The sequence below is a fragment of the Euleptes europaea genome, chromosome 18 (genome assembly GCF_029931775.1).
Source record: "Euleptes europaea isolate rEulEur1 chromosome 18, rEulEur1.hap1, whole genome shotgun sequence".
NCBI lineage: Eukaryota > Metazoa > Chordata > Lepidosauria > Squamata > Sphaerodactylidae > Euleptes > Euleptes europaea.
In genome coordinates this window covers 15,022,072-15,147,004 of record NC_079329.1, presented here as the reverse complement: position 1 = coordinate 15,147,004, position 124,933 = coordinate 15,022,072, and the positions used below count along the sequence as shown (strand labels likewise).

Genomic DNA, 124,933 nt, shown 5'->3' with positions numbered 1-124,933 from the left:
AGAGCTACTCCAGTCTAAGTCTATTGATTTCAATGGACTTAGACTGGAGCAACTCTGCCTAGGATTACACTGAGAGTCTCCTTGATTTTCCTCCTTGACTGTTGTGTGTTTGCAAAGACTGTAATCCTCTATCCATAGTTGGGAGTAAGGCTGATTAAGTTCAGTGGAATTTACCTTGGAGCGTATATACCGTGGACAGGGCTGACCATGTACTCATCTTCCTTTAGTGTTCTGGCAAAGAATTCCATACTTCCCTCACAGTAGATGGCTTTGCTCATACAGACACGGTCTGTAAGATCCGAGGGACAATCGCCTCTGTTGACCTAGCCCTTAATCACTGCAGTCTGTTCTGTTTTTTTGTGCTGCAACTGGAAAGGAAGTGTTAGGATTTCTGTACAGTCTTGAGAGCCTACCGTTAGTAACTGTCAATTTGCAACTATACTAAAAAAAAGTCCATGCATGCTTGGTTTAGTCCAAGGTCTGCTTGACGCCCACACTAGCTTAGCAAATTGCACTTGTTTGCCTTGTGCGGGGCGGGGGGGGGGAAGTTTAGCAAAACCCGGGGTTGTTGCTAGCGCAAGGCTGCCACATTTAAGTTCCACGGAATCAAAGTTCATAATTACATGATTAACTCAGGCCTGTAATTCCACTGCTTTCAAAAGAATTCTCTTGGTAGCTCTGGGTGGTATTTGCAGAATTCTCCTTAAGCATTTTTCCACACCCCATGGGCCTAGTATGAAATTTGAGGCAAGTTTCAAGATGTAAGGTATGGCTTGTAGGCAGCACCTGTGGAAGCTTTCAGAACAGAAAGATAGAGCAACAGAGACAACCAGGCCAGGAAAAAAATGACACAATTGTCCTTAGACATCTCTCTTTATTAGAAGCCTAGACCTGCTGTCTGTCCAACAGGGCGTTCTGGACCATAAGCACCTACAATTTCTCCATTGCCCTCCCACCTGCCAGGAGTGCATTTTTAAAAATTATTTGTTTGCCTTGCTCTTTTTATTTTAAAGAGATATGTCGCTTCGGCACAGAAGCTGCGAACATTAACTTATGTCCGTCTACCCTGAGATAATAAGAGACAAGACGAGGCTGGGAGTAGGTGAAACCCCAGCCCCAAAAATAGGAAAGCAGAAAACACGCTTCACAACCCGACGTGGGAAGCCTAAGTGTCCTTACCTTTATGCCGCAGACCTTCTCTTAAGGCCACCAACCAGCCGTCTTCTCCATTTGCAAAACACTACCTGTGGCAAATGGAGACCCAGATTTTGTATTTCCTCAAGGGAAGTATCTTTAAATCTTAACCCTGTTTTAAGGTGGCTGTTCTTGCTCACAGCAACCTTTGCCTGCAGGCATACCAAAGGTCCCCCCACCAAATAAAAAAACAAATTAGCTGTTTGATACAAAGATAAGGGTCCAAACCATACATGACACATTAACATGAATTCTTCCTCGGGGGTGGGGGGGAGAAGAAAACTGGCCTTAAGCAGCTGGGTGTTTAAAAAGAAAACGGGAGAGACTGTTTAACCCCCTTTCCCTCTGGCCATTATCTGCAACCTGGCCTTTTCTCTCCAACCCCCTTCAAGATTTGTACCTACCCAACAGCAGGGAGAAGATCAGTGCCCAGCTATTTATCATGTCTAGTTTGGCCCCGAATCAGACCAAAACCCTGTTTGATTCGACCTACTACTTGAAAACTAGATATCTGAATTTCCGAAACAGGTTTTAACTATGTTCATACATGCTCTGTTTTCTCAGCTGCTTGATACAGAATGGATTAAGATTCAGATTAAGGTGGTACTGCATAGAAAATATAGAATCCCAGTCAGATGGGGAAGAACATCTTCCAACTCCATGTAATCTGTTAAAATATATATGTTAAATTAAACGTTAAAATATTTTATTTTTATTTACAATGGCCCCGAAATATGAGTTGAGATGCTGATGCCTTGACTTAGCTGCATTCCTTTGGGGCTGAACAAGAGACCCGCAGGACGAAGGGACCCCAGTTTAAAAATAACAAACCCTAACTCCAAATGAAGAACCAAGTACATGAAGGATCTGATCACCTTGCAACTCCCATTAGAGCCTAGATTTTGAAGACCATTATGGCAACTGAAGAAAAAATAACTGCAATTTAGATCATTCCAGAGGGGTAGCCATGTTAGTCTGTTGTAGCATGTGAAAAATCCAGTAGTACTTTAAAGTCTAGCCCATTTTTATTCTAGCCTATGCTTTTGTAGATAAGAGCTCAGTTTGTATATAGTGTGCAAGTGCTAGAATAAATGCATGCCATTGGACTCCCGTTTACTACTGGCATTTATTCGAATTAATTGAGATTATCTAAACTGTGGGTCAGCAGCTTAAAAACCCCATAATAAATTCAATTCCCACCAACTTGGGGTGGGGGGAATGTTTGATTTTCCATTCCCTACCCAGCAGTAAGAGATAAGTTGGGAAAGGAAGCAGTATTTATGGCAACAGGACTTGCTAGAAAGCTGCTTTGGGCTTGACATTCCACCCGACTACACTCTCAAAAACACATCTAGAAATCTAGTTGTTCAGGGACCTAAAAGTCTTGGCCCTTTGCCCTTCAGATTCACAATCAAAACTGATGGTGCCACTCAGATTGAAGCAAACTGAACTCCACTGTGGTCTTCCAACATGGATCGATTAGACTAATTCAAGGAACCAAATGAAGGAAGAAAGCAAAGTGGTCCTGTGGCCCACAAGGGCCAGTAAGAAAGGAGGAGGAAAGTAGTAGTACCTTGTGGCCCCTCACAGGGTCACCATCCCTACAATGGTGGCGGCAACTGCTGCCACTAGGAAGCGGAGCAGAAATGCTCTTCAAATGCATGCTAAACTAAGCTCTGGAAAGCACCGGCTGCAATAGATGTATTATTGGGGAAGGAAGGAAGAGAGAGAAAAATGTAAAGGGTCAACCCGAGAACAGATACATTCAGGGCTGATCCCCTCCTCCCCAGGTCTCTCCGCCAGGAGGGAAGTGGGAAGCTGAGGCATGCTGCGAAGGAAGCCACAGTCCCCGATTTGGTAAAATCAGCCAGAAATGGAAGCTTGGGGGGGTCAGCGCTCCCTGAACTTCCACCCCAATCCCTTTTTCAAGGCCCCTAATTGCCCCCCTGTGGAGGGGGGGAAGGAAAGCTGGTTCAGTGCTTCAAGTCATTTCAGAGCAAAAAATGCATACAGAGCAGTCCCACATAAGCTGGTTAGCAGCATTCCGGCCATACTTTTCCTTCCCCCACCCACCCAAAACAAATCCTCCATACCATTCAGTGCAGCAGACCTTAATACCCAGGTGTCTAACCAGCCCTTTTTAAAAAAATAAGAAAAGTATTGCATGGTGTCTGAAAGATACCTGGATAAAAAGTCTATTAAATAACTGTCTCTATAAAGCAGAGAAGCTGTACCCAAAAAACAAGCCATCTTCTACTAAATCCCTCTTCTTCCAAGTGCATACATCCCCCAAAAAACAGATGGAGAAAAAGGGATGTCCAATGATATTCTTCCAAAACCACCACCACAGCCAACATTATCTATGGTAATGGGGAAAGGTGTACAGCCAATGAGAGTTGACGTAAGAACTCTTAAGTTCCTGAAGAACCTTTGTATCAATAAAGCCAATGATTTCCTACAGCATAGAAGATTGAACATCAACCATCAAAGAACCATTGTCCACTTTCCCCATCTCACCTTGGTGGTAATTTGGAAGAACAGCTGAACATCACAAGCTGTTCTAGAAGCACCTCAACCAATGGAAATCCATTGTTGTATAACTGGAAGCATCCAAATCCCACAGGTGTTGATCCGCAAGTATTCAACCAATGGAAAAATACAGCCCCTAGGAACAAAACCCAAGCAGGTTCTATCCAGAAGACACTACATGTGTTCTTCCATGTCCATCAGCCCTTGTAGAAGACTTTGAACAATGGACTTAACGGCCCACACCTCAGAAGTCCTCCCATCTCGATCAGTGGAGTTCTTCTGTGGAAAGGGGTGGCCACGTTGCGGTCATTCCGTCGGGCAGGCATAGTTGGCAATCCACTGTAGATCAGCTACTACACCCCAGTGGAGATAGAGGATGCTGACCACCACCAGAACGTGCATAATCTGATGGCTGTTGAACCAGTAGTCAAAGCGGCCCGGCTTCCAGCGCTCGGGTACTCTGGAGATGTTGATGACGCCCCCGAGGAGGGCTAAGCCATCCATTACAAGGTACAAACGCAGAGAGGAAGGGTGGCCGGTGCCCAGTCCCACCCAGCGTAGGTAGAAGAAGAAGAAGCGGAAGAGGGCCTGCCAGGCGAAGGACTGCAGACGCCGCACACTGGAGCGGGCAGTCACTGCGCAAATGATGGCATAGGTGGAAAGGGCTGTGTAGGCCAGCAGGGCGACGGCACGGGGAAAAGGGTTGCAGGCCAGCGTGCAATATATGATGGGCAAAGCACCTGCGGGTGAAAGAGAGGTTAGCACAACTAATCGTTGGTTTGCTTTTGCAACAGCCTACTAAGCCTAGTCTGTTCTCGTCAGAGCTTGGAAGCTAAGCAGTGTCAGCAATGAACGCATGAAGCTGCCTTATGCTGAATCAGACAATCGGTCCATCAAAGTCAGTATTGTCTACTCAGACCGGCAGCGGCTCTCCAGGGTCTCAGGCGGAGGTCTTTCACATCACCTACTTGCCTAGTCCTTTTAACTGGAGATGCCGGGAATTGAACTTGGGACCTTCTGCACGCCGAGGAGATGCTCTGCCAGTGAACCACTGCCCCTCCCCAATGGTTAGTACTTGGATAGGAGGCCACCAAGAAAGACCTGGATTGCTATGAGGAGGATGGTATTGGCAAACCACTTCTGCTCACCTCTTGCCTCAAAAGCCCCATGATCCTGGGGTCCTATGAGTCGGGTGTGACTTGATGGCATGCAAATTATTATTTTGTCCTCTAATATAATTATTATTTTGTCCCTAATTTATAATGTTAACCACACCACCCTCTCAGGAAGCAGCAATTTGCTCCTCAAACCTACCCAGGTTTGCCCATACGGAACTGTCCTATATCGAATCAGGCCATTGGTCCACCCAGCTCAGTACTGTTTCTTCTGACTGGAAGCAGCTGTCCAGGATCTCAGGCAGAAGAGAAAGATCTTCCACAACCCTGGGAACCTTTAACTGGATTGAATCTGGGCTGGATCCAGCCAGCTTTCTGACTCCATCTCACCCAATTGCTCTCCTTATTAAAGTCCCCATCACAAGCAGCTTTTCTCTGTGCAGGACCCACGATCCCCTGTACAGCCTTTTTTAAGTGGTCAACGGAGATCTGTTACTTAGATATATGTAGTCAAGTAGTTTTTGCACAGCAATTGTAACTTTCAAAGTCTTGTAATCCAAATACATGTAATCAAGCCGTTTAAGAACACAAGAAAGGCCATGTGGATCAGACCAAGGTCCAGCAGTCTGTTCACACAGTGGCCAACCAGGTGCCTCTAGGAAGTCCACAAACAAGACGACTGCAGCAGTAGCATCCTGCCTGTGTTCCAAAGCACCTCATCTGATCCTGGAAAGAATAGGTATGCATCATGACTAGTAGCCATGGATAGCCCTCTCCTCCATGAACATGTCCACTCCCCTCTTAAAGTTGGAAGCCATTACCACATCCTGGGGCAGGAAGTTCCACAATTTAACTATGCGTTGTGTTTCTGTGATTTGACATTGACACACTTAATTTTATATATGTATTTATTACATGCTTCTCACTTTTTCTCCAGCAGAAAAACCAGTTAGATGTAACCCTCTGCATGCAAAGTACCCAGCCTTCGCCAAGCCCCACCAATTTCCCCCACTAAAACTTTGGACCTTTAATGGACATAACCAGATTCAGTTTGGCCCATTCCTCCCCTGGCCTTCCCGTCCACTTCTTTTTCAGGGACCAATGATCCAGCTTCCCACATGCTTCCTCCCCATCAGGCAATAAGCATTGACCCATCCCAGGCCACTGCCCCCCTCACAGAACACACCCTTAACTCACTCACCCAAGGTGTTGACCATGCATACCCCACACATGTCAAGGGTGAGCAAGGTGTGGTAAACGGCCGGGCCTCCCTCGTGGTTCATGAAGAGGTGGTAAAGCACACTGCCCAGCTGTGGGAAGATACAAGCCAGGTAGTGTGCTATTCCTAGCCATGCTACTGAGATGCGGGCCCATGGAATGGTCAAGGGCATCACGAAGAGAAACCCCAGCAGAGGGATACCTGGAAGACAGAAAAAGGGAGAGGAAAGGGTAACGGGGGAGAGAGGGGAAAGCCAGCCCACTATTCAGTCTGTAATTAGAGACAGCACTGGAACCTACCCATCCCACCTGGCAACCCACTGGATACCTCCTACATAAATGGAGCAATGTAAAGGTTATCCCCCTGACCTGGATAGCCACAGGCTAGCCTGATCTTGTTGGATCTCAGAAGCGAAACAGGGTCAGCACTGGTTTGTATTTGGATGGGCAACCGAGATGGATTGACTCTATGAAGGAAGCCACGGCCCTCCGTTTGCAAGACCTGAGTAAGGCTGTCAATGATAAGACTTTGTGAAGGACATTGATTCACAGGGTTGCCATGAGTCAGAAGCGACTTGACGGCACTTGACACACAACCTCCAAGGAATACCAGGTGTCGTGATGTGGAGGCAAGCAATGGCAAACCACCTCCGAATGTCCCTTGCCTTGAAAACCCTACGGGGTTGCCATCAGTTATCCTCTAGATCTTTTCTCCAGTTTTAGGCCTCTAACCCCTCCCCTTGTACAATGTCTTGCCCTCCAACTGCAGCCAGTGTGGTGTAGTGGTTAATAGCGGTGGATTGCAGCAGTGGACTCTAATCTGGAGAACCAGGGGGGTTGATTCCCCACTCCACATGAATGGCGGAAGCTAATCTGGTGAACCGGGTTGGTTTCCCCACTCCTCCACATGAAGCCAGAGGGGTAACCTTGGGCAAGTCACATTCTGTCAGCCTCACCTACCTCACAGGGTGTCTGTTGGGAGGGGAAGGGAAGGTGATTGTAAGCCGTTTTGATTCTTTCAGTGGTAGAGAAAGTTGGCATATAAAAACCAACTCTTCTTCTTCCAGCCACACAATTCTCATACCATAACACTGGAAGAAATTCCCTGAGTGATCAAATTTACTGATCTGCCAGCTGCAGCATGTATGAGGGGAGCAGGGAGGAGAAGATGCACCTGGTTCCCATTCCCCTTAAGCTGTCAGATGCAAGCTGAAATCTGTAACCCGTCCCGATGCTCCATCAGTCCGCTAACAGAGGCACAAGAGCAAAGGCAAAGATGACATTATGGCAACCCAGTCTGTTGCACACGCTCCCCTTTCTCCCAACTCGCATTTGCTTCGGAGGACGCTCCGAAAGGAGCACAAATGTCAAGTGGAAAAAGCCAAGCGGTGCAGAGCCCACGTACGATCTCCCAGGCGGCTCATCTGTTGAAGCAGGAAAATGTCTAAAGGCATTAATTGTTGAAAATGCTTAGCAAACACTGAGATAAATGTTCCTCAAGAAACCCATCACGCTTCTTTTGAAAAGTGAGCGGCGTGTGGACTGGAGTGCTCCCCCTTCCACCCCCACCCCCCAAACGTTGCAACCTGGCTCATTTCTCTCCAGCAGGTCCCATCCCCACCCTTTATCCCTGCTCAGCTTCTCTCTCCCCTTTGGCATCCTCTGTTCCCTCCGGAGGTTGCGGCTTTACTCAGATTAGGTCTCCCTGAGCCCAATTACCGTGCTAATTGAGGCTGCCCGAAGCCAGATCTCAATTAGGGACACGATAAACACCCCCCTGGAGTTTATTAAGAGGACAAACGGCCTCCTTTAGGGGCGCTACAACCAAAAACAGAAAAGGGACCTCAGGGAAGACAGTCAGCAGCAGACCCAGAGGTAGCAACAGCACCGAGCGCCCCTGCTGCCCAGAAAGGTTGCCAACTTTTTTTTCCCCTGGTAGAGCTCCTTAGCAACTGCAACAAACAGAAAGTTCAGAACGCGAAGCCGTGTTTTCTCACCACTGCATCTACTCTTGCATCATGTTAAAAGCGCCAGGGAAGTGGTGCAGAGCGATAACCTTAGACAAAAAACTTGACCTCCACCCCATTAGTGCTCCAGGGTGCTGGGTTTTTCTTTCCACAGATCATCTGACCCTCTAAAAGCCACACGACGGTGAGGGAAACGCCACAGGGGGTGCGGTTTCCTCAGCGCTTCCACACCAGGTTATCAAAAACAGCACTCAGCCAGCTGGACAGTTTCGGGTGAACAGTTGGGAAAAAATCAGAGTTGGAAGGGACCACCAGGGTCACCTAGCCCACAATGCAGGAAATTCACAACGCAAAGTTAAATTGTGGAACTCCCTGTCTCAGGATGTGATGGCTGCCAACTTGGAAGGCTTTAAGAGGGGAGTGGAGATGTTCATGGAGGAGAGGGCTATCCATGGTTAATAGTCAAAATGAATACTAGTCATGATACATACCTATTCTCTCCAGGACCAGAGGCGCATGCCTATTATATTAGGTGCTTTGGAACACGGCAGGATAATGCTGCTGCAGTCGTTTGTGGGCTTCCTGGAGGCACTTGGTTGGCCACTGTGTGAACAGTCTGCTGGATCTTGGTCTGATCCAGCATGGCCTTTCTTATGTTCTACCCTCACACACACAGTGACTCCTACTCCATGCCCAGAAGATGGGGGGGGGGGAACCCCTCCAGGATCCCTAGCCAATTTGGCCTGGAGGAAAATTGCTTCCTGACCCCAAAGTTGTGATCAGCATTACCTTGGGGCATATAAGAAAGGGCCGCGAGAGCAACCCTTTCTGCCCTCCTTCTCATAATCTGCCTAAGTTCACAGAATCAGCATTGCTGACAAATGGCCATCTAGCCTCTGCTTACAAACTTCCAAAGGAGAGAATAATGTATGAAGCTGCCTTAGTCCCTCTGTGAAGTTGCCTTATACCAAGTCTGGCCATTCCTCCATCTAGCTCAGCACTATCTACTCTGGCTGGCAGTGGGGCCGCTTGCCAGAGTCTCAGGTCAGTGTCTTTACCTGATCCTTTTAATGGGAGATGACAGAGACTGAACGGGGGACCTTCGGCATGCAAAACAGATGCTCTACCGCCGAGCTGCAGATCCTTGCTAGCTGAGTCCATTTCATTCAATCCTGTTCACTCCGGCAGTGACTCTCTAAGGCCAACGCCTACTACTTGAGATCTGGAGATGACAGAGTGATTGGTGGGATGTCAGAGATGAAAGGTTGAGAAGCACTGCTGTCCCTGGACACCTCCAGTTGCCCTTTGACCTCACCTCACTCAGCGCAGATGGGGCCTAGGGAACAGGCCAGTGTTTGGTTATTTCTGTTCCTATCACCATGCACAGTGCCCTCCAGGGTGCAAGGAGGCAGGTCTCGGCCCTGAGGGGCTCATCAGCTTAAAATAGATTTAATGGAGACAAGAAGAAGAAGAGTTGGGTTTTATATGCCGACTTTCTCTACCACTTAAGGGAGACACAAACTGACTTACAATCACCTTCCCCTCCCAACAACAGACACCCTGTGAAGTAGGTAGGGCTGAGAGAGCTCTAAGAGAGCTGTGACTAGCCCAAGGTCACCCAGGTGGCTTCATGTGGAGGAGTGGGGAAACCAACATGGTTCACCAGATCAGCCTCCGCTCATGGAGGAGTGGGGAGTCAAACCCGGTTCTCCAGATCAGAGTTCACCGCTCCAAACCACCGCTCTTTGGGGAGGGGCCGTGGCTCAGTAGTAGAGATGGGAAGGCCTGGAAAAAAACAGAAAAATTGGGGGGGGGGGGTTTCCGTTTTTTCCCAAAGCTGTTTCCCCCAGAAAAAAACGCCTTTGGAAAAAAAACAGAGGAAAACCTGTTTTTTCCCAAATTTTTCTGGTTTTTTTCCAGGCTTTCCCATCTCTACTCAGTAGCAGAGCATCTGCTTGGCATGCCGAAGGTCCCAGGTTCAATCCCCGGCATCTCCAGTTAAAGGGACTAGGCAAGTAGGTGATGTGAAAGACCCCTGCCTGAGAGCCACTGCCGGTCTGAGTAGACAATACTGACTTTGATGGACCAAGATTCCGATTCAGTATAAGGCAGCTGCATGTGTTAAGGGGGGGCGGTATCTGTGGTCATCCCAGTTCTACATGCTCAGGCCTTGTTTCATTAGGGGAGGGGGATGCATGGGAAAGGTGGGTTTCGAGGAGGGATGTGAAGGAAGGGAGAGTGGTGGCATCACACAGATGTTTGGGGAGGGGGTTTCAGGAACAAGGTCAGCTCTGCTTAGAAGAAGAGTTGGTTTTTATATGCCACCACTCATAACCACTATACCAGGCTGGCTTGGTATTTGGATGACAGACCTCCAAGGCAGTCCAGGGTCGCTTGAAAACCCTGTGGGGTCTCCGTAAGCCGGCTGCGACTTCACAGCAAAAATAATAATAAAAGCCTCCATCGAGCAAAAGCTGAGGGCAACTGGCACAACCAACCCCCTTGCATTGCAGCTGCAGGCACACTGATAAGGAGAGACACTTTGTTCAGACACATACACACATACACACACAGGCCCCTGCTGGCTCTCAGCATCCCCACCTGGCGGGATGACAGTCCCAAGGACAACAGGGAAGCCGTGTCAGCAGATCACTCGCAACTGTGCATTCTGCTGATGGCACAGATGCGGGACTCAAACGCCAGCTCCACAACCACAGCCGAAAGAGTTCGGGCCGAGGAGGCACAGCCTCCAAAGGAGGTGCCGGAGAACATCCAGCTGCTGCCCCATGTGTACCCCCCCCCCGAACGAAGAGTTGAGTTGTCTGTTTTATTTTTTTTATATGCCCACTTTCTCTACCACTTAAGGAAGAATCAAACAGGCTTACAATCACCTTCCCTTCCCCTCCCCACAACACGCACCCTGTGGGGTAGGTGGGGCTGAGAGAGCTGTGACTAGCCCAAGGTCACCCAGATGGCTTCATGTGTAGGAGTGGGGAAACAGATCCAGTTCACCAGATTAGCATATAAAAACCAATTCTTCTTCCTCAGTGTCTGGAGATACAAGAGATTGCTCCTGGGGGCTCTCTGTATACACAGCACATGCACAAGGGGAGGGGGAGTGGCTCAGTGGTAGAGCATCTGCTTGGCATGCAGAAGGTCCCAGGTTCAATCCCCAGCATCTCCAGTTAAAGGGACTAGGCAAGTAGGTGATGTGCAAGACCTCTACCTGAGACCCTGGAGAGCAGCTGCCGGTCTGAGTAGACAATACTGACTTTGATGGACCAGGGGTCTGATTCAGTATACGGCAGCATCATGTGTTCATGCTCTGCTATGAAGGCACGGCACCTCCCTAGCCTGTAATCTCCAGCAAAGGGCAGCAATATTTGAAGCAGCCCATTCTGTTCCGGAGACCCCAGGAACCAAAGCTGATGCTGGGGGGGATTTGATGCCTGTTTCCCCCTGCACCACATTCTCCTCTCTGGCCTCTCCTCTCCCAGGTCTCTTTACTTGCTGTTACAGACCTGCCATGGAAGCGCAATCCCAGCCTTGCTCTCCTCCCAGGGGACGTGTCGCAGATCGGATAACTCAACCGGAAGCATCGAGATGGTGTAACATTAAACAGTGATGATTTCGTGCTCTGAGCCAGAGAGTCTCAGGCGGGGAAAAGACCAAGGCGCTGCCGTTTGGGGGATTCCAGACCCTCTACCTGCCTACTGTGTTTCCCAGAGGAGCCGGCAACCTTGGCTCTCATTCATCCCCCCCCCCCCCGGTTACACCCAATTTTTATCCCAGAAAAATACTAATAAGAGGAAGGGGAGGAAGAGTTGGTTTTTATATACCGACTTTCTTTACCTTTTAAGGAGAATCAAACCAGCTCACAACCACCTTCCCTTCCTAGGTGGAGCTGAGAGAGTTTGGAGAGAACTGTGACTAGCCCAAGGTCACCCAGCAGGCTTCATGTGGAGGAGTGGGAAAACAAACCCGGTTCACCAGATTAGAGTCTGCTGCTCATAACCACTTTGCCAAATTGGCAACCTCCATTGCTGGCAGCTGGGCCAATCTGCTCTTTTGTTATTAACAAGAAGGTGGGGGGTCCCTGAGGAACTGGAGGGGGAGAAACAATTTGGAAATCCCACTGCTTCCCTCAAAATCACTTTCGTACTGTTACCAACCTCTGTGTGGGGCCTGGAAATCTCCTGGGATCACAACTGATCTTTGGCCTACCGAGATCAGTCCCCCTGGAGAAAATGGCTGCTTTGGGAGGGGCCCTCTGGTATTATACCCCACTGAGGTTCTTCCCCTCCCCAAACCCCCACCTTCCCCAGGCTCCACCCAAAAAACCTCTAGGAATTTCCCACGCAGGAGCAGCCAACTCTACCCTCTGACATTCTCTAAATGCTGAAGGGCTGACCAGGTCAATTTCCTCTTATGCATGGTATGGAGAGAGTGGGCAGGGAGAAGCTTTTCTCCCTCTCATATAATACTAGAAGCTGAAGCTGGAGGTTGAGAGAGATTCAAAACTGATAAAAGGAAGTATCTCTTCACACAACGCATGGTTCAATTGTGAAACTCCCTGCCCCAGGATGTGGTGATGGCTGCCAACTTGCAGGCTTTAAGAGGGGAGTAGACATGTTCATGGAGGAGAGGGGTATTCATGGCTACTAGTAAAAACTGATACTATTCATGATGCATGCCTATTCTCTCCAGGATCAGAGGAGCATGCCTATTATTTTGGGTGCGGTGGAACACAGGCAAGACAATGCTGCTGCAGTCATCTTGTTTGTGGGCTTCCTAGAGGCACCTGGTTGGCCACTGTGAACAGACTGCTGGACTTGATGGACCTTGGTCTGATCCAGCATAGCCTTTCTTGTGTTCTCCTACACTCACCATGTTCTGTGCCCCTTGGAGTTTACAATACAAATTTTGGCAGAGGAAGAGGAAAGGAAGAGGAAATAGCCAGATATTAAGAAGGAGAGGGGAACATTGCAAATCCACTTATAGCTGAGGCTTAGAGGTTTTACTTTTAAATGCCTACGGCCCCATCCATGGGAAGAGTTCAGTTCAGGCTTTCCTTACCACCCTCAGAGGTCAGCAGCTCCTCAAGTATAAGCCACTTAAGTTCCAGGAGGGGGGTATTTTGGCATATCTGGGTTAGGATTTGCCCTCTTTCCACAGCCCCCTGTGACACTGGACCCTTGGCTGGCAGGAAGGTGGGTGGAGAAGGGAAGTAAGCTCTTAACAGGATCATCGCTAGCGATCTGGAAGACACTAACTGCAGTTCTAGGCAAGGGGCAGGAAAGGCAAAGGTGCTACCAACAAGAGACAAGGTTAGGGGGCAGACCGCAGGAAGCAACTCTCCCCATCGACGTCAAGGTCGACCCCTCCAAGGGCCACGAAGAGATTCCACAGGTTCTGTGCTAGCCCTTTAGGCAACAGTTAGACTCCCAAAAAGGATTTGGAGGCATTTCTTCACACACAGGACTGCAAATTGCATTACACACCACTAGCTAAGACAGCATTTTGGGGAGGGAAAAAACCCCTATAATTCATAGGCTAGTGGCAAAATATGGAACCTCCACAACTGGGGGCAGTATACCTCCATTTATTGGACACTGGGGACAAAACAACAGGGCATGTTTTTCACCCTGTGCTTGGGAGCCTCCTCAGTGGGAAGCAGAACGTTGGATTAGGTGGACTTCGGTCTGATCCAGCCAGGTAGGACTCTCTCCCTGGGTAGCCAAGTCATGACATAAGGACATAAGAGCCCTGCTGGATCAGACCAGCGGTCCGAGTCCAGCATCCTGTCTCACACAGTGGCCAACCAGTTCCTCTAGAGCAGTGGTTCCCAAAGCTCCACGGAGCACTTGGTGCTCCACAAAACATCTAGTGCTCTGTGAAGGGCTTGGAAAGAAAAATATACTACTGTCATTCAGTTTAGTATATAGGTGCTAGGTGAAAATTCATGCTCCGTGACGAATTTCTCTCCTGAAAAGTCCTCCATGACTCAAAAGGTTTGGTACAACAACAGGGAATAGAGGCTGAGGCTTCCTCCGATGTTCCCTCCTGGCACTGAGATTCAGTGGTTTACTGCCTCTGAAGGTGGAGGTTCCCTTTAGCCACCATGGCCTGTCCTCCATGAATCACTCTAACAATTCCATTTAAAAGGCAGTCTTGACCTCTCAGCACCTGTGAGCACAGAGAACCGAAGTGGGTTGCCGTCTTGCTGCAGCGTTGCTTGGCCCAAGGCTCCCGAGGGAAACATTCGGAGCACTATTTAAAGGGTGAGGAGCTGCAGCCCAGCCGGGCCGAAGGATTGTGTCTCTCGCGCTATTTAAATGGCATCCTCCCAACCAGGGGATGAGTGAGCCCGGTCTTGCTTTAGACACTTGCAGGGGGGACACGGCGGGTGGGGCAAGGGGGAAATCCACACCCTTGTCCTTGTTCCACCTCTTGGCCCCTCCAAGTCACCGAGGTGGAGAGAATCGGCTCACGTTACTGGCACAGCCGCCTAAGGGCCTGCGGCTCGGCTCGTACGTGCCCCAGCCGGCCGACTCCTTTCAACAACTCCTAGCCCCTAAACCATTACAGCACCTTGTTTCCTGCCATTTCCTAGCCGGCTGATTTTTCTCCTGCTCTTCTTCCGAAAAGCTCAGAATGGTTCTTCCCGGACTCCCTATGCAACACCGGGACTCACTGTTGGCAATTAGGGTTGCCAACCTCCAGGTACTACAGAGTTACAACCAATGACAAAAATCTGCAACAGCAAAGCTAGAACAATATAAGGCAGCACGGAGGCTCAACATTTAACAAAAATGTATTTACAAGCACTAAACAGCATATAAACATACAGGTGACAGTGGAGTAAAGGTGAGAGAACACATACAAAATACCATCTGATCCTATATGTACATAAATATCGAAATGTCCAAGAAACAGCGTGAAAACGCTAAAAGTCTTTGCGCAGTTCACAATAGATAAGAGTAGGCGAGTCCACCGTAGTATACCGCTCTTTCTTGGACATTTTGATATTTATGTACATAGAGGATCAGATGGTATTTTGTATGTGTTCTCTCACCTTTACTCCACTGTCACTTGTATTGTTTATATGCTATTTTGTGCTTGTAAATACATTTTTGTTTAGTGTTGAGCCTTCGTGCTGCCTTATATTGTTCTAACCGCCAGGTACTAGCTGGAGATCTCCTGCTATTACAACTGATCTCCAGCTGATGGAGACCAGTTTACCTGAAGAAAACAGCTGCTTTGGCAACTGGACTCTATGGCATTGAAGTCCCTCCCCAAACCGTGCCCTCAGGCTCCGTCCCCAAAATCTCCAGGTATTTCCCAACCTGGAGCTGGTAACCCTATTGTGGGCTTCCTAGAGGCACCTGGTTGGCCACTGTGTGAACAGACTGCTGGACTTGATGGGCCTGAGTCTGATCCAGCAGGGCTTTTCTTATGTTCTATTGGCAATGAAGCTAACCCGAAAGCCCAATTCTGCCGATCAAAAACCCTGGCATCTGCCTCTCACTCTTCCCCCTTATACCCAGGGCTTGGGTTACTGTTCATCTGTGAATTCCCTGCACAAGCAAAACTTCCAGCATCCAGGACAGATTCAGCATCCTGAGTTTCTCAGATTTCACCAAAAAAGAGAGAGAGAGAGAGAATCGGGTTTCTAGGCCTTATGACTTCGAAGAGAAAAACAGGTGCATGCAGCCTAGGATTGTCTACTCTGGGTTGGGAAATGCATGGAGATTTTGAGGGTGGAGCCTGAAGAGGGCGGAGTTTGGGGAAGGGAGGGACCTCAGCGGGGTACATTTCCATATTGTCCACCCTCCAAAGGAGCCATTTTTGCCAGGGTAACTGATCTTGGTTGTTTGGCCAGGTTGCTGCTTTTGCAATTGGACTCTACGGGAGAGAGTCCAGTAGATAGAGATCAGTTCACCTGGAGAAAATGGCCATTTTGGCAACTGGACTCTAAGGCATTCCACCTCCAAACCACACCCTCCTCAGGCTCCGCCCCCCAAATCTCCAAATATTTCCCAACCTGGAGCTGGCAACCCTACCCACAATGCTGGACTAGATGGGCCATGGATCTGATCCAGAAGGGCATTTCTTACAAGTCTCTTCCTTGGCTTAGTTCTTACATTGCTTAGAGTTAGGATAGTTTCGCCTAAAGTTTAGCCATCAATCTAGTTGCTGGGAAATTAAACCCATCACCACTGCCCTCAGCCTCAGGAAAAGTGTTGTCCGCACCCTTCAGGATCTTGCCCCCAAGGGCTCTCTTCTAGGGTTGCCAACCTCCAGGTACTAGCTGGAGAAAATGGCAGCTTTGCTAGTTGGACCCTATGGCATTGAAGTCCCTCCACTCCCCAAACCCCACCCTCCTCAGGCTCTGCCCCCAAAACCTCCTGCCAGTGGTGAAGAAGGACCTGGCAACCCTACTCTCTCCCTTCTCCCTCCACTGGATCGCATGCTCTCCGGAGCACCAAAAAGGAACACGCTATGAGCACCCCAAACCATTCCGCCACTTCATCTGATTTCTACGCTGGGATGAGTTTTCATTACAGCAGCAACATTTAATCTCATGGAGGAATTGATTGGGGGAAAACAATATTGACCGCCAAAGAAGAAAAAAAGCCCCTGATTAAATCAGGCAACAGATATGTTTTTTTTAAGTATTTTTATTGCACGCATTTGTAAAACTGCAGCTGGCAAGCACCATCTTAGGAGAAACAAAAAAAATGGCAACTTAACAGATTTATTGTGGCATAAGCTTCCTCGGGCCAAAGTGCCCGTCCTCAGGAAGCATGCCTCGGTTTGGCCCAAGGACATAAATCTGCCGAGGGGAAAGAAAATTGTAAACAGCGAGGTTAAAAGACAATTGACCCCCTTGTGTACAATCATTTCTTTCTCTGTCTCTCTCCCCCCTCCAAAGACAGCACTTTATTAGGGTATTTATTTGGGGAGGGGCTGTGGCTCTGTGGTACAACATCTGCTTGGCATGCACAGGGTCCCAGGTTCAATCCCCAGCATCTCCAGTTAAAGGGACTAGGCAAGGAGGTGATGTGAAAGACCTCCGCCTGAGACCCTGGAGAGCCGCTGCCAGTCTGAGTAGACAATACTGACTTGGATGGACCAAGGGTCTGATTCAGTAGAAGGCAGCTTCATGTGTTCATTAGGGTTGCCAACCTCCAAGTACCAGCTGGAGATCTCCTGCTATTACAACTGATATCCAGCCAACAGAGATCAGTTCCCCCCGGAGAAAATGGCTGCTTTGGCCATTGGCCTCTATGGCACTGAAGTCCCTCCCCAAACCCCGCCCTCCTCAGGCTCTGCCCCCAAAACTTCCCGCCAGTAGCAAAGAGGGGCCTGGCAACCCTACACTTTATGCATCCAATGAAGTGGACTCTAGGCCACAAACTCTTCTGCCACAATAAAACTGCTAATCTTTAAGACGCCGCAAGGCTCCGTTTTGCTTCCCCTGTAACAGACCAATGTGACTACCCCTCTGGAATCTGGCTTCTTAAAATTCCCTCGCCCAGGAGGGAACAACTCTTCCAAGAAGGCGCCTGTTTCCATATACAAACGTATCATCTAAAAAGAAAAGAACAGAAAGAAAGGATGCTATGCTTTTGTCTCAACATCTTTCTTTTAAAACAAGCTTTTAATCTACAACTGGGGTAGCCTGGGGCTTTATAGCTAGGGTCGCCAACCTCCAGGTGGTGGCTAGAGATCTCCTGCTAATACAACTGATTGCCAGCCAACAGAGATCAGTTCACCTGGAGAAAATGGCCTCTTTGGCAGTTGGACTCTATGGCATTGAAGTCACTCACCTCTCCAAACCCTGCCCTCCTCAGGCTCCGCCCCCCAAAGTTTCCAACCCGGAGCTGGCAACCCTATTTATAGCAGGGCGGTAACTTATTCTCCTGGGTAATTTGGATACTCCTCTGAATAAAAACATTATTGCTCCGGCTCAAGATACAAATTGTATCCAGTTCGATACGTACCATTTGTCAGGAACGGGAACAAAGCACGTCTACAAGCACGCCCAGCCCCCCACTTTCTTCCCTTGGTCTACCCAGATCAAGAGTTGCTCTCTCAAGAGGAAAGGAACAGTTGGAGCCTCGAAGGAAACACAACTCCCGGTTCTGTTCTACAGGCCTCGAGGGCTCACGGGGTCTTCTGGCCAGGCAAAGGATGGCCGGGAAAAAACCAGAATCCCTGGCTGCCGCCACCAAGAATCCTATGCCTCTCACCTCTGGCCCTCTGCTGCACCTCTCACAAACCTCAGAAGTGGAAGGCATTAAATACTTTAAAAGGTTTTCTGGAGGGCTCAAAAGCAGGCCCTTCTAATCCTTTGGGAACAGCAACTCCACATCCGCCTCCCCCCAGTTCTTAAAGGTGGGCCAGGAGAGCAGAGAAAGAGAGAGAGTTTCTCTCTCTGCTTGGATTAATCAGGATCAACAGAATTTAACCCAAGGGGGCTGGAAAGGTGATTCTTAGCAGGACTCCTGGGTTCTCTAAGGGAACACAGCCGGCTAGGCAGAGACTTTGACTCTCCAGAACATAAGAGAATGAATATCGGAAGCCACCTTATATGGGATCACACCACCTAAACCAGCACTGCCTACTCTGATTGGCAGCAGCCCACCAAGATCTGAAGTTAAAGGCTTTTCTCGCTATACAAGATCCTTTACCTGAACATTCCAGGGATCGGACCTGGGACTTTCTTCACATGAAACGTGAGAGCTATGACCCCCATCCTGGAGGAAGTGGGGCCTGGTGGTGAAAGTAAAGCAACAGCTTCGCCTATCTGACAGCTCAATGGAGCCTCTGTGTCCAGAGACAGTATACTTCCAGGGAACGGCCACCACCCCATGACCAGCTGATGAGCTTTCAGAGGTATCTGGCTGTCCGCTGTTGGAAACAGAACACTGGGTGAGACCAATCTTTGGCTCCAGCCAGCCAGGAAATTCCTGCTCCTCCCCAGTTTCTTCCTTTGCTTTTTGGGTGCCCGACCCTAGGCACAGACGCTGCCAAGCACGGACGCTGCCAAGCAAATCCCAGGTGTTCAGTACGTGCCAGTCTCTGGAGAGCCCCACCCAGCCGATGCTAACAAACCAGCTGTTTTGGGATCCACGAGGCAATTCCCCTGGGAAACCAGTATCAAGTCAGCTTCCACGCAGAGTTCTAGTTTGCTCAGCAAAGCCGTTTTACCGGCTTCCTTCAAGCCAACACCTCCAGCGTTCTGAGCCGAGTCATCCCAGTTTGCACCCCACACACACCGAGATCCCTCTAAACCCAGCAGTTTTCCAGTTGTGTTCCTGTGAGACCCTACTGCCTTGCTCAGGCAGCTGACAAAGGGGGACCCTGAAACCAGTGCCCATTATTACCAACCTCCCTCGAGACAGGAAGCCACAGGGGAGTGTTGGTAGCGGTCTAGGGTATGTTCTTGGCGGCTAGGCTTCTTAGGTTGGCCAGCGCCTTGAGCAAGCCAGGGCACCCTCTTGAAAACAGCCCAAAATCCTTTGCAACGCGCAGGGATTCCACAATGAGGAACGGGGTTTCTTTCAGAGCAGAACATAAGAAAAGCCATGCTGGATCAGACCAAAGCCCATCAAGTCCAGCAGTCTGTTCGCACAGGGGCCAACCAGGTGCCTCTAGGAAGCCCCCAAACAAGACAACTGCAGCAGCACCATCCTGCCTGTGTTCCACAGCAGCTAGTATATTCGGCATGCTGATCCCAGAGAGAATAAGTATGCATCATGACTAGTATCCATTTTAACTAGTAGCCATGAATACTCCTCTCCTCCATGAACATGTCCACTCCCCTCTTAAAGCCTTCCAAGTTGGTAGCCATCACCACATCCTGGGGCAGGGAGTTCCACAATTTAACTATGCATTGCATGAAGACATGCTTCCTTTTATCAGTTTGGAATCTCTCCCCCTCCAGCTTCAACAGATGACCCCGCGTTCTAGTATTATGAGAGAGGGAGAAAAGCTTCTCCCTGTCCACTCTCTCCAAACCATGCATAATTTTATAGACCTCTATCATGTCTCCCCTTAGCCGCCTTCTTTCCAAGCTAAACAGCCCTAAGTGTTTTAACCGCTCCTCATAGGGAGCTTGGCAGAAACCTAAGAGTCCTGGCTGTCTGAGGGGACGTTGATCCCTCGAACGCTCACAACCCTCAAGTGTACGTGCGCGCTCTGTTGCTGTTGTTGCCTTTGACTGCTTTCTTCAAGAACTGGGTTGGGAAATGTTTACCGAGTCTTTACAACCTCTTTCTTTCCCCTCGACGGTCAGCCACAAGGATTGCACCACCATTTCCTGTTACTCTTTGATCCCAATTTGACACGAGGAGAGCTCAGGAACCGCAAGGCCAAAGCTAGAACAGATAAGAGCGCATGCAAAGCCAGATACTTATTGCCTCAGGGCTATGCGACCGCACAGGAGAAGCACAGAGTTCATCGGTGGATTATAAATTCAAGTTCCTGACTTTTCAGGTTTCTTTTATTAAAACGGAGCAGGTCACTAGTCCTCATGGTCGTAAAGGTCTATTTGTAAGCATGCGGATGGATACCGCCTGCCTCAGCACAGTGATATGTGGCACACCTGAACAAAGAAATAAGTCCCTCACCAAAGCTCTGCACCAGCCAAAGGGGTTCCAGCCCACTCTACAGGAGGTCTATGGGAGAGCCAGTGTGGTGTAGTGGTTAGGAGCGGCGGACTCTAATCTGGAGAACCGGGTTCAATTCCCCGCTCCTCCACATGAAGCCAGCTGGTGACTTTGGGCCAGTCACAGTTCTCTCAGAACTCTCTCAGCCCCACTTACATCACATGGTGTTTGTTGAGAACCGGGGAAGGCGATTATAAGCCGGTTGGATTCTCCTTAAAAGGTAGAGAAAATTGGGGTATAAAATCCAACTAAAAAAAAAAAGTCCTGACTACTTACCTAGCTTGTAATAGATGCAAAAGGCTTTGCCCCCCCCTATACTATCCCTTTACCTCTCAGCTCATTTCTTAAAAAATTAAACTCAAATCACACTATTTGAAAAGCTTTTTCAACTCTCAACATCTTTTCATATTTATTCAACATGAAATAAGAAAACTGAAGTTCCTGGAGGGTCTTTTGGCCATCTTCTGTGAATGGAGTCAGGGGTCCCTGGGAGTGTGGGGGAGGAGGTAGTTGTGAATTTCCTGCCTCGTGCAGGGGGTTGGACTAGATGACCCTGGTGGTCCCTTCCAATGCTGTGATTCTATGACTCTAAGTACATGAGCGGTGCAACACCTTGAGCGGGCACCGGGGCAAGATTTGGATCTTGCCTAGGCTGCGGTTCTCAAGGAGCAGGGGTCGGGATCCGTGTGTGCATAAAGTGCCGTCAAGTCACAAGTCACAGCCAACTTATGGTGACCCCCGCTGTGGGCTTTCAAAGCAAGTGATTTAGCAGAGGTGTTTGGCCATCCCCTTCCTTGGCAGCCTCTTTCCAAGCGCCAACCCTGCTTAGCTTTCGGGATCTAATGAGACAGGGCTATACCACGCCACCTCCCCTTACCCACTGGATCTAGAGCATCCCAAAAGATGCCTTCACTCAAACTTTGTTCAAACACGCAGAACAATGTGGTGGAATCGGCTGCACCGTGACTAACTGCAGGGAGGGGAAGGGCTCTCTTAAAAAACTCCCAGTAAACAGAATACCAGCAGAGCAAGTCAAAGGCAGCCCGGGTTGGGGGGGGGGGAGGAGGGTTTTGTTGTTTGTAGCGCAAAAGAACAGTCCAAGCTGGACTCTACCAGCTTGTTCTCCAGCAGGCGTGAGCTGGTGTTGCCGCGGCGCACTCATCCCTCCAGAAGAAGGTGAAGAGCTGGTTTTTACATGCCGACTTTCTTCACTTAAGGGAGACTCAAATCACCGGCTTACAATCACCTTCCCTTCCCCTCCCTGCAACAGACACCCTGTGAGGTAGGTGGGGCTGAGAGAGCTGTGACTCGCCCAAGGTCACCCAGCTGGCTTCATGTGCAGGAGTGGGGAAACAAACCCAGTTCTCCAGATTAGGCTCTGCCGCTCATGTGGAAGGAGTGGGGAATCGAACCCCGTTCTCCAGATCAGAGTCCACCGCTCCAAACCACCACTCTTAACCACTCTCACGCTGGCTTGGTTCAGCCGGGGTGAATCAAGGCAAGCAGCCGCCCAGATCCGCCGTGCGACAGATAAGAACGGAAGGCAGGCGAGTTTTACCCTTCCGCAGAAAGCTGGTTCATCCAGTGGCTCTTAAGGACGGGTTAAGAGGAAGTCATCCTGCAACTGTTGCCTAACTTGCCTCGCTTTTGTTTGTTTCTTTTCCTAACCACCTCAAGCAAAAATGCAGCTGAAATATGCTCCCACTTGTATGCGTTTAGATATTTATACCCAGCTTTTCACCCCAATGGGGACTGAGGGAGTTGGGAATGTTCAGTCTGGAGAAGAGGAGGTTGAGGGGGGGACAGGATTGCTCTCTTTAAGTATTGGAAGGCCTGTCACTTAGAGGAGGGAAGGGAGCTGTTCCTGTTGGCAGCAGAGGAGAGGACTCGCAACTATGGGTATAATTTGCAGGCGGAAAGGTACCGGCTGGATATTAGGGATTTATTTATTTTTTACGGTAAGACTTGCTTGACCGGGGAATCAGCTACCTTGGGAGGTGGTGAGCTCCCCCTCAGTGGTAGTCTTTAAGCAGAGGCCGGACAAACACTTGTCAGGGATGCTCTAGGCTGATCCTGCATTGAGCAGGGGGTTGGACTAGATGGGCTGTATAGCCCTTTCCAACTATTATATGACCCAAAGCAGCTTATTACACTATTATCCCCATCTCCATTTTTTAAAATCATCACAACAACCCTGTGGGGCAGACTAGACAGAGACTGGCCCAAAGTCAAGCAGCAAGCTTCCGTGGCAGACTGGGGATACAAACCAGGGTCTCCAGATCTTACTCTGACACTCATATCGCACTGGCTGTCATGCTGGTATTCACGCTGCCCGCCCTTAAGAAAGAGGTGCTGGGGAACCTGGAACCTTTACCTATCAACTGGGGACCTCGCAATTCCAATTTGTGGTAGAAGGGAGATGCTGCAGTGATGAGGGAAATGCACTCTGCACATGCTCAAGGGACACATCAGTTACTTCACAGGTGCCAGAGTTGAACCCCAACACTAAAGAAAGATAAGTCTTGTGGCATCTTAGACTAACAAATTATCAGTCTTTAAGTTATCATAAGACACCTTTTTTATTTGGGGGGGGGCAACACATACTCTTCTGGAATTCCTATTTTATGGCATTCCTTCAACTATGAGCTGTAGTGCAGGGCAGCAGTTTGGAAAACTAGTTTAAGCTTTCTCCCCAACACAGATCACCTCAGGCAACCTGTGGTCTGCCACACGGGGATAGCCATGGCATCCTGCCTTGCAGGACTGTTGTAAGAATGTAAAAATTACTGTGAACGCTCCCAACAATGCTAGATACTGTTGTTAACATTAGTATCATTATTGCTCTCTCCCCTTAGTCTGTCTAAACTCGGCCTGCCTCTCTTGTAAGCCACCAAATGGAACCTGCTAGCTATGAATCAAGACTACACCTCTGTTTTCACTGTGCTTGGCATGCAGCGAAGGTCTGGTGTTTGACAGAGTCCCCGAGTGGAGACTATCAAGTTGTGCTGGGCTGGCAGGCTGCAACCTGAACAAGACTTGGAGATACGTTTACGTTTCCCTTTCCCATCTCCCCAAATTTCTATCTGTATTTTTTTTCCAGCACTCAACACACCACCCAGGTTAACACAGCTGGCAGCACTGGCGAGGGCTAGAAACTTTCCTGGTCCTCTTGGGAAGGCTCTGCGGAGGAGGAGGAAGAGAAGAGTTGGTTTTTATATGCCAACTTTCTCTACCACTTAAGGAAGAATCAAACTGGCTTCCAATCACCTTCCCTTCCCCTCCCCACAACAGACCCCTTGTGAGGCAGGTGGGGCTGAGAGAGCTGTGACTAGCCCAAGGGCACCCAGCTGGCTTCATGTGTAGGAGTGGGGAAATCAACCCAGTTCACCAAGTTAGCATCTGCCGCTCATGTGGTGTGAGGAATCAAACCTGGTTCTCCAGATTAGAGGCCACCGCTCCAACCCACCGCTCTTAACCACTACGCCATGGGAAACGATCCCCAGAGAGGAACGGTGCCTTGGCAGGCGACAAGATCCACCCAGAAATTGCCCTCCTACAGTGTTCCCATATGAAATCGCAAATGAGAATGGATCCAACTTCTTTGTGGTTTACTCCAGCGTAGCAGGATGTACCTCTCCAGGTAGACTCTCATAAAAACCAACAGTGGAAGAGCATGATGTCTTTCATCATAACTCTCATAAGTGTATCATAGTGGCTGAGTTCCAGGAGGAGGGACCTCACTCAACCCTGGATTCTGCTACAACGGGGCCATTTCGCCTCCCCTCAAATGTGGGGGTAACGATACCAGCCTACCTGACAGGGTTGTTGGGAGACTAGATGCAAAGTGCACCAAACACTTCAAAACACAATACAAGTGCTAAGCATTATCATTCATAGTATTAAACCAGTCCACTACCCCAGCTCAGAAATTAACAGAGAAATCAGCGAACTCTGTTCTTGCCTATTTTCACCACCAACAAAATTACAAAACTAATAATTGCAGAAAAGGGGCAACATCACATATCAGCTTTGGGTTCTCCAAAGCTCTTTTACCTTCAGTCTAAAATACCCTGAGTTTAAAGCCCTTTGACCGAGCTGCTCCTGATGATTCACACATTACACAGTACGCAAGCTGGGTCCAGGATCCCCATCCTGTGCCTTGTGTGAGAGTCACACGCAAGGTGCAGCTTTTCCTTCACTCCTGAGCATGAGGTGCTCGATTTGGATCACGGCTGTGGCGCGTGTGGTGTAGGAGCGTCGGTCTCCCCCCCCCCCCCGCGCTATTTTCCTGACCCACAATGCTATATGACCCATTAGGAAAACTCACACGTTCACTTGTGGGTTTCTCCTACAGCCCAAATAGTGACTCCCTTAAGAACCTTTCAGGTCAGGAAAACAGTGCGGAGGAGAGGCCAGTGGGGAGGGGCTGTGGCTCAATGGCAGAGCATCTGCTTGGCATGCAGAAGGTCCCAGGTTCAATCCCTGGCATCTCCAGTTAAAGGGACTAGGCAAGTAGGTGATGTGAAAGATCTCTGCCTGAGACCCTAGAGAGCCGCTGCCGGACTGAGTAGACAATACTGACTCTGATGGACTGAGGGTCTGATTCAGTAGAAGGGAGCTTCATGTGAACCCCCTTCTCTACCTGTGCCACCATCACAATCTGGGTCAGGTACCACAGATGTGAGAATCAGGGAGAACCGTGACCCAGGACACAGGAGAGGGACGCCAGACCCTACCCGTGAACCCCAAAAGGTGCCAATCTGTTCACAGACCTGCTTCACCTCCCTGAACGCCGATAGGCAGCAGCACTCCCCAGGCTGCGGTCCCTACCCGCATCCTTCCCAGAGATCCTTTTTGAACTGGAAGCACCTGCTTGACCATCCAGCCTGGATCCTTCAGGGCCATTTACGCACGGGAGGTTTTGCCTTGGATTTGCCGCTCTCTAGATGCACATTTTCCAAATTCTCAAAACTCTGCATGGGGGCTTATTGTTGAGTTCTGGAAATCTGGATGGGGACAATGTGCATCTAGAGAGCGGCAAATCCAAGGCAAAACCTCCCATGCATCAATGGCCCAGGCTGTCCCCTGCCCTCCTCCCCAACCACACCGAGGCCAAGCTGAGGAGCTGCCCTCCAAAACCCAAAGGACACGGAAGCATCCAGATCTAGAAGCGAACCTCGATCTAATAACTTCGCCTTCAGGCTGGGAGGCGTCCCTGTGCGCCCAGAAGGGTGGGGAGGGGGGGGACCACTTTCATTCTTCCCCATTGGAAAGAGGATGGACGATCGGGGGCCGACGGGACCCCACGCTCGAGATGGGGGTGGCCGAGAGATGGAGGGGGGCTCCAGCTCCCCACCCCACCCACCCCCGCGGAGGCCAGATTGCAATAGGGTTTCTGCACCTGAGATCAGGTTGCACGAAGAGTCCGGAAGCACGGGGAAGGAAGGTGGAGGGGGACCGGGGAGCCCAGCGTGCGAATCATAGAGTTGGAAGGCACCCCCGGGGTCATCTAGTCCACCCCCCTGAACAATGCAGGAAACCCACAGCCACCTCCCCCCGACACCCCCAGTGACCTCCCCCACTCCATGTCCAGAGGATGGCCAAGATGCCCTACCTCTCAGTGGGAGGGCTTTTGGGGGTAGGGCGGGGGGGGCGTGCTGGGGGTCTGCAGATCCCTCGGGAGGGGCGATCCAGGCCCCGAGCGACGGCGACGCCGGCCGGGAGAGACGACAGCCAAGGCGGGGGGGGGGGCGGTCTCAACACCCTCCGGGTCGCAAAGGGGGCGGCGTCCGGTCCCCGGAGCCGGGGGGAGGCAAGGGCTCCGGGGAGCGTGCAACGGCGAGGAGGGCCCTGCGGGGAGGCTCGGCCGCCCGGCGCGCGTGGACGGGATCGGGGCGGCGGGGAGGGCACGGGGGGGTGTGGGGCGGGGGGAGGGAGACGCCGCCGCGGCTCACCGTGGGTGTAAATGTTGCCCAGCTCGTTGTGCAGGTAGAAGAGGCTGCGGAGGCAGCCGGACCCGGAGCTGACCGGCCGGTAGCCCGTCAGCACGAAGCGGTTGAATTGCAGGTGTGGGGGGGAGCTGGCCCAGTCCAGGAGCCGGGGCCCCCCCAGGAAGGCCATGGCCGGGCTCCCCCCCCGGGGTCAGCTGCCGCTGGCCGGGCTCTGCATCCTCTCCGCCCGCTGCTGCCGCTGCTGCCGCTGCTGCTGCTGCAAACCCCGCCGGGCTCCTCCTCCGGCTCGAACCCGCCTCCGCCTGAGCTCACAATCTCGCCCCGCCCCCTCATCAGCATACGCCCCGCCCCCTCGCCCGCCAGGCGTCCCCCTCCGTGGGCGCGCTCCACGCCGCGGCCGCGCCCACCGCCCCTGCATTTGCATAATCTCTGCGCCGCAGTGGGGCTCGCACGTGGCGTCCGGGGCGGGGGTGCCGGACTGTGCGCCAGGCCACGCCCCTCCCCGCTCGCTCGCAGCCGCCCTCCAACCGGCGGGGCCGGCCCTGTCGTTCCATTATTAGCATACCCGAGGCCCCGCCCTCCCGCGCTCGGGATTCCCCCTCCCCGCCGGACCTTGGGATTCGATTATTAGCATAAACGCTGTTCGGACACGCCCCCTCTCCCCCCACCCAAGTGCCCACAAACTGGGTCTGCACCGAGGAGCGCGCGCGATGGGCCACGCATCCTGCGGCCGAAAGACGCCCCCCAAAGGCGGTTATGACATTGCAGCCGAGTGACCACGGTCTTGCCCTTAAACAGCGTGGTGGCTCCAGCCAGCGCGCATGAAGCTCCTTTATACTGAATTAGACCCTTGGTCCATCAAAGGCAGCATTGCCTATTCAAACCGGCAGCGGCTCTCCGGGGTCTCAGGTGGAGGTAGGAAGAAGGGACCAAACACATGAAGCTGCCTTCTAGGGTAAAAGAGCATGAAAGATACTGCAGACTTGGCCAACCTGAGAAATCAGCAGGGGCTGAACGTGGACTGACCCAAACAGGACACAGGGTCTTGTTCCAAGAGACTGAAAGACTGGACAGTTCTACCAACTGTTTTGTCCAATTGCACAGAGAAGCCATTGAAATTCATAAACACCAGCACAACTTTAACAGAAAAGAAGAGACACTGTCCTTCAGTGTTACTCCTCTGAAGATGCCGGCCACAGCTGCTGGCGAAACGTCAGGAAAGAAAATACCAAGACCACGGTCACACAGCCCGGATAACCTACGAGAACCAATGAACTCTGACCGTGAAAGCCTTCGACAATATTTAGAAAAAAAGAGAGTTTAAGAATGAATAAGGCTTGGCTTCCTGTCCTGAAAACCTCCGGACTAACAAAGACTACAGTCCACAATAGCCATGCAGATTAGCTTTGGATTTCGCACATTAACAGATCACTTCAGGATACAGTGGTTCCATATTAACATACCACACCCTCATTAGCACATTATCTTGATACTTAGACAATGATTAGCACATTACCTTTGATACTTTTTGCAGGACAATGATTCAGCTCAACCCAACCCCTTTCTGACTATATATTACTCTTCCTACCCACTTGACACTGAGAGACACTGTCCTTCAGTGTTACTCCTCTGAAGATGCCGGCCACAGCTGCTGGCGAAACGTCAGGAAAGAAAATACCAAGACCACAGTTACACAGCCCGGATAACCTACAAGAACCACTGCCTTCTACTGTAGTAGAAAAGGGCAAGAGTCCAGTAGCACCTTAAAGACTAACAAAAATATTTTCTGGTAGGGTATGAGCTTTCGTGAGCCACAGCTCACTTCTTCAGATACAGCTAGAATGTGAATCCATCTGTCTTTAAGTAGAGGAGAGTGAATTCAGACAAGCATTAGTATGTAAATGTTAACAGTATGTAAATGTGAATAGCAGGCGTGATGGGATTAGGTGTGGTATGCAGAAGAGTCTGTGATGTCCAGGGGAGAGATGGGTGTGGAGAAATCAGCATTGGTACTGCCTTCTACTGAATCAGACCTTTGGGCCATCACAGTATTGTCTACTCAAACCGGCAGCAGCTCTCCAGGGTCTCAGGCAGGGGTCTTTCACATCACCTACTGGCCTGGTCCCGTTCACTGGAGATGCCGGGGACTGAACCTGGGACCTTCTGCATGCCAAGCACATGCCCTACCACTGAGCCACAGCCCCTCCCCATGAAGCTGCCTTATACTGAATCAGACCTTTGGTCCATCAAAGTCAGTATTGTCTACTCAGACCAGTAGCGGCTCTCCAGGGTCTCAGGCAGGGGTCTTTCACATCACCTACTGGCCTGGTCCCTTTAACTGGAGATGCCGGGAATTGAACCTGGGACCGTCAGCATGCCAAGCAGAGGCTCTACCACTGACCCACGGCCCCTTTTACATCACCTACTTGTAGGGTTGCCAACCATAAGGTACTAGCCGGAGATCTCCTGGAGTTACTACTGATCTCCAGCCAATAGAGATCTGGATAAAATGGCTGCTTTGTCAATTAGACTCTATGGCATTGAAGTCCCTCCCCTCCGTTCCTCAGGCTCTGCCCCCAAAACCTCCCACCGGTGGCGAAGAGGGACCTGGCAACTACCTACGTGCCTAGTCCCTTTATCTGGAGATGCCGGGGAATGAACCTGAGACCTTCCACATGCCAAGCAGATGCTCTACCACTGAGCCACGGCCCCTCCAAGGCATTTGTATAGTCTCCCTTTCATCCTTTATAATGCCGCCTGTACAGGAAAGTTTTACGTTGTTGTTGTTATTCAGCGTGCTCAGAGCACTCAGGCGCACGTGGTATTGCCCCCATAACAACCTTGTTAACGCGCGCTAGTTAATACTCCCATACTGCAGATGATGGAAAACTGAGGCAGAGTGAATCCCAGGAAGAGTTGAGATTGGAGTGGTTTACTGTTCACTCTTGGCACCTAAACTAAGCTGTTGACCGAAACGCACTCAGGTAAAAGATCTCCCTGCTTGTTAACTGCGAGCAAGGTCTACGGGGGCGGGGGGAGCAGGATATTTTCACATTGGCATGCATACTGATCTGGATGGGTAGAGTTTCACTTCTTGATTAGTAATAATGGAGGCAAACTTCCAGCCTAGTTTCACATTCCTAATCAATACAGGTGCCAGCTCCTGGTTGGGGCAGAGCCTGAGGAAGGCGAGGTTTGAGGAGGGGAGGGGCTTCAATGCCATCAGTCCAGTTGCCAAAGCGTCCATTTTCTCCAGGTGAACTGATCTCTATCGGCTGGCGATCAGTTGTAATAGCGGGAGATCTCCAGCTAGTACCTGGAGGTTGGCAACCCTAACAACCAACCAGGAGGGGAGGACAACATGCAATTTGGAAAGGCACTGCCTCATGAAGACATGAACCTACCTTGTACTGAATCAGACCCTTGGTCCATCAAAGTCAGTATTGTCTACTCGGATTGGCAGCAGCTCTCCAGGGTCTCAGATAGAGGGCTTTCACATCACCTACTTGCCTAATCCCTTTAACTGGAGATGCTGGGGATTGAACCCAGGACCTTCTGCATGCCAAGCAGATGCTCTACCACTGAGGCACGGTCTCCTCAAGTCAGGAAGTGCCACAATTACCCCAACAGGGGAAAAAATACCCGTCTTTTGAGCAGGGATCTTCCCATGCTACTAAATCTCCCTTACAGGGTTCTCTCTCCTTGGCCAGGCTGGTTTCTCCCTTCTCCCTTTGCCCCCTTTGTCTTTCAGCTGCTCTCAAATTCCACCCCTTCTAGAGCATGCTCAGTCCCGATGCGGCTGGTTTTTGACAGCTTTTGGTTCCCTCTTTGGGCTGGTTTACAAAGTAACATTTTCCTGCAGATCTGGGAAGTCCTTCCAGTTGTGTTTCTGTGAGTGGCCCTATTGTGTAGCTCTGATCAGCCGTACCTGGGACAATCCCTTTGACCATTCAATACAGTGACGCAATAGAAGAAACTAGGCTGAAGAGATGTACAGTAATAATCTTAGTATATATTAATTATTCTTAGTACTGCATCATTAGACTCAAGAGTTGGTTTTTATATGCCTACTTTCTCTACCACTTAAGGAAGCATCAAACTGGCTTACAATCACCTTTCCTTCCCCTCCCCACAACAGACATCCTGTGAGGTAGGTGGCACTGGGACAGTGTGACTACCCCAAGGCCACCTGGCTGGCTTCATGTGTAGGAGTGGGGAAACAAATCCAGTTCACCAGATTAGCCTCTGCCGCTCATGTGGAAGGAGTGGGGAATCAAACCCGGTTCTCCAGATTAGAATCCATAGCTCCAAACCACCCCTCTTAACCACTACACCACGCTGGCTCTCTTAACATGAGGGTCTCTGCATTTGCAATCTCCCTTTGGTAACCCAGTGAGAAAGGAAGTGGACACAATTTCTCTCCTTCCAAAAGTTATGTCAATTACAATTAAATAAGAGGAATTAACTTAATTTTTATGATGCTCAATATTACAATTGGAACATGCACTGAATTAAATATGCAACCATCTATATCTAAATTCACACTGATCTGTCTTGGGTATATGTAAATTAATCTGAATTGACCTATTAATTACATTTTCCATCCATTTACTTTTGAAAGTATTAATTAATATAAATCTGTCCTGGATTGTAATATATACAATTGTTTCTTTTTGAACAAGACAAAGTTGCCAGTCTCCAGGTTAGGCCTGGAATTGCAGTTCAACTCTAGACTACAGGGATCATTTTCCCTGGAGAAAACGCCTGCTTTGGCGTGTGGCATCACATCCCTGCTGAACTAACTCCTTCCCCAAACTCTGCCTCCCCAGGCTCCACTCCCAAATCTCCAGAAATTTTCCAACCTGGAGTTGGCAACCTTAAGAAGGCATGGGGCTTTTGTCGGTCGTGAATGTATAGTTATAACTGTATAGTACATGAACACATGAACACATGAAGCTGCCATCTACTGAATCAGACCCTCGGTCCATCAAAGTCAGTATTGCCTACTCAGACCGGCAGCAGCTCTCCAGGGTCTCAGGCAGAGGTCTTTCCCATCACCTACCTGCCTAGTCCCTTTAACTGGAGATGCCAGGGATTGATCCTGGGACCTTCTGCATGCCAAGCAGATGCTCTACCACTGAGCCACGGCCCCTCTCCTAAATATGCTGTGTGTATCTGATGGACAGTTTTGAACAAATTGAACCCATGGATTTTGGCACCGAAACAGAAGGGTTAAGTATGATGTATTTGAATGTATGTTGTCAAAATGTCAAGAACAAGATATGGCAGGGCTTAAACCAGCCTGAAAAGTTCGTCCACCAGAGATGGAAATCTTTACACTTTCAACATCCTGCTCGCCACCCAGTTTGTGCCAACAATGACAGAGAAACGTCGTCACCAATATGAAAATAATTTAATGAAAGCTTTATATTCCAAAGTCCATTAATGCCTGTGGGGCACAGGAGAGAAAGGGACTGGTTCCCATCTCCTCTCTTCTTTCTTGATGTGTCTATAGCCCACCCACCCCCGAGCCAAATGAAGATCCCTTCTTCTTCTGTGTGTCCAATGGCCTCTGGACTTGGTTTGCCCCCCAAACGGCCCCACGACGATCGGCTCAGCGTGCAACCGAGGACCCCCTTTTTCCGTTCAGTGTCTGTCCCAGTCACCCTCCTTGCGACCCATCTCCTGCCCCAGCTTCAAAATGTGGCACGGAGGCAGCTGCAGGATCCCACCTGGCCTTCGCAAAATGCAGAATCAGAAGGAGCTCTGTCTCCCGGCGCAAGTTGTGGTCCTTAATCCCCGCATGGGACATGAATCCTGCTGCAGTGGAGATTTCTACAGAAGAATTGTGGGGGGGGGGATCCCTCCCGGCCTTCTGCTTCTCACAGGAGATGCTCATGACATTCCAGCACCAATAAGGGCCTTGCTTGCTTCAAAAGAGGCATGTGCGTCTTTCCCCGAAGAGATATGCCTATAAGGTCCCGTCACCTTGTACTCCCCCATAGGGGTTGCTTCAGTGGCTGCTCTCTCGACCACAGGAAACACTGCATAGCAAGTTCTGCTAACAAAGGGTCTCCCATTTCCCTGGAATATCGCTATCAACCGCTCATCCCAGACATTGACTCCCACCTACCCTGAGGGGACATGGCTCTAGAGTTCGGATTACTTGATTCCCAGTCAACCGAGGAAATTCCATACGTCAAGTCTGGCAACGGAAAGTGGACCTGTCCCTGGACGGACGCCACGGTGAGAGGGGGAAATGACGGGACCCCCCCCCCTCACCCCCATGGCTTTAGATGGTGGAGATGAGAGATTTGAGAGAGGACTGGTTGGTAGAAGAAAGGTTCTCATAACTGTGGCACAGGCAGGAACAGTCAGAGGAGGCCTCGTCGTCCCCGCCAACCCCGCCGCCATTGTGCAGGGGGCGGTGGTGCGGAGCGCCACGCGTGGTACAGATCACCACGCGGGTGTGTCGGTAGGCCACAGCCCATGCCTCGCCTCCAAGGCACTGGCAGCGACTTCGTGGGCCTTTGGAGGAGAAAGGACCCAGAGAACTGCCGGTTTTCTTCTGCACAAAGAGGCAAGTCCTAGAAAGAGAGAATAAAGTAAACAGCAGTTTGAGATGAGAATTCACAACACCAAACGGCATCATCAGTATATTTAGTCCTCAACATGGCCAAATCTGTGGATACTTAAATCCAGAGACTGGATCCATGAACAGACAAGACAGCTCTTTCTACAAACCTAAGGAAAACCCCAAGCTTGGGGAACAATCTAGAGTCTGAAAACATATATAAAGGAGTTAAAAAAAATAGAGTCAGTGCTTGGACCTTCAAGAAATGAATGCCCTTTTAACGGCCATTGTGGGGTTGTTAGGCAACCCCAACTGTATCGTCAGCCTTCAAGCCTTGGCTTCTATCAGTAAAAGATGGGAGCCATGGCCCTTCCCAGGGTTGTTCTGGCCTTTGAGGGAGGATTGCATCAGGACCAGGCCTGGCAGCAACCACTGAGCAACTTGATACCATGCAACTTGTATGACTCATGGGCTGCTTGCTCCTGTTCAACAGCAGCCACTCAACGAAAACCACTGCGGTGTGGTGGTTAGAGTTTCAAATCAGTTTTTCCTCTTGGGGATCCCTTTTAAAATATTTTGTTAGCTGAGCTGCTAGTGTCATCGGTCACTGGGTTCGGCTCCTTTCAGATAGATATTTTGATCTCTTGATAACACCATTTCCCCCCTATATCTTTATCCAAAAGAACAGTTGGACTTTTTAGAAATCAGCGGAGGACAAAGCCAATGAATGGAGTGGAGCCCCTTTAACGAGAAGTAACAGCAGAAGGATTGGATTTGCTAAGAGATCCTCGGCACATAGGACAGGAGTCTTAAAAACATGGCCCTGTGATGTATTGGAGTTGATGCACAGGACTGTTATGAGGATTAAAATGTGAGAACCTTGTACATTGGCCAGAGCTTCCTGGATGAAGGGCAAGATAGAAGTGAAAATGTGTGGAAGTCTCAAATATGCGAACAGAATTTTTAAAAATGAACTAAACACATGAAGCTGCCTTAGACTGAATCAGACCCCCTTGGTCCATCAAAGTCAGTATTGTCTACTCAGACCGGCAGCGGCTCTCCAGAATCTCAGGCAGAGAAAGGTCTTTTCACATCACCTAGTTCCTTTAACTGGAGGTGCCGGGGATTGAACCTGGGACCTTCTGCATACCAAGCAGATGCTCTACCACTGAGCCACAGCCCCTCCCCAATGCAAGTGATGATGAAATGCAAGGGATGATGGAAACCAAATGCTGAGTTTCCAGATCTCCTAATTTCAGTTTTAGAATTCCCCTTTCAGGGAAGCAGAAGCCATTAAGGCAAGTCTGATATGATCATAAGATATAGACTGATTTCCTTTTAAGCCATTGATTGATGGTAAGAATATTATGTACGCACGTGCCAGGTTGAAGACTTTACACGCTGTTTTTCCTAACCCCCTGAAGTCACCATGGAGAGAACAAGAAGAGGCCAGGCACCCATCGAGGGCGCCTGGATCCACCTCACCTTAGACTCCTCTTTCTCCATCAGCTGGTACATAACAGGGAGGAGAGGGGAGTTGCCAGGCATGGGGGGGGGGGGTTGGAGTATCTTCCCTACACAGAAAGCCTGGGGCTGTTTCGTTTAGAGAATAGATGACAAAGGTAGAGGGACCTATTAATATCACCCAATTCCCCTCCTTACTGCAGCCCCCTCCCCACCTGGCTTTTGTCCATCCAGGTCCCCTGATCCACAGCACAGCCCTCATGGGTGGTCAAAGTGGACCCCTGTCCTGCCTTTTTCACCTGCACAAAAGCCGGGCGGATCCAACCCCAATGGCTGGTCCAGGGTCCTCCAGTCAGCAGCATCATGGCCGAGTGGGGATTTTATTTATTTATTTTGAATATGTCTCTGCTGCCTCTTCAGAGTCTTGTTCAAGGCGGCTTACAATTGAACCCAGGTCTTCTGAGTCGTAGTCTGGAATGCTAACTGCAACACAACCCTGATTCTTTATCTCCACGAAGGCCTCGTTTCCCTCAGATTCTCCAGTCACGTCTCCCATAATTCACTTCTAAACTTATTTCGAAGAGTAGAATGTGGTGATGGCTGCCAGTTTGGAAGGCTTTAAGAGGGAAGTGGACATGTTCGTGGAGGAAAGGGGTGTTCATGACTACTAGTAAAAATGGATACTAGTTATGATGTGTACCTATTCTCTCCAGGATCAGAGGAGCATGCCTACTATATTACGTGCTGGGGAACACAAGCAGGTAAGGCTGCTGCAGTCGTCTTGTTGTGAGCTTCCAAGAGGCACCTGGTTGGCCACTGTGTGAACAGACTGCTGGACTTGATGGGCCTTGGTCTGATCCAGCATGGCCTTTCTTATGTTCTTATGTTAACCCAGGACTCGGAGCAGGAGGGAGTCCCCACCATCCCAAAGACCTCACTTTTTCAGTGGGGACGGAAGCCAAGAACCGTGTTCGTTCCTTTTTTCTCCCGACCTACCTTTTACGCAGGTGATATGAGATGAGGAGGACAGCGAAGACGAAGGTCCCCGTGGCGGTGTAGATCACCCAGGCTGTACGACAAAGCATCAGAGGACACTGTTAGTGTGTGACCTTTAAAACATCCCATAAAACGAGATCGAGAAAGGACCATGTGTCTGGTAGGAAGCAGCTGAAACCTGGGATGGCCAGCCAGCTAGATCAGACAAGGCAGTTGCATCTGACTCTAAGAAGCTTCATCAAGTTTTAGTCAAAGCACAGTAAAGATTGAGTTGACTTGCTGGGAAAAGAGAACCGGATTTCAGACCTCGCAAGTAAGAAGAAATGCTTAATAAAGCTCAATTGACATTTTCATCGGCCAAAGCCTACTCGGCAAAGCGAGACATCCCAGGCAGCGCTTAGACATTTTATTGTATTTGCTGTCTCAAGCTTGTTCCAAAAAATTCAAAGACAGAACAATTTTGTCTCTTGCTGTGATTCTTTAAAGGGATGTTTTTTGTGTTTTCAACGCTGAGTTTGAGGGACTGGAAAAGGATTGTCCTTAACCCTTTCCCCTGGCGGATGCTTTGCTATCGAAAATGCCCCCCCCCCCCAAGCTGCTTTCATTGCAATTTGAGGGGGGGGGATCACTTGTAAATTTACCACACCGTGAATAAAAAAGAGTTTAGCGGTGCTGGTTTTTGATAGGGGGAAAACAGCCCGAGAGGAAAGCGTTAAGGAACGTCCCTTCACATAGTTTCCCTTCTGGAGGAAGCGCTCTACTCGCAGTTCACTTCAAAAGCCTATTTCTTCCCCAATTCCTCCACATTGACCACTAGGTGGCGTACAATATATTATGCAGCCCATGAGAATGAAGGCGGGAGGGTTGTGCAAGAAAATCAACTTCCTTTCCCCAGATCGCTGTTTGGAAAACAGGGCAGTCTATAAGAATCCAGACATTGGCTGCCGCTAATTTAATCTCCAGGTCAACATATGGAGAGGATGGTGCTGCTGCAGTCATCTTGTTTGTGGGCTTCCCAGAGGCACCTGGTTGGCCACTGTGTGAACAGACTGCTGGACATGATGGGCCTTGGTCTGATCCAGCATGGCTTTTCTCATGTTCTTAAGGAGAGGTTTACTTGGGATCATGTTTTTAGGACACGGAAGCCGTGGAGGAAAGTGCCATCAAGTCACAGTTAACTTGTGGCAATCCCTGTACTGTTTTCAAGGCATGAGATGAGCAGAGGTGGTTTGCCCGTGGACTAGTAAAGGATAGGGGTGTGTATTCAAATATACCGAGCCAAAAATATATCCCACACACACACACAAAATATCTTATTAGTATTTTTCCAGACTATTTGGCATCCCAAATTTATCAAGGAATTTTTCAGGATACCAAAAAAATTGTTCCGAAAAATCCTGGAAATATTCAAGATTAATTGGGAAGATCGGGAGCCAGCATTTGCAGTCTTCCAGGATTGTTTTTCTCTCTCTCCCCCACCCCCGAACCGTTTTTCTTCGTTTGTTTTTGTTTGTGTCTCCCGGGGTTTCTATGGGCTAGCCAGGCTGTGTCTGTCTATTTCAAGTATGTTTGTCAGTTTAAAGCATTGTATTTTCCTTTGCCAGAGTTGCTTTGTAGTTCCGCCCCCTTGCTTAGATTTGTTCTGCTGTGATTCTCTAGTTTACATTACTTTTGCTTGGATTTGTTCTGTGATTCTCCAGTTTGACATTACTTCTGCTGGGCATCTGTACATTGCAGTTGGTTCTGTTGGGCTTGCGAAAGTGACCCCACACACACACACACACACACACAAGAGACAGCAGAGGAATCCCTGAATGACATCTCACCTCCTTCCAAACCGTCCCTCCGATTCAGCCTCTAGCAAAAATATAATTTTAAGAGCTTTGAAATCAGTGTCAGCTACCTCTAGTCTCCCTAACACAATTTTGCAAGCCAAAAAAATGGATCCCCTTGCAATAGGGGGGGATAATAAATTTGACCTATCCTACAGGGTTGTTATATGGATTGCAGAAAAACAGTGTATACAGACAGCCCTGCTGGATCAAACAAAGGGTCCATCAGGGCTACTATCCATCCTGGCCTGGATAGCTCCAGGCTAGCCTAATCTCATCAGATCTCAGAACACACACCTGGAGTTTCCACTGCAGAGATTCTCTGGTTTGATTTTGATTCTGTTTGGCTTGGTGCATTGGCTTGGGGATTACTGGTTTCTGCAATGGTTCTGTTGGGCTTGTTGTGTTGGTTCTTCCATGGGAGACCTTTGACCAGTGATTGCTGCTTACAGGCATAGCTTTTGCACTGGAAACAGCTGGAGGTTTTTGATTCCCCCCCCATAGGAAATAATGGAGGATGGCTGGGGGGCACCCTGTTCAAGGTCCCATAGAATTGGACCCCTTGGTCCAATCTACTTGAAATTTGGCGGTTATTCAAAGGACAGACACCAGCAGCTCCCCTGCAATTTTGGTGCCTGTATCTTTTAAAACAACCCCTCAGCCACCTGGAAAGTTTCCCCCTAGGGAATAATGGACCCAAACATTCGGATACCCAAAAAAACCCCAAATCCCAATACCACATTGGTATTGAAGTTTGGGAATATCAGGTCCAATATGCCCCAAGTTGAAAAATACCATTTATTTTTTTTTGCACACCAATCTCAACCCATGTAAAGTGAGAAAGGTAGGAGAAGTCGACCCCTGGTGGCAAGATTATACCACAGCAAAGTTTACGTGACACATACACAGACATGGGTAAGGGAACACCTTGACTTCGTTGCTGAGCAGAGAGGTGGCAGATGTGTGTGTGTTTAACCCTTCCCCTGCATGCTATTTCTGCATTCCAAATGGCTCACCCTCGAGTCTGTTCTCCCTTTGAAGAATTCTAGTTATGTGTTAACCTTTGACGCAGACAACTGGATCCATGTGTGTGTGCGTGTGCACGCTGTGATCTGAAGCCCAGAGGTGGCAGGCGGGAAAAGTTTAAGCACGCACGGACACACACACTTTACATGGTGAGAAACTGTTATGTGCCCAGTCAGAGCGAATCAAGAAAATCACACTTACACTCCACTGCTGTATCCCTGCTCCAAATTCTTCTGTGACCAAGGTGTTTCTATCTTATCTATGGTGTTGTGGTTCTCTTGCATTTGCCCGTGTGCAATGTGGGTTCCCCAGTTTGAAGCAAAAAAGCCCCATCAGACACTCTGAATTACATTAGTACAGCCTTTGTTTGTTTGTTTGTTTTTACCTCCTACACCGATAGCAGAGTCATTGGCACTGTAAGTCCAGGTGGAGTTGAGCCACTCAGAGGAGGTCGGGACAAGACGGGATCCGTCACCTGGGAGCGTCCTCAAGTCAGATCGGGCTTCGTTGATCGAGGGACCCTTTACCCCTGCAAGGAGACCAAAACCAGCCATTTATAGATTGCAGGGTCGTTGTTTTTTAGCACACCCTGTTCTCAAAGGCCTCCTCTGCTGTCATTACTTCTAGATGTGATGAAGCTCACCATTGGTTCCAAGGCTTTTACCCCATCTATTCTGCATGGTGAATAAGTTGGTGAGAAACTGTTCTTTATTAGCCAAGAAAGGGCAAACTGAAGAAAGCACAAACATAGAAGAAGAATAGTTGGTTTTTATATGCCGACTTTCTTTACCACTTAAGGAAGAATCAAACCGGCTTGCAATCACCTTCCCTTCCCCACCCCACAACAGACATCCTGTGAGGTAGGTGGGGCTGAGAAAGTGTGACTAGCCCAAGGTCACCCAGCTGGCTTCTTGTGTAGGAGTGGGGAAACAAATCCAGTTCACACAATTAGCATCCACCACTCATGTGGAGGAGTGGGGAATCCAACCCGGTTCTCCAGATCAGAGTCCACCGCTCCAAACCACCGCTCTGAACCACTACACCACGCTGGGCCGGGCGTGTCAGCGATGCACTCAAGGGCTTCACCTCGGTTGTGAAAACAAAAACAAAGCCCCAAACCCCTCCCTATTCCCAGGGCCCCAGTTCAAAGGGAGGACAGCCCTCCTCCGCCCTCGCCCCCCTCGCAGGTGTGGAAGCGGTGGCTTCTAATTAGAGACTCCAACTGCAAGCCGCAGGGAACGGTTGGCAGGCGTTGGGGTGCGGCGGAGAGTTCAAAGACGGCCCCGCCGTTCGTCCCCTACGCACTTGGAGCCCTCTGCAATCCTCTAAGTACAGACGCGTTTGCATCTGCGTTTCGCCAGGCCCCCCCATCTGCATTTCCGCAGCTGCCCCCCCCCCCAAGCCTCGCCTTGGGAAAAGCCTGCGTTTGGTGATCCCGCTGGGTCGTGTTATGCAAGACGAGCGGAACGGGTTCGGCCTGCCTGCTCTGCCCCAGAGGCAGCCGCCTTCCTCTTGGCCTGGCTTACCCCTGTACGAGATGGCGAAGCCCTGCGCTTGCAAGAGCTGGTCCGACTGGAAGGAAAGGATCAGGTAGTTGGTGGGCAGCAGCAGCGGCACCCCAGGCTTCCGGCGCCCGTCGAACTGGGCCAGCAACCGGTTGCTGCGCCCATCCCGAAGCTCCAGGCAGTCGTTGGGGTCATGCAGGTCGAAGATCCGAAAAGTCAGCTCCAGGGACTCGCAGCCCGGGGGGCGCAGGACCCAGCTGCAGTTGCTGTCGGCCTCGTAATCGTCCGGGAACTGCGGCGAGTAGATCACTCCCGAGAGATCGCTGAAGTTTCCCTGACAGGCGCCCATGGATACTGTGCAGCGGAGAGAGGCGAGGAACACATGAACACATGAAGCTGCCTTATACTGAATCAGACCATCAAGGTCCATCCAAGTCAGTATTGTCTACTCATACTGGCAGCGGCTCTCCAGGGTCTCAGGCAGAGGTCTTTCACATCATCTACTTGCCTAGTCCCTTTAACTGGAGATGCTGGGGATTGAACCTGGGACCTTCTGCATGCCAAGCAGATGCTCTACAAACTGAGCCACAGCCCCTCCCCAAAAACCAAATGGTGGTGGTGGGGAAACCCCACAGAAAAGCATGTCAAGAACACATGAAGCTGCCTTATAGTGAATCAGACCCTTGGTCCATCAAAGTCAGTATTGTCTACTCAGATTGGCAGTGGCTCTCCAGGGTCTCAGGCAGAGGTCTTCCACATCACCTACTTGCCTAGTCCCTTTAACTGGAGATGCTGGGGATTGAACCTGGGACCTTATGCATGCCAAGCAGAGCCTCTACCACTTAACCACGGGTCAGAAGAAGGTCTTGCACACAGTTCCAAACGCTCCTTGGACACTCTATGACGTCTCTGTATTAGATTTTTGGTCCCATCTTTAACCCAAGGAAATGCTGATGGCATACGGGGTTCTCCCTCAGCGGTTGGGTCTAACTATACATGACACGGCCCTCGTGTCCCCCTCCCCAGATCAGATGACAATGGCAAATTTTGTGCTTGGAAATTTCATGCATGGGGCCCTCGATTCAGATCGGGACAGTAGCATGCTGGTTTTTATATGCTGGCTTTCTCCACCACTTCAGGAAGAATCAAACCAGCTTACAATCACCTTCCCTTCCCCTCCCCACAACAGACACCCCATGAGGTAGGTGGGGCTGAGAGAGCTCCAAGAGAGCTGTGACTAGCCCAAGGTCGCCCAGCTGGCTTCATGTGCAGGAGTGGGGGAAACCGGTTCACCAGATTAGAGTCCGTCACTCATGTGGAGGAGTGGGGCATCAAACCTGGCTCTCCACCGCTCTCCACCGCTCTTAACTACCGCTCTTAACCACTACACCACACTGGCTCTCAAGAGTCACTATTTGTCCCATTCAGGAAATTTCTGTGCCCTGATGGGCTACACAAATGTTTCTACAACAGGGCAAAGAACTCCCCTGGGCAATTATCAGTTGGGAAAACGGCATATTGTGGGATGCATAAGCTCTCCCTTTCTACACATCATGATCCCCATCTGAATTGGGCCTCCACATACCTAGGAGATACGTTCTGAGCACAAAACCCATAGGCCATTTTTGCATGGTAATTAGCAGAGTATTCCAGGCTGAATCGCCCTGCATATTTTTTTTACTTTTGCGCGCTGAACCGTCATTCAAGAGGTGACTGCGAACCCGGCGCAGACCTGCTACGCATTACTAAAGAGCCCATTTAACCTGACCTTCGGAGTTTGCCATGAAGAATCTCCCTCAAGGAACCATGCAAAACAACAGAGGCACGTTAGCTATGCACATGCTAATGACTATGCAAACAGGAACAAAGGAGCAGGCGAGTGGGGGGAGTGGAACTTTTCCTTTCGCGTCGGGACTGTGAAAAGGCATTTTTAAAAGTCGCATTTTAAAAAAGAGCTTTGAGCGAGCATCAAAATTGACCATGCAAAAATAGCCGTGAAGTACGTCTGGTCAATGGAGCGGACACAGGGAAGACATGAGGATAAGTTAAAAGCCAGATTCAAATCCTCATTTCCCATCAAACCTCCTTGTGTGACCTTGGGCTGGGCGTGTAATTTCAGGCTGACCTACCATACAGGGTTGTTGTGAGGATAAAGAGGAGGAGGGAGAGGAACCAAGACAGCCAAACTGATCTAGACATCTGTGGTTTGAACTCACATCCCTATGGTACCTACGTCACACCAAATTCCACTGCCAATTTTGTCGCCCAGTCTGATCATCCTCAGTTCACAGATTGGGGGCGGAGGCTGGAAAAAAAGGCCCTCGGGCTAAGGCCACGCAGTGAACTCACAACTGAGGCAAGATTTCGTGACATCTCTCAAAGTGGGGGGGGGGGGAACAGCGGCAGTAATGAAAATAAATGTTCAGTTGAGCGATGCAAAATTTGATCAATTGTTTATAACATAAAGGGACGGAACACACAGGACTGTTGAGAATTATCATCGTAACCGAATCACAAAGCAACCAGACAGAAAATCCGGGTCGCTGTAATTACAGCCAGTTAGAGCTGAAATGCCACAAAATTAATAAAAAACAAATGTTAGGGTGGGGTCTTGAGCGAGGAGCAGAGCATCTGCTTTGCATGCAAAAATTCCCTGGTTCTGTCCTTGGCGTCTCCCGCTAAAGACAGCCAGTATGTAGAAACACCTTTCTCTACCAGAGGGCTGCTGCCAATCACACACGAAGATGGGGGGGGGGGTCGACTGTTGCTTCTTGCACTGCCTTCCCACCCACCCCAAACCACAGTGGAGTCTTCCTTATGACATTGTTGTGACATTATCGTCCACCTTCAGGGTTTTCCACTGTGAGGTTTCCCAAACCTCCTCTGGTATGATTTTTTTTTTCAGGAAGAACATGCCAAAAGTGGGCTCGGGATCTGGGAGGATGGGATGATGCGTACTTCCCCACCTCTTGCCCACATCCATTTCTTTGCCATTCCCCTGCCCACTGGTGGACTTTGTGCCAGTTTTTTAAAAATACTAGTACATATATCACTATAGTGAGAGCCAGCATGGTGCAGTGGTTAAGAGCAGTGGTTAGGAGCAGTGGACTCTGATCTGGAGAACCGGGTTTGATTCCCCACTTGAGCGGGGGAGACTAATCTGGTGAACTCGATTTGTTTCCCCACTCCTACACACGAAGCCAGCTGGGTGACCCTGGGCAAGTCACTCTCTCTTAGCCCCACCTACCTCACAGGGTGTCTGTTGTGGGGAGGGGAAGGGAAGGTGATTGTAAGCCGGTTTGAGTCTCCCTTAAGTGGGAGAAAGTCGGCATCTAAAAGCCAACTCTTCTTTGGGTATACCTAATACCAATTTTTTAAAAAAACAAAATAGAAGTGGTGTGAGGGGGGATTGGCTGTGGCAATGAGAGCATAATGGAGACTTGCCCCACACAAGAAGCTGCCTTATACTGAATCAGACCATCGGTCCCTCAAGGTCAGTATTGTCTACTCTGACTGGCAGCAGCTCTCCAGGGTCTCAGACAGAGGTCTTTCACATCACCTACAGTACTTGCCTGGTTCCTTTAACTAGAGGTGCTGGGAATTGAACCTGGGACCTTCTGCATGCCAAGCAGATGCTCTACCACTGAGAACACAGCCTCTCCCCACATGGAAAACCCTTATTTGGCATAGGGCAACTTCATAAGCCAACGGAGATCATGTTATGCTGATACCTGTTGGCTAGACCTGTCCTCCATGAGTTTGTTCAACCCCTTTGAAAAGTCACTTGGTTAGGATATGCGTCATGGCAAGACTCGTGTTTAAGGAAGCACATTCTTCTAGGAATACAGATTGAGCATCCCCTATCTGGGCCGCTTGGGACCAGAAGTGGTCTGTATTTCGGTTCTCTCCGTATATTGGAATATTTTGGAATTTTTGCCTGCACATAATATCTTGGGGATGGGACCCAAATTCATTTATGTTTTATATACACTTTATACACATAGCCTGAATGTACTTTTAAACAATATTTTTAAGTAATTTTGTGTACACTGAACCATCCGAAAGCAAAGGTGTAACTATCTCACCAGAATACCGGTATCAGCTGTTAAACAAGAGCAACGACAAACAACAAACTAACAACGGCAGTCTTTCAGTCTCCACTTACGATGCCGTGTACACTGTATTTTATTTTTGCGGGATGAGAGGAAACAATTGAATGCAGGCATGAATCTGGCTGCATGCCGACTCGAAGGGTCCAGTTTTTGGATCAGTCCGGATATGGGATGTCCGGATAAGGGATGTTCTACCTGTATGAGGTATAACTGACCTTAGAAGCTAAAATGACTAAACTGAGGTGATCATATTTTGGTCACATTATGAGAAGACAAGAGTCACTGGGAAAGACAGTCATGCTAGGAAAAGTTGAGGGTAGCAGGAAAAGAGGAAGATCCAACAAGAGATGGATTGACTCAATAAAGGAAGCCCTGGCCCTCAGTTTGCAAGATCTGAGCAAGGCTGTTAAGGATAGGACATTTTGAAGGACTTTGATTCATAGGGGCGCCATGAGTCGGAAGCAACTTGACGGCACTTAACACACACTACCTGTATAGTCTGTTTTCTTCAGTAAGACTGATCCTGACTTAAGATCATTTCAAATAGTTGTCAGCCCTGGCTTGGGAAATTCCTGGAGATTTGGAGGCAGTGGCTGGGAAAGGCAGGGAGTAGAGATGTGAGGGAGCTCAAAAGGGATGCGATTCCATAAAGCCCACCCGTGGAAAATGCTATTTCCTCCAGTTGCCCTGATCTCTGTCGTCTGGAGATCAGCTGTAATTCCAGAAGAACTCCATATTGAGCCAACTAACCCTAACATTAGTCCTCTGGGAGCAGGGCCTTTTTGGTGGTTGCCCCAAGGTTCTGGAATGTCCTAACACAGGACGCTTGCTCATCCCCAGTTCTTGTGTCCTTTTTCAAGAGGCAAAATCAATCTTGCTGGGTCAAGCCTTTAACGGCGACTGTGGTTTTGCGTTCTCTCCTGCTGCTGCACAGTCCAGCCTGTGAAGGTACTATTAAGTTTTAATAACAAGAGTCTTTATTGTGTGATTATGTGAGTGGTTTTATGCCCTAGTCCGCTTTGGACGCAACAGTTAAAAACCGGGGTATGCAATTAGTAAAGGAAACATCTCGTAAATGACGAGGAAGACAGTTAATAGTTGGGAGACAGTGAAGGAAGATTAAGACTTAGCCAAGGTGTGGCCCGTAGGTGGACCGATGTACCTGGAGGTCTGATTTGCCCCACCTAAGAATTTTTGTAGAAAAACAAGCTTTTAAAATTTGTGACGTGATAGCTTCAGTTTGAAGTATATAGGCTTCTTCTATGAACAGGGCAAATTCTAGCTTATATATATGTGTGCGTATAAAGGTCTGTCAAGTCGCAGCCTGGCAACCCCTTTTGAAGTTTTCATGGCAAGAGACTTTCTCTGCACAGCAACCCTGGTATTCCTTGGTGGTCTCCCATCCAAATACTAACCAGGGCTGACCCTGCTTAGCTTCTGAGATCTGACGAGATCAGGCTAGCCAGGCCATCCAGCATATATATATGCTGCCCTGACCTGGATGGCCCAGGCTAGCCTGATCTCGTCAGATCTCGGCAGCTAAGTAGGGCCAGCCCTGGTTAGTATTTGGTTAGTATTATATATATGTTTTAAAAAGCTAGAATTTGTCCTGTTCATGGAAGAAGTCTACATACTTCAAACTGAAGCTATCATGACACAAATTTAACAGCTTGTTTTTCTACAAAAAATATCAGCAACAACAGGCCACCACACAAAGCGTTGGTGATCCAAATGCCACATAACCCTGCTCACCCCTGCCCAAGATCCCCCTGGCTCAGGACTAGGGTTGCCAACCTCCAGGTATTCCAAATCTAACACAGATCAACCATACAAAGTACAGCTCAACAACAGACTGTATTATTCAATAACATTGACAAGCACATACAAAAAGTCCTATTTCTTAAGCATCAAGACATAAAGTCTCAATATTCCAAGATTTCCAAAATTCCAAAAAGTCCAACAGGTACCAATTCTAGGTTTTTATTCGTCTTTCAGGTGTGGATTCCAGGTAAGTATTACTCATTCCCAAAGCAGGGGATCAAAAGTGAAGAGGAAGATGGCTGTTTCAGTTCATCAGTTCCACTTCACCAACTGTATATATCCCGTCTCTTATTTCATCTTAATGAATCCATATCCAAGAATCCTTCATAAGGTTCCTTCCCAGGATACCAACAATTTTATTTCTAAACAGTCTTCCAACAGGTTCCTTCTCAGGATACCATTCAATGGCCGTCTTCCTCTTCACTTTTGATCTCCTGCTTTGGGACTGAGCAATACTTACCTGGAATCCACACCTGAAAGAAGAAGAAAACCTTGAATTGGTACATGTTGGACTTTTTGTCTGTCTTTAGGATAGTGAGTTTTGGAAACCTTGGAATATTGTGTCTTTGTGTCTTTATGCTTAAGAAATAGGACTTTTTGTATGTGCATGTCAATGTTATTGTATAATAGTCTGTTGTTTAGCTATACTTTGTATGGTTGATCTGTGTTAGATTTGGAGTAGCTACATTTATACACAGAGGTGTCTATTTTGGCTTACTAACCTCCAGGTACTGGCTGGAGCTCTCCCGCCATTACAACTGATCTCCAGCCGATAGAGATCAGTTCACCTGGAGAAAATGGCCCCTTGGGCAATTGGACTCTATGACATTGAAGCCCCTCCCTTCCCTAAACCCCGCCCTCCTCAGGCTCTGCCCCAAAAACCTCCCGCCGGTGGCGAAAAGGGACCTGGCAGCCCTATTTAGAACAGATTTTTCAAGAATGCTCTCACGCTCAGACGTAAATGATCCCAAAATGAACCCTCCTTTGCAATTATGGCTCTGAGCCTGGCAGGTTGCTGAAAGGAGCTCAGGGGGGAACTTGCGGAAGCAAAAGCGCTAGTTCCAAACAGCCAAAAACCTCTCAGCTTTTTGAAAACAACAGCTCTTATTCAAGGTTTCTGACACTAAGAAATGCATAAGTATTAAAATACGAATCGATCTTTGGAGCTGAAGGAAACGGTTCCAGAAGTATCTGTTGCTTATGAGGAAATCACTGGGTTTCCCCCCTCCAGATTCATTTCTTTGAGGCCCTACCATAAAATATGGCTGCCCCACCTAGAAAGGAAGGGAAGGCTGCAGGCCTGCCCCTAGAGACAGAGGCAACCAGGAGTTTCCAAGGAGACTCAGCAAGAAATTGCAGAATTAGGATCGACGACGGCAAGGGTTCGGGGATGTGGGGAATCCCCCGGGCGTGAGTTTCTCTTTCATAAATTGTTTGATCACGCCCAGCTTTCGCTTCTGGCTCTGCAGAGCAGAAGGCAGAATGTAAATATTTTGAAAAATAAAGCTGAAATTGGCTACGATCATTTTGGTGCAGAGCTGTTCTTACAGGGCTGCTTGAAAGAATACTGGAATCTTGCGGGCATTGCCTCAAAATGACTCTCTATATGAAAAAGGTAAAGGTCCCCCATGCAAGCACCGGGTCATTCCTGACCCATGGGGTGATGTCACATCCCGACGTTTCCAAGACAGACTTTGTTTGCCGTGGTTTGCCAGTGCCTTCCCCAGCCATCTTCCCTTTACCCCCAGCAAGTTGGGTCCTCATTTGACCGACCTCGGAAGGATGGAAGGCTGAGTCAACCTTGAGCTGGCTACCTGAAACCAACTTCCGTTGGGATCGAACTCAGGTTGTGAGCCGAGCTTGGACTGCAGTACTGCAGCTTACCACTCTGCACCATGGGGCTCCTGACTCTCTATATTAGGCTGATTCATACTCTTTGGAGTACACAGGTTGGATCTGGGATCCCATAGGTTTTCGAACTTCCAGGTGGCACCTGGAGATCTCCCACTGGTACAATGGATCTCCAGACAACCAAGACCAGTTCCTCTGGAGAAAATGGCTTCTTTGGACTCTATGGCATTATGCCCTGCTGAGGTCCCTCACCCTTCCCAGGCTTTGCCCCCCCCCCCAATCTTCAGGTAATTCCCAAGGAGAAGATGAAGAGATGGTTTTTATATACTGATTTTCTCTACCTTTTAAGGAGAATCGAATCAGCTTACAGTCTCCTTCCCTTCCTCTCCCCACAACAGACACCTTGTGAGGTAGACATGGTTAAGAGAGTGCGGAGAGAACTGTGACTAGCCCAAGGTCACCTAGCTGGCTTCATATGGAAGAGTGGGGAATCAAACCCAGTTCTCCAGATTAGAGTCAACCACTACACCATGCTGGAAAGGAAGGAAGGAAGGAAGGAAGGAAGGAAGGAAGGAAGGAAGGAAGGAAGGAAGGAAGGAAGGAAGGAAGGAAGGAAGGAAGGAAGGAAGGAAGGAAGGAAGGAAGGAAGGAAGGAAGGAAGGAAGGAAACATTTTTAACATTCAGGTTCAAATTTTAATTCGAATAACTTGATTCCTAACCACTACACCACACTGGCTCTCAGAGCTCGCAACGAGGTCCCCACCCTGTGTGGGTTAGACGTAAGTTGTAGGTTCTCCTCATTTGGTACTCAAATTGGATTGGGACCATGACACGCGAGGCAAGGAGGCTTCAGCTCCACACACACACCATTTCACCAGCTTGAAACTTTCAGGGGTGGTAAACTATCTAGACTGGTAAGGAAATCTACACATTCCCTGGAAGACTTGTGGGTTTCCCCAATGGGCCATATAGTGCCCACGGGGACGTTTCAGGGTGGGAAAATGTTGGGAGGAGGGCAGGCCTGAGGGCCCTGTCTGTGTACATTGGGATTCCAACCTGAACTGGGGACCAAGCATGCAGGAATCGAAGGGAACCCGCAAACTCACATATCGTATTGTTAACATTTTTAAAAAATGGTAGAAAACTAAGCAGTTAAAGCTTCCTTCATCTCCTGACATCCCACAAAGTTTAAAAAAAAAAAAAACCAGGACAGAAAACAGCCAAGTGTCTGAAAAACAGGAAAAACAAAACCCTTCTCGAAAACCGACGTTTGTTAAAAATAAATCAATCAATAAAATCCAGATGTTTAGCACACAAAATTGGAAGAACAGTGGCAAAATGATATCCCACTTTGGAGAAATCCTGAAAAAGTTTTCTTTTCAAACCAAAACATGCCCAAGTCTCTTGTGTGCATAATTCCTGTATAAAGTCAGGAATCTTCCTCCTTATCGATGCTTATCTCCTTCAACGGTGGCAAAGGACACCGTTCCCTCCCCCAACAAAAGATGTCCAGGAGACACGAAAACAACCCCAAAACTATATTTTTTAATGCATTCCAAATTTATTTTGAGTCATAGTTTGGGAGAGGGACATGATGGCCTACCTTGCAATCAGGACGTTCAAAATATGAACGGCCTAATTACAGTAATTACCATAGCCAGCCCTGGACCTTTAAATCCCCTGTCATGGCCAGAGACAAGAAAGATTCAATTCTCCCCTGCCCTGTTCTCTGTGTCCCTCCTAACTGCTGTAATGAGAAGGAAGGGGATAGGGTTGCCAGGCAGGAGGTCTTCACCCCCGGCAGGAGGTCTTTGGGGCGGAGCCTGAAGAAGGCGGGGTTTGGGGAAGGGAGGGACTTCAATGCACAGAGTCCAATTGCCAAATTGGCCATTTTCTCCAGGTGAACTGATCTCTGTTGGAGAGGTGAGGTGAAAGAGCTCAAAGAGAACTGCAGCTAGCCCAAGGTCACCCAGCCAGCTTCATGTGTAGGAGTGGGGAAACCAACCCGGTTCACCAGATTAGAGTCCACCGCTCATCTGGAGGAGTGGGGAATCAAACCCGGTTCTCCAGATTAAGAGTCCACCACTCTTAACCACCACACCACTCTGGCTCTCTTTAGGTTTAGCCAGCAATGCCAAGAGCCACCATGCACCCCCGGACAAAGATTCCACCCCCCATTACATCATCACCCAGACCCAGGCAAAACACCACATGCCCAAAATCACAACTCCACGACTTCTTAGTATGACCGCAACCGCCAAAATATTGTCGGATACTTTCTACGGCTAGGGGCCTAAGATCTTTCTACAGCCTAATGGACTTCTGATGTAAAGCAAATACAGCTTGGGTAGGGGGAAGTTATCCAGAATAGTCCTTGTGCACACTTACCGTTATATATACCAATCCGTCCGTCTCCCCCGCACAGTTCGCTGGACTTGCCAAAGCAGACCTGGTCACACTCCACAGCGCTCACCGGCTGGCTGCGCCGGATATCTCCCTCGTGGCCGCAGAAACAGGCATAGCCAGCTTCTACCCCTGCGAACTGCAAAAGGAAAGAGAAAGAGATGGTAGGAAACGGCGTGAGAGAGGATGAGGGATCTATCTCTACAACCTCCGGGATCAGAGGAGCATGCCGAATATATGAGGTGCTGTGGAACACAGGCAGGACAGTGCTACTGCAGTCGCCTTGTTTGGGGACTTCCTGGAGGCACCTGGTTGGCCCCTGTGTGAACAGACTGTTGGACTTGATGGGCCTTGGTCTGATCCAGCAGGGCCTTTCTTATGTTCTAACCTACCCCTGACCCTAGGATCATGTTTATTAAATTACAGGGCTGAGGCTGTGTTCACAGGACGCTTAATCTTAATTATTGTTTATACAGGGGTCTCAGGTAAGTATAAGAGCCCCGTGGCGCAGAGTGGTAAGCTGCAGTACTGCAGTCCAAGCTCTGCTCACGACCTGAGTTCGATCCCGACGGAAGTTGGTTTCAGGTCGCCGGCTTGAGGTTGACTCAGCCTTCCACCCTTCTGAGGTAGGTCAAAAGCTTGCTGGGGGTAAAGGGAAGACGAGGAAACGCCGGGATGTGACGTCACCCCATGGGTCAGGAATGACCATGTGCTTGCACAGGGGACCTTTACCTTTTTTACCTCAGGGCTGTACAAAAATTAAATAATAATGAGCCCCGCCTGTAGGACTGACAGTATGAAGTTGAAGAAAGGACATGGTAAAGAAGGAAAGGAGCATAAAACAGGGTCGTGGGGAAGATGCTGAATTGACGGCTGCGTTCAGAGACCTTTGCAGATGTTACACACATACTGGAGAGCATATCCAACCGTGTATAACGGGCGCATACGCTACCTGCCATGTTTCCCATATACATGATCGCCATGTTGCATGAACATGGGCAAGGCATACATTTACCATACAAAAACATGCATGGCCCCTGTTTACTACATGGCAACCACGCATATCTGGACGATATGTGAAAAGGTGTAGGTGATGTGAAAGACCTCTGCCTGAGACCCTGGAGAGCTGCTGCCAGTCTGAGTAGACAATACTGACTTTGCTGGACCAAGGGTCTGATTCAGTATAAGGCAGCTTCACGTGGGCTTCAGAGGCTAAAAAGACACAGGTGGGTCCATAAATCAATGCCAAACAGCATGCAAATTATGCCGGTGTTTAAACTAATTATTCAGGGTATTATGTTAATAAAATGCGACACAATGTTAATCAAAAGGAAACATGTGCCAGAGTGCTTGTGCGTTTCTGTACTTGCTGTCTACGGAGCACTATGGGGGAGGGGCTGTGGCTCAGTGGTTGAGCCTCTGCTTGGCATGCAGAAGGTCCCAGGTTCAATCCCCGGTATCTCCAATTAAAGGGACCAAGCAAGTAGGTGATGTGAAAGACCTCTGCCTGAGACCCTGGAGAGCCGATGCCGGTCTGAGTAGACAATACTGGCTTTGATGGGCCGAGGGTCTGATTCAGTATAAGGCAGCTTCATGTGTTCACGTGGGCTTCAGAGGCTAAAGAAGACACAGGTGGGTCCATAAATCAATCCCAAATGCCCTCTGGAATCCTGCCCCTGAAACAGCATTTCACAGGCATTCTGGGAAGTGGCAGAAGGATGTGAGAAAGTTGTACTCCACTGGCTGGATCCCTAGTATAAGAGATGCTTGCAGCCACCTTGCTAACAAGTTATGGGATGGAGTTGGGGAGGGGCTGTGGCTCAGTGTTTGAGCCTCTGCTTGGCATGCAGAAGGCCCCAGGTTCAATCCCCGGCATCTCCAGTTAAAGGGACTAGGCAAGTAGGTGACGCGAAAGACCTCAGCCCAAGACCCTGGAGAGCCGCTACCGGTCTGAGTAGACAATACTGACTTTGCTGGACCGAGGGTCTGATTCAGTCTAAGGCACTCCACCGGCTGAGATAGTACCGTTCATGCTCTCTTGGATCCAAGCCACTGGCTAGAACATTAGAAGCTGGGAGCAGAAATGCATTTCTTATTGAGCAATTAGGTGGAATAATGCTTCTGTATGCACCCCCCCCATGTTTCCATTAATAAAAGGAACATTAACTTTTTAATTGTAAAAAAGACAGCTGAAAATTCAGGGGGAAGGAGCCCAAAATATCCCACTGCTCCACCAGTCCTTTCTGTTACTAAGCTCCTTCTTCGAGAATTACTGGAGAAATGCACATGCCGGGGGAGGGGGGAGAACAGCATTTTCCCAGGTACAAAATACAGCGTGCGAAATGATCAGGAAATGCTGTCTCCATGGCACAGGCTCCTGCAGCTACAAGGAGGGCCCGCCCGAACCAAGCGCAACGAATGGTTAACAACTGTGCATTGGTTGCGCCAATAAAAATGGATAGCCTGGAAAGGCTGGGAGACAAAACAAATGCTATTCCAATCGTGCGTTCCAGGCCAAGTATCAGGCTGATCAGTTGGAAAGTTTCCACTCTCGTCAACTGGCCAAGACACAAAAGGGCTGATCAAGGGAGGGGAGGGGTGGGAGATCGCTGTATGAATCAAGACAGAGGGCTGCATCCTTTTTCACTCAACCTCACGGAGTTCCCCTCCTTACTATAAGAACATAAGAACAATGCTGGATCAGCCCAAGGCCCATCAAGTCCAGCAGTCTGTTCACGCAGTGGCCAACCAGGTGCCTCTAGGAAGCCCACAAACAAGACGACTGCAGCAGCATCCTACCTGTGTTCCAGCAACACCTAATATAATAGGAATGGTCCTCTGATACCGGAGACAATAGGTATGCATGACTAGCATCCATTTTTACTAATAGCCAAGAATAGCCCTCTCCTCCATGAACATGTCCTCTCCCCTCTTCAAGCCTTCCAAGTTGGCAGCCATCACCACATCCTGGGGCAGGGAGTTCCCAATTTAACTAGGTGTTGTGTGAAGAAATACTTCCTTTGATTTGTTTTGAATCTCTCACCCTCCAGCTTCAGCAGATGTCCCTGCGTTCTCGTGTTATGAGAGGGAGAAAAGCTTCTCCCTGTCCACTTCCAAGTTGGCAGCCATCACAACATCCTGGGGCAGGGAGTTCCACAATTTAATTAGGTGTTGTGTGAAGAAATACTTCCTTTGATCTGTTTTGACTCTCTCACCCTCCAGCTTCAGCAGATGACCACGCGTTCTAGTATTATGAGAGGGAGAAAAGCTTCTTCCTGTCCACTCTCTCCATACCATGCATAATTTTATAGACCTCTATCATCTCCCCTTAACCACCTTCTTTCCAGGCTAAACAGACCTAAGCGTTTTAACTGCTCGTCATAGGGCAGTTGCTCTAGTCCCCTGATCATTTTGGTTGCTCTTTACGATAGCCCCCATCCCTTATGGCTTTTGAGCCTGCAGGCCCAGGACAGTCTTTTTCATTGCTCAATGGGGACCCCTCTAGGGTGAAAGTAAGCTGGGACAGACTGGTAGAGAACCAGTTAGAAAGTGGCCAAAATGTGACCTCTTATCTTCACCATCAAGCCTCTTCTCTGAGCGCTGGTAAGAGTAGTGACTGGAGGAATGGAGTCACACCTCCCTCAGCTAGGGTTGCCAAGCCAAGGAACTTCTGAGGGTATGGCATGGGAAGGGAGAGCATGGCACGATGCAGAAGTGACGTCACCACGTGGCACGAAACTCTAGGAATCCCCCCCCCCAATCTCTATGGGAAAGATCATAGAGATTGGGGAAATTCCTAGAGCACCCCCAGATGTGACAATGCAGCATCTGCTATGTTGTCCACCTTGCCCTGTTTTCTCCCACTTTGAGAGAAGTTAGAGTGTGTGTGTGTGGGGGGGGGGAGTTGGCGGAAGTGGGAAGTAGCCCCACCACCAAGCAACCTGGCAACAATGGTGGATCTCTATAGGGAGATCCACCTCACCCCAGTCCTAACCTCATCATAATGTTTCCAATGTTGTACACAGTTTGGATGAGTGTGACTTGAATGATCATTTGTGGAGAGAAAGATTGGAAACAGAAGGCCTTGGCCTCTAGGGCGGCCAGAAGTCTTGCTTGTGTGCCTCTCCTAGCAGCTCAGCCTGCAGAAATCAGCCGGTGAAACTTCTCAAGACATGGAGATAAGCACCAATTTTAAAAGGTGGCAACTCTGAAGACCGTAGATTGTATTAAGTAGTATATGGCATTCATATCAATCTATCATGGCTTCCCACAAAAGTATCTAGGGAACTGCACCCGTGCAGTTAGACAGCCTCAGGCCCCCTCGCAGAACTCCAACGCCGACATTTCCTTGGGGAAGAGGAAATGTCCAACCAGATTACATCTGCCATGGCAGTAGGGTTGCCAACCTCCAGGTACCAGCTGGAGATCTCCTGCTATCCCAACTGATCTCCTGGTGACAGAGATCAGTTCCCCCGGAGAAAAATGGCCCCTTTGGCAATTGGACTCTATGGCATTGAAGTCCCTCCCCTCCCCAAACCCCGCCTTCCTCAGGCTCCGCCCTAAAAATCTCCAGGTATTTCCCAGTCCGGAGCTGGCAACCCTAAATGGCAGTATGCCCCCTATCTGAGAGGGGGCTTTACCTTATAGCCCCGCTTGCGGCAGAAGCTGAGGCAAACTTGCACCGTGAGCTTGGTGGAGGTGCCGCTGCTTCCGCTCAACGCAGGAGGAGTCCCAGAATCCAGGAAGCAGCCGACATAACCAGGCACTGGAGAGGACAACAAAGGGTTCCAGTCAGATGATCTCCCACATTTTGCTCTTAAACTGAGCTCACAAAGGATTCCCATCCCGAAAGCTGATTGGGTGCGCTGATGAGAGTGTACTGGACTCGGATCGGGGAGACCCAGGGTCAAATCCCCCGTTTTCCACGGAGCTCGCTGGGTGATCTTTTCAGAGCCTAGCCTACCTCACAGGGTTGTTGTGAAGGTAAAATGGAGGAGGGGAGAGCCATTTAAGCCACCCTGAGCTCCCTAGGCAAAGGGCAGGACAATAACAACAACAATAACACCAGCAACAACAATAACACCTATTTTGCTTCAGTAAATTTCATCTGACAAAATATTAACTGGGGCCCAGCAAAAAGAGTTTCCTTCTAGACATTAGGAAGAATTTTCTAACAGTTAGAGCGGTTCCTCAGTGGAACAGGCTTCCTCGGGAGGTGGTGAGCTCTCCTTCCCTGGAGGGTTTTAAGAAGAGGTTAGACGGCCATCTGTCAGCAGTGCTGATTCTATGACCTTAGGCAGATCATGAGAGGGAGGGCATCTGGGCCATATCTGGGCATGGAGTAGGGGTCACTGGGGGTGAGGTGGGGGGAGGTAGTTGTTAATTTCCTGCATTGTGCAGGGGGTTGGACTAGATGACCCTGGTGGTCCCTTCCAACTCTGTGATTCAATGATTCTTCTATGAAATTTAATTTCTAAAGTGCAACCTGGTAGAATATGATGTGCCTATTTTTCTTTGTATCTTATGAATAAGAGGGCTAAAGACTTAAAAGCCCCACAGCTGAATATTCAGGAAAGGTGGACTAGCATATCCTAGAGAAGGCCTGATCCCTTCAAGCTCTCCGATCCCATCTGGTCATATCCCTGATGCAACTCTCTTAGCTGGACCGCTCTGGGGTCACCTTCCTCCCGTTGCCCGGCAACCATCCCTCCTTCCCATTGGCTGCCCGGACTCTCAGCACTTACTGTGGCAGGTAGGAATGTCGCAGTACTTCCAGTAGATCCCTTCCTCGTTCTCAGAGATGTAGCACCACGGCTGCACGTCGCCATCGGGGTTCCGGCAGTAGTTATGGCTGCCCAATCCCCACTCGCCGTTGGGGTACTTGGCCGTGTTGTAAACATGCTCCCGCGTCTGGTTCCAGTACAGACACGGTCGCCCAGTGCTCTCTAGCGAAGTCCGGTTCTGCGTCCCCCGATAATCGGCCCCATTCACCATAAAACATTCAGACAACTCTGGGGATGGGAGAGAAGGGAGAGAAAGAGGTGGTCAGTGGAACAGTGCCCCATATTGTTCCCTGGGGTTTTCCCAGCGATACTCAGTCGTTGGCTTGGGAGCCACTCGTGGTTGGCCACTGTGTAAACAGGCTGCTGGACTTGATGGGCCTTAGTCTGATCCAGCATGGCTTTTATTTTTTTTCCTTTTTTTAATTTTTTAAAAAATTTATTAAACAGAAATAAAACATTTTAAACAATAACAAAAAAGTTACAGAAGGAAATTATACAATAACAAGTAGAAAAAATAAAAAGTCCCATACCCCCCCCCCCGTGATCTGTGCTCACCCCCCCCACCCCATTGTGACTTCCGGAGAAGTACCTCCCACTATATATTTAATTTCTCTTTCATACAATATTTTATTTTATTTACAGCTCTTCCACAATCTTCATGAAGTCAATCTTTGCTGTGTCAGCCCAGTGTACAAAGGCCTTATGCCAATCTCTTTTAAAGTCTTCTACATCATGTCCATGTAGGCTATTAGTTAATTTGGCCATTTGTACAAAATATAACATTTTATCTCTCCAGTCTTTTAAGAGGAGCCTGTGGTGGTTAAGAGCGGTGGTTTGGAGCGGTGGATTCTAAACTGGGGAACCGGGTTTGATTCCCCACCCCTCCACACGAGCGGTGGACTCTAATCTGGTGAATCGGGTTGGTTTCCCCACTCCTACACATGAAGCTAGCTGGGTGACCTTGGGCTAGTCACAGCTCCCTTAGAGCACTCTCAGCCCCACCTACCTCTAAGGGTGTCTATTGTGGATAGGGGAAAGGAAAGTGATTGAAAGCCGGTTTGATTCTCCCTTAAGTGGTATATAAAAACCATCATGCCACCTGTGGCTCTTCTGAGCACAGTTTCCCAATGTGGTCCCTGCTCCATGTTTCAGAAAAGTGGGCAAGGCTCTTGTCCAGTGGGGCTCATGGGTGGCAGTTCGTTTCCACCTTGAAACAGCCACCTCCGGGTAAGTTATGAGCCTTCCTGAGGTTCAGGTCTCACGCCAGAGATGGAAGAAAGTGCAGCTCTATTGGTTGGTTGTAATTGTGAACCAGAAGATGGCCAAGGTGCCCTCCTTCTCATCATCTGCCCAAGGTCACAGAATCAGCATTGCTGACAGATGGCCATCCAACCTCTTCTTAAAAACCTCCAGGGAAGGAGAGCTCACCACCTCCCGAGGAAGCCTGTTCCACTGAGGAACCGCTCTGTTAGAAATTTCTTCCTTTGTTTTAACAGAGCGCTGGTGCCTGCCCACCCTGGCATAAAAATCCCCAGACGGCATTGTGAGAAGGTGCGCACGCCAACACATTAGGAGCCAATTTAGACCTCCTGATGCAGGTGATTCTTTAAAAGTCCTTTGTGGCTTGTCTTAACTGAGGTCCCAAATACCGTGTGGGGCATGTGTGCGAAACTCTGGGTTTCTCTATAACCCACAGGATCATTGAGGGGGAGGTAGAGATTGGGTCTGTCTGAAGAGCCAGCAGCTTGGTGGAGCAGATGTATGAAGAAATCATATGTATAATTTCCCTTGATAACGATATCTTTGAAACGTGTCCAGACCCCCAGTCCTCGCAGGTGTCTTTTTCATGTGCGCTTCAGTGTCTCACCACAGCTGTTTTTGATCCTCCTTCTTCGTTGGTGCCTCTCCCAAACACCCGGCATCCTGTCTTCTTTGCTGCCAGCCCCCAGCGGGGACGCCAATTTCAAAGTGCCTGCGTGGTATAGTGGTTTGGAGTGTCATTCTGGGAACCCTGGGTTTGAACCACCACACTGCCGTGGGACCGTGGGCCAGTCGCTCTCTCAGCCTAACCTACTTCTCAAAGCAGTTGTTGCAAGGGTAAAATAAACAGAGGTAGGGAGAATAATATTGTGAGCTGGTTTGGGTCCCGTGGGAAGAGAGGTGGGGTATAAATAAATACGGAAGCAGCTCGATCTCCCAGTCTTAGCACTCGATTGCACTTGTTTCCATGGGGTGAAAACTCTACTTGCTGATGTTTTCAGATCAAGCTACTGTGAAAGGCACAAGAGCAGGCCACGTTGATCCCCCCCATCAGTTGGCAACCCTAGCCCCAAAGGAAGGGACCGGGAAGATGGGCAAAAGAGCAGATTCCTGAACTCAGGGGGCCATAAACTAAAACACTAGATGCAAAACTACATCTGAACACATGAAGCTGCCATATAATGAATCAGACCCTTGGTCCATCAAAGTCAGTATTGTCTACTCAGATCGGCATTGGCTCTCCAGGGTCTCAGGTCCCAGGTCTTTCACATCATCTACTTGCCTAGTCCCTTTAACTGGAGATGCCGGGGATTGAACCTGGGACCTTTTCCATGCCAAGCAGAGGCTCTACCACTGAGCCATGGTACTTCCCAGTGGTTGTGAGTTCCACAGGGAAATCACATTACTAGGAAAGTGTCTCCCTGGGCCTGTTTTTAAAAAGGAACAATGGCTTGGATCCCGCCAGCTTTTCCACTGTTGAAAATGAGAGTCCCTTTTGACCAGCAAAAAGGCTGTGCTGGCGATCATGGGACCTGCATCACAAAAGCCATAATAAAGAGGGGAACTGGGCAAAGGAGCCGGCTGGATCACAACCAATGCTTGGAGCTGTCCTCGCACCCTGAATCTCGGGACAGCTTTGCAGGATCCGAGACGACCCGCACAGGGAGGGGACATTCCTCTTCCTCCGAGAGTTCACAAGAGACCTCCAGCTGCCCCCTCCTCTCAACTCCACCCCCCTCCCCAGCTGCCAAATGTTGAGCTGGAGGAACATCAGAGCCAGCGTGACAAGACAAGCTTGAAAGAAAAGAGGGACATGTCCCAAGGCTGCCTCCAGGGTGGGGGCCAAGAGAGATTAGAGATGCTAAATGTGTAATCGGTTAAAGCATGTGAAGACTTTGAAGATTCAAAGGGAATCGGTGGCGGTGAGGAGAGTGTCGTGTGAGCCTTGGCTGGAGGCAAAAGAAACACAGGAGACCCTTTTAGATCTTACACTCGGGGAGGAGGGGACGGAGGAGGATCAAAGTCTTCAAAGGAGCATTTAATCGGCCTTGCCAAGATAGTCAAGTGCAGGCAAAGCTGGGGAGGGAGGGAGGGGACAGGCAGAGAGGATCCCCCCCATTCATTCCTTCGACCTCTGTCAAGGTCAGCAGTGGGGTCCTCTTGACCCTAATGTGGGTTCCAAGCCTGTCCTCAAGTCACATCAGCTGGTTTTCAGTCCCAGAGCACCCAGCGAGGTGCGGTGGTTAAGAGCGGTGGCTTAGAGCGGTGGACTCTGATCCGGAGAAACGGGTTCGCTTCCCCTCTCCTCCACATGAGCGGAAGAGGCTAATCTGGTGAACCAGGTTGGTTTCCCCACTCCTACACATGAAGCCAGCTGGGTGACCTTGGGCTAGTCACAGCTCTCTCAGCCCCACCTACCTTACAGGGTGTCTGTTGTGAGGAGGGGAAGGGAAGGTGATTGCAAGCCAGTTTTATTCTTCCCTAAGTGGTAGAAGTCGGCATGTGAAAACCAACTCTTCTTCTTCTTTTCGACCCCCCAACTCTCACAGAGGTTATAATACAGGGATCAAAGAGGCAGAGATGCCAAATCAGAAATCACGGCCAGGGCCCTGACGCTTGTCATTTTGAAAATTCAGCGGTGTCCACCTGTCACAGGGTTGTGGCTAGCAGTGGGTGTTGGGGAGTATGGGTTAGGAATGTGAAGCAAGCAGAAGTATAATCTGGGGGATAAGAACAAGATTCCCAGTGGTCAGAGGGAAGAATGTCAAGTGTTTGGCATACCTCCTTGACTTTCCTTAGGCACAGAAGGAAGCAAAACCCATTTGGCCGAACAGCAAACCTATGCACAACGTGCCTATCAAAAAAGAGATCGCGGAATGCAAAGGTTCTTGGAGCGGAATCTGGACGCTACCTTCCTCTGCGGTTTATAATTTTAAAACACAAAACCTGGTATGAATTCTTCCAGCTCAAATCAGTTCCAGTTCCAGGTATTCCTGGCCGGGATGGCTGGTAGTTAAGATCTTTCACGAGATAAGTGTTCAACTAGAAGCTACACGATCTTGGCTTTCCTTAGGCACAGAAGGGGCAAAACCCATTTGGCCGAACGGCAAACCTACGCGAAACGTGCCTATCGAAAAGAGATCGCGGAATGCAAAGGTTCTCCGTGCGGAATCTCGACGCTACCCTCCTCTCCCCTTCATAAATTTTAAAACACACAACCTGGTACGAATGCTTCCAGCTCAGATCAGTTCCCGGACCAGGTGTCGATGTCATCTGGGCTGGGAGAGAGAGAGAGAGAAAACAGCCCCCCCCACACACACACACAGGCCAAGGGATTGTGAGAAATGTCCCGTTTGCTTTGCGCCTCTCGAGAGAACCCAGGAGTCCTGGCTCCGAGCCTTTCCAGGTCCGATCCCAGATATATTAATGCCCTTCCGCAGCTGGGAATAGACGCGGGAGCCTCGCTCCCCTTCCCTTGCCAACCCCCCACCCCCCCGCCCAATCCTCCCATGGTGTAACCAGACGCTTTTCCAGACCCGGGCCCCAGGGGGACAGGCCCCACCTGTTGCTCGGGCTGGAAATAGCTGAGAACATAATAAACAGGTGGTTGATATAAAGCGAAAAGGGGGCAGAGGCCGGAGGGAGAAGAGATGAGGGGATGCGGGGAAGCCGATGGAGGCAGGAGCCTGGCTGTCTAGCAGGTGGTGCCTGTTGGCAGCTGAGGCTTCCAGCGGCTGCTTTGGCCCAGTGGGGGGCTGTCTTGGAAAGGGGGGGGGATAAAGGGCAGAATGTGAGATGGCCTTGAGGGAGTGGGGGGAGAACACACAAAGAACCGGGGGGGGGCACATCAGAGGGACAAATGGCCCCCGGACCGCGCGTTCGCCAGCGGTGGCGGAATGGCTGAAGAAATACGCCGCGAATGCACGCGGCGGAGGGAAAACGGCTCGATTCCGACAAACGTGGGATTAGCTATTTCGGGACCATTGTGAGCGGCTTCCTCTGCTCGGGCCGCAGCTGTCGAAAGGCCGACGGGCCATTTGGAAAGGGGCAGACAAGAATTCAGGACACATCCTTGCTAAATATACACATATCTACATATCAGGGAGCGCGTTCGCACGGTTGTTTTCAAAGTGCGTTTGTTTTCCAAGTGTGCGTGGGGACCCCTGGAGTTACTCACATGAACACATGAAGTGCCTTATACTGAATCAGACCCTCGGTCCATCAAAGTCAGTATGGCCTACTCAGACTGGCAGCAGCTCTCCAGGGTCTCAGGTAGAGGTCTTTCACATCACCAACTTCCCTAGTCCCTTTAACTGGAGATGCCGGGGATTGAACCTGGGATCTTCTGCATGCCAAGCAGATGCTCTCCTACTGAGCCGTGGCCCCTCCCCGGCCAGAGCATCAGTAATGGTGGCCAAGCTCCCTTGAAAGATGACTTGTCCACTATTGCTGATCTTCTCCAGACTTTTGCAGATGAAGGAGAGTGTCGGGGGTGTTCTCGGCCAGGACCTCACATTCAGGGTGATGCTGCTGAGGCCTAGGCAGTGTGGTGTAATGGTCAGCAGCTGGTAGGAGCATCTGAGAGACCAGAGGTTAAACCCTCCCCCAGCCATGAAGCTGAACAACCTGGAGGCAGGCTATTTCTCTCAGCCTCATCCACCTCATTGGGTTGCTGTGAGGTTAATACAGAGGAGGGAAGAACAACACACGCTGCCCTGAGAGGAGAGCCAGCGTGGTGTAGTGGTTAAGAGCGGTGGTTTGGAGCAGTGGACTCTGATCTGGAGAACCGACAAACCAACAAACTGCTTTACACTGACATGGAGGGACTGAGAGAGGAATGAATCAATATAGTCTTGGAAAGTGCAGGATCTGCCTATGGAGTATATGCATAGCCTGTCCTTTCTCCAAGGAGTTCAGGGCAGTCTCAGCGTGGTATAGTGGTTAAGAGCGGTGGTTTGGAGTGGTAGACTCTGATCTGGAGAACCGGGTTTGATTCCCCACTCCTCCACATGAACGGCGGAGGCTAATCTGGTGAACTGGATTTGTTTCCCCACTCCTACACACGAAGCCAGCTGGGTGACCTTGGGCTAGTCACAGCTCTCTCAGCCCCACCTACCTCACAGGGTGTCTGTTGTGGGGAGGGGGAGGGAAGGTGATTGTAAGCCGGTTTGATTCTTCCTTAAATTAGAAATTCCCCATTCCCTTAATTTCTGGTAGAGGAGGGGGGGAAATGACAGATACAATAGGGAAATATGTCGTTTTTCCTCCATGGGTGAGAGTGCATTTTGATCTGAGAAATGATGCATATACATGGGAAGGGTACAATTAACACCCTTCCCCACTGCCGACAGGAGTTCCAGTCACGTGGCCGCAGCGTCACACATAGGGCTGGATCCAGCCAGCTTTTTCACCCAGTCTCCCGCAATTCCCCTCCTTCCAGCCATCTCTGTCCCACACGGCTTTTATCCACGCTGGCCGCATGATCCCGAACACAGCCTGTTTGGGTGGTCAAACGGACCAGCAGGAAAGCTGGCTGGATCCACCCCACAGTTCGGTCCTAACGTGGGGACCTTATTCGGGTGGAAAGACGGCACAGAAATGTTTTAAACAGAGAGTAATAAATAAGATTCGGTATTTATAGTGAGTGGGGGAAGACTGGGCGCATTCTTTCCTCTCCTGTTCTATTTATAACTACACCAAAGCAAAAAAAGAAAAGAAAAAAAAATACGAGCCGTTTTCTTTCAGAAAAGGAGCCCTGATCGGTTCGACGACAGATCCGCGTTGTTACCTGCTCACGGAAACATGGCCGTTCCGTTGACTCCAAAGGTGTCCTTCCGCTGAAGGAAGATCCCCCACCTCCACTTAGGAAAAGATTCCTTCCACCAAATCAGATTCCTCCCATGACTGGAAGAATCCTCCCAAGTTGGAAGGGCACCTTTGGACCAACCCATCGTACCGAAAATTATTTCTTTTCTTTCCAGAGCCCATCAAAAGCTCGAAGCAGAACATACAGACGGAGGGTTGTCATGACGCATACTAGGATGATTTATAGAACTATAAACTTACATTACTCTTTTATCATTGTAACGATTTACGGCCTTGACAAATAAATTACTTAATTACCCACCGCTTCATTAATCCGTGTTTTTTTTTTTCTTAGAAGGAAATGGCGCAACCTACCTACAAAGCCCTATATGGCCAGATCCGGGCCTATTATATTCTTTCTGTCTGAACCCAGCCTTTCAAAACTACGAGGGGGTTGGTTTTTCAGGGATCCTCAATTCGGATTATAAGAGCAGGGAGCGGACCACTTCCCAGGAAAGCCATTTTGGGCTGAAACCTGATGGATTTTACGAAGGGAGGCAAGACGTTTTGGTTTTTTAAATCCCCCTTTTTACGAGCGTGGTTTAAAAAAAGGGAGACAGTTTGACACAGAGTTTAACGTCCCAAATTCAGACTGGGAAGACCTAGGTTCAGCACACTCGGGGATTCTGGACCAGTCACACACTCTCTCTCTCTCAGCCTAACCTACCATACAGGGTTGTCGTGAGGATAAAACGGAAGGGAGATCTGTGCTACCGTGAGCTCCTTGAAGCAAGGCGTGATAATCAGAGCGGTAGGTAAAGTCTCACGGCCATAATTCCTTGTCAGGGGAACCAGTCGCTGGATTTACAGATGGTATTTTCAAATGTAATACTGCAATAGTCTTGATCAAATCTCTTCAAGACTGAAGGTATTTTCACTTAAATTTTTATCTCAAACTCCCTCCAAGGAGATAAGAGCACTATGAATATCCCTCTCTGATTCTAGGTCTCCCAGGCCTGATTTTAACCATTACATCACACTGGCTCTGAATGCTATAAAGTAACTTGTTTTTAATAAGGCTTGGTAAAATTCATCTAAAGTAAATTAACTACCCCCAACTAGCTTGGTCAGGCATTTTATGTCATCTGCTCATGAACACTAAAGCACCATGTTGCACACAATCTGCCATTAGGGTTGCCAAGTCCCTCTTCGCCACCAGCAGGAGGTTTTGGGGGCGGAGCCTGAGGAGGGCGGGGTTTGGGGAGGGGAGGGACTTCAATGCCACAGAGTCCAGTTGCCAAAGTGGCCAGTTTCTCCAGGGGAACTGATCTCTATCGGCTGGAGATCGGTTGTAATAGCAGGAGCTCTCCAGCTAGTACCTGGAAGTTGGCAACCCTATCTGCCATTCAACACCCCACTCTACGCGACTGATCCAGATCTCACATAGCTGTATCACAGCTTTCATGTGCTGTACCATCTCCCATCAAGCTGAATCTCTGCCCCTTTAAATGAATTCCCTGTGTGGCTCAAAAGCCTTCAGCAAAGAAATAAATAATGTGGAATGGAAGTAGACAGTAAACTTGCCAACTGACCTTGAGGGGGAAAAAAGTGTCCTGTCCCTTTAATAGAGGAGTAATGTGCAGAAATCGGAAGCTGAAGCCTTTCATGGCCTGGACATCCCCTGGTAAACAGCATCTGCTTAAGCTTCTATTCAATGGACAGGACATTTTTCTCCAAGTCAATAGGCAACCCCAGTAGACAGTGTGGAAACAAGGGTGTTAACAGGGTACAAAAGTATCTCTATTTTGCATCTGTGAAACTCTGGAAGGCGTGAGATTGTGTGCACATTGGAATGAGGTTTTTCCAGCCCTTTCCCCCCCCACACACACACACACTACAAAACACACCGCCTTACGAGTACAGTCTGTGTCCTGCCTTGAACCGCACAGATAACAGATCTACAAGACGTCTCTCCGCCTCGAAAGTGAACCAGCCACCTTCAGAAGCCATGAGGCATGCTCAAGATGGGATATCCTAAAGAGGAGCTGACTCAAGGATCAGAGAAAACCTAAGGCACCCCAGAAGATTCAGCTAATCCCCGAGGTCACAGAAGACAGATAATTCAATCAGTGCAGTAGGTTTGATTATAAATGGTGGCTGTCCTGTGGAGAGACCTGGATGAGCGTGGCCAAGTACGGGTTTGGGATTTATTTCTTTGAGTCCTGGCTTGATGACAATAGAATCAGTTTTGTTCACAGAACGATGAATAATTCAGCAGGACAAAGTACTTTAAGGATCCACCCTACTGCTAAATATTCAGGGCTAATTAATCAATCCCCAATAAGTACCACCAGCTCTCCGGTGCCATGTTCCAAATCATAATCGCTAATGGGAATTAGGAGGCCCAACCAACCCAATAGGCACAAGACCATGATTAACTGGTGGAGTTCATAACTGCAGGCGCCTACTGGCTGGCTCGAGACTTTTCCCCCCTCCCGAAAGGGTTATGTTTTTAGGACTACGCCTTGGCAGTCTGCATTCATTAATCCAGAATAACCCCAGATCCCTCCTCCCAATCACTGAAGGTGATCCAGCATGGTCTGATCGAGCATGGCCTTCCTTACGTTCTTATGTTCGTTCTTAAGGTCTTTGCAGGCAGCCCACACCCATATATTCCACAAAAGCAGGGAGGGGAGGAAAAGTAAATCTGCACTGCTACCCCTTGTTATGGGTAACCAAACTTAAGAGGCACCAAAACGAATGGATCTCAACTGGGCTTCCGAAAAGGTGTTGCCAGTTTAAAAGAAAAGAGCCGTTGGGTGCTGATGAAGGTAAGAGCTCCGAAGCAGAGTCAAAAACCATCCTTGCAAGAAAGGTGGTGGGGACTGAACCCTGGGAAGGTGATGAACAGGGAAGGAGAAGACAAGCCTCAATTGCTCCCTGCATCACAGCGCCCCCTGATGGCAGCCTGATGCCAGCCTTGAAACAGGCATGGGGAGAAACTGTGGTTGATCCTGGGTAAGAGAACCAAGAGGGAATTGGATAGATATCGGGCTCTGTAGCATCTAGACTTGCTAATTCCCTCTCCAGTATATGCCAGGCTTCCTCTACAGAAGATTTCCAGTGCCATCCTAAACAGAGTTATACCCCGTCTAAACGCACTGACTTCAATGGACTTAGAAAGATGTAACTCTGCTTAGGATGGTACTGTCGGTTACCCTTTTGTCTTGTGTGTGTGTGTGTATGTGTGTAATATGTATTTTACTGAAAGGGTGGCTTATCTTGTTAAAAGTCATGAGAAAGTGGAGGACGAAGGAACTTTTAAAAGTTTACAATATTTGTATACAAGCTTTGATAATGGCTGTACTCTGTAATCTCCCCAAAAAATATCTGTTGATCGTACAATAAAGGGGACTGGGTGACCCAGCTGGATTATATTACCCCACCATAATACTAGAAAGCTGGGTCATCTGCTGAAGCTGGAGGGTGAGAGATTCAAAACAGATAAAAGGAAGTATTTTTTCACACAACGCAAATTGTGGCACTCCCTGCCCCAGGATGTGGTGATGGCTGCCAGCTTGGAGGGCTTTAAGAGGGGAGTGGACATATTCATGGAGGAAAGGGGTATTCATGGCTATTAGTTAGAATGGATACTAGTCATGCTGCATACCTATTCTCTCTAGTATCAGAGAAGCATGCCTATTATATTAGGTGCTGTGGAACACAGGCAGGATGGTGCTGCTGCAGTCATCTTGTTTGGGGGCTTCCTAGAGGCACCTGGTTGGCCACTGTGTGAACAGACTGCTGGACTTGATGGGCCTTGGTCTGATCCAGCAGGGCCTTTCTTATGTTCTTAAGATCCACATTGAATCTTAGGGGGTACTTACTCTCCCAGAATCCCAGAATGTGGGCAACTCGAGAAGAGACACTCCTTTGTTCTAATGGCAGTTTCCTGTCACCCTGTGGTTTTATTGGGTGGTGGCAGGTCAGAGTTGTCATTTCCCCCTTTCTACCGCTGGCATAAGTACCCCCTATTGACAGATTTTTGCAGAAAAGATGGTTGATGTTGCATTGGGGTGGGGGCTCTTGGTAGAGGGGCTCTTGTGAGGGGCTTTGGCTCAGTGGTAGAGCCTCTGCTTGCCATGCAGAAGGTCCCAGGTTCAATCCCCGGCATCTCCAAGAGACTAGACAACTAGGAGATGTGAGTAGGCAAGTAGGAGATACTGACTTTGAAGGACCAAGGGTCTGGTTCAGTATGAGGCAGTTTCATGTATTTGTGTGTGTTCATATAAACTAATTTCAGCAGTGGCAATTTAAAGCCCAGTGTGAAAGACAGGGAAGCAGAGGGAAATGCTGACCAACTGAAACAGTGGCTGGATCTCTAAGCAACCTCCCACCCAGTCCCTTTGTTTTCTCTCTCCCTGGTAAAATACATTTAGAAGGATTTTGGAGAATGCAAAAGCCTGTGTCCTTTTGGTTGGGCTTAAAAAGGGAGATACGTGGATTCTGTTTGTGGCTTTTCTTTGGAACGCCCATCTCAGTTTGTTTCTTGGCGCCAGGGTCTAGCTTCAAACTAGTCATAACGCATACCTATTCTCTCCAGTTCCAGAGGAGCATGCCTAATGTATTAGATGCTGTGGAACACAGGCAGGACAATGCTTCTGCAGTCGTCTCATTTGCGGGCTTCCTAGAGGCACCTGGTTGGCCACTGTGTGAACAGGCTGCTGGACTTGATAGACCTTGGTCTGATCCAGCATGGCCTTATGTTCTTATGTAAACCCGGTTTTAAGTTAATTCACAGTGGGTAGCCGTGTTAGTCTGTCTGCAGTAGTAGAAAAGAGCAAGGGTCCAGTAGCACCTTAAAGACTAACAAAAATATTTTCTGGCAGGGTATGAGCTTTCGTGAGCCGTGGTTCACGAAAGCTAATACCCTGCCAGAAAATATTTTTGTTAGTCTTTAAGGTGCTACTGGACTCTTGCTCCTGTTTTAAGTGTCAGGCTCTGGAAGCAGTTATAAGTAGAGCCTCTGAGCATACACCGAGTGTCTTTTTCAAGGTTTCCCTCCCTCCTGGCAGTAGACCCAGTCTTGCCCCATGCTGTCCATTTGGGAGTAGAAAGGAGACCTTCCAGATGCAAAGTTGTGACTTTGGGACCACCCAGAGTCCCCACAACCCTCCACCTCTTTAAAGAACTTTGTTCTGCTTGCATTATTGTCAACACATAAGAGGTACTGACCAGTGATCTATCTAGTCCAGCATCTTGTCTTGCACACTGGCCAATCACAATGTAAAAGAAGAAGAGGGGCTGTGGCTCAGTGGCAGAGCATCTGCTTAGCATGCAGAAGGTCCCGGGTTCAACCCCCGGCATCTCCAGTTAAAGGGACTAGGCAAGTAGGTGATGTGAAAGACCTCTGCCCGAGACCCTGGAGAGCAGCTGCAGGTCTGAGTAGACAATGCTGACTTTGATGGACCAGGTGTCTGATTCAGTAGAAGGCAGCTTCATGTGTTCATGAGTGGATTTTTATATCCCGACTTTCTCTACCACTTAAGGAAGAATCAAACTGGCTTACAATCACCTTCCCTTCCCCGCAACAGACACCCTGTGATGTAGGTGGGGCTGAGAGAGTGTGACTAGCCCAAGGTCTCCCAGCTGGCTTCATGTGTAGGAGCGGGGAAACCAACCCGGTTCATCAGATTAGCATCCGCCGTTCATGTGGAGGAGTGGGGAATCGAACCCAGTCCTCCCGATCAGAGTCCACCACTCCAAACCACTGCTCTTAACCACGACACCACACTGGCTCTCTCTCCCACGCAGTCACGCAGTTGTTCAGGATGCTTCTGAAGATGAGGCCGGAAGAAGAGCTGATTCTCTCTCCCACGCAGTCAGTGGAAACTTGGGATCGCTTTCCATGCAGCTGGGGGAAGGGGCCGAGGTCATCCCCTCTATAGGGGAGCATCTTCCACTGGGAGGGAGGCATTTTCCTCCCGCCCCTGCCGCCAGCAGCATTGTGGCGGGCATCCTCCCCAATAATAACCCAGCCCAACCCTGTTCAGCCAGTTCCTACGCTTGGGATTCCCATCTGACAGGTATCCTGGACGTCAGCCAAAGCCGTCTGGAGAGAGGCAGAGGCCGCCTGGCCACCAGAGTGTGGGTGAAGGAGGACGGGGTGGGGGGGAAGCAAACCACGGGCTCCCTCTTTCCCGAGACTGTTGCTCTGGGTCCAGCAGCTGTCTGGGGATGAGTGTGAAATCGGCAGGGCTCCGTCTGTCTGCCGTCGGCCGGGGACAGGTGGCCGCAGCAGAGGCTGGGGGCTCGTCGGGCCAAGCGGAGGCGGGGAGGTGGCGGGGGTCCTGCCAGGCCAGGAGAGAGGAAAGGGCCGGCTGCCAAAAACCACAGCCCTCCTCTCCTGCAATCCCAGTGGGCCTGAGCCTTGGGATTCATGCCCTTGAGCTAGAATGCCCCCCTCCCAGTGTGGTGTAGTGGTTAAGAGAGGTGGTTTGGAGCGGTGGAGTCTGATCTGGAGAACCGGGTTTGATTCCCCACTCCTCCACATGAGCGGCAGAGGCCAATCTGGTGGACAGGATTTTGTTCCCCCACTCCTGCACACGAAGCCAGCTGGGTGACCTTGAGCTAGTCACAGCTCTCTCAGCCCCACCTACCTCACAGGGCGCCTGTTGTGGGGAGGGGAAGGCGACTGAAAGCCGGTTTGAGTCTCCCTTAAGTGGTAGAGAAAGTCAACATATAAAAACCAAAACTTCTTCTTCTTCTTCTCCCATCCCACTGCCCCAATATTCTTATGCACACTTAGGGGCAGGGAGGGACAGACATACACAGAAAAGCCAGGAATTGCGAATCATACCTTCCAGTAAACCGGAGGGGGACCCAGGCATGTGGCTGCTTCCCTCCTCCCCCTACACCGTTAGTGAAGGGGTTCTGCCCCCCCAAAAAAAATTCGGTACTCCGCATCCTCTTCCCACTTCTGCCGCTTCCCCCAGAGCCCAGGCAAGGACCCTGCCCCCCAGCTGCCCGTCCCCGCCCTGCCCCACTCGCTCACCTGCCCCTTGGAGAGCCCTCGTCCCTCGAAGCAGCAGCAGCAGGAAGCCCACGACCACCCAGGGCATCTCTGGACGGAGTCACCCCCCTGCCCCGGGCACCGAGGCTGCCCCACCACTTGATGGCGCCGCCACAGCCAGGGTACCAGCTGGGGCCGCGGCGGGAAGGCCTGGAGGGGTAGGTGGCAGGTGGGGGTGGGAACAGGTCTCTGTCCTGTCAGGGGGCTTGGAAGATCCTTCGAGAAGCGGGTGATCCCAGCGTCTCTCCCTGGTCGTCCGACTTTGGCTGCGGCTCAGGGGAGACGGTCCCTGGCCATGGTGGGCAGGGGCGGGCGCGGAATCCGCCTGGCTCGTCTTCCAGTTGCGGTGGAGCCCTGATCCGATGGGGATCACATGTCCCTGGCTTCCTCCCGGGGGGATCCTGAAGGGGCAAGGCGGGGGGGTCCTTTCCTGGCCTGGGGGGCCGGCTGGCTCAAGCGCATCTGGAAGCCAACAGACGGTCTTCTCCTGCCCGAGGGGGGCGGCCTGGCTGGGTCCCCCGCATCCCCCACCGGCGGCAGGATCTCGAACCCGAGGGATCCTGTGCAGGGGAAACCATCTCCCTCAGGGACCTGCGGATCCGGCCCTCTGGCTGCCGACTTGCTCTCGCCCTTCGTGGTTTCCTTCGCCGCCTCCCCCAACAGATCCTGGACCCAGTGGATCTCCAGCCAGGAGCGATGCTTGCGGATCTGGTCCTCTTCCACCACCAGCAGCGCTCTCTCTCAGCTTCCACCGATCTCTTCTGGTTTCCACCCCCACCCCCGCGCTCTCCTTGCGTGAATCCGGAGCCTCTTCTGCACCGGATTCTCCCCCCCGGGGGGGGGGGCCTGGAGCCGGCTCAGTTCTCGTCCTGGCCAGGTGGGCTCAGGTGGGTCCCTTCCATCCCCGAGGGGATCCGGGCGCCTGGTAGGCTGCGGGTGCTCCGAGGATCCCCTCCACTCGATCTCCCCTCCCGAGAAGATTCTCAATCCGGAGTCAGACCGAGAGAGAGAGACGGGACGTCGGGCGGGCAGGGAGGCCCCCGACGGCGTGGAAAGAGGGGGGGGGTCGAGCCCCGGATCCCCTCCCGGCCGGCCCTCCGACCTCAGCCTCGCCGCCCTACAGTGCCACCTGCCCCACCGCCGGGGGTCCGCGGGCCCTCCCGCCTCGGCTCCTGCTGGACGGGGCGGCTGCTGGCCGGCTGGGCTGCCTCCGCCGCGCTGGGGCGGGCTCTGCTCCCCCGGCCTCCCCGGCTCGCTCCCCCGGCAGCCGACGGCAGAAGGGAAGGCGGCTCCCCCGCCATCCCCACCCCGCTCCCAGCAGATCTCCCCGCCCCGACCGGCGGCCGCCCCTGGGACGTCCCATCCCTCCACCGCCGGCGCCTCCGCCCGCCCAGCGCCGCGCCCGGCCTGGAAACCCGAGACGGGGCGGGAGAGAGGGAGGGAGGGCACAGGAGGCGGGCGGGGGGGGGTGGAGGGAGGGGGAAGGCTGGGGGGGGGAGAAAAATGAAGGAGGGGCTGCTTTGGCGCGGCTCCCCCCGCAGAAGGCACAGGACGCGTGACTCCTTCCCCCCCCCAGAACTGCTCTGAGCACGTGCAGAGTGAACCCGTGAAGCTGCCGTCGACTGAACCAGGCCTTCGGTCCGTCAGTCAGTATTGCCGGCTCAGACCGGCGGCGGCTCTCCGGGGTCTCAGGCAGGGGTCTTTCCCATCTCCTGCTTGCCTGGTCCCTTTAACTGGAGATGCCGGGGGTTGAACCTGGGACCCTCTGCCTGCCGAGCAGATGCTCTACCACTAAGCCATGGCCCTTCCCCAAAAGACTCACATGAACATATGAAGCTGCCTTATACTGAATCCGACCCTTGGGCCATCCAAGTCAGTATTGTCTACTCAGACCGGCAGCCGCTCTCCAGGGTCTCAAGCAGGGGTCCTTCGCATCGCCTGCTTGCCTGGGCCCTTTCACTGGAGAGGCCAGAGATTGAAGAAGAAGAGGAAGAAGAGTTGGCCAGCATTTCCCTCTGCTGCCCTGCCTTTCACACTGGACTTGGAATTGCCGCTCCTGAAATTACTTCACGTGAACACACATGAATACATGAAGCTGCCTTCTACTGAATCCGACCCTTGGGCCATCCAAGTCAGTATTGTCTACTCAGACCGGCAGCAGCTCTCCGGGGTCTCAGGTCGAGGTCTTCCGCGTCACCTTTTTGCCTAGTCCCTTTAACTGGGGATTGAACCTGGGACCTTCTGCAAGCCAAGCAGATGCTCTACCACTGAGCCACAGTCCCTCCCCCAGGAAAAGCCATGCTGGATCAGACCAGGGCCCATCAAGTCCAGCAGTCACATGAAGCTGCCTTCTACTGAATCAGACCCTTGGTCCATCAAAGTCAGTATTGTCTACTCAGACGGGCAGCGGCTCTCCAAGGTCTCAGGCAGAGGTCTTTCACATCACCTACTTGCCTAGTCCCTTTAACTGGAGATGCCCAGGATTGAACCTGGGACCTTCTGCACGAAAGCTGAGGCTCTACCACTGAGCCACAGTTCCTCCTCCCCCCCAGCATGCACCAGGGGATGGAGGGGGAAGGAAGGGGTTACTTTCCGTCAGACATCAGTCTTGGTGCTTTTTAAGACGTCCAGCGGGATCCGGGTCCAACCAGACTTTTTTGCCCCAGAATGGGCTTCCTAGGCCAGTGAGCCTCAGCTACATGGAAGGAGTGTATACAGGCCATTTACGCATGGGAGGTTTTGCCTTGGATTTGCCTCTCTCTAGATGCACATTTTCCCCATCCGAATTCTCAAAATGGGGGCTTATTGTTTGAGTGTTGAGTTTTAGATGGGACAGCGGCAAATCCATGGCATCTAGAGAGCGGCAAATCCATGGCAAAACCTCCCATCCATAAATGGCCTATGTTTGTGTGTTTGTGTTTGGGGGCATCTGCAGCGTGTCTTCACAGCACAGTGTCCATAAAGAGCCTGGCACATGTGCAATTGAGAGGGAAGAACTTCCAGGAAAGATAGGGTGGAGATCCAAAGAATTTAATTTTTTTTAATCAAGCCAGAGGGATCAAGCTGTCCACCATTACTCCATCATCCTTATCCCCCCCCCCCATATTGAAATAACCTAAGAACAAGGATAGCCTCGTGATCCCCTAACTCTAGAGTTCTTGCAGTAGCTAACAATCCAGCAAGGGGGATCCTCACTGCTTTATTCCAGAGTGATTCATCCAAAGGACCTGTTACAAATTTTTTTTTTAAATAAAAAGGTGCACCGAGGCTCAGAAACCAGCTGCATTAGCTGAAAAGTGTGAGAATGTGCGTGACCAGGATCTGATGAGTTGTTTGCGGGGACATGCCCGCTGTACATGTTTAAGGGCCATTTTTCCCCTTGTTTGCACATTGCGGAGTCATTCCAAGCAGGTTCTAAGGATGAACGCGTCCTGTCGCCTTCTGATGATGCTGGCTTACTTAATTAACATCTGGTGTGGTTTAGGGCACGCTAACCCTATAAAATTGAAACTGGTTTCAAACAAGTTTGAGGCTTCCTCCAAAGAGTCCTGACAGTTTTATTCTGTTGTGACCTTTCCCCCTCCCCGGTGTATTTTTATCCCATCCTTCCTCCAAGAAGCTCTGGGCACCCCGCAGGAGTCTTCCCTCCTCCATATTACTGTCACAACAGCCCTGTGAGGTAGGTTAGGCCGAGAGAATGTGACTGGTTACGAAGTGAGTTTTTATAACTGAGTAGGGATTTCTTTCCAGATTTCCCCACTCCTACTTTTAGAGCCCTTAAAATTCATAATTGCTATAGCATTGTAACTCTCTAGTGCTACCATGCTATAGCATTATTACTGGTTTTTTTTAAAAAGGCCCTCTAGTGATGTGATTGGGGGAAATGCACTGAAAACAGCAGCAAATGGAAAATTTGCAGAAAAACCCATGTGGAAACTCTATCGCTAATGTTCATGTCTTGGCATCTGCACTGGTAATGCAAGAACAGAGAATCCTCTCCGTGTGAATGCATCTGCTGTGTGTGCTTGTGTGTGTGTAAAGTGCCGTCAAGTCGCAGCCGACTTATGGCGACCCCTTTTTGGGGTTTTCATGGCAAGAGACTAACAGAGGTGGTTTGCCAGTGCCTTCCTCTGTACAGCAACCCTGGTATTCCTTGGTGGTCTCCCATCCAAATACTAACCAGGGCTGACCCTGCTTAGCTTTTGAGATCTGACGAGATCAGGCTAGCCTCGGCCATCCAGGTCAGGGCTGTGTGTGCTTATCTGTGTAGATAGTGGGATGGTATGAAAAAAAGCTGAATTTCCATTCTCTGTGCATAGCAATTGAAGGGCCAGACAAGTCACTATCTAAAATACCATAAGACCACTGTCTGTTAAGTGCTGTCAAGTCGCTTCTGACTCATGGCGACCTTATGAATCAGTGTCATCCAAAATGTCCTATCCTTAACAGCCTTGCTCAGATCTTGCAAACTGAGGGCCATGGATTCCTTTACAGAGTCAATCCATCTCTTGTTGGGTCTTCCTCTTTTCCTGCTGCCTTCCACTTTTCCTAGCATGACTGTCTTTTCCAGTGACTCTTGTCTTCTCATAATGTGACCAAAGTACGACAGCCTCAATTTAGCCATTTTAGCTTCTAGGGTCAGTTCGGGCTTGATTTGATCTAGAACCCACTGATTTGTCTTTTTGGCAGTCCACGGTATCCGTAACACTCTCCTCCAACACCACATTTCAAAGGAATCTACTTTCTTCCTATCAGCTTTCTTCATTGTCTAGCTTTCACACCCTTACATAGTAATAGGGAATACGATGGCATGAATTAACTTGATCTTGGTGGCCAGTGACACACCCTTACACTTAAGAATCTTTTCTAGCTCCTTCATGGCTGCCCTGCCCAGTCTCAATCTCCTTCTGATTTCTTGGCTGCAGTCTCCCTTTTGGTTAATGATGGAGCCTAGGAACAGAAAGTCTTGAACGATTTCAGTTTCTTCATTGTCAACCTAAAAGTTGAATAATTCTCCTGTAGTCATTACTTTTGTCCACTAGTAGGGTTGCCAACCTCCAGGTAGTAGCAGGCGATCTCCTGCTATTATGACTGATCTCCAGCCGATAGAGAACAGTTCCCCTGGAGAAAATGTACTCTATGGCATTGAAGCCCATCCCTTCTCCAAACCCCACTCTCCTCAGACTCCGCCCCAAAAACCTCCCTCTGGTTGTGAAGAGGGTCCTGGCAACCCTATCCACTAGGACCACTAAAACCACTAGGTCCTCGGAAAACATTGGTTATTTTCTGTGTGGGGGCATTTTTTTTGGGGGGGGGACAGAGGAGCATTCATTCATAAGAGCCCTCAGGGCAGTGCTAAGAGCCTGGATACAGCTTTCCAAATGGGAGTAATGTTTATCCTGGGTTACAGATCAGCCGAATCAACCCTGGCGATCAATGGGGTGACCGATGTCACAGCCAGATCGCCCTCACATCCCTAGATTTCCCTAGATTCCCTGCATTGCCTCACAGAAAGTGTTTGATGTGATCAGACATAGACTTTTAGACATAGAAATGCAGGAACTTAGAAGCCATGCAAGTAGTAGCTGTTCTCCCTTGAGTTGGGAGCCTTGGCCAAATAGACAACATATAGCACTACACGTGTCTGACTGCACCGCAACAGCGTAGAGCATATATGCTTGCCAGGCTAAATGTACTACCTTCCGCCTTGCTATATGGAAGATTTAATAAAATCCCATTTGCGGACAGAGTTTGCCCCTGAGGGAATGGTGAAATTGAATCCCTTGTGCATGTCCTTTTAAATTGTTGCTCTTATGCTTGTAGCCGATCCCAGTTCGTTGACCCACTGTTCGTAAACAGGGAATGGCTCTCTGGTGAAATCAGGACATCCTATCTTATGACCACACAAAACCCCCAAAATAATTGAATCAGTGGCAAGGTTCCTACAGTTAGCAACCAGCTATCTCGAATGGTGTGTGGCTTTCCTTAATGGCTGATTTGGGATGGTTTTATCCAATTGTATTTGTTTGTACTCGGTTTTATCCAAATGCATGCTCTTCCTTCTTATATGCCAATAAAGGCTTGTCTTGTGTTGTATCCTGGGTTACTCTGTGGTCCACTGAACGATGCTGCATTTTGGGCCAATTGATTGCCCGGGGAGGGATTAGCACCCCCTAGTGGGAAGATACAGCTTGAACCCAGAGGACACCCCAGCCACGGGGCCACGGCGCGGGGTGGGGGGATCTTCTCTCTTTGAAGTTTGCCAACCCTTCTGCAGACTGATCAACCTTCAGAAACCGAATGCTGCGGCAGGGGAGGCAGGTGGGATGGCAGGAGGCGCTGGCGGGGATTAAGGGGCATTACTGTTAATGAGGGTGTCAGTTTGAGGGGCTTACTGGTGGGTGGTGGGGGTCCCGTCCGTTGGAACCAAGCCGCTTTTCGCAGAGATGGGTGGCAAGATTAGGGGAAATGGAGGGGAGGAGCAGAACGAGGGAGCGAGAAGGGGGTTGTTGTGGGCTGGGACTGCGGGATAGATCGACCCCCCTCCCCCCCAAAAAAATTCAGTCCTTCTTTCATCCGTTCCTTTCCCTTCAGGTTCAAAGCTAACAAAGGGGGGGGTGGAGGGGGGAAGCTGATTCTTGGGGATCAAGGTGGGGGGATTAGGTGTGAAGCGGCTTGTTTGTGGTGTCTCTTGGCAGCCGTGGATGCTGGCTGAGGGGGGTTTCCACGCTGGGAGCAGAAACCAGCTGGGATTTGGGGCCTGCAGGAACCTGCCCCTTTGAAGGGGCCTTGGAATCTCCCCCCCCCCAGGGGGGCTCGGGGATGGGGTGGAGTGGCCCCAGGTGTTAGCTGGAGTAGCGGTGTGCGCTGGGGAGGGGGATCAGAAGGCGAGAGAGAGAAAGATCGTTGGCGCATCAATCACGCTGACAACAAAGCCCTGTGAACGTTGGAGCGTGGAAGAATCCGCGCCTTGACACACAACCAACTTTCAGATCCTCGAGGCGAGACTCCAAAACTTCACCCTCACCACCACCCGTTTACATTCCTGCAAGGCACTAGTCACAGTGGCCTGCTCGTACAAATGTACACATAGGGGTGCACATGGAGCCGAATAGCGCAGCCATTAAAAGAATGAACTGTGGCCCACGAGGTCAGAAGAAGAAGAGTTGGTTTTTACATGCCGACTTTCTCTACCACTTAAGGGAGAATCAAACGGGCTTACGATCACCCAGATGACCCTGATGGGCCCCTTCCAACTCTGAGATTTAAATAGAAAAACTTTCCAGACATTACAATCGCGCAAATCGAGAGTCTGCCAGGTGCATTCTCGCTAGGTGACCTTGGGTCGGTCACTCTCTAGCCTACCTCACAGGGGTGTTGTGAAGATAAAAATGAAGGAGAATCAGGTTCTAAGTCCCTTCAGGTCCCCATTGGAGAGAAAAGCATGGTGAAAAATACCCAAATAGATTAAAGACTCAAAAAAGCCACTGTTGAGTTGCAGGTGCCACACTTCACCAGTCCTCCCTCAAGGGCGGGGTGGGGGGGCTTAACAGGGCAGGGAATTTCCCAGGAAGGATTGTTCAGGATGGGACCGGCCAGGGCTGCTTGTCTGGATCAAGGAAGCAAAAAAAATTCAACACTGGGTGTTCTCAACCAGGGACCAGCTGAGCTAGGGAGTGTGCAGGAACCCGTTGGAGATGACATTTCCCTCTTCTGAAGCCCTTTTTTCAACAGCAAGTCTCATCCTGAGAGCCAGCGTGGTGTAGTGGTTCGGAGAGGTGGACTCTGATCTGGAGAACCGGGTTCGGGGTTCCCCACTCCTCCACATGAGCGGCGGACGGCTAATCTGGTGAACTGGATTTGTTTCCCCACGCCTACACTTGAAGCCAGCTGGGTGACCTTGGGCTAGTCACTCTCTCTCAGCTCCACCTACCTCACAGGGTGTCTGTTGTGGGGAGGGGAAGGGAAGGCAATTGTAAGCCAGTTTGAGTCTCTCTTAAGTGGTAGAGAAAGTCGGCATCTAAAAACCAACTCTTCTTCTTCTTCCTGAGGAGGTGCAAAGCAATGGCAAACAAGCAAGAGGGGCTCTGAGCATTGCCGAGGTCATCCTCTTTCTCGCCCTGGACAAAGAAAGCCGTGCAAAGTGCTCCTTGGGAACCAGGGGCTGGGATCTCCAGGCAGGCTCTTGAGCCTTGGCACTTCCAGTGAACCACCCAGGCCAATACATCAACAAACAATCTACCCAGAACGTAAGCAGAGACCTGCTGGATCAGACCCAAGCAGCCCAGCATCCTTTTTCCCACGGTGGTCAGCCACATGCTTCTCATTAGCTCACAAGCAGGACACGATGGTGATGGCCCTTGAGTGGTGTTGCTCCCCAGAAACTGATGGGCAGAGGTATACTGCCTTTGAATATGGAGGTTCCGTACAGTCTTCAGGAGCCCCGTGGTGCAGAGTGTTAAGCTGCAGTACTGCAGTCAAAAGCTCTGCTCACAACCTGAGTTTGATCCCGACGGAAGTCGGTTTCAGGTAGTTGGCTCAAGGTTGACTCAGCTTTCCATCCTTCTGTCGGTCAAATGAGGACCCAGCTTGCTGGGGGTAAAGGGAAGATGACTGGGGAAGGCACTGGCAAACCACCCCGCAAACAAAAGTCTGCCTTGGAAACGTCGGGATGTGACCTCACCCCATGGGTCAGGAATGACCCAGTGCTTGCACAGGGGACTTTTACCTTTACCTATACAGTCTTCACCGAGAATGGCCACTGATAGATCCATATTCCATAATTGCATCCAGTTCTCAAACAAGCCCTTCACTTTCACTGTGCAACCATTGAACTGCCAATTTTACACGTTCGATACCAGAAATGGTTTGGCAACAGACTCTTTCTGTATCCAGTGGGAATGGAATTTGGTAACCCGAGAATCCAAGCATCTCTGAAAAGGTACAGAGGAAAGGCTTGGGTTCCTTCCTTGACTGAGTAATGAATCCATGAAGCTGCTTTATACTGAATCAGACCCTTGGTCCATCAAAGTCAGTATTGTCTACTCAGACCAGCAGTGGCTCTCCAGGGTCTCAGGCTGGGGTCTTTCACATCATCTTCTCGCCTGGTCCCTTTAACTAGAGGTGCCAGGGATTGAACCTGGGACCTTCTGCATGCCAAGCAGATGCTCAACCAGTGAACCACAGCCCCTCCCCTAAATGGTAAAGGTTGTCCCCTGTACAAGCACCAGGCCATTACTGACCCATAGGGTGACGTCACATTCTGACGTTTACTAGGCAGACTAAGTTTAGAGGGTGGTTTGCCATTGCCTTCCCCAGTCGTCTGCACTTTACTCCCAGCAAGTTTGTTTGTTTTGCTGTCAAGTCACATCTGACTTATGGTGATCTCATAGGGTTTTCAAGGCAAGAGACATTTGAAGGTAGTTTGCCATTGCCTGCCTCCACATCACACCCCTGGTAATGATGCATACCTATTTTGGTCATGATGCATACTGGTCATGATGCATACCTATTATCTCCAAGATCAGAGGAGCATGCCTATTATCTTGGGTGCTGTGGAACACAGGCAGGATGCTGCTGCTGCTGCACTCGTCTTGTTTGGGGGCTTCCTAGAGGCACCTGGTTGGCCACTGTGTGAGCAGACTGCTGGACTTGAGGGGCCTTGGTCTGATCCAGCGGGGCTTTTCTTATGTTCTTATATTCTAATCCTTGGAGGTCTCCCATGCAAATACTTGCCAGGGTCGAGGCTGAGGGTGTGTGACTGGCCCAAGGTCACCCAGTAAGTTTCCATGGCAGAGCGGGGATTAGAACCTGCAGTTTCCCGGATCCTAGTCCGACAACTTAACAACTATACCATGCTGGCTCTCGCCAGCTTTATTTGCTGATCATTTATTTATCTAGTACATGTTTATCCTGCTCTTCCGCTGAAGAGGTCAGGATGGATTGGTTTCGTGACTGTATGTTTGACCTGGCAAGAGAGTTCAAGCAATACCACGGTTAGAGCTACATTATTCTCTTCCTTCCTCCATATGATTTTCACAACAAAAACCTCACAAGTCAGATTCATCTGAAAGACAAAGACTGGCCTGAGGCCACCCAGAGAGCTTCCTGGCAGAGTAGAATCTGACTCTAGATCTTCCCAGTCCTAGTCAAGCAATCTAACTAGGGTTGCCAGGTCCCTCTTCGCCACCAGCGGGAGGTTTTTGGGGCAGAGCCTAAGGAGGGCGGAGTTTGGGGAGGGGAGGGACTTCAATGCCATAGAATCCAATTGACAAAGCGGCCATTTTCTCCAGGGGAATTGATCTCTATTGGCTGGAGAACAGCTGTAACAACAGGAGATCTCCAGCTAGTACCTGGAAGTTGGCAACCCTATCAGAAAAGGGGCTATAGCTCAGTGGTAGAGCCTCTGCCTGGCATGCAGAAGGTCCCAGGTTCAATCCCCAGCATCTCCAGTTAAAGGGACTAGGCAGGTAGGTGACGTGAAGGACCCTTGCCTGAGACCCTGGAGACCCGCTGCCAGTCTGAGTAGACAATACTGACTATGATGGACCAAGGGTCTGATTCAGTAGAAGGCAGCTTCATGTGTTCATGTGATGAGAAATTCTGTACCCGTTTTGGCCACTGAGGGACATCTGCAGAAGCATCTCGCAGCCCTGGCAATCGGTGCGCTCCTTCCTTTGTGTCCCTTCCAGCGTTTGTGGGGCGATTGGGGGGTGGGGGGAGAAGGCAGAATTGAGCAAAAGGTTTCAAAGGCTTTGCCAAACCTCCGGAGAGTCAGCTTTGGGCTAACCCAGGATTTGTTTTCCTTTCATTAGCGAGGAACCCTCCAGCAAGACTCGTTCTTGGACAAGCCCGGTTTTGTGTTTTTAATGTATCAGCTCTGCAAGGCAGTTCGTTTTTTGCCCCGAGCCTCAGCACTCGAGAAATTTCACATCATCCCCTAAGCCGCAGGCAGCCGTGGTGGGCGACTGGAGTTCACCGGCAAGCCTGTGTCAGGACCGAGCGAGGGCAAGGAGCCAAACCTCATTCCCCTTGAATTCACTGCTGATTCTAGGATACTTAGAGCGGGGCGGAGGTTAGGAGCCCCAGACTGGGACATTGCCTAGCCACACCAAGGGCCTGTGTGGAGTGGGGTGGGTGGGAAGTGATGTAAAGAAGAAGACAAGAAGAAGCAGAGGAGTTGGTTTTTATATGCCGACTTTCTCTACCACTTAAGGAAGAATCAAACCGGCTTACAATCACCTTCCCTTCCCCTCCCCACAACAGACTCCCTGTGAGGTAGGTGGGGCTGAGAGAGCTCAAAGAGAGCTGTGACTAGCCCAAGGTCGCCCAGCTGGCTTCATGTGGAGGAGTGGGGAAACAAATCTGGTTCACTAGATTAGCCTGTAAATATGGAAGAAGGAGAGTTGGTTTTTATACCCCGCTTTTCTCTACCTTTAAGGAGTAAATATGGAAGAAGTTGGTTTTTATACCCCGCTTTTCTCTACCTTTAAGGATAAAATATGGAAGGACAGTTGGTTTTTATACCCCACTTTTCTCTACCTTTAAGGAGTCTCAAACTGGCTTACAATCACCTTCCCTTCCCCCCAACAGACACCCTGTGAGGTAGGTGGGGCTGGGAGAGTGTGACTAGCCCAAGGTCTCCCAGCTGGCTTCGTGTGCAGGAGTGGGGAAACCAACCCGGTTCACTAGATTAGCCTCCGCCGCTCATGTGGAGGAGTGCGTAATAAAACCCGGTTCTCCAGATCAGAGGGCACTGCTCCAAACCACCTCTCTTAACCACTACACCACACTGGCTTAAAAAGAAATCGGCCTTGGTGGAGATTGGCTGAGGGCTGAAAGGCTCCTTTTAGTTGATGGAATGGGTGAAACTGGAGACAGGATAAGTGAGTATCATTGGTAAGCTGCCAGTTCCTTCCCATTGACTTGACAAATAGCATAGGAACCAAGGGCTGTGGTTAGGGGTTGCCAACCTTCAGGTGGGGCCTGGAGATTTCCTGGAAAGACAACGCATCTCCAGATAGGGATGCCAGCCTCCCGATGGGACCTGGGGATCCCCTGGAATTACAGCTCATCTCCAGATTACAGAGATCAGTTCCCCTGGAGATAAGGTTGCCAACCTCCAGGTGGTGGCTAGAGATCTCCTGCTATTACAGCTGATCTCCAGGAGACAGAGATGAGTTTGCTTGGAAAAACTGGCCGTTTCGGAAGATGGGCTCTATGGCATCATACCCCATTGACGTCCCTCCCCTCCCTAAAACCCACCCTCTTCAGGCTCCACCCCTAATGTCTCCAGGTATTTCCCAACCCGGAGCTGGCAACCCTACCTGGAGAAAATGGAGGCTTTGGAGGGTGGACTTTGGCATTGTATCCCACTGAGGTCCCTGTCCTCCCCAGGCTCCACCCCCAAATCTCCAGGAGTTTGCCAACCTGGATCGAGCAACCCAACACACACACACACACGGTCCCCTGTTGGTGGCTAGGAGGGACCTGGCAACCCTATCTCCAGACGACAGAGATCAGATCCTAGAAACTGTTGGGAAGCCTGCGGTTTTGCCAGGGGTAATCCCAGACAAACTTTGCAGCCACCTCTCTGTCCCATGTGGGACACGGGACACTGCCATGCTGCCATGGGGAAGCGCACGACGCAGCCCCTTCAAAGCAGGTGGTTCCGGGAGGGGGAACCGAGTGCGGGGTGTGGAGCGGGTGGCAGTTCCTGCCTCTTCCTGTCTATTAATTAAAGATTAAGGAAGATGCAAATCAAAGGGTGACAGTGTGACAGGCCTGGTCTTCATCTGGCTTCCAGCTGCAGGAGCCGGCCTCAAAAACCTCCCCTCCCCACCCACCCACCGCCACATCCCCTTCGTTTTAATTCAGCCCTAATGGATTACAGAGCGGATGCAGCAGAGGCTACGAACTAGGGTTGCCAACTGCCAGGTAGTAGCAGGAGATCTCCTGCTAATTCAACTGATCTCCAGCCGATAGAGATCAGATCACCTGGAGAAAAATGGCCGCTTTGGCAATTGAACTCTATGGCATTGAAGCCCCTCCCCAAACCCCGCCCTCCTCAGGCTCCCCCCCCCAAAAAAAATCTCCCGCCAGTGGCGAAGAGGGACCTGGCAACCCTACTATGAACCTTCCCTGGAGGGTACCTCACCCCCCTGGTACTTGGGAGTGTACCTGAGGTTGGGGAGGGGACAATAGGACAGGTGCCAGGTGGGTAGGGTTGCCAACCTCCAGGTAGTAGCTGGAGACCTCCTGCTATTACAACTGATCTCCAGCCGATAGAGGGCAGTTAACCTGGAGAAAATGGCCCTTCTGGCAATTGGCCTCTATGGCATTGAAGTCCTCCCCCTCCCCAAACCCTGCCCTCCTCAGGCTCCGCCCCCAAAATCTCCAGGTATTTTCCAACCTGGAGCTGACATCCCTACAGATGGGCATCGGTCACAAAATGTATCAGCAATTGCCATCAGGCTTGGGAAAAGACAAGCAATATTTAATGATATGATAACTGCAGTCAGAGGGGCAACAGCAACAAAATGGAAATAGGAAGAAATACCAGAAATGGACAGATGGAAAGAGAAAATAGCCGAAGATGCAGGGATGGCTAGGCTGACACATAGGCTGAGTAAAAGACCGATGGAGGAACTGGAGGGGCTGTGGCTCAGTGGTAGAGCCTCTGCTTGGCATGCAGAAGGTCCCAGGTTCAATCCCCGGCATCTCCAGTTAAAGGGACCAGGCAAGGAGGTGATGTGAAAGACCTCTGCCTGAGACCCTGGAGAGCTGCTGCCGGTCTGAGTAGGCAACACTGACTTTGATGGACCCAGGGTCTGATTCAGTATAAGGCAGCTTCATGTGAAAAAAAATGGAAACTTTATTAGGAGGATGCAAAAATGTAATCCGTATAATCTGTATGTATCTTGCTATGTATTTCTCTCCTCTCATTACCTTGATAATAGTTATAGCAGGCAGTTGCGCAAATGATGACTCTAGAAAAACCTTATTAAGAATGTAAAGGGAAAAATGCTAGGTTAAATGCATATACTATATATTAAACAATAAAAGTTATGGGATAAAATATAACAATTAACAGTTTAATATAGAAGGAAGGAACATAAGGAGATTCCAGCTGGGAGCCCATAAGAACATAAGAAAGGCCACTGCTGGATCAGACCAAGGCCCATCAAGTCCAGCAGTCTGTTCACACAGTGGCCAACCAGGTGCCTCTAGGAAGCCCCCAAACAAGACGACTGCAGCTGCATTACCCTGCCTGTGCTCCACAGCACCTAGTTTAATAGGCATGCTCCTCTGAGACTGTAGAAAATAGGCAGGCATCATGACTAGTATTCATTTTGACTAGTCGCCATGGATAGCCCTATCCTCCATGAACATGTTCATTCTCTTCTAAAAGCCTTCCAAGTTGGCAGCCATCACCACATCCTAAGGCAGGGAGCTCCACAATTTCACTAGGCGTTGTGTGAAGAAATTCTTCTTTTTATCAGTTTTGAATCTGTCACCCTCCAGCTTCAGCAGACGACCCCGCGTTCCGGTATTATGAGAGTGGGAGAAAAGCTTCTCTCAGCCTCCTATTGCCCACAGTGGCCCGCCATAGACCCCAGAAAGATAGCAACTAAAGCCTTCCCCTGTTCCCCCTTCCCCACAAAAACACACACACGCACACAAAACCCTGGAATTCAGAGGTATACTGCCTCTTGACACTGGAGGTTCTGTTTAATTTTGTGTCCCTCGTTCAGACAAGGAGATTCAGCCAAGGCGGCCGGGGAAGGTTTCCCAACCCCTAAATCTATGCTCTTCTGCCTCTGTAGCCCTCTGTTTCTCCTTCCTTACCCTTTCTGTCCCCCTGCCCCTCGGCCCCCGGTAACACAATCCACCCAGCGAAATCGAGTCCGATTTTGTTTTATCTCCTCCGCCTCCACCCGGCTCAGATCTGCCTCTCGCTGCACCTGGCCGAGTCGTAGCCTGCTCTGATCCGGGGGCCCCGTGTGAAGCCGGGTGCCTGGGATTCCCAGCGTGGCGCCTTTTGTTCCCCAGCCCCCTATAGTCTCCCAGGCCTAGCTATTTCTGTCCTCTCCCGCTGGCACCGGGGAATGTCACTGAATGTGTTCAAATGGACCGAGGCATGCTTGGGGGATGAGTCAGGGGTGACCCTGGCCAGACACAGAGGGGTACTCTGCCGCAGGGGGATGCTGCAGTGATTCGGCTCACCGCTGGGGGGTGCTGGGCTTCAGAGAGCGGCCTCGCAACTGTTCCCCCCCACACATGCATTGTCTGTGCGCTATCTTGGTGTTGGGTGTAGGAGTAGGGTTGCCAACTTCTAGGTAGTTAGTAATCCAAAGCAGACACCTCTGTGTCTCAACCCGAGAACGGAGTATGCTCGCTCAGTGATTCCGGAATGAGCCAGGATGAATAGGGTTGCCAACCTCCAGGTAGTAGATGGAGATCTCCTGCTATTACAACTGATCTCCAGCAGATAGAGATCAGTTCCCCTGGAGAAAATGGCCGCTTTGGCAATTGGACTCTATGGCATTGAAGTCTCTCCCCTCCCCAAACCCCGCCCTCCTCAGGCTCCGCCCCCAAAATCTCCCATCGGTGGCGAAGAGGAACCTGGCAACCCTAAAGATGAACGGTTTAATTCGGGCCGGAAGAGGAATGGGAAAAGCCGGGCTCGTTTTGTGTCGATACAGCGTTGAGCTTCCAAGGAATGAGGTTGTGAAACGGAATTGACAAAAAGAATTGGAAATGGCCGTCTTCTTCTTCACCTTGGATCCTTCCTGTTTCGGAAAGGATAATACTTACCTACAATTTTCACCTGGAAGATACAGAAAAAGACAAAAATTACTTAGAGGACTGTGAATTGGATAGAAGTATATGAACTGAGCGTATAGAATTACGAGATATATATTTATAAGTTTACTGGTGTATGTGTTTGTATGTATAATGTCTTTTTGTACAATACAGTCTTGTGTGAAGCTATACTAAGGGTATAGTTAGGGTTGCCAACCTCCAGGTAATAGCAGAAGATCTCCTGCTATTACAACTGATCTCCAGCTGATAGAGATCAGTTCACCTGGAGAAAATGGCTGCTTTGACAATTGGACTCTATGGCATTGAAGTCCCTCCCCTCCCCAAACCCCGCCCTCATCAGGCTCCGCCCCCTGCCGATGACAAAGAGGGACCTGGCAACCCTAGGTATGGTTGTTCTGTGTCAAATTTTGAGTAACTTCTAGGTAGTAGCTGGCGATCTCCTGCTATTACAACTGATCTCCAGCCAATAGAGATTAGTTCACCTGGGGGAAACGGCCGCTTTGGCCATTGGACTCTATGGCCTTGAAGTCCCTCCCCAAACCCCGCCCTCCTCAGGCTCCGCCCCAAAAACCTCCCGCCGGTGGCTAAGAGGGACCTGGCAACCCTATGTAGGAGGGAGTTGGTTCGGTGACTCCACACCAAAGGCACACGCATTGTGTCACTCTCATGCCCCTTTGCGGTACACTCCTACACATGTCTCCTCGCCACTCTGTTCCTGGGCTGTTGTGGCAACCCAACTAGCTTTGCCCTTGGGACACACACACACACAGGCACACACGTATGTCCCCGGGGGTGGTGGGCGTGGGAACAGCTAGTCCAGAGTATCAGGAATGTGTTACACAAGCCTCCAGATGGGACGACAGAGCCATCCCGCCAGATGTGGGTCAGACAACCGCACATGTCATTCACAGAGGAGAGGGGCAGGGGAAAAGGGTGTGTGTGTCCTGCGACACAGAGAAAGCCAAAGTGTTTGGGTGCAGGAACAAATTCATCTTCTGTCCTTTGGTGTTTCTGTGTGGTTAGAGGGACATGCATGTGTGTGTGTGAGGGAGAGCATATGCGCTCCGCCAGCAAACCCATGTGCGCACACAAGAGTATGCACATGAGCGCTGATCAGCGAGCAGCTTGTGTGCTTCTTCTTCTTCTTCTTCTGAAGAGTTGGTTTTTATACCCCGCTTTTCTCTACCTTTAAGGAGTCTCAAAGCGGCTTACGATCGCCTTCCCTTCCCCTCCCCACAACAGACACCTTGTGAGGTACATGGGGCTGAGAAAGTTCAGAGAGAACTGTGACTGGCCCAAGGTCACCCAGCAGGCTTCATGTGTATGAGTGGGGAAACCAACCCAGCTCACCAGATTAGAGTCCGTTGCTCATGTGGAGGAGTGGGGCATCAAGCCCGGTTCTCCAGATTAGAGTCCACACCTCTGAATCACTACACCACACAGGCTCTCCATGTGATGGTTTGACTTTTGTGTGCCAGTCACTTTTCCAGGGCTGCACAACCCCTAGTCCTGTTTGCTCAGAAACCAGCCCCACCAAGTCAATTCAGTGTGCACAAGTCAGTGTGCACAGGCATTAGGGTTGCCAGGACCCTCTTCGCCACCGGCGGGAGGTTTTTTGGGTGGAGCCTGAGGAGGGCGGGGTTTGGAGAGGGGAGGGACTTCAATGCCATAGAGTCCAATTGCCAAAGTGGCCATTTTCTCCAGGGGAACTGATCTCTATTGGCTGGAGATCAGTTGTAATAGCAGGAGATCTCCAGCTACTATCTCCAGCTACTACCCTACGGTTTGCTCACATGAACTCACGAAGCTGCCTTCTACTGAATCAGACCCTTGTTCCATCAAAGTCAGTATTGTCTACTCAGACCGGTAGCAGCTCTCCAGGGTCTCACAGCCTTTCACATCACCTGCTTGCCTAGCCCCTTTAACTGGAGAGGCTGGGGATTGAACCTGGGACCTTGTGCATGTCGAGCAGATGCTCTGCCACTGAGCCATAGCCCCTCCCAATTCTCTACCCAATTCTCTACCACTGAGCCACAGCCCCTCCCTCATTCTCTATATTATTAGCATGAGGTTTGTGCTTTTGTAATAGTACCTAGAAGTTGGCAACCCTAACGGGCATCCTTCTTTATCACTACTGCCCACCCTCCTGGTGCGACGGCGTCGAAAACATAATGCAAAGCGTTTGTGTGCGTGTAATACGGGAGAGTGGATGAACACATGTATGAAGGAGCAGGAGCTTTGGTGCCGGAGGCCATTCATGCAGCTGTCGAAGTTTTTTGGCGGTGGGGGCGGGTAGAGTCTGGCTTGGGAGAAGCCCCCGGGTGGGGAGCGTAACGCTTGGGTGTCGTATCCAGCTTTGATGCAACTGGTGTCCATAAATCTCGGTATCAATGAACTCGAACGCCTGTGCGCTGCGGGGTATGCTTTATTCCTCTTTTGGAAAGAAAATGCTCCGCTGGGGTAGGCGGGGGCCGGTGGGGGAGAGGGGAACACGACGCCGATGATTTCGCCTGAAGGGGAACGATGCGCAGAGCAGCTGCGCTGATGCGTTGGTGTGTGCGTGCATGCTTCTCTGGTGGTGGTTCGCTTAATCCCGAGTGAAACGTGGGTGTGCTGGTGCAGCTTACCCATCATACCAAAGAGATTGGTCTGTACATGCTGAATAACGCACTTTTGAGCCTCCTTCAATGCACTTTACCCAGCACACCAGAGATCAGTCTTTCTATCTGAATAATGCACTTTCAAGCCACTTTCAACGCACTTTAGCAATCGTTTGCCAGTGGGTTTTGCAGTTTCATACAGGGCATTTATGCATGGTAATTAGCAGTGCATTCCAAGCTGAATTTCCACGCATATTTTTTTGTTCATGCTGAACCGTCATTCCAGAAGTGACTGCGAAGCTGGCGCATACCTGCTTCGCATTACTTAAGAGCCCCTTTAACACGACCTTTGGTGTTTGCTCCGCCCCCACTGCGAAGAATCCCCTGAAGGAACCATGCAAAACAACAGTGGCGCATTAGCTATGCACATGCTAATGGCTATGCAAACAGGAACGAAGGAGCAGGCGAGTGGGGGGTGGAATTTCTCCTTTTGCATCTGGGACTGTGAATAGGCATTTTTAAAGTCGCATTTTAAAAAAGAGCTATGAGCGAGCATCAAAACTGACCCTGCATAAATGGCGCAGTGAAATTAGTTGCAGTGTGCACTGAAAGTGGATCGAATGTTTATTGTTCAGCACATGTGAAAGAGACCTAGATCTCCTGCCGCTGGGGCTTGTGTTCTGGTGCTAGTATGCTGGCACAATCTGTGGTATGTTGCATTTCTCTTCCAAACGCACACCCCTGTTGGGTTATCTCTTTGCATCTTTGGGAACCGAACCCCAGCATTAAAGAGAACTCCTGATTTTAGAGTGTTCTGTTTATAGCATTGCGGTTGGCTAGAGTTGAGACTGTACACAGTCGTCTGAAGATGTGGAAGATAGCAGATGGGCTCAAACATTGCGCCATGCGTGGTGTAGTGGTTAAGAGCGGTGGTTTGGAGCGGTGAACTCTGATCTGGAGAACCGGGTTTGGTACCCCACTCCTCCACGTGAGCAGCGGAAGCTAATCTGGTGAACTGGGTTGGTTTCCTTGCTCCTCCACATGAAGCCAGCTGGGTGACCTTGGGCTAGTCACAGCTCTGTTAGAGCTCTCTCAGCCCCACCTACCTCACAGGGTGTCTGTTGTGGGGAGGGGAAGGGAAGGTGATTGTAAGCCGGTTTGATTCTTCCTTAAGTGGTAGAGAAAGTCGGCATAGAAAACCCAACTCTTCTTCTTCTTCTTCTTCTTCTTCGGGACACTGTTGCAGTGACGCCCCGCACACACCCAGAGAGAGACAGACACCTGATACTGTCTGGCCTGGCCTCTTGATAACGGGGTTTCGAAAGAAGGGGTGAACAACGGTGAAAAATAACAGAGACCTCCTCAAGTAGTCCTCGCAAAATGCATACTTGTCTCCCCCTTTAATAAAAGTCCATCCCTGCTTGACTTCCTGCGTGGCACTTCACTGTGTTTTGCATTTCAGAAGCCCGGAGTGACTCTTGACAGGGGCTCGGATAGCTGGACGTTACTCCCAAACACCGTGGGCCAATGTATTTGTGGAGCCGCTTCAGAGGTCCTAACTCGTTATACCTTATTCGGTTATCTTTACACAGAGCCCAGACTTAAATTTCTCGGAGCGCATCTAAAAGGCCTACATCTTTCTCCAGATCCAGAGAAGCTGCTCTTTCTCCAATCAGACGCCAATCCTGATGTTTCCTACAGAGCGTCACTCTTTGCTTCAGCAGCTCAGAAAATCCGAGCTAAAGCTGTTTTTAATCAGGGGATGTAACATATTTAAATGCTAGTTTCTTGTGGGTCAGACTGTTTTAAAGTTATTTTAACGTTTAAGGCTATCGTATTTTGGCCACATTATGAGAAGGCAAGAGTCACTGGAAAAGACAATCATGCTAGGAAAAGTTGAGGGCAGCAGGAAAAGAGGAAGACCCGACAAGAGATGGACTGACTCAATAAAGGAAGCCACAGTCCTCAATTTGCAAGATCTGAGCAAGGCTGTCAAAGATAGGACATTTTGGAGGACCTTTTGATTCATAGGGTCGCCATGACTCGGAAGCGACTTGACGGCACTTAACACACACGTTGTTATTTTAATGTTTTGTATGGTGGATTGTGATGGCCTTTGGCTGCAGACAATAAACTTTATCACGACTCCTGACAGGGACCCTTTGAGGTGGCCAATGCATAGGGCTGCCAGGTCCCCCCTCTCCTCCAGCGGGCGGCTATGGGGCTGAGGTCGGAATTGCGTGTGCGGTTTACAACAGGAAGTGCCACCGCGCGAGGGGCCTTATATCACTCAAATAGTGACCCTCTACCACAAATCCTTTAGTGACCCTTTACCACTTTACCACTCAAACTAAGAGGTATAAGCCCCCTTGCGAGGCAGCAGTTCTAGTTGTAAACCGGAAATTTGGTGCACGCGCGTCGGCACGCACACACATGCACATGCGCAAACCCGATCTCAGCACGCGCAACCCTAACCTCAGCACGCGCAATCCCGCCTCGCAAGGAGCCTTATACCTCCTAGTTTAAGTGTTAAAGCGGCCCTTTACCACTCAAACTAAGAGTTTGAGTGATATAAGGCCCCTCATGAGGTGGGATTGCGCGTGCTGAGGTCAGGGTTGCGTGTGCTCATGGTGTGTATGCGCGCATGCACGTTTGCCCGCCGACCCTCAGGTGGTCGGCGGGCATAGGGGCGAATTGCCAGGGGGGTTGCCCGCCGCCACCAGGCACCTGGCAACCCTACCAATGCACAGTGCTCCTGTCAATGCGCCCAAACACATTTAATCAGGGAATGTAACATATTTAAATGCTAGTTTCTTGTGGGTCAGACTGTATCTCTGGGGGGCCAGCACAGAGCCCGGAGAACGCCAAAGACCTCAGCCCCCACCAATCTTCCTGTCAGCCCCGTCACTTTGCCAGCAGGGTTTCGAAGACGATGCTGATCTGCGCCGCACATGTGGGGTCCCGTGCGGATGAAGGGGGAAATCTTAGAGGTTTACTCGTGGAGTTTAAAAGGCGGTCCAAGCGGCTTCTCATATCTGCGGGCTTTTTCCGCCAGTTAAAAATAGACGGGGCCTTTTGAAAAAGGCCGGGGGGTAACCTTAGTGTCACGGTGTCCGGCGAGAGAGATTTGCGAGGGGGCGAGGGGGGGGGGAGAAGGATAAGAGAGACAAATGTTGCGTGTGCCTTTCCGTGCGCACCGCTTCCACAAGCCTATAAAGGTCCCAGCTGCTCCCTCCACTCCGTCACACTCCGAACACGGCTCACAAGCCTCCAAATTGTTGGTTAAAAACAGCCTTTTCCGACCACAGACAACTGTTTGACATTACTGGGGAGTGAGGGGATGAAATCCGAGGGCCGGGCCGGCGGGGAGGGACGCGGCCACATGGGAGAGGCGGGCGAATGAGACCGTTCCCGGGCCTGGAGGGGCCTTCCAGCTCCACCTCAGCTCATCCAGGCCAGATGCCACTAGCCAGCCCGGCCACAGGGAGGAGGCCCCGTGGAGGGAGGGAGGGAGTCCTGGCGGCGTCCCACATTTCGGAGGCTCGGTTGGGCTGCGGCGTGCTTCTCTCTCACCACGGCGGATGTCCCTTATTTCCAAAAGCATTGCTCGTATGCCACATGGGCATGGTATCCCCTCTGCCTGGGCCTCCGGATTCCCTCTCCCAGTTTGGGTCCGTGTTCGCGTCAAAAGCACCGGGGTTGTCTCTTGTTGCGTGCCCCCCTTGGGTGAGGATGGAGTGTGGAAATGAGGGGTGCGAATCCAGATTTAACACAGTGCGTGTGTCTTAAGGGCTGTCAAGCCGCTTCCGACTCATGGCGACCCTATGAATCGATGTCCTCCAAAATATCCTATCTTTGACGGCCTTGCTCAGGTCTTGCAAATTGAGGGCTGTGGCTTCCTTTATAGAGTCAACCCATCTCATGTTGGGTCTTCCTCTTTTCCTGCTGCCTTCCACTTTTCCTAGCATGACTGTCTTTTCCAGTGACTCCTGTCGTCTCATGATGTGACCAAAATACGATAGCCTCAGTTGAGTCATTTTAGCTTCTAGGGTCAGTTCAGGCTTGATTTGATCTAGAACCCACTGATTTGTTTTTTTTGGCAGTCCACGGTATCCGTAACGCTCTCCTCCAACACCACATTTCAAAGAAATCTGCTTTCTTCCTATCAGCTTTAACACAGAGATACCTCTTTAAAAAGGTAAAGGTCCCCTGTGCAAGCACCAGGTCATTCCTGACCCATGGGGTGACGTCACATCCCGACGTTTCCAAGGCAGCCTTTGTTTGCGGGGTGGTTTGCCAGTGCCTTCCCCAGTCATCTTCCCTTTACCCCCAGCAAGCTGGGTACTCATTTGACCGACCTCGGAAGGATGGAAGGCTGAGTCAACCTTGAGCCAGCTACCTGAAACTGACTTCCATCGGGATCGAACTCAGGTCGTGAGTAGAGCTTTTGACTGCAGTACTGCAGCTTAACACTGCGCCATGGGGCTCCTCTTTATTAATGTGAAAAGTGGGGGGCTACTTTTGTTCCTGGAAGCACCCCACTTCTGTAAAAATCCAGATGACAAAATGATTCGGCGGTGTTTAGGGGTAACCAACCTAGCCTTGTGAGGCAGGTGGGGCTGAGAGAGTTCGGAGAGAACTGTGACTAGCCCAAGGTCACCCAGCAGGCTTCACGTGGAGGAGTGGGGAAACCAACCCGGTTCACCAGATTAGAGTCCGCCGCTCATAACCACTACGGCAGGCTGGCTCTCACCGCGCTGGAGAAGAATTAAAATACAGAATCAAATATCCGATTGTTCCGTTTTCCAAGAAAATGGTGCCCATACTTTGGGGTTAAGGGTGGAGTCCCTCCAGGCCAGTCTTACGATGCATGTCTTCTAAAAGAATAGGATATCTTTAGATGCTGGGGGTGGGGGCTGTCAGCCAATCTGTCTCAATTGCCCCCCCTTTCCACCCAGCTGCTTTGCAGAAGCCCAGAGCCTCTGCTCTCTTCCCCCCAGATCAATCAGTCGTCACTGCGTCCCCGCTGCCAAATATGAGCGCCAGAGAGTCAAGAGTGTAGGGAGGACCCTGAGGTCAGCTAGCAAGAATTTGGGGCGCAAGGCTAGGATTGCCAGAAGAGGCTGGCTCAGACTGTGGGCCTCTGCTGTTTTGTCCGGGGGGGGGGGGACGGGACCACGTTCGTTGTGGGTGGGGGGAGGGTGTGGGGGAGCAACGCTGAGCTGGATGCACCCCCCCTTCCCTCGCTCCCCTCCTTCTGGCAAAGGAACCGGTCGGGCTGCCCCAACCTGCTGAAATCGGCATGCGAAAGACAGCCGCTTAATGAGAGAGTGTGGAAGGAGAAGGCCTGGGGGGAAAGGGAGAAGGGAGGGTCGAGGTGGGAGGGGGGCTGAGGGCTGTCATAGGTGGGTGATGTGGGAGCAGAGGGGGGTCAAGGGGGCTGGAGTGCAGAAGCTGAGATCCAGGCGATGGGGCTGGAAGAGGGCTGGGGTTCCATGGGGGGAAACTCTGTCACTTGGGGAGTCCCATTGTTCCCACAGAGATCTGAAGACAAGCTGCAAAAAGCATCTTTTATCCTACCGCGTGAGAGCCAGCGTGGTGTAGTGGTTAAGAGCGGTGGTTTGGAGCAGTGGACTCTGATCTGGAGAACCGGGTTTGATTCCCCACTCCTCCACATGAGCGGCGGAGGCTCATCTGGTGAACTGGGTTGGTTTCCCCACTCCTACACACGAAGCCAGCTGGGTGACCTTGGGCTAGTCACAGCTCTCTTAGAGCTCTCTCAGCCCCAACTACCTCACAGGGTGTCTGTTGTGGGGAGGGGGAGGGAAGGTAATTGTATGCAGGTTTGATTCTTCCTTAAGTGGTAGAGAAAGTCGGCACCAACTCTTCTTCTTCTTCTACCAAGTTGAAGCAGGAATACTTAATTATTTTTCCCTGCCGTCCTCCTGGTGACAAAGTCCCAGAGTGGCTTTTATGCAAGCTTTTAAGTTCTACAGAACTCTTCAGCAGAAAAGAGTACATGGTTCTTCCCCTGACCTGGATGGCCCAGGTAAACCCAATCTCATCAGATCTTGGAAGCTAAGCAGGGTCGTCCCTGGTTAGTTCTTGGATGGATCGATCCTAACCAGTCTACCTCACTGGCTATCTGCCTTGAAATCAGGCAACGTATGCATGGCTGTTTCCTCGCGGACAGCTTCGGGGCTTTGCTTTGATTGTGCTTGGATTTTCCGACCGTCAGAGGTCGCCTCGCTCTCCCCGCGCGTTTCTGCATGTTTCCCCCCATGTTTTCTGGATGCTGGCTAAACACAAATCCAGAAAACACAGGCAAAACGCACAGAGATGCGCGGGGAGAGCGAGGCGGCCTCTGACGGTTGGAAAATGCACGCATAATCAAAGCCAAGCCCCGAAACAGTCGGCGGGGTGACCACGAGGAAACAGCCATGCATAAATGGTCTCAGTGAGAAAAGCAGACTGTAAATAAATAAACACCCTGGATTTCCAGGGGCTGGGAAATACACCTAGAACCGTGTTGGCGAACCTATGGCACGGGTGCCACTTCCGGCACGCGTAGCCCTTTCTGCCGGCACGCACTGTTCCTCCAAGCCGCTGGCCTTTCCGGCTCTGCCCCACCCCGGATGGGGGAGGCTGTAGCCCAGGGGTGGGGAACCTCCGACATCATTGGCTGTGGCCCCCGGACTCTCCCACAGAAGCTGCCGCCATTGCCGCCGCTGGAGCGTGCGCGGCCAGCCAGGCGGGTGGGAGAGCGGGGAACAGAAGCCGAGCGCTCACACTCGGCATGGCCGGCGGCTTCTCCGGCGCCCTCTGGGCCTGTGCGGGCGGAGGGGCATGGCTGGTCGGTGGGTGCGAAGGAGGTGCCCTCTACCCCACCCTGCTCGCCTCTCACAAGCCTGCCGCCGAGCCCTACCGAGTGGCAAATCCAAGGCAAAACCTCCCATGCATAAATGGCCTCTTTCTTTTTCTGTCTCCCTCTGTCCTTTTCTTTCTCTCCCTTGCTCCATTTCTTTCTCCCTTTCTCTCTCTTTTTCTTTCTTTCTCTCCCTCCCTTCCTTCCCTTTCCCCCTCCCTTCCCTTCCTTCCTTCCTTCCTTCCTTCTTTCCCTCCAGCGGCTTCTCCGGCACCCTCTGGGTCTGTGCGGGCGGAGGGGCGTGTAGTCCTATTCCACCTTTGAAGTGCCCACAAGCTATCCTCCAAACACCTTTCCATTTGTCTTGATATGTAGAGAGAAAACACTAAGGAACTAGTTACCAATCTCCAGGTACTAGCTGGAGATCTGCTATTACAGGTGATCTCCAACCAATAGAGATCAGTTCCCCTGGAAAAAATTGCCACTTTGGCAATTGGACTCTATGGCACTGAAGTCCTTCCCCAAACCCCGCCCTCCTCAGGCGCCACCCCAAAAACCTCCCACTCATGGCGAAGAGGAACTTGGCAACCCTAGCCTCTCCCTCTGGGCCCCCTCTGGGGGTGGTATTCAGGTTAAATTGCCGCATTGGCACTCGGCGATAAATAAGTGGGTTTTTGGTTGCAGTTTGGGCACTCGGTCTCTAAAAGGTTCGCCATCACTGACCTAGAACCTGCCATCCAATTAAAGAAAGCTTACCTAATTAATTCTTTTAATTGTAATTTATTAACCAGTTAAATAGAGTTGAAGGGAAGGGGAAAAAATCTTTTGTTGTTTGGAGTTCATGGCCCTAGGAGCCATAAGCAGCCTTGTCTTGAAAGAGGCATTTCCTTCTGTGGGGCCGTAGAGAAGGAACGCCTCTTCGGGGATGGCACCCTACTGAGCATTATTAGGAGTAAAAATATTAATAATTTAAAGAGCTCTGTCGCCCGATTAATTGTGGGTCCTTTTTATTAATCGACCGAACCTAATTGATTACACTAGCTTTTGAATCAACTATTATAGCCATTTCTTTGACTATTATATTATTTTAGCCACTTCTTTGACTTTCAGCCTTATAGAGGGGGTGTTGGCAAAGTCTGATTACCCGTCTTTGAGACCGAACTCACACGTGTGTTATAAGTAGGGTTGCCAGGTCCCTCTTTGCCATTGGCGGGAGGTTTTTGGGGCGGAGCCTGAGGAGGGCGGGGTTTGGGGAGGGGACTTCAATGCCATAGAGTCCAATGGCCAAGTGGCCATTTTTCTCCAGGTGAACTGATCTCTATCAGCTGGAGATCAGTTGTAATAGCAGGAGATCTCCAGCTAGTACCTGGAGGTTGGCAACCCTAGTTATTGGGCACAGGAAGCTTGAAACAGATTTGTGAATCCTCCTCCTTGCAGGGGCCGTGCCTTCATTCAGAAACCAGATGCAAGCGCATTCCAAACCGCCTTGCTTTGGTTCACATGAGCAAACACAAGTCGGGCTGAAACGTGCTTCAAGTAGGGGGCAACCTTACTTCCCAGTCTAAGAGTAAAGTTCTACATTACATCTAATGCCGTGATTATTTCCCCTGATGTTTTTTTTTTTTTTTTAATCAGAATGTGCCTCCCGGGGTACAGTTGAAAGGGAAGAAGGGCTATTTAACTGCCTTGCATTGTTTTCCCACCCAAAGTCACCAGGCCTGAACTATTTTTACCCCCAGCTAGAGAAAATAGGTGGTCTCCCTCATTTGGGCAAAAATGCACGGGAGGTTTTGCCTTGGACTTGCCGCTCTCTAGGTTAACATTTCCCCCATCTGAATTCTCAAAACTCCGCATGGGGGCTTATTTTGGAGTTTTGAGAATTTGGCTGGGGAAAATGTGCATCTAGAGAGCGGCAAATCCAAGGCAAAACCTCCCATGCGTTTTCACCCATTAAGTCACAGACCTTTGATTGCATTCTGTAAAAATGGGCTCCCCCCCCCCATTATTCTATGTGCGTGTGTGCGCCGTCAAGTCACAGCTGACATATGGCGACCCTGTAGGGTTTTCAAGGCAAAGAGACGTTTGGAGGTGGTTTGCCATTGCCTGCCTCCGCGTGGGCTGAGAGTGTTCTGAGAGCTGTGACTGGCCCAAGGTCACCCAGCAGGCTTCATGTGGAGGAGAATCGAACCCGGTTCATCCAAATTAGAGTCCACTGCTCATGTGGAGGAGTGGGGGACCGAACCCGGTTCTCTAGATTAGAGTCCGCCGCTCTCAACTACTACACCTCTCTGGATCTTATTATTCTATCCTTAAATGCAATTAATTAATTGCATGAATAAAAAACAAACAAGTTGGAAGAAATAATTAAAGCGGTAAAGGCAACTCTACCCTAAAGCTTCAATCCTATGCATACGTAATGTGGGAGTAAGCCGCAGTGAATTGTGATCCAAACTGGATCACAACAAAGTCCAATGTTCTATCCTACTTCTTTTGCTTGCCCCAACAAAATCTCTGAACATTAAAAAAAAAAAAAAAGGATGATAGGAAAATGCGTTCAGACTAGCCTGCCTCTTGGCATAGGAGTTTTCTACATGCACGGAGGGTTTTGCTTTTTGTTTTCAAATGAGAGAGCATTCAAACACCTGCAGCTGAAGAGGTACTCTCCAGGAAAAGTTTTCCCCTGGATTCCATAGCCTGTTTTTAACCTGGAAGATGACTAGGCCATTTTATGATTTTTTAAACAGGCAAATGGTCTCAGTATTGATTTTCCATAAGCTTTCAGTTCAAGGTGTGTAAGAGGAGACCCTGGGTAAGATCCAACCAGTTCTCTGCTAGTAAAAAAAAAAGGACAGGCCAATGACCCTGAATGGACAAAATCCTACCAACACAAGAGCGGACTAGGTAGCCATTGTTGGTCCCTGAGGAAGACTCTGGTCGAAATGGGGAGTTATCCGGGCCCCTGTAGTTTGATGCCCGACCCACGGGCATCAGGGTTCGTGAAGGTTACCAATAATCAGGATCCTATTTGAGGATCGCGGAAAACTACACTGTTACAACCCAGCACTGACTGATTCAGAAGAACCCCACAACATTTTTTCTTCGGAACTATTTTTTTGGTTTGGAAGTCGGGATGCAAAAATATAAGGACTTTGGTACAAATAGCTCTTTAGAAAAAATAGAAAAATTAATTATGCCTGGTATGTTGTATGTATGATTTATAATGTATTGACTAGTAGTGATAATATAGTTGCATTTCATGAATCTTTCGCATTTTGCTGCTGGTATTTTGTCCAAACATACTGCACAGCAGGCTAACGTTTGTTATCTCCCTAACCTCCAGGTGGTGGATGGAGATCCCCCGCTATTGTAACTCATCTCCAGGTGACAGAGGTCAGTTCACCTGGAGAAAATGGCCACTTTGGAAGGGGGATTCTATGGCGTTGTACCTCACTGAAGTCCCTCCCCTCCCCAAATCCCACCTTCCCCAGGCTCCACCCACCAATCTTCAGGTATTTTCCAACCCGGAGCTGGCAACCCTAGAGGGAAATTAAGTGAGATTGAATGAAAGAGCGGGCTAGATCCAACCCCTTGTTTATACGCAGCTGTTGGAAGCGACAACTGACAGGCAAGATAAAAATCTTTTAAGTAAATAAATTAAATACATGTAATAGTCAACACATTACAGACATAACATGTGCACGGAAGGGAGTGGAGGGAATTTATCTCTGGAACCCTGATATTGTTTTGATGGTGGTTGATGATATTCATTTTTTACCTTTAAAAATGTTGCATCCCACCCCATCCAAGGAGTCATTACTGATAGGGTTGCCAACAAGCATGAAGAAAATCATCCTGTCCTTTTAACAGAGGCTTAGTGGGTGGAAATGGGCAGCTGACACTGTTAATGACACAGAGTTAGATAATACGACCCGGTAAATAGTTTATTGAGGAAATGTCCTTCTTTCCCCACCAGGCCTGTTGGCAACCCTAGTGAACTCTGGAAGTTTCCTATCTCTATTTTTTTTAAAAGCAATAATGATGATAACAAAAACAAAAGATTAGAAATTGCAAGGAAAAAATTAAACAAAGCAGAAACATTAAAAAGACACCAGCATTAAAAAAGACTGTCATCTGCAGCACCATCCTAAGCAATTACACACCTTCAAAACCCACTAACTTCAATGGACTTGGAAGGGTGTAACTCTGCTGACGGTTGGAGAGCCAGGGTGGTGTAATGGTCAAGAGCGGTGGTTTGGAGCGGTGGACTCTAATCTGGAGAACTGGGTTTGATTCCCCACTCCTCCACGTGAGCAGCGGAAGCTAGTCACAGTTCTCTCTGAACTCTCTCAGCCCCACTTATAGGGTTGCCAGGTCCCTCTTCGCCACCAGGTTTTTGGGGCGGAGCCTCAGGAAGGCGAGGTTTGGGGAGGGGAGGGACTTCAATGCCATAGAGTCCAATGGCCAAAGTGGCCATTTTCTCCAGGTGAACTGATTTCTATCGGCTGGAGATCAATTGTAATAGCAGGAGATCTCCAGCTAGTACCTGGAGGTTGGCAACCCTACCCACCTACCTCACAAGGTGTCTGTTGTGGGAAGTGGAAGGTGATTATAGGTGGGTTTGAGTCTTCCTTAAGTGGTAGAGAAAGTCGGCGTATAAAAACCAACTCTTCTTCTGAAGATTGTACTGTTAACCACTTGGGATTCTGTCTGGCTTCCACAGGAAGCTGCCTTATAGTGAGTCTAGTGAGGTCACTATTGTCGACTCTGATGGGCAGCAACTCTCCAGGGTCTCAGGCCCCTTCCCATCACCTGCAACCTGGTCTTTTAAACTGGGGATTGAACCTGGGGCCTTGTGCATGCAAAGCAGATGCTCTGCCACTGAGCCATCCCTTCTTTTGCCCACCACCACTACAGATGCCACACTTGTCACAAAAACAGGGAAAGGTCTTCACTGCTGCTCGTGAACACCATTTCCCACATGGTGTCGCAGTGCTATATCACTTCTCAGAAGTGTACTTTCCCAGTGGCCACACTTGAATACCAAACGTCAGGGTGGATGGCTTAAATCTTGCACATCCATTGTAAATGCCTTGCCATGAGATGATACAGCTGGAAGTAGGGCCGGTGCCAATCATTTTTGAGCCCTAGGCAAGGCTAACTAGTCGCCCCCCCCCCCATTGCTAACCAACTTTCAGAAACAGACGTCTTGTAGAAAAAACAAAAGCACAAAACTTTTTATAAGATGTTATAATTAATTATATTCCGTAGCACTGCTGTGGTACTTATCTTAAAATTAAAAAAATATAAATTGTCACTTGCATTTCCCCCCAGAAACTAATCTGTTTAAAACTGTGCCCCTCGGGCCAGTTCTGCACCCCTCTGACCGCCTAGTTTGCCTAATGGTAGCACCAATCCTGGCTGGAAGATTGCACAAGCTCTTTACAAGTCCTTGTGCCTAAATCACCGATTAGATTCAAGTTTGGAGCAGAAAAAAAATTATTCCTTGCATGTGGTGGGGAAAGGTGTTTTCCCCGACCCATGCTTAGTGTTCCATCTAGTGGCTAAAGTGTGCAACTGCACCCACAGCAGCCTCCAAATTAAAAGCTAGCCAGCACCCGATTGGCACATCTGTAACAAAACAGGTTCAGCCTTCAACTCCCCCCACCGCCCCCCGCATCCCTATTTTCTGCAAGTCTTCTGAGAGGACTGTAGCCCTCTCAGCAACCCCACGGTGCTCACAGCCCCGGCTTTCTGTGTTGGAAGCCATCACTCAATGCATACGTCCATACACTTATTGTCTTCCCTGGCTCAGGTCCAACTTAAAGCATGCATAAAATGCTCCTGATCTCGACTGGTGACAAATGGGAATCCGTACAGGCAAAGAAAATGCGCGGAGTTAAATCGCTTCCCGGTTACATCTTATTGGCACTCGACAAAAAAGGTGTGTGAGCCGAAATACCACAGGTGTGACCTCATGTCTATTGCCCTTGGCTGCATACAGATTATTGTTCCTGTACAGCAATAAAGCTGCCTTCTTCCTAACTACTATCACCATGGTACTAGTCCAGTAACCATTATTATATTATGGGCAGGGGGAAAGAGAACATGCCTCCTTGCAGAAGTAGAGGGAAATCTACGGGCTCGGTTTTCTTTTTTCAAATTATTTTATTTATTTTCATCATAAAGAGAGTACAGAAAAGTGGGGGAAAACATATAGGGGATTTTAACATGTTGTTTGATGTCTCCAGTGTAAGACTCAGTCAAAGCTTTAGTCTTACCCCATTTTTGATCTCAATTTAATATTCTATTACTTAGTTTAGTTCATTGATTTCTATCACTACTGTCTTTGCTACATTTGCTAGACTTAACTTCATAATAAAAATGATTGGTCATTAGTTAAGAAACTTGTGCTCTCCTTTCTTACTGGCAATTAAATCTTACGTATCTGTGTTAACCAATCGTTTAGCATAAAACCACTCTAGCCTAAAAATTAAATGTGCGTGTAAACTGCCGTCAAGTCGCAGGCGACTTATGGCGACCCCTTATGGGGTTTTCATGGCAAGAGACTGAGGTGGTTTGCCAGTGCCTTCCTCTAAAAACTAAATATATTTACAAATTCTCTATTACTGATATCTCTTCTACACCCATATTCTGCTCCATTATATACATAATTCAATCATGAAAATTTATCAAACAACGGCTGCCACTTCTGTTTATAGTCTTCCATAGGCTGGTTTCTAAGAAGGTGTGTTAATCTCGACATTGTTGCATAGTCTTGTAACTTTATAATCCACTCGATTCTTTCTGGTGCAGTTTTTGCTTTCCAATATTTTGCAAACACAATTCTGGCCGTGGCAACTGCATACTGGAATAGGGCTCAGTTTTCTTCATCTTATTGTGATCACTTCCCTCTAGAACGCAAAGGAAAAATTGACCAGACCTGCTAAATTTGTGCTCTTTCCTAAAGGAAACTGTGGCTCACGAGCACATAGAGGCAGGGGGAGGGGATCGACAAGCAGAAATTCCATAATGTTACTAAACGGTGAAGCAAAAGGCACTCTGCCCATGTTTAAGGACTGCCACTGGCCAGTATTGCTTGATTGGAAGATGTAACAACTGACCCAACGTGAAAAATTTCTATTCTCTACATCCACGGGCTGGGATAAGCTCCAGCTGCCAAAATTCTTGTCATGAAGAAGCTCTGCCAGAGGGAAAGGTGGCAAACGTATTGAGAACAGGCACAGCACCCTTTGGAGAGAAGGCGGCATGGTATAGCCCTATCTTGGAGCCAGCATGGTATAGTGGTTAGGAGAGGTGGACTCTAATCTGAAGAACCCGGTTTGATTCGCCACTCCTCCACATAAGCGGCGGACTGTAATCTGGAGAACCGGGTTTGATTCCCCACTTCTCCACATGTAGCCTGCTGGGTGACCTTGGGCCAGTCACAGTTCTCTCCGGACTCTCTCATCCCAACCTGTTACGCCAAGCACAGAGGGTCTCCCTTTATTGGGGAAATTAGCTGGAGACTGATAGAGCTTTGCAAGAGGCTGGCGTGGGGATCCTTCTAAACCAAATCTGCCCTAGGTGAGCAGACAGATGGAGAGCAACCCAATCAAGAGGAGGCTTTTATGAATTTTAAGGGTTTTATTAAAAGTAATCAAATAGGGTAAAAACACACACATACAAACAATTCCCAACACACACAGAGCTAAGAAAGTAAAGGGTTGAGATTCCCAAGCGGTTCATAGTCACCTTTCCTGCAGAACGAGGTTCCAGAGTAGCAGCTGCACGAGGGAAGGGGAAAAAGGACTACACGCCAGGTGTAGGACTCACATCTTGTGTTCTGGATCCAAAATGAGAAGCCACTGACATGTGCCAGGGCCCTCTGTTTTAGAGTCAAATTCTGCCCCTGGGGCAGACTGACTCACAGGGCATGTGAGAAGTAGGGCACAAAGGTAAGATTGCTTCAAAATTGGAGAAAGATTGAGTGGTGAAAAGGTGGGCGCCAGGGTGATCAGATTATGAGGGGATTATTGATGACTGTCCATCACTCAGTGATTGTGTTATTGACAGCTGGCAGGAACTGGGAGCAGAGGGGAAGGAGAAGATGGGATTAGCCTGCCCTGAGAAGGAATGTAAGGTGTGGAAGGGGAAAACGCTATTGTTCTGAGTCTGAAGCTGTTAGGCAGATCTTGATAGGCTGGCCATCTTCTTGGTTATGCAAAGGTGTCCAAGAAGGCAGTTGTTCCAGAGGCGATTCACAGGTGGGGAGAGGCAAGAGCAGATTTTGTAGTTCTCTGTTCTGCTCTGCATTCACCTCCAAGATGGAGTCCAGGCCCACTTCGCTTCTCCGGGTCCAGGTGCTGTGTGCAATTCGCAGGTCCCTGTTGGCTCCATACAGCGACGTCCGGTGGGGTGTCTGGGGCACTCCTGTGCCTTGGAGTGTGGTGCTGTGTCGTGCTGTGCCTCCCCTGCCACTCAGCAGCGGTTCCAGTGTACAAATGCGAGAGTCCAAGAGTGTCCATATTACAGGGGGTATGAAAGGGTATCGTTACAAACCTACCTCACAAAGTGTCCATTGTGGGGAGAGGAAGAGAAGGTGATTGTAAGCCAGTTTGAGATTCCTTAAAGGTAGAGAAAAACCAGGTTATGAAAACCAGCTCTTCTTCTTGTCAGAGCTCGGAAGCTAAACTGGATTGGTAGAATCATAGAGTTGGAAGGGACCACCAGAGTCATCTAGTCCACCCCACTGCACAATGCAGTAAATTCACACCTCCCTCCCTCCCACGCCCTTTGTGACCTTTACTCCATGCCCAGATGGCCAAGATGCCCTCCCTCTCATCATCTGCTTAAGGTCATAGAATCAGCATTGCTGACAGATGGCCATCGAACCTCTCCTTAAAAACCTCCAGGGAAGGAGAACTCACCACCTCCCGAGGAAGCCTGTTCCACTGAGGAACCGCTCTGTTAGAAAATTCTTCCTAATGTCTAGACAGAAAGGAGACCACCAAATACTTGGTACTTGGGAGACCACCAAGGAAGACTCTGCAGAGGAAGGCGATGGGCCTCTGCTTCTCTGAGATGGGCCACCTCTGCTTCTCTGCAATGGGCCACCTCTGCTTCTCACGTGCCTTGAAAAGCCCTTGCTGGGATCACCATGAGTCGGCCGCGACTTGACGTCACTTCATGTACACCCAGTGCCCTTGGCTTCACCATCACCAAATAAGTTCATAGTTCCAGGTCACAATAATACCAGCTCAGATTATGGTCCTGCCTTCCACTTAGCCGGACAGTGATCTATCAAGGTCAGTACTGTCTACTCTGACTGGCAGACGCTGTCCAGGGTCCCAGGGTTTTTCAAGTCACCTACCACATGATGCTTTTAAGGGGAGATGTTGGGGATTGAACTTGGGATCTTGGGCATGCAAAGCAGACGCCCTACCACTGAGCCACACAGCCCCTCCTAGGTAAGCTACCTCCACCCCAGCACCTCTTTATTTAGAAATCTGCAGTTTTATCCACTCTGAGCTCACTGTAGAATCAGCATGAGATTATGCTTTCCCTATCAAGAGCCTCAAGTCTCTAGAAGTCTCCATCCTACCAGTGTGTGAGCCAGTGTGGTGTAGTGGTTAAGAGTGGTGGTTTGGAGCGGTGGACTCTAATCTGGAGAACCAGGTTTGATTCCCCACTCCTCTACATGAGCGGCAGAAGCTAATCTGATGAATTGGGTTGGTTTCCCCTCTCCTCTACATGAAGCCAGCTGGGTGACCTTGGGCAAGTCACAGTTCTCTCTGAACTCTCTCAGCCCCACCAACCTCACAAGGTGTCTGTTGAGGGGAGGGGAAGGGTAGGCGATTGTAAGCTGGTTTGATTCTCCTTAAAAGGTAGAGAAAGTCGGCATATAAAAACCAACTCTTCTTCTAAGAGGCATTTCTGGGTACCATTTTGAACCTCAGTTCATGCATGCGTCTCCCCATTCACTGTGCATCCTCTGAGCAACTGCATCTTAAAATCACATGCTGAGTCACAACATTGCTCCCCTAGAGGCCCGCACAGCTGGTTCTGAGAGGCAGCTACTCTCCAAAAGTCTCCCCCAGAGGGATACTTGGTTTGACCCAGGGCCTTACACAGGCAAAAGAAGAAGAGTTGGTTTTTATGAACCGACTTTCTCCACCACTTAAGGAAGAATCAAACCAGCTTACAATCACCTTTCCCTCTCCACAACAGACACCCTGTGAAGTAGGTGGAGCAGAGAGAATGTGACTAGCCCAAGGTCACCCAGCTGGCTTCATGCGGAGGAGTGGGGGATCAAACCCGGTTCTCCAGATTAGAGTCCGCCGCTCATGTGTAGGAGTGGGGAATCAAACCCAGTTCTCCAGATAAGAGTCCACTGCTCTTAACCACTACACCACGCAGTGCTCTGCCACCAACATTGATTTTCTCCCCCTCCAGGAAAAGCACTCTTCACACACGCAGAGGCTGGCAGGCCTCTTGATCCTTTCTATTGCAGAAGTTGAAGAGTCCACAGCTCCAAATCACCGCTCTGATTTTCTCTTTCCCCCCCCCCCAACCGCCGGGAAAAGCACTCTGCGTGCACTCAGAGGCCAGCAGGCCTCTTGATCATCCCCATTGCAGACGTTGAACAGAGTCCAGCGCTGCAAACCACCGCTCTCAACCACCACCCTTATCTTTTAACAATGTCCACCAATTTTGATTAATTTCCCCTTCTGACAAAAAACCAAAAACCACCACACCACGCAGTGCCCTGCTACCGGTGCTGATTTTCTCTCCCCCCCCCCCAATCGCCGGGAAAAGCACTCTGCGCACACTCAGAGGCCAGCAGTCCTCTTGATCATCCTCATTGCAGAAGTTGAACAGAGTCCAGCGCTGGAAACCACCGCTCTCAACCACTACACCATGCAGTGCCCTGCCACCGGCGCTGATTTTCTCTCCCCCCACAACCGCCGGGAAAAGCACTCTGCACGCGCTCAGAGGCCAGCAGACCTCTTGATCATCCCCATTGCAGAAGTTGAACAGAGTCCAGCGCTGCAAACCACCGCTCTCAACCACCACACCACGCAGTGCCCTGCCACCGGCGCTGATTTTCTCTTCCCCCCCCCCCAACCGCTGGGAAAAGCACTCTGCACGCACTCAGAGGCCAGCAGGCCTCTTGGTCATTTCCCATTGCAGAAGTTGCCCGGCCCGGCGCCTCTTGTGCCTCGCCAAGAAGCGTGGAAGGAGCCGGGGGGGGGGGGCGGGAAGAGAGGCTGCAGCCCGGCTGCTGCGCCGCGCCGCCCCGCCAAAGCGCGCCGGGCCGGCCTCCCTCCCTCCCTCCCTCCCTCCCTCTCCATCCCCCCCGCCCTCCTCCTCCTGCTGGGGGGGTGGGGGCGAGGGGGCTGTCCCAGGCCGGCTTCCCCTTCCTTTCGGCGCTGAGTGACAGGGGCCGCAGCCAGTGGCCGCCCTGCGGAGGGGGGACTAACCCCAGCCTCTCCGGCGCAGCCCGGGAACCAACCTGGCGGCCACCTCCAGGGCAGGGCGAGGCCGGGCGAGGCGAGGCCGGCGGGCGAGGCAGGGCCGGGCCGGGCCGGGCGCGATGGGAGCCGCGGGACCTCAGGCCGAGCCGCCGCCGGCTCCGGCGGCGGAGGAGGAGCCCTGAAGCCCGGCCGCGCTCCGGGCGCCCCGGCCCAGGTAGGCAGGCAGGCAGGCAGGCGCGGGCGGGCCCGGGAAGCGCCGAGACGGGCAGAGCGGGCGGGCGTGCGGGCTGGCCGGGCGGGGGGAGGGGGATGACCCCGCGGCCGCGAGCGGGGAGGGAACAAAGGAGGGGAGGGGGATGGAGCCCGGACGCCGGGGACCCTTTCAGCCGGGGGGGGGGGGCTGGGAGGTCAGAGCCAGGACGCCTGAATTTTTTTTTGGGGGGGGGTTCTTAAAGGACTCCTGGGGGATCGCAGCCAGGATGCCTGGGTTTTTGGGATTTCTTAGAGGACTCCTGGGTTCCTTTAAGCAGGGGGGTCTGGGAGGTCAGAGCCAGGATGCCTGAGTTTTGGGGGGGGGGTTCTTAAAGGACTCCTGGGTTCCTTGATCCAAAGGGGTCTGGGAGATTAGAGCCAGGATGCCTGAGGTTTTTTTTTGGTGGGGGGGGGGGGTTAAAGGACTCTTAGGTTCCTTTAAGCAGGGGGGTCTGGGAGGTCAGAGCCAGGATGCTTGGTTTTTTTTTGGGGGGGGGGGCTTCTTAAAGGACTCCTGGGGGATCGCAGCCAGGATGCCTGGGTTTTGGGGTTTCTTAGAGGACTCCTGGGTTCCTTGATCCAGGGGGGTCTGGGAGATCAGAGCCAGGATGCCTGAGGTTTTTTTTGGGGGGGGGGGGTTAAAGGACTCCTGGGTTCCTTTAAGCAGGGAGGTCTGGAAGACAGAGCCAGGACGCCTGAATTTTTTTTTGGGGGGGGCTTCTTAAAGGACTCCTGGGGGATCGCAGCCAGGATGCCTGGGTTTTTGGGATTTCTTAGAGGACTCCTGGGTTCCTTTAAGCAGGGGGGTCTGGGAGATCAGAGCCAGGATGCTTGGGTTTTTTGGGGGGGGGGTTCTTAAAGGACTCCTGGGTTCCTTTAACCAAGGGGGTCTGGGAGATCGCTGCCAGGATGCTTGGGTTTTAGGGTTTCTTAAAGGACTCCTGGGTTCCTTGATCCAAAGGGGTCTGGGAGATTAGAGCCAGGATGCCTGAGGGTTTTTTTGGTGGGGGGGGGGGTTAAAGGACTCTTAGGTTCCTTTAAGCAGGGGGGGTCTGGGAGGTCAGAGCCAGGACGCCTGAATTTTTTTTTGGGGGGGGGCTTCTTAAAGGACTCCTGGGGATCGCAGCCAGGATGCCTGGGTTTTTGGGATTTCTTAGAGGACTCCTGGGTTCCTTTAAGCAGGGGGGTCTGGGAGGTCAGAGCCAGGATGCCTGAGTTTTGGGGGGGGGGTTCTTAAAGGACTCCTGGGTTCCTTGATCCAAAGGGGTCTGGGAGATTAGAGCCAGGATGCCTGAGGTTTTTTTTGGTGGGGGGGGGGGGTTAAAGGACTCTTAGGTTCCTTTAAGCAGGGGGGTCTGGGAGGTCAGAGCCAGGATGCTTGGTTTTTTTTGGGGGGGGGCTTCTTAAAGGACTCCTGGGGGATCGCAGCCAGGATGCCTGGGTTTTGGGGTTTCTTAGAGGACTCCTGGGTTCCTTGATCCAGGGGGGTCTGGGAGATCAGAGCCAGGATGCCTGAGGTTCTTTTTTTGGGGGGGGGGTTAAAGGACTCCTGGGTTCCTTTAAGCAGGGAGGTCTGGAAGGTCAGAGCCAGGACGCCTGAATTTTTTTTTGGGGGGGGGGGCTTCTTAAAGGACTCCTGGGGGATCGCAGCCAGGATGCCTGGGTTTTGGGGTTTCTTAGAGGACTCCTGGGTTCCTTGATCCAGGGGGGTCTGGGAGATCAGAGCCAGGATGCCTGAGGTTTTTTTTGGGGGGGGGTTAAAGGACTCCTGGGTTCCTTTAAGCAGGGAGGTCTGGAAGGTCAGAGCCAGGACGCCTGAATTTTTTTTTGGGGGGGGGGCTTCTTAAAGGACTCCTGGGGGATCGCAGCCAGGATGCCTGGGTTTTTGGGATTTCTTAGAGGACTCCTGGGTTCCTTTAAGCAGGGGGGTCTGGGAGATCAGAGCCAGGATGCTTGGGTTTTTTTGGGGGGGGGTTCTTAAAGGACTCCTGGGTTCCTTTAACCAAGGGGGTCTGGGAGATCGCTGCCAGGATGCTTGGGTTTTAGGGTTTCTTAAAGGACTCCTGGGTTCCTTGATCCAAAGGGGTCTGGGAGATTAGAGCCAGGATGCCTGAGGTTTTTTTTGGTGGGGGGGGGGTTAAAGGACTCTTAGGTTCCTTTAAGCAGGGGGGTCTGGGAGGTCAGAGCCAGGACGCCTGAATTTTTTTTGGGGGGGGGGCTTCTTAAAGGACTCCTGGGGGATCGCAGCCAGGATGCCTGGGTTTTTGGGATTTCTTAGAGGACTCCTGGGTTCCTTTAAGCAGGGGGGTCTGGGAGATCAGAGCCAGGATGCTTGGGTTTTTTTGGGGGGGGGGTTCTTAAAGGACTCCTGGGTTCCTTTAACCAAGGGGGTCTGGGAGATCGCTGCCAGGATGCTTGGGTTTTAGGGTTTCTTAAAGGACTCCTGGGTTCCTTGATCCAAAGGGGTCTGGGAGATTAGAGCCAGGATGCCTGAGGTTTTTTTTGGTGGGGGGGGGGGTTAAAGGACTCTTAGGTTCCTTTAAGCAGGGGGGTCTGGGAGGTCAGAGCCAGGATGCTTGGTTTTTTTTTTGGGGGGGGGCTTCTTAAAGGACTCCTGGGGGATCGCAGCCAGGATGCCTGGGTTTTGGGGTTTCTTAGTGACTCCTGGGTTCCTTGATCCAGGGGGGTCTGGGAGATCAGAGCCAGGATGCCTGAGGTTTTTTTTTTTTGGGGGGGGGGTTAAAGGACTCCTGGGTTCCTTTAAGCAGGGAGGTCTGGAAGGTCAGAGCCAGGACGCCTGAATTTTTTTTTTGGGGGGGGGCTTCTTAAAGGACTCCTGGGGGATCGCAGCCAGGATGCCTGGGTTTTTGGGATTTCTTAGAGGACTCCTGGGTTCCTTTAAGCAGGGGGGTCTGGGAGATCAGAGCCAGGATGCTTGGGTTTTTTTGGGGGGGGGGGGTTCTTAAAGGACTCCTGGGTTCCTTTAACCAAGGGGGTCTGGGAGATCGCTGCCAGGATGCTTGGGTTTTAGGGTTTCTTAAAGGACTCCTGGGTTCCTTGATCCAAAGGGGTCTGGGAGATTAGAGCCAGGATGCCTGAGGGTTTTTTTGGTGGGGGGGGGGTTAAAGGACTCTTAGGTTCCTTTAAGCAGGGGGGTCTGGGAGGTCAGAGCCAGGACGCCTGAATTTTTTTTGGGGGGGGGCTTCTTAAAGGACTCCTGGGGGATCGCAGCCAGGATGCCTGGGTTTTTGGGATTTCTTAGAGGACTCCTGGGTTCCTTTAAGCAGGGGGGTCTGGGAGGTCAGAGCCAGGATGCCTGAGTTTTGGGGGGGGGTTCTTAAAGGACTCCTGGGTTCCTTGATCCAAAGGGGTCTGGGAGATTAGAGCCAGGATGCCTGAGGTTTTTTTGGTGGGGGGGGGGGGTTAAAGGACTCTTAGGTTCCTTTAAGCAGGGGGGTCTGGGAGGTCAGAGCCAGGATGCTTGGTTTTTTTTGGGGGGGGGGCTTCTTAAAGGACTCCTGGGGGATCGCAGCCAGGATGCCTGGGTTTTGGGGTTTCTTAGAGGACTCCTGGGTTCCTTGATCCAGGGGGGTCTGGGAGATCAGAGCCAGGATGCCTGAGGTTCTTTTTTGGGGGGGGGGTTAAAGGACTCCTGGGTTCCTTTAAGCAGGGAGGTCTGGAAGGTCAGAGCCAGGACGCCTGAATTTTTTTTTTGGGGGGGGGGCTTCTTAAAGGACTCCTGGGGGATCGCAGCCAGGATGCCTGGGTTTTGGGGTTTCTTAGAGGACTCCTGGGTTCCTTGATCCAGGGGGGTCTGGGAGATCAGAGCCAGGATGCCTGAGGTTTTTTTTTGGGGGGGGGGTTAAAGGACTCCTGGGTTCCTTTAAGCAGGGAGGTCTGGAAGGTCAGAGCCAGGACGCCTGAATTTTTTTTTGGGGGGGGGCTTCTTAAAGGACTCCTGGGGGATCGCAGCCAGGATGCCTGGGTTTTTGGGATTTCTTAGAGGACTCCTGGGTTCCTTTAAGCAGGGGGGTCTGGGAGATCAGAGCCAGGATGCTTGGGTTTTTTTTTGGGGGGGGTTCTTAAAGGACTCCTGGGTTCCTTTAACCAAGGGGGTCTGGGAGATCGCTGCCAGGATGCTTGGGTTTTAGGGTTTCTTAAAGGACTCCTGGGTTCCTTGATCCAAAGGGGTCTGGGAGATTAGAGCCAGGATGCCTGAGGGTTTTTTTGGTGGGGGGGGGGTTAAAGGACTCTTAGGTTCCTTTAAGCAGGGGGGTCTGGGAGGTCAGAGCCAGGACGCCTGAATTTTTTTTGGGGGGGGGCTTCTTAAAGGACTCCTGGGGGATCGCAGCCAGGATGCCTGGGTTTTTGGGGGTTCCTAAAGGACTCCTGGGTTCCTTGATCCAGGGGGGTCTGGGAGATCAGAGCCAGGATGCTTGGGTTTTAGGGTTTCTTAAAGGACTCCGGGGAGATCGCAGCCAGGATGACTGGGTTTTTGGGATTTCTTAGAGGACTCCTGGGTTCCTTTAATCAAGGGGGTCTGGGAGATCAGAGCCAGGACGCCTGAGGTTTTGGGGGCTTCTTAAAGGACTCCTGGGAGATCGCAGCCAGGATGCCTGGGTTTTTGGGGTTCCTTAAAGGACTCCTGGGTTCCTTTAACCAACGGGGTCTGGGAGATCAGAGCCAGGACGCCTGGGTTTTCTGGGTTTTTTTTAAAGGAAGGAGGCTGGAGCCGGAACTCCTGGGTTCCTTTAACCAGGGAGATCTGGGAGATCGCAGCCAGGATGCCTGGGTTTTAGGGTTTCTTAAAGGACTCCTGGGTTCCTTTAACCGGGGGTCTGGGAGATCAGAGCCAGGACACTTGGGGTTTTTGGGGTTTCTTAAAGGACTCCTGGGTTCCTTTAACCGGGGGTCTGGGAGATCAGAGCCAGGACACTTGGGGTTTTTGGGGTTTCTTAAAGGACTCCTGGGTTCCTTTAACCAGGGAGATCTGGGAGATCGCAGCCAGGATGCCTGGGTTTTAGGGTTTCTTAAAGGACTCCTGGGTTCCTTTAACTGGGGGTCTGGGAGATCAGAGCCAGGACGCCTGGGTTTTCTGGTTTTTTTTTTTAAAGGAAGGGGGCTGGAGTCGGGACTCTTGTGTTCTCCTTAGCGTGGTGGGGGTCTTGCGGCTAGAGCGGGGATGGGAAGGACTTGGAGCTCAGAAGGAGGACTCCTTTAGGAAAGCAAAAGCGGGGCAGGATCTGGATTAGGACTGGGATCCGAGATTTGCAGGGAGAAGTAGATGGGGGCCTGATGTTCTGCTGCTAGAAATCCTGGGTTCCTAGAGAAGGGGGTGAAACTTTCCTGGAACCACAGAACTGGGAGCCAGAGCTCCTGGATTCTCTGGGAGACCATAGTGTGTGCTGCTGGGGGGGGGGGCTGTGATGTTGCTGTCACAACTTCTGGGTCTCCCTAAATATTGCCACAGAATAGAATCAGAGTTGGAAGGGACCACCAGGGTCATCTAGTCCAACCCCCTGCACAATGCAGGAACTTCACAACAACCTCCCCACACACACACACACCCAGTGACCCCTACTCCATGCCCAGAAGATGGCCAAGATGCCCTTCCTCTCATGATCTGCCTAAGGTCATAGAATCAGCATTGCTGACCCATGGCCATCTAGCCTCTGCTTAAAAACCTCCAGGGAAGGAGAGCTCACCACCTCCCAAGGAAGCCTGTTCCACTGAGGAACCGCTCTGTTAGAAAATTCTTCCTAATGTCTAGATGGAAACTCTTCTGATTTAAATTCAACCCTTTGGTAACATGTTACGTACGAGTAGACAGTAATACGATGTGCAGATTTCTGCTTGGAAGAGGTCTGTGAGGTAGAGGTCTGTGAGGTAGAGAAAAAGTGACTGGTCCAAAAGTCTTTAAGAAGGGAGTGGACATGTTCATGGAGGAGAGGGATATTCATGGCTACCAGTAAAAATGGATACTAGTCATGATGCATTCTCTCCAGGAGCAGAGGAGCATGCCTATTATATTAGGTGCTGTGTAACACAGGCAGGATGGTGCTGCTGCAGTCGTCTGGTTTGTGGGCCCCCTAGAGGCACCTGGTTGGCCCCTGTGTGAACAGACCGCTGGACTTGATGGGCCTTGGTCTGATCCAGCAGGGCTTGTCTTATGTTCTTACGTTATGTTCAAAGTCACCCTGCTGAACAGAGATTTAAACCAGAGTCTCTCCAGTTCTGGTGTGCCACTGGCTAGAAAAGTAGCAGTGAATCCCATGCTGGGAGAAGGGCCCTCTTCCCAAGTGTTTCTACCCAGCCACTGTATTTTTGTTCTGCTTCTTAGGAGCCCTTGGCGCAGAGGGGTAAGCTGCAGTACTGCAGTCCAAGCTCCGCTCACAACCTGAGTTCGATCCCGACAGAAGTTGGTTTCAGGTAGCCAGCTCAAAGTTGACTCAGCCTTCCATCCTTTTGAGGTCGGTAAAATGAGTACCCAGCTTGCTGGGGGTAAAGGGAAGATGACCGGGGAAGGCACTGACAAACCACCCCGTAAACACAGTCTGCCTAGTAAACGTCAGGATGTGACTTCACCCCATGGGTCAGGAATGACCCGGTGCTTGCAGAGGGGACCTTTACCTTACCTTATCTATCTCTTGAGCATCCCACGGGAACAGCTGTAAGTAATGTGGTGTAGTGGTTGAAAGCAGTGGTTAGGGGCATTGGACTCCTCCACGTGAGCGGCGGACTCTTAATTCGGTGAATCGGGTTGATTTCCTCACTCCTATACATAAAGCCAGCTAGGTGACCTTGGGCTAGTCACAGTTCTCTTTGAGCTCTCTCAGCCCCACCTACCTCACAGGGTGTTTGTTGTGGGGAGGGGAAGGGAAAGTGATTGTAAGCCGGTTTGATTCTTCCTTAAGTGGTAGAGAAAGTCGGCATATAAAAACCAACTCTTCTTCTAAACCTGGCGGAACAGAGGACTTCGCCTGGTGAGACGCAAACCCAACAGCAATAAGCGTGCATCTAGCTCTTCAGTAAATGTGGAATACTTTAGGATGGATCTTTATCTTACGAGCTCAGTACTCAACAGTGTTTTTTTCCTTTCCATACCAGGAAGGAGTCGTTTCCCTCCATCGCTGCTTCGTCGGCAGTAGGATATACCTGTGAGTCGCCCACCTGCTTCTGTCAGGCCGTTTCACACTCCTCTGCTTCCCTGAGATTTGCGAGCTGAAGGGAGAACCTCCCTGGATTGGTTCAAGTCGCCCGAGGCTGGGCGCTTCCCCTCTCCAACCGGCCACAGACTCACTCCCCTGAGAGAAGAAGAAAATGGCCGCCACTCAGGAGGTGCCTCCGCCGGCGCTGGGCCTCCATTTTTTGTACCCTTTAGAAGAAACGATGGCCCCGAGGGTGAAAATGGAGGAGCCGGGGCCGCCGTGTCCGGAGGCAGGGTGGGAGTGGGACGCGGCGGCCAAAGCCCCCCTCGTCGTCCAGGCAGGCACCATCAGTGACCTCCTGAGGTGGGCCACTCCTCCTCAGGTGAGGAGTGACCCGATGCCACAGCTGTGGGAAGTCCAGTGCCAGGAGATGGTGCAAAGCCTGCGGACGCCCGCTGACGTCGTACCCGGACCGGTTCCTGTCCCACCCCCGGCCCCCGGCTGGGGGAACCTTCAGTTGCCTGAGCTGGCGCCCATGGATGACATTGAGGCCTACTTGTCCTCCTTCGAACGAGCGGCGGAAACCTGCCAGTGGCCGAGAGGGGAGTGGGTGACCCGACTCATGCCGGCCCTCAGCGGAAAGGCCCAGCAGCCCCACAACAGCCTGGAGGCCAGGAGCAGCCGGAGTGAGCACCGAAAGGCCAAGTCTTCCAGCCTGCGAGGAGAAGGGGGCGCCGGCGCAGAGATGCAGCGCCAGCGTTTCCGACAGTTCCGCTACCAGGACGTCGAAGGCCCGCGGGAGGCTTGCCGGCGGCTCCGGGAGCTTTGCCGCCGCTGGCTGAAGCCGGAGAGCCGCACCAAGGAGCAGATCCTGGAGCTGCTGATCCTGGAGCAGTTCCTGACCATCTTGCCCCAGGAGATCCAGAGCTGGGTGTGGGAGCGAGGCCCCGAGACCTGCGCCCAAGCCGTGGCCCTGGTGGAGGGGTACCAGATGGGACGGCGAGAGGCCGGGATGTGGGAACAACAGGTGAGGGGGTTTTCGGCCGGGTAATTCAGGTGACCAGACAAAGGTGGGAACTTGATGGTGGGGGAGAAGGACATGGAGATGGAAGCCTCCAGCCATAGAATCATAGAGTTGGAAGGGGCCACCAGGGTCATCTAGTCCAACCTCCCGCACAAAGCAGGAAATTCACAACTACTCCCCCACACACCCCCAGTGACCCCCAATAAGAACATAAGACCCCCATAAGAACAAAAAAGGCTATGCTGGATCAGACCAAGGCCCATCAAGTCCAGCAGTCCGTTTACACTGTGGCCAACCAGGTGCCTACAGGAAGCCCACAAACAAGACAACTGCAGCAGCATTATCCTGCCAGTGTTCCACAGCACCTCACATAATAGACATGCTCCTCTGATCCTGGAGAGAATGGGTATGCATCATGACTAGTATCCATTTTGACTAGTAGCCATGAACACCCCTCTCCTCCATGAACAGGTCCACTCCCCTCTTAAAGCCTTCCAAGTTGGCAGCCATCACCACATCCTGGGGCAGGGAGTTCCACAATTTAACTATGTGTTGCGTGAAGAAATACTTCCTTCTATCTGTTTTGATTCTCTCACCCTCCAGCTTCAGCAGATGACTCCGCGTTCTAGTATTATGAGAGAGGGAGAAAAGCTTCTACCTGACCACTCTCTCCAAGCCATTCATAATTTTATAGATCTCTATCATGTCTCCCCTTAACCGCCTTCTTTCCAAGCTAAACAGCCTTAAGCGTTTTAACCGCTTGTTAAGCCATGATCCCTGCAGAACCCATCCTCCCAACAGACACCCATGAAAAGGTTTCTGAATGCCTTATCACAACCACCCTGCATCAGTAAATATACTGGGTGCTCCGTGGACATTAAAATAAATCCCTGCCCCAAAGAGCTTACAGTCTAAGACAGGGTTGTTGAACTCAATTGTTACGAGGGCCGGATATGACATAAAGGTCACTGGTCAGGCTGGGCCATGCCTCGCCAGCCCAGATTGAGAATGGGGTGGTGGTGGCTTCCTCGGTTGGCTCACAGGCCAGATAAAAGCTCTCAAGGAGCCGGATTTGGCCCCCGGGCCTTATATTTGACATGTCTGATCTAAGATGTAGGGAGATGTAGGATATGTGAGTCCATATCCCTGTTCATAGAAACCACCTCCGAATGTCTCTTGCCTTGAAAACCCTACGGGAGTGGTTCCCAAAGTGGGCAGTACCACCCGCTGGGGGGCGGTGGGATTACCTAGGGTGGCACTAAGAGGCAAGGGGGCAGCAGGGGGGGCACGCTAGAGGGGGGCCCTTCAACTGTGTTGTTGGATAGGGTAAGGGGCGCTGGGGTTGAGTATGTGGAACCAAGGGGACAGTGGCCTGAAAAGTATGGGAACCACCGCCCTACGGGATCACCATAAGTCGGCTGTGACTTGAGGGCACCCGCACATACACAGACATGCCGTGCCCTGGCCTGGATTGCCCAGGCTAGCCAGAGTTTGGAAGCTGAGCAGGCTCAACCCTGGTTGGTACTTGGATGGGATGCCACCAGAGAAGTCCAGGGTTGCTACTCAGAGGCAGGCAATGGCAAACCACCTCTGGGCTTCTCTTGCCTTGGAAACCCTACGCGGTTGCCACAAGTCGGCTGTGCGGTCTAGACGTCAAAGGAAAAAAAATTGAGGCCTCTGTTGCCATGGTGATGTATCTTTGCCTCTCCTTGCCAGGTTACCGTGCGGGTGAAAGTTGAACAGGTGAGCCCTCAAGAGATGATGCTGCCTGGAGCCCCCTGGGAGCAGTCTGCCCCGCTGCTGCCCCATCCCGAGTGCATCCCCTCGGCAGATGTCGCACTAAACCAGCCCCCTCCAGTTCCTGTTCTAAAGATGCCCTGTGTCCCCAAACAGGAGCCCCGAGGCCTTCAGGAAACAGGTAAGACATTGGCGACGAGGTATTGCTTGAATGGGCGGTAGGACATCTTGAGGAAATTTCCTTGCCGCCCCAGGGAATTGTGGGGGAAGCCAATAACAATTTGCTTCACAGGTAAAGGGAAAAGGTTCTGTTACCTGCCTTTCCTTTGTGCATAGACCGAAGGCAAGCGACAGACCCATAAATCCCTCCTTAGCAGCAACACTCCGTGTGACCTTGGGCCAGTCAATACCAGCAGCCATCTGCTGTGCCTCGTTCTTCCCGCCTCTATCCGCTTTCTCTACCCCACTCCTAACCTTACAAACCTCGATCACGTCTCGCCTCAATCGTCTTTTTCCTAGACTGAAAACTCCCAAGCTCTCTAGCCCCTTCCTCGTAGGGAAAAGCGCCCCAGCCCCTCAATCCTCTTGGTTGCCCACTTTTGATCAGGGAATGACCTAAGCCGATCCCTGACGAATCCTAATGAAAAGGTGTGTGATATGGGCGCTTCCTGCAAAAGTCCGAAGACAGCAAAAGCTCGCTTCGGCGTTGTGGTCGCTCAACAGTATCTGTTTGGTAGTACAGCTGCAGTTCAAGCCATCCAGTGCAAGTATATCTGTGGCCCTGTGTGCGGGCCTTTCAGACACCGAGACAGCCACATCAAGTGTCTACGCAAGTAAGTGATTTTTTGCAGCCGTCTCCATAACCCCTGTGTCAGGATAATATTGGTTCTCAGCTCACCTTATGTCGTTGACACCCTGTAGCATGGACCAGTCAGTTGTATCAGGAAAGAGCAGCAACAGGTTGATTTGCAGATGATATGCTTTACAAAGGGGAGGATGAGTAGAGTGTGATTATGCAGTCAAAAGTTTACAAACAGGTAAAGAAGAAAAGCCCCATGGCCCAGAGTGGTAAGCTGCAGTACTGCAGTCCAAGTTCCGCTCTCGACCTGAGTTCAATCCCCTTACCTTTTAAAGAAGAAGAAGAGGAAGGAGTTGGTTTTTATATGCCGACTTTCTCTATCACTTAAGGAAGAATCAAACCAGCATGCAATCACCTTCCCTTCCCCACAATAGACACCCTGTGAGATAGCTGGGGCTGAGAGCTCTAAGAGAGCTGTGACTAGCCCAAGGTCACCCAGCTGGCTTCATGTGTGTAGGAGTGGGGAAACAAATCCAGTTCGCCAGATTAGCCTCTGCCACTCATGTGGAGGAGTGGGGAATCAAACCCGGTTCTCCAGATTAGAATCCTCCGCTCCAAACCACCGGTCTTAACCACTACACCACGCTGCAAAGTTGCGGTTCTGCAGCTGATTTTCCACAAACTATGCAAAACTGAATTATTGAAGGGAGCGTTTTTACTATTGATTGAACTGTACGGAATGGTTTAAAAGCGGCTCGGATAAAGGTTTAGGGAATGTGGCCTACACTACGGTGTGTAGCTGGTACTGCCCGTTGCTGTTAGTAGGATCCTACCATGCAATTCTTGCATCGTTTAACATGTCACGTTTATGTTTATGCTTGCTTCAGTTCTTTTCAGATTTCTAGTTCGTTCCAGATTTCTACAATCCAGATCCTATTGTCTTGTTTATCAGATGCCCCATCCTGTTCATTGTACTGACTTTGTTGCCATTTATGCATGGTCAATTCTGATGCTCGCTCAAAGCTCTTTTTTAAAATGCGACTTTAAAAATGCCTACTTGCGGTCCCAACGCAAAAGGAGAAATTCCACACCCCCCACTCGCCTGCTCCTTCGTTCCTGTTTGCATAGACATTAGCATGTGCATAGCTAACATGACGCTGTTATTTTGCATTGTTCCCTGAGGGGATTCTTCCCCGAGAGGGCAGAGCAAACACCAAAGGTTACATTAAAGGGGCATGTTAAAGTAATGCAAAGCAGGTATGTGCCGGCTTCGCAGTCACTTCTGGAATGACGGTTCAGCGTGAAAAATTCAAAAAACTATGCGAGGCACTTCAGTCTGGAACGTGCTGCTAATTACCATACATAAATGGCCTGTGTAATTTGCCTTGAGTCCCAGTGAGAAAGGCGAACTATACATAACGTATATAAATTTTGCTGTGGTGTCACCTGTCATAAAGCCATCAGCTTTGCCTGTGTAGACGACAAAGATGGTAGTCCTCCAGCCAATAAGCATGTATTTCTTCCCTCAGCAGGCAGCTTGGCAGCTGGCATAGGCCGAGAAGCCAACCCTCTGCATGGCGGTCCTCTGGCAATGGAGCCTAATGGGACTTTCTCCGCTGGGAACCCCCAGGAGAACGTGCCCTCTGAGAATCACAGCGAGCGAGCAAGTCAGCAACGCGAGGAGAGACGCAGTGAGACAGGAGAGAATCTGGCCCCACACCCCAACCCAATGGGAGTCCCCCAGGGAACGGGAAAACCCCTCCACCGTTGTTCAGAGTGCGGGAAAACGTTTAGCCGCAACTCCCACCTGCTCACCCACCAGAGAATCCACACGGGGGAGAAACCCCATCAGTGCCCCCAGTGCGGCAAGCGTTTCGGTCATACCTCCCAGCTGACTCGGCACCAGAGGACCCACGCCTCCGAGAGACCCTTCCGGTGCGCCCAGTGCAGCCGGAGTTTTTACCAGAGCTCCGAGCTGACCAGGCACCGGGCCTCCCACGCCAGAGACCGCCCATACGGCTGCAGCCAGTGCGGCAAGAAATTCCGGTGGAGTTCTGACCTCATCCGGCACCAGATCACCCACACGGGAGAGAGACCGTACAAATGCCCCGAGTGTGGGAAGAAGTTTGGGCAGAACTCACACCTCGTCCGGCACCGGAGGACCCACACGACTTAACCGAGCTCTTCCCTGACAGAGAGGAATCTGCATTTTCCACCGCCGAGGGTTTGCTGGGAGCCAAAGGATGGGACATACTCTTCGCCGAGCTAGGACCTATGATGGGCCAGATGGCTTTTGACTGACGACCTTTGAGCTCCGCATCCGCAGATAAAATATTTGTCAGAGGATGGCTTAGTTAGAATGAATTCCGTTTGTGTTCAAAGCAAGATGGACAATGTGACCAGGCCCAGGTCCCATTTAGTGATCCACCTGGAGGTCGGTAGCAGATTCGGACTGAAGGAAGGTGCCGAGGCCCGTTTTAAGATGGCTTCTTGGATGACACTGAACCTATAGCATTTTAGTGGCACCAGTTGGACATCTTTTTTGTTCTTTCGTTTCTTTCTTTCTTTAGAAAAGGAGATAGATCTTCTAGTCCTCTAGACAGGATTGTTACATAACACAGTCTATACTCCCTGACCCTGAGAGCATATCTTTGTAGCGAGACGAAAACAATTTTATCTTTTTAGAGAAACGCCCAGTCTGTAACCCCGCGGAAAGACGGAGATCCCTCTTGGGGAAGCTGCTTCGGCTCTTCCCTTAGAAATGACAAGTTGATAAACGGGAGAGCTGTTCTGGCACTATGGGAGGTCGAGTGATGGCGGTAGTAGGAACCACAGCTTGGGCAAAACCGCAGTGTCGTTCATGTTACTAGTCTGCTGTCTTGTAGACAGCCGTCCAGAGCTCGATGTGTAGCATCTGTGGTGTCACACTCAGGATACAATGATACTTGAGAGGTTCTGGTTGATTGGGGAATGGGAGACATACTTCACATCAGTTGTATAAATAGGCAACCGACATTCTGGGGGTGGGGGAAATTGATTCAATCCTACAGGCTTTTCCTTTGACCCTCAGCTTCACCACAGCTCCCAGGGACCCCTCTATATTTTTTGTTGCGCCCCTCAGTTTCTTTCTCCCTCAGGAGCCAAAACACAAAGGCCTCTTCCATACACACAGCGAGAGCTGTGACACTGGATTCTTCTGAGGTGTTTCCTCACCCACTCGGGCTGTTAGTTCTCCTGTGGGCCTTAAGACACAGGCGAGCGGCAGTGAGCGGCCGAAGGGCATTATGGGAAGACTCGGCCGAAGCCCCTGTGAATGTTCTGGTGGGGAAGGAAGGGGCCAGGTCTTGGCTTATGTGGGGATGAGCCCATACCCCCTCACTCAGTTGAAAACATGGCCCTGTTAAAAACGAGTTTTTGACCAGAGATCTTTGCCCATAAAGGGTCACACTGTGTGTTAGAGGGAGAAAAGGAGGGGGACTCCTAAATATTCTTGCCTACAAAATGAATTATTTCTGTCTTTGGAGCACTGCTCGTGAAGCCAAGGCTGCTCCGGCAAACACAGACGCCACGTCGTTCATATTACTAGTCCATCGGGGCTGATCTTAATGCCTGTCAAAGATGGCAGACCGGTGCTAGATTTGGAGACCCCGTCATGTCAGGCTGAAGCCAAGACGGCCATTTTAATTTCTGGTGCATTCCTTCCAACCCACCCCCAGCCATTTCTTGAATGTTGTTAGCTGGGCTTCCTGCCTTGCCTTTTACGGCTACGAGCTTTCATTGTTAGTTTCACGTTAGAGTGGCGGCCTCATCAAAGCGGTGGACTGGCCACTTTCTCGGCACTCTAAATACGTTCTATAGAGTGTGCTTGAAGATTCTTGGCCTAGACAGGACTGTGTGTACTCCGTGATTCTGAGCAAACAAGGAATTTGGTTTAGGATTCAGGTTTCAACATCCTGAGAAACTCAGCTGCTTTGGGGGGGGGGTTGGGGGGGAGAGCACTGTTACAGCTAACCCGTAAAGCATTAGAAAAGAGCAAGAGTCCAGTAGCACCTTAAACACTAAAAAAATTCTGGCAGGGTATGAGCTTTCGTGAGCCATAGCCCACTTCTTCAGATACAACTAGAATGTGAGTCCATCTATCCTCTTCTCTACTTAAAGATATCTTCTTCTCTACTTAAAGACCGTCTTTAAGGTGCTACTGGACTCAGTCTGTCTGTAGCAGTAGGAGAAAAACAAACACGGCTACCCATCGTGATCTACCTCCATAAAGCATTGAAGGTCAGCTCCAAAAATATGTCCAGACAAGGGGAGGGGCAGAGAACTAGGCTATGGTTTGGATCCGGACTGAATTGGCAATTTCGTGCCAGCTCCTCCTTCCTGCTGCAGACGGCCCCCGCATGTCATTCTTCAAGGCCCCTATCCACCAGGAGCAGCGTTTTGTGGAGATGATTGAGCTGCTGTGGCGGAGGGGAGGGAAATCCATTCTTCCATTGCAAAACGTAGTCTGGATCCAATCCACTGTTTCTATTAGTTGGGGTGGAACTTCAGTGACACTAAGAAAGGTTGTCCCTTCCTGTGATTAGCACAGCAGAATACTTAGGTATCCTTGATCTGCATACAGATTCCAGAATGTATTTTTTTTCTTGAGGTGTGGAATTTGGATTTGTTTGGTGCCAAATTCAGATTTTTTTAACAAAATAAAGCAAAGAGTATATACAGCTCCGTCCTTGTGCCTAGCGGTGTTAAAACGCCCAGTTGGCTTTTACCATAGTGTGGCAGCCTAGACTGCCTAATTTCTCAGCACCGTTCCATTGAGCATACCTGATGATTTTATCATTGATTAACAAGCTCATAAAATCCAAGACTGACCACCACCAGGTTGCAGGGGAGAAGGTGCCAGAAACCTGTTTCGTGGCTATTTGTAAGTACCCCAAATGTCGGGATGTCAGAGGTTGGCGGAAGAGCTCAAAATCCTTTAGTCTCCCGTAGTGATCATGATGACTTGGGGCTTTGTCTGCGCAATCATGACTTGAAGCAATGTAGCTAAGTCCAGCATTCACAGCGAGAGTAGCTGTTTTCAAAAATGTCCCCAGAGCCATTGGTGTGTCTGTATGTTGGGGGTCTCTCCAGGTATCTCACTTACACTCCCAAATCTGTTCAGAGAGAAGTTGGACAAAGCTATAGGAGGAATAATTCAGTGAGCAATGTTATTTGGATTCCAGATATATGACACTTTGGTAACAGGGACAAGATCCGGTCCTTTCTGAGGCTTGAGAAGCAGCAAAATATTTCAAGGCATTGCCAAGGATCTGCGCCAAGTCAGAGATTCCTTTGCGCTCCTACCGGGCATGGAGGAGGGTACAAAAATCTCAGATCTGTGCTGCGTTTGGGAATGATCAAAAAGAAGCCGGGTGTCTTGTTCTTCTGAACCTTCCCAAGGCGTAGCGTGAGGTCAGAAAGATCCTCCGTCATTCCCCCGAGACATCACACTCCTTTTTGAGTCTCTTAGAGCGAGGTCGGTGTTTCTCGGCTGCAGGGAAGGGCAGGCAATCTTGCCAGAATTTAAAAATATCAAAAGCAAACAGCAACTATGGCTCTAATCTAAGGTAAATATTTCTAAAAGAACAGTATTTTAATCAGCTACAAATCTACACATTTCACAAAATTCCAACATACAAAATACATTCACAAATCGTGCTGGTTGCTTATCTAACCATAAACCCCAAACCTTACAAATATCAGCAAAGTTGGAATGGCTGTGGATATGAAGGGCTAAGTTGGAGTTGATATTGGTAAGGTTTGGGATTTATGGTTAGATAAGCAACTAGCACCATTTGTGAATGTATTTTGTACGCTGGAATTTTGTGAAATGTGTGGATTTGTAACTGATTAAAATACTGTTCTTTTTAGAAACATTTACCTTAGAGCCATAGTTGCTGTTTGCTTTTGATAGTCAACAACATATTGCAGCACGGTTGTGTTGGTTTTGATAACTTAAAAAATGTGGGCTGGCAGGTGCATTCGTGGACCCCTGCAGGGGGTGGAGGAACCTAGCAACGTGGGGGCTTACAGCCTCTTCCCTGAACATCTCATTCACCCACTGCTCCTTCATCCAGCACAACAACACAAAACCTACAAGCTCTGCAGACCGAGTCTATAAGCAGCTGCCACAGGGGTAAAGCCAGATTTTTCTATTGCCTTTACTCTTACCAAAGTTCCACTGGGCTCCCCCGCCCACCCCCAGCCCTATAAAAAATAAATTATTCTTGGCAGCCCTACTCTGTTGTAAATGCCCCATTCGTTAGCTTCTTTGGGGGAGGGGGTTTCTTCAAACACAGCCACCTAGGGACTGGTGGGGACTTCAGAAGACTTAGGAAGTCTTTGTGACCATTACGTTGAAGACCTGTCACCAAAGAACATAAAAATGGCGTCTCCTGTACCCTCTCCTTCGTCACTGTCATAAGTTAGGGTTGAGATGGATCTTAATTCCTCAACTGTAACTATTTGACTAGAATTTGGATCTCAGGGCTGACCCAGTTGGACGGTTCCTTTTAAAATAAACTTGATTGGGTTTTATTTTCAATTGTTTGTATGGATTAATTTTGAAGAAAATTAAACAACACATTTTTTAACGTGTATGCTGATGTTTGAGGTATGCTCCCTATGGGTATGGCTGCAGCTACGGTGAGCAGAGGAACGTTTACATGATTCAGACAAGAACAGAGAACCTTTTTGTCTTAGAGTGATATTGGATTAGTTTCTTCTTGGTCGACAGTAGCTCCTTTAAGCCAGGATATGCCAGTTGCTAGTCCCTTCCCGTGTGAAGAGATCCCCTCCCAGTTTTGGGACCTGTTGCATCTGAGAAAACACAGGAACTCGACATTCCAACAAATGTGAACATTTTTAATGGTTAATTGTAAGCCAACACTGCCATAAAAATTACAAGGAAGGAAGACTGAGGGTAAGAAATGTCATCTCTGCTGTAGCAGAAACCATGGGAAGTTGGAGCTATCCTTTTTTCTATCCCTTGATAGCAGGACAGTATGCAAACCT

At 50.4% G+C, this 124,933-nt stretch overlaps 3 protein-coding genes and 1 non-coding gene across 4 annotated transcripts; 2 read left to right on the top strand and 2 right to left on the bottom strand.

Annotated features, from left to right (window-relative positions):
• Positions 1-3,645: 3,645 nt before the first annotated feature.
• On the bottom strand, positions 3,646-26,845 carry PAQR4 (progestin and adipoQ receptor family member 4). The gene is made up of 3 exons (XM_056864769.1): positions 26,655-26,845; positions 6,040-6,258; positions 3,646-4,463 (listed from the first exon to the last, which is right to left on the bottom strand). Exons 1-3 carry the CDS (start codon positions 26,818-26,820, stop codon positions 4,030-4,032), a joined length of 819 nt encoding a protein of 272 aa, XP_056720747.1. The 5' UTR covers positions 26,821-26,845; the 3' UTR covers positions 3,646-4,029.
• Positions 26,846-32,940: 6,095 nt separating this feature from the next.
• KREMEN2 (kringle containing transmembrane protein 2) lies at positions 32,941-70,232 on the bottom strand. The gene is made up of 8 exons (XM_056864767.1): positions 70,139-70,232; positions 55,981-56,247; positions 54,877-55,001; positions 50,222-50,375; positions 40,070-40,402; positions 38,929-39,072; positions 35,686-35,758; positions 32,941-33,238 (listed from the first exon to the last, which is right to left on the bottom strand). Exons 1-8 carry the CDS (start codon positions 70,203-70,205, stop codon positions 32,944-32,946), a joined length of 1,458 nt encoding a protein of 485 aa, XP_056720745.1. The 5' UTR covers positions 70,206-70,232; the 3' UTR covers positions 32,941-32,943.
• Positions 68,385-68,456, top strand: TRNAA-AGC (transfer RNA alanine (anticodon AGC)). Its single transcript has one exon. It is a non-coding gene; the product is annotated as a tRNA-Ala (tRNA).
• Positions 70,233-114,459: 44,227 nt separating the features above from the next.
• Positions 114,460-120,103, top strand: LOC130489891 (zinc finger protein 500-like). Its single transcript, XM_056863680.1, has 3 exons — positions 114,460-115,347; positions 117,061-117,262; positions 119,413-120,103. Exons 1-3 carry the CDS (start codon positions 114,493-114,495, stop codon positions 120,054-120,056), a joined length of 1,701 nt encoding a protein of 566 aa, XP_056719658.1. The 5' UTR covers positions 114,460-114,492; the 3' UTR covers positions 120,057-120,103.
• Positions 120,104-124,933: the final 4,830 nt, after the last annotated feature.

Coding starts and splice junctions, on each gene's coding strand:
- PAQR4 (XM_056864769.1), bottom strand. CDS start 26,820: ATGGCCTTCCTGGGGGGGCCCCGGCTCCTGGACTGGGCCAGCTCCCCC. Junction 6,259..26,654: donor GGGCAACATTTACACCCACG/GTGAGCCGCGGC, acceptor TCTGTCTTCCAG/GTATCCCTCTGCTGGGGTTT. Junction 4,464..6,039: donor ATGCATGGTCAACACCTTGG/GTGAGTGAGTTA, acceptor TTTCACCCGCAG/GTGCTTTGCCCATCATATAT.
- KREMEN2 (XM_056864767.1), bottom strand. CDS start 70,205: ATGCCCTGGGTGGTCGTGGGCTTCCTGCTGCTGCTGCTTCGAGGGACG. Junction 55,002..55,980: donor CGACATTCCTACCTGCCACA/GTAAGTGCTGAG, acceptor TGTCCTCTCCAG/TGCCTGGTTATGTCGGCTGC. Junction 50,376..54,876: donor GCCGCAAGCGGGGCTATAAG/GTAAAGCCCCCT, acceptor TTCCTTTTGCAG/TTCGCAGGGGTAGAAGCTGG.
- LOC130489891 (XM_056863680.1), top strand. CDS start 114,493: ATGGCCGCCACTCAGGAGGTGCCTCCGCCGGCGCTGGGCCTCCATTTT. Junction 115,348..117,060: donor CCGGGATGTGGGAACAACAG/GTGAGGGGGTTT, acceptor TCTCCTTGCCAG/GTTACCGTGCGGGTGAAAGT. Junction 117,263..119,412: donor CCGAGGCCTTCAGGAAACAG/GTAAGACATTGG, acceptor TTCCCTCAGCAG/GCAGCTTGGCAGCTGGCATA.